At 50.0% G+C, this 105,527-nt stretch overlaps 2 protein-coding genes across 2 annotated transcripts; one reads left to right on the forward strand and one right to left on the reverse strand.

Moving 5' to 3' along the window:
- Positions 1-4,109: 4,109 nt before the first annotated feature.
- On the forward strand, positions 4,110-49,917 carry EFR3B (EFR3 homolog B; the record flags this gene model as incomplete). Its single annotated transcript, XM_082852171.1, has 21 exons — positions 4,110-4,231; positions 12,896-13,046; positions 25,444-25,565; positions 30,119-30,268; positions 31,468-31,602; positions 32,262-32,340; positions 33,090-33,225; positions 33,506-33,667; positions 34,418-34,529; positions 34,912-34,963; positions 36,916-37,088; positions 37,617-37,692; positions 38,158-38,319; positions 39,745-39,876; positions 41,304-41,371; positions 42,485-42,612; positions 43,366-43,457; positions 46,641-46,689; positions 47,878-47,984; positions 49,320-49,369; positions 49,812-49,917. The coding sequence occupies exons 1-21, from the start codon at positions 4,125-4,127 to the stop codon at positions 49,915-49,917; spliced, it is 2,349 nt and encodes a 782-aa protein (XP_082708297.1). The 5' UTR covers positions 4,110-4,124.
- Positions 49,918-56,304: 6,387 nt separating this feature from the next.
- POMC (proopiomelanocortin) lies at positions 56,305-59,514 on the reverse strand (the record flags this gene model as incomplete). The annotated part of the gene is made up of 2 exons (XM_082852042.1): positions 56,305-57,098; positions 59,383-59,514. 2 exons carry the CDS (start codon positions 59,512-59,514, stop codon positions 56,436-56,438), a joined length of 795 nt encoding a protein of 264 aa, XP_082708168.1. The 3' UTR covers positions 56,305-56,435.
- Positions 59,515-105,527: the final 46,013 nt, after the last annotated feature.

Below are 105,527 nucleotides of genomic sequence, written 5' to 3' on the forward strand. Positions count from 1 at the left end.
TGGGAACGTTCTGAGTAAGTGGTCAGTGGGGAAGCCACGCTAAGATGTACCAGCCAGCACCGACCAGCTAGCAGTTCGGGAAGGGCTCAGCTGCCCTGGGCTGGGGAATGCAGAGGGGAGAGCAGCTGGAGGGGACCTGCACTGGGTGCTAGCAGGCCGGCCCTGTTCTGAGTGCTTTGCTGCGTAAACTCGCTGTGGCCTCACAGCAGCCCCGTGTGCTAAGCCCAGGACACCGCACACACAGAATGTCATTACCTGCCCAACACCACACAGCTAGGAAGCAGCAGTGCCAGGATTTGGTTTGAAACCCACGTTGCTGCCCACTCTGCCTCCCCAGCCCCTGCCCTCCAAGGGTCTGAGGAGGTTGGAAAGAAAGAACAGACTAGAAGGAGCCGCCAGGGTGTAGGTCAGGAAGCACCCGAAAGCAGTGCAGCTCTGCTGATAGGGGCACCTGCTCCCATCTCGTGTTCTCTGGCCTTCTCGCCTCTCCCCACAGGCAGGAGAACGCCCGGGCCTCGAACGCGATGGGTTCTCACGGAGGCCCTGCGTCGTGGCCTCTGTGCTGGGATGGGGAGCCCCTGCACAGAGGTTTCTACCCTGCGTACCCAAAATGGGCTTGCGCTTTCTCGACCAGTTGGGGTTTCTAACAACCCTGAGCTTGTCCTCTGTCCAGGGCAGGTCCCAGCTCGCGGGCCCTTCAGAAAGGTTTGAAGAAGGGACTGACAGTGGGGTTTGGGGGCCCTAATTTCTCATTTTCTCTAGTTCTCACTCCCTTAAAATGCAAAAGGCCGGTGTTCCTGTTTTAGGGAGCGTGTAGGGCATGTGCCACTGGGCATCCTGGGAAGGAGCGTGCCGACAGCCGCAGTGGGCAGAGAGAGGGCAGGAGGGCAGGTTTAAATCCTGGGCCTTGAGGCCAGGGGCCCCAGGGAGCTGTCCTGTCACAAGAAATAGCCCTGGATGCCAGCCAGCTGGAGCCTGGACACCTTCTCCCAGGCAGAGGCAGGGAGGAGATGGGGAGACGCCAGTAGCAGCCCAGCCCAGAGAGACCGAACCCAGAGTCCGGTTTGCAGCCGAGGACTAGGTCCACAATCCTCCCTGTGCCCGGGGTGGGTGGGAGGCTGAGGGCACAGTAGTCCCTGGATATCGCAAATCTGATATCCTGTCCTCAGGGTGCCCCTTGGCTTCTCCAAGGACACGCCCATCCCCTAACAACCGAGTCTCCCCTGGAGCCCAGATCCCGGTTCCTTTCTCCTCCTGGTGGTGCCGCCCTCATGCCCTCCCCATCCTGGTCCCGGAGAGCCGCCGTGCTCGCCTCTGTAAAGCTCTTTGTGGCTCTTTGTGTGATTTAAGTAATTCCCACTAAAGTAATTCATTCTTTTCTGAATGACCCATAGGCTTGATCCTTCCAGGGCACATTTGCATTTCAAGTAAAGCATTTGTACAAACAGATTTAAGCGTTAATTGGTAGAATGAGGAGGCAATTATTTTTTCTTTTGGGGGGGGACTTTCCCAGGCCCTTCCCTGCCGTCCTCTCCCCTCCCCAGTGCAGGGAGGGTGCGGCTGGGATGAGCCAGGGGAGGCGTCTGCGTCAGGAGGAAGGGAGGAGATCAGTGGTTCCAACTGAAAGTTTTTTATGGTGGGACCTAGACTCATCAACTTTTTATTTTCCCCAGGTTTGTTTTATTATCACTGATTTCCTAATGCTGTCATTTCACAGCACCAAAATACAAAGGAGGAGCGCGTGTCAGTCTTCAGCTTTCTGAAAACGTGGTACATTATTCTTAGTTTTTTTTTCATTTTGCCCCAGAGGAGTGAGAACCTCCTGGGGTGGGGGAGGGCTAGTGGTGAGAACCACCGACTGGGTGGCCCCCCGAAGCCCTCCAAACTCTCAAACACCAAGGCTTTCAAACACCGCAGTCACGCTGCATTAAAGATGCATTTTCAAATGTTAATAATTAATGTAGTGTTAATTTATCATAGTTTCACATAACATTCTATAATGGAAATGGCCCCAGGAGAGAGGGTGGTAAAGGAGATTGAGGACCAGAGTAGAAAAGAAGTGGGGATCAAGCGAGGGGGCCGGGTAGGTGCAGCAGCCGCTCTTCCAAGCTGTGTCCATCTTCCAGGACACTGGGGAAGAGTCTTGGGCTGCAGGAGACCGTTGTATAGTCTTCTCCCAGAGAGAGAGAGAGCAAGAGTGTGTGTGTGTGTGTGTGTGTGTGTGTGTGTGAGAGAGAGAGAGAGAGAGAGAGGGTGAGTGTGAGTGGGTGTCTGTGAGAGTGTGTGTGTGTGGGAGTGGGGGGTGTGGGGGGGAGTGTGTGAGTGTGGGGGTGTGTGTGTGAGTGTGGGGGTGTGGGGGGAGTGTGTGAGTGTGTGTGACAGTGAGTGTGTGTGGGTGTGTGGGGAGTGAGTGTGTGGGGGAGTTTGGGTGTGTGGGGGGAGTATGTGAGTGTGTGTGTGACAGTGAATGGGTATGGGTGTGTGACAGTGTGTGTGTGAGTGTGTGTGGGAGTGTGACAGTGAGTGTGGGGGAGTGTGTGAGTGTGTGTGGGTGTGTGGGGTGTGTGTGTGTGTGACAGTGAGTGGGTGTGTGGGAAGTGTGTGAGTGTGTGTGGGAGTGTGAGTGTGTGGGTGTGGGGGAGAGTGTGAGAGTGGGTGTGTGAGTGTGAGTGTGGGTGTGAGTGTGTGCGTGCATGTGTGTGTGCGTGTGTGTGCACACGTGTTCACACATGTGTGTGTTCTATGGCCTGGCTTCCTGAACAGGTGCTGGTCTGCTGGCACCTATGCCAGATTTCCAAGCAAAGACACCCAGCGGAAAAGGCAGCCGTCTTGGAGTGGGGCTGGGGCTGGGGAAGCAGTGAGAAGGACTGAGGCCCTGGCGCTGTAAGGGAGGGACCCTTCTGTTTCCAGCCTGGGTCTGGTTTCTCACAAACGGCCCAACCTGGTCCCCTCGGCCTAACCAGGAGGCATAGCTCCCCGGTGTTTCTCGTTGCCGTTGCAGGTGTATGTGGCTGCTGCGGTGCCCTGCGCCCCAGGTACAAAAGGCTGGTGGACAACATCTTCCCTGAGGATCCCGAGGTGGGTCTCGTCTCCTGCCGCCAGCATGCCTCTCACCACCTTACCCCATCCAGGGCCCTGGGGGCTGCTCCGAGGGAGGGCAGGCCCCGGGGCTCACCCAGACACACCAAAACCTCGGCCACAGCCCCATCGGTGACCAGAGGCAGCTGGGAGCCTGGAGAACGAGGAGCTTTGGACCGCTCTGCAGGCAGGATCCGTAGAGTGCTCTGGAAGTGTGTCTCGGGTGCTCAGTGCTTCTGGCCACTGCTGAGCATTCTCTCCACTCATGTCTCTCTGGGTGATAGTTCCTTGAGCCGCTAACTCAGAATGGTACTATTTCGCTGTTGTCAGGTGTGAGCACTTCCCTTCTTGGGTTTTGGCTCTGGAGCTCGTGTCCTCTCCACGCTCCCTCTGGTATCTGCCAGGTGTCAAGTTGGCACAGGGGACACCTGGCTTCTTGGTTTCCAAGCTGCCACTCTACGGTCAGGCTTCATTATGGGTTATGTGGTTTTGGAAAGGGTCTGATGTACTTCACTTCTTCTCTGGAAATCAATGACCTCTTCCTGATAGGCAGTGGAGGGTCACATTTCCAACATCCTCTGGACAATTCCCTGAAAGTTGCAGAGCTGCCTTCTTCCTGTTCACTTCTCGATGTTGGATATCCAATACGTTTTAATTCTGCATTGCTTTCATTGAAGACTTGTCATCCATTCACATACACACATATACACACACACAGATATACCTTCATGTACATACACATATACATATGTAAATACATATAGTGTACACATGCACACACATATGTACACTTATATCACTGACTATTTTTGCTTATAGCTAGCACACTTTGGGCGAAGTTGTGAGTTCCTGGAGAGCAGGGTCTATGTTTTAATCACCTCTAGATCCCCAAAACCCACATGTGTGTGTCGCGTACATTACAGGCACTCTGGTAAGTGTTGATTAAGTTGAATGACCATTTACCTTTAGACTTGAAGTCTTCTAGCCATCGCATGGCCACAGTGAGGATGATCTGTCTTTTACAGGATGGCCTGGTGAAGACCAACATGGAGAAGCTGACCTTCTACGCCCTGTCAGCTCCAGAAAAGCTCGATCGCATCGGCGCCTACCTCTCTGAGAGGCTCATCCGTGATGTGGGTCGTCATCGATATGGGTAAGTAGTATGGGAGGGTGGAGAGAGATTTGCAGAAATTATATATTTTCAGGGCAAAACATAGGGTCCTTTTATTTATTTATTTTTGGCGGCACTGGGTCTTCGTTGCTGTGCGCGGGCTTTCTCTAGTTGCTGCGAGCAGGGGCTACTCTTCGTTGTGGTGCGTGAGCTTCTCATTGTGATGGCTTCTCTTGTTTCGGAACGCAGGCTCTAGGTGCACAGGCTTCAGTAGTTGTGGCACGGGGGCTCAGGAGCTGTGGCTCGCGGGCTCTAGAGCGCAGGCTCAGTAGTTGTGGCGCACGGGCTTAGTTGCTCTGCGGCACGTGGGATCTTCCCGGACCAGGGACGGAACCTGTGTCTCCTGCATTGGCAGGCGGGTTCTTAACCACTGCGCCACCAGGGAAGTCCCAGGGTCCTTTTAAGAAATGTTAATAGACTGGATTGTTGAACAGCCTGAGAAAATTGGGACTGGGAGTGAGGAGTGGGTTCCCTGTGCTTTTCCAAAGGTAAAATGTGATGCCCTTGCCAAGATTTGGGAAGAAGGGGGTATTGGCTTCCTAGGAGCACCTCTGTTAGCCTCCATTTACCCCCGTGTCTCTATCCAGAAGCCCTCACACACCATTGAACCCAGAATGTGCCGTTACTCTCACCAAACCCACCCTGCCTCATTCAGCTTACTCTCTTAAAAAGCAAGGAGGGACTTACCTGGTGGTCCAGTGGTTAAGAGGCCACCCTACCACTGCAGGGGGCACGGATTCCATCCCTGGTGGGGGAACTAGTAGTTGTGGCATGTGGGCTCAGTAGTTGTGGCTTGCAAGCTCTAGAGCGCAGGCTCGTTGTAGCACATGGGCTTGTGGTGCACGGGCTTAGTTGCTCCACCAGATGTGGGACCTTCCCAGACCAGGGCTCAAACCCGTGTCGCCTGCATTGGCAGGCGGATTCTTAACCACTGTGCCACCAGGGAAGTCCCTGATCAATAGATTAAACAGCCAAATAGGTAGATTGAAATACTAAGCTACCACCTTCACTTATCAAATTGTTTTTTTAAAAAAGTATATATAATTTCCAGTGTTAACCCAGGGATGGCAAAATGAGAGGCATTTTCATACTTTTCTAGAATGAGTACAAATTGGTTGAAACTTTCTAGAAAGTAATTTTGAAATATATGTCAAGAGCTTCAAAAACACTTATGCCCTTTGATCCAGTAATTCCATTTCTATTCATCTATCCCACCATATCAATCTTATATATAATCTAACTTTACACACAGAGATGTTCATTATGGTAATTTTTATAATACTGAAAAGATGGAAGTAACTTAAATGCCCAACTGGAGGAGAATAGTAAATTATGGTGTTTATCGCTTCAGGAAATGTTACCTAGTCAATAAAAATGGTGTTTATAAACATACTTTCCATATAATATGGAAAATGCCATAAGTAAATGAAAAATAGAATACATACTTATATACACAGTATTTAAATCAAGTTAAAAACAATAACAAATCTCAATGCCTGGAAAATACAGTAAAAATAAATATGCCAAAATATTGAGTACTCTTAATATTTTGTGAACAAGGTGGCTGGGGTTTTTGGTTTCTATCTACATTTTTGTGTTTCCTAAATATTCTCTATTGAGCATGTATTACTTCCTGAAATGAAAAAAGTCAACGGCAGGACATACCATGTTTGTTACGCTACCGTCATGCCACAATCTGGAGTGGGGCTGGATGTAAAGAGAGCTCTAAGATGTCCCTGGTGGCACGGCTGTTGGAGCAAAGGGAAGGGTAGATCTAGGGCAGTTGTTCCTAAGTCCCATTGGTTCTGTTCTCTACGAAGCCTTTTATGTCCATCCTCTACTTTCCTCTGCTCCTACCCTTCTCCTGATGCAGGCTCCGGATTATGGCAGTGGCCTTGAAAATTGTCTCCCCGCTTCCCATCTTTCCTCTACTGGCCCTTCCAGATCAACACTATGATCTTCAAAACACAGACCAAGCTATACTTTCCTGGCTTCTTTAGCGTACAATCCAAGGTCTCAGCTTGATTTCCGGGCTCCTCCACTACCTGCCCCCAACTTGCCTTTAACCCAGACACACCTGCCACAGCTGCTCTAAACCCATTCCAGATGGACTAGCTGACGATCCCCCCCCTGGCTTTCTGGCCTCTGAGCCTTTGCAGTGATCTCTCCCCTGGACCCTCTTTCCCCCCCTACGACCATCCATCAGCCCCATCACCCTCCAGGGTCCCTTCCTCCTGGTGAGGAAGGTGGAGTGAGAACCAGAGTGTAAAGATCTGCATTGTGCTGACAGTGTATAGAGAGGTCCACACCTCCACGGGACCCACCAGCCAAGCTTACATCAAGCTATCCCCGGTATAAAAGCAAGACCGGAAACGATTCATTTCTATGATCCCTTTCTATAATAAAATTAGGTTACACACTCAGTCAAAAGGGCATGAATATAATGAACATGCTGATTATATAAATCGCCTTGACATATTATAAAGCAGGCTCAAGCAAGTAAAAATGACTTTATCCTAGACTGAACCTGAAACTCATATGCAAGCAATGCCATTAAACATTTAATACTAATTTTTCCTGCCCTCTCTGCAGTGATGGTTCTCTGAGTAAAAATGTCCTGTAGCCAGCAGAGCCACTCAGAAACATTCCACTGCCCTTAGAACTGCAACTCAAAATTGGTATCGTTCTGTTAAAAATAGCCATTGCAGCCTCTAAGTATTTAAAGCCTTGATGGCCTCTCTGGGGGCTCTAATCATAAACATTTGGAGAAGGAAAATCTGTTACATCTGTACTCCTGTTCTCTCTCCTCTCCCTCCCCGTCTTTCCTTACCCAATGCCACATTCATCATCATTGTCCTAATCACTGGTGGCAGGTTTGGAAGAGTGAAATATTTACCTGCAGACAGTCTGAGGAGCTGTCTCCCTACCACCGTGCAGGTGTCTGTGTTTATGGTTTGACCATGTGGACGTGAACCTTGGGTGTTGGACCCAGTGGCAGATCCACCCTCCTCTGCTCGTATGTGTTTAGCATCAAGGGTGATAACCAAACGTGGGCAGAGAGAGGATAAGATACAAATTTCAAGGTATTTCTACTCAGTGTGCGCCATAATGGGCAGTGATGTGCAGAGCAGCAAAAAGTGAGAATTCTTCATATTTTTCTTCTTCCAGTTCAGCCCAACTGCTAGAACACCCCTAGAAACTGGAGAGCAAGGGAGGTAACGGCAGTGCTGGGTGAGATTCAGGGTCAGCTGACAATGACCGTGGAGCAATGACCACGTTCAGAAGGCCACATTAGAATCTGTCAGTTTCCCCAGTGCCTGGAGGATGGAGACGCCCATGCCAAAGAGGGGTGGGCTACTCCCTGAGGAGCCTGACCCTGGAGCTGAGCTGGTGGGGCTCCCAAGAGATACACAGTCCCCAGAAGGACCCTGAACCTGGTTGGAGGACGGAGCTGACCCTTCAGACAGAGATGTCACAGATTCCTACTAGATGACGAGTTGATCCTTCCCTCCCTTGGCTGAAGTCAACCCCTACTTCTGGCTGCTAAAACCCAGAAGTTTCTGTCCAGCAGTGGGGACATGACTAAATACATTCAGACTGCCCAGAATAAGAGGTTCTTTGTCAAGGTTCTTTGAGTGATTCTTGGGCAATGGCTGGCCCTGCTAAAGCTTCCCCCTCTCTCTGTGTGCTGGTTCCCATCTCTGACCCTAGGTCTGCTTTCCTCTGCAACCACGTCTGGTTCTCAGACTTTGACTGTCAGTTCCTCCTTTCCTGGAGGCTCCTAAGCCCACTCCTGACTGAGTGAAAGGTGTTCAAGCAGAAGCAGCTGCCTGCTCTGGAATTCAGTTCAAGGTATTTCCTGCCTCACTCCTACGCACCAGGCCCCCCCTGTGTATTTTCCTCACTTGTTATAACTCACCTTCTGCTTTGGTTGGCCCATGACTCTGAGTTCCTGTTGTTATAACCTGCTGAGTAGCCTCTCCTGACCTCACTTGCTGCCTGTGAACCCCAGTCCATCCCAGATTCCCTGAGTTCTGCCTTCTTCACCTACTGGGAAGCCCTACTAGTGGATCCAAGATCCTTGGTCATCACCTGCTGCTGTGGTCCATGCCCTACTCTTGCCTCTCCCTTGGGCCCCTGTGGTGGGCTAGTTCTCACCAGCTCCTTTCTTCCCTATCCTGTTCCAACTACCCAGTCAGGCCAGTTTCTCAGACCTATTACTACACTGGACTCCTTTCAGGATACCAAGCCCAGACTAACCTATTTGGCCCCAGTCCTGTTGAGTGGACATTACCCTGAGAAGCCCGTGCTCTTTGAAAGTATAGACTTAATGGATAAGATGTACCCAGGAAGGTTATGATAAGATAGGACCAATGCAGCGAGCAGGACGTTCCAAAGCCCATTGACTTCTAATCTTCTAAGATACTTTGAAAAGTTCAAGTTCGCAATTATAATCCTTCCATCCTTAGTGTTGGGATCAAAGATGGGGATTGAAGGAGTGTGTATTCAGAGAACTAGGCCTTATACTTTTTTACTTTTCTGTTTCACTTCTACCATCATTTTCACTTTCCATCAAAATTTCCTCTCTTGGTCAGTAGCCAATTTTTTTTTTTTTTTTTTTTTTTCTGGCTAGCAAAGGATGGTTTTCCTTATCAGGATTTTCTGGGAATTTTTTTACAGGAAAGGGAAAAGCAGCAATCTAAGCTCTGGGGTTTGGGAGGCCTTCTGGTTTCTTCTCTTGCCAAACCCCACCCCGCCCCTTCCTTTCCCTCATTTAAACTCTATAAAATAATGGTGAAACCCTTCATGCAGAAGGATGCTGGGATGATTCATAGAAGAAGAGAATTCCATGCTGCCTGCTCCCATTTCCCATCCGCCATGTTTGGTTGCCAGAGTGTGTCCAGGTTTCTCCGCAGGGAAAACCTGTCCCTTTGGAAGGGCCCCGGCCCAGGCTGCTTCCCCAACCCTGCAGGAATCAGTCTGCTTCACGGCCTATACAGTGGACCCGGAACATGCCAGGCCTGGGTCTGCAAGGCACGACAGGTATCCTGAACTGTGGCTGTGACATCCCGTGAAGGGCAAGGCTATCGAGGACTGGCGGGCCCTCCAGAGCAGGAGAAAACGTGGCTCCAGTTCACCAAACGAGCCCAAACACCCAATGCTGCCTTTGTATTTGAAAGACACTCTGTAGATAAGAGCATGACCAGATCCATTTGTGAATGTGCCCAGAGACAGCTATTTAATGATATTTAATAATATTAAACAATAATAATAGCTGACTCAGTTCATATAAATAAAAGAAATAAACATTTTACAAAAGTGAGAAGGAAAATTTCAGAGTAGAGGCTGTTTTACTTACGGTTGTTTGGTAAAGAAGTTAGGGCAAGGGTACTGAAGAAATGGTGACTGATGTCTTTAAAAAAGTACATTTAGAAAACGTCATGACTGCTGTTACTTTTATACACGTGGATTTGCAAAGCTGGCTTATGTGTGAGGCAGTTCAGATGCACAATGTCTGAAACTGAGTGGCTGCCACGAGAGCTTTGTGGAGCTTTGTGTTGTGGTTTTGTAGTGTCTTCAGAAATCATCCTATAGTCATGCTTCCTGTGCATTCTTTTTATTTAACCAAACTCTGTTTTAAAACAAAGACTAGCTAATCGAGAGTTTTGTACTATCTGCCTAACCTTCAAAGAGATATGATTTGGATCAAAACATAAAGAAAAAATCTTTTAATTCATCCCCTATTATGTACACGGCATATAAACCTGACACTAGGCAGCTTCTTCTTTTTTTTTTTTTTAATTTGTATTTTTTCTTTTTGGCTGCTTCGGGTCTTAGTTGTGGCACATGGGATCTTCGTTGTGGCACACTGGGTCTTTTGTTGTGGCGCGTGGGCTCAGTAGTTGCAGCGTGAGGGCTTAGTTGCCTGCAGTACATGGGATCTTAGTTCCCCGACCAGGGATCAAACCAGTGTGCCCTGCATTGGAAGGCGGATTCTTAACCCCTGGACCACCAGGGAAGTCCCTCTCGGCCGCGTCTTAAAGAGAGGCCACGTAGCAGAACTTGCTCTGACTTAGAGACATCAGCCTGACTCCTTAGCACCCAGGTAGGTTTGGAGTTCTCTTCTCACTCTACCTTGCCTGCATTTTGTTTGTATCAGGAAGTACTTCCTGTGTTCCACATGGCTCTGTGAGTAGAGGGGTCACCACCCTGTAATGGGCACATGACCACACTCCGAGTACATGGAGTCTGCCTGATCTCCCCTCTTGCAGGATGGAGTCATGTTCAGCCCTCACTTCTCTTTCCTGTGAGGGCAGTCACTTGAGTTGCTTTGGATCGCTCAGGATTCCCTTTTATTTGTGCCCTCAGGTTTCTAAAGCACTCCTAAACCTGATTATCAGATACTTGTGTTCTTTAGGGTATCAAGAGACTTGAAAATACAGTGGCTCCAGCAATATGGAAATATTTTTTCTCTCTCATGCAATAGTCCAGTCTGGGTTGGTGGGCTCCGCCCATGAGGTCATCCGGGGCTTTCACCTCTGGCCATCTATTTGCTGCCACTCTGCAGCCAGCAGGAAGAGGGAAGAGAGGACCCGGAGGACAATCCTGTCTTTCAAGCAAGCAATGCTGACGTTGCTCGCATCACTCCCTCTCATTTTAATGGCAACATGTAAGTCACGTGGCCTCACCTAGCAGCAGGAGAGGCTGGGAAATGTTCCCAGTGGGCAGCCACAGCTCAGCTAAACTTCTAAATGACTAGTGAAAAGGGCAAAAATAGATTCCAGGGGAGACATTTAGCATTCTGCCCTAGACACCTAACTCCTTAATGAAAACCGTAAAGATTTTAACCAGAATAGTTTTGCAGAGTCTCCCTTATTAGAAGTTAAAAGATAACCTTTTTCTATGAATGTCTGCCTTGCTTTCTTTCTTTTTTTTTTTTTTTTTTTGCGGTACGCAGGCCTCTCACTGTTGTGGCCTCTCCCGTGGCGGAGCGCAGGCTCAGCGGCCATGGCTCACGGGCCCCGCCGCTTCGCGGCATGTGGGATCTTCCCGGACCGGGGCACGAACCCGCGTCCCCTGCATGGGCAGGCGGACTCTCAACTACTGTGCCACCAGGGAAGCCCTGCCTTGCTTTCTTTAGAATGCAAATGCTTGGTATGTAGGGGATGTATCTTTCATGATGTGCCTTACGTGACCAAATGCTCATTATGTCACTATCGTGGAACAAATGTTGGGTTTGAGCTTAGATGTGTATTCCTGATTCTCAGTAGGAATTTGATTTGTGACCTTTTTCTTGGGATTTAAGAGAGGCATTGAAGAAGACAGTAATGGGGGTTTGTCCTGCAAAGGCTAGTCTGGAAAGGACTGGGCATTTCAATTTTTTATTTTATTTTATTTTTCTGGCTGTGCTGCAAGGCTTGTGGGAGTCTTAGTTCCCCAACCAGGGATTGATCCCGGGCCATCAGCAGTGAAAGCGCAGAGTCCTAACCACTGGATCACCAGGGAATTCCCAGGATTGGTTATCTTTTAGCATGGAGAAGAGAGGAACGTAGTAAATGAGATTGTTGTTTCCGTGTGGTTGAAGGACTGGCAGGTAGGAGAAGGTTCAACTCTCTTTTTTGCTGCTTCTAAAAGTAGAATTGTGAATAAAGGATAGCGGTTATTAGGGTTTGCTTGAAATATAAAGAGGAGTTCATTTGGTTGTCAAAAAATGGGATGGGCAGCTCTTCACCATTGGATGTCGTGCGTTCCTAGTTTGCGAAAGTATTCACTCGGGTTTTAGTCTTTAGAATAATTAAGTGGTTAGAGACTTAGAATTGACACAGAGCACCTGCTGCATAAGGAGAAAAGAATTTTCATTCTGTGTCTGTCTTATTCTCCATGAGGTAAAAATGCTCCCTGGGCAAGCTGAGTGTCATCCAAACATGGTAACAGTGTCAACCGTATTGTTTGAGTAGGACTTCATCATAGAACTTCTGAGGTCTTCAGCTACAAAAATTGCAATTTTATGTTCCTTAACATTTGCAGTTGGCTGGTCCTCAGGCCCATTTCAGATTCTTCCTAAACTTTCTTCATTAAGTTCTTTGCTTCCTCCCCACTAGAGCCTCTTTCCTTCTTTGGAACCCTCGTGGGATGTCATTTTTTTGGTAACATTTCTTATTTTCCCTTTAGAGGAGATATCTGTGTATTTATCTTATCCCTCCCACTCTAGGCTCTTTAAGTTAAAGGACTTCTTCATCCTTACACCCCTGCGCTGACGAGGACAGTGTCAACAAACACGTCTTGACTTGGATGAGTAATTCTCTGACCTCACTGGGTTTGAGTTCAGAAGCTGCTCTTCTGGGCATCAGTTCTTTCTGCTTGTATTTCCTCATGAAATGGTGTACCTTGTCTGTCCTCAAGTTCTTCATGTGTAAAATAAGGGGCTGGATGAATTCATCTCTAGGCTCCCTTCCAGCTCTGCCTCATTCTGCTTCTCAGGGCTGGGCTGGAACAACTGGCCAGTCGTCGGCAACCCGGGGGAGACCCGCATTAGCTGGATGCCACCCAGGTGGCCACTGCACTGCCGTCTAGATTGCCCCGGCCACGCAGTGGGGGTGGAACAGGCGCGAGGCTGAGTGATGGCAATGCTGTTGCTTTCCCCAGGTACGTGTGCATCGCCATGGAGGCGCTGGACCAGCTGCTCATGGCCTGTCACTGCCAGAGCATCAACCTCTTCGTGGAGAGTTTCCTCAAGATGGTGGCCAAGCTGCTTGAGTCTGAGAAGCCCAACCTGCAGATCCTTGGCACCAACTCGGTAAGGAGGCCCAAGGGGCTTTGCGAGTGGGGATGGTGGGGAGGGGGTGTAGAACCTCTGGGTCAGCATGGTGAGGATCCATTCCTATTTGGTTTCTGACTTTTAAAAATGATTTTTCCCTTAAATAAGTTTAGGTGAGGCCCCAATAGATGTAAAAATAGAAAGGGAGGTATTTCTTTGAGAGCAGGGGGTGCCCAGTGCCCTCAGAGCTTGGCCCCTGACTCCATGGGGCATACTTTGAAAGCTGTCCAGGTTGTGCTTCTTTCGAAGACAGAGTAAACGGATGTTCACAGGACAGAGGGATCAGATAAGTGGGAAGATCACAGGGAAGCAGGAAACAGGGCTTCTGGCTTAGTTCTGCCCTTTCCTAGCTGGGTAACCTCGAGCGGGTTATCTTTCATGAGCCTGGCTTCTCATTGATACCCTGAGTGGATTGAACTCAGTCCAAGCTTTGTAACGTAACTGGTCTCAGTACAAGTGGCGGCTATCATGAGGGCTTATAGTTTTGGGAGAGAAGAGCTATCAGATGTGTCAAGAACTCTCAGCTTTGCATGTATCTAACATACTTGAATATCCCGCTTGTTCCCTTCCATTTCTTGCTCTCTCTCTGTTCCTTCCCCTTCAGGGAATACTTTCAGCTCCAGGTCTTCAAGCAGCTTGGTATTAAAAGCCCTGACATGCAACTATTTTACAAATATCACCAGGAAAAAAAAAATAAGTTTAAGCTTTGTCTTCTTAGCCTTCCCAACCTGACTTTTCTGAGTGTTTATTGCACAGGTCACAGCTGCTTTTCTGTTCTACTTAAGTTGATTTAACCAGAAGACAGTCTTTCAACTCTTCTTTCAAAGACCAAAACTAACAACCTATTCCCCTCTTTCCTCTCTCTGTGAGCCAGCTGCCTTTGACAAATTACATATACAGTAGCTGAGGGTAAATTCTTTTGTCATGTTGCCCTGGCAACAGCTTCAGTTACTGTTTCACTTGCCCTGTTTAAGATAACTATAGTCTAGAAGAGAACATGTACATGGAAACTAAACCAGTCATCAATGCATCCAGAGGGTATCTCCCCAGGGGTCGGCGGGGGAGACATAGAAGCATGTGGCTGTCAGCGCTAGCGTTCCCTACAGCACATCCTGGCCCAGGGTAGGCATTTTGTTAGCTACAGGCTTGAAAATTCAGAATCCTGCCAATTCCTAGATTCCCCATCACAGTGAATCACAGTATTAGCAAGAAAGCAGTTGACTAATGATTACCGTACTGCAGACAATGGAGATTATGTAAGGAGAGGTGATTATAAGAAAGTTGAGTCAGATAATTGCAATAGATTCAGAGTTCAGCTTCAGAGGCAGGCTTTGCTGGCGGTGTCCCTCAACCAGATGCTCTTTCCAGCTCTCTAAGTCCGGGACCTCCTCTCTCTTTCTTTCTTCATCCTTCATGGATCTTTATCCAGCTTGTACTTGACCACCCCAAGGATTGAAGCTACGGTAAAACCTGTCAGCAAAAAGTCTGGTTTTGCTAATACCATTCCTGCACATCATATGCAGTAAAGTATAATTTTTTAAATTTAAGTGTTGCTTTCAGGTCTTTAATGAGAATATCTGAACTTGGGATGACAGTGAGAGACCAGGAAAGTCAGGGGATGAGGGGGAGCCAGAGCCAGCTAAGCTCAATCATTTGCTTAGGGATTGGCTTCTGCATACCTGCCTTATTGCCTGAGAGGTCCAAATGTGTGTCTCAGGGACAGTGCAATGACCATGTGCCCTGACTTTCTGAGGTCACTCTGTGAGGATAAGCTGAAAATATTAAATCTGAGAATACCGAGGTCCTTCACATAAACAATCTAATATATTAGCCTAGTATAAATAATAAAATTATTAGGAAGGATCACGGGTTTAAAGTTTGTACTTTCATCCCTCCCTCACAACATATATAAAAATTAACTCAAAGTAGATTAAAGACCTAAATGTAAGAGCTAAACCTATAGATTAGAAGAAATACAGGGGTGTGTCTTTATGATCTTGAACTTGGCAATGAATTCTTAGATACGACAATAAAAACAAAAGGAGTAAAAGAAAATATAGACGATTTGACTTCTTCAAAATTAAAAACTTTTGTGCATCACAGGACACTGTCAGGAAAGTGAAAAGACAACCACCAAATGGGAGAAAATATTTACAAGTTGTATATCTGATAAGGGTCCAGTAACCAGAATATATGAAAAACTCTTACAGCTCAACAGCAAAAAGAAAACGCAATTAAAGTGGGCAAAGGACTTGAATAGACATTCAAGGAGAAGATACACAAGGCCAACAAGCACATGAAATGATGCTCAGCGCCACTAATCGTTAAGGAAATGCAAGTCAAAAAAAACCCACAGTGAGATACCTCTTCACACCCACCAGGATGGCTATATTTTTAAAAATCCTATAAAATGACATGTTGGTGAGGATGTGTAGAAATTGGAACCCTTGTGCGTTGCTAGCGGAGATGTAAAATGGTATAGACACTGCGGAAAACAGTTTAGTGGTTCCTCCGAAAGTTAAACATATAGAATTACCATATGACTCAGCAGTTCTCTCTAGGTAGATACCAAAAAGAACGGAAAATGGATACTCAAATAAATACTTGTACACCAACGTTCATAGCAGCACTGCTCACAATAGCCAAAAGGTGGAAACAACCCAGAAGGTCATACGTTATATTTCCGTTTAGCTGAGATATCCAGCATAGGTGAGTCCATAAAGACAGAAAGCAGATCAGTGTTTGCCAGGGTCTGGGAGGGAGAGGAACGGAAAGTGACCGATTAATTACCAAGAGGTGGGTTTCCTTTGGGGGTTTGCTTTAGTTGCAGAACATTGTGAATGTACTGAATGCCACTGAATTGTGCACTGTCAAAGGGCTCATTTTATGTTTTGTGAACTTTACCTGAGTTTTTAAAAATTGCTCTTTCGGGCTTCCCTGGTGGCGCAGTGGCTGAGGGTCCGCCTGCCGATGCGGGGGACGCGGGTTCGTGCCCCAGTCTGGGAGGATCCCACGTGCCGCGGAGCAGCTGGGCCCGTGAGCCATGGCCGCTGAGCCTGCGTGTCTGGAGCCTGTGCTCCGCGACGGGAGAGGCCACAGCTGTGAGAGGCCCGTGTACCGCAAAATAAATAAATAAATAAAAAATATTTGGTCCAAATTAAAATTTCCCTAATAGTCCTCACACTGTCTTGTATTGCTGTCTTTCCCATCAGGATTCAGTAAAGATCATGTGTTTGTTTTCTGTGTCTCTTATGTCTCTTAACCAGTCCCAACCCCTCTCCTGCCGCTCTTTGTTTTTCATGATATTGCCCAGGTCACCACTTTGCAGAATGCCCCACAGTCTGGGTTTGTCTGATTATTTCCTTGTGGTGTCCTTCGTTTTGCTCTCCTGTCTCTTATACTTCCTGCAGACTAGAATTAGACTTGAAGGTCTGACTGGATGCGGTTAAATACTTTGAGGCCTAACACTTCACGGGGAGTGCTGGGTCCTGCACTGAGCATCCCCAAAGGACCACAAGTGTCTGGTGCCCCACTTCTATGGATGCTAAGTGCCATCCCAGGTTAGGGTAGTGACAGCTGGCTCTCTCCATTGTAAAAGGACCTTTTTGTCTTTGCAGTTAGAAAGCTGTGGAAACCACGCAAATAACCCATTCCTCACTCGTTTTTCAGCTGATGTTTCTATCTCTGGTGGCATTTCTCCCCATTGATTGCACCTTCTTCACACTCCCTTGACCTCCTGGCCCTGTCGTCCCAGCTCTTCCCACCTGGCCCACCCTTCTGCGTTTCTATGGTGGGCTAAATAATGGTCCCCCAAGTATGTCCACATCCTAATGCCTGTAACCTGTGAATGTTACCTTACATGACAAAAGGGACTTTGAAGATATGATTAAGTTAAGGATCTTGAGATAAGGAGATTATCCTGGGTTATCCAGGTGGACCCCACGTACTCACAAAGACCTTTATAAGAGGGAAGCGGGAGGATCAGAGTCAGACAGAAGATGAGAGACAGAGAGGAAGAGATTTGAAGATGGCCATGAAGATGGAGGAAGGGGGCCAGGAGCCAAAGGATGTAGGTGGCTTCTGGAAGCTAGAAAGGCCAAGGAAACAGATGCTTCTCTGGAAGCGTCCAGAAGGAATGCAACCCTGCAGACCCATTTTAGACTTCTGATCTCCAGAACTGCAAGGTAATACATTTGTGTTGCTTTAGGCCACTAAACTGTGGAGATTTATTACGGCAGCAATAGGAAACTGACAGAGTTTCCTTCATTGATTCTCTTTCTCCATGTCCCCATGGAATGTCTGTGGTCTCCAAGGTTGCTGCTCTGTCCTCTTCTCACTCTATATGCTGCCTCTGGACAATTTTATCAACTCTTGTGGTTGCAACTAGTCATCTATAGACTAGAAATTCTCTCATCTTCCACACCACGACAGAAATCAGCACTGCTGGAGACCAGCAGCCTAGAAGTGGGTTCCATGAAGGGAGGTCAGGGCAGAACTGTGATGCCAGTGGAAGAGCTCAGGTCACGGGGGTCAGCGCCAGCAAACGATGGGGATCTTAGCGCAGAGGCAGCCAGTGCTTCCCTGGGCCCGCGCTTCCCAAGTGCAGGCCTTGGAGACTGGCTAGCACGTGGGACTACTTGGGACCAGAGGGATCACCTTCCCGGGCAGCAAGACTGAGCTTTCCCAGGAGTTTTTAAAACCACAGTCAGTTTTGCAAAGAATCTTGAAGGAGGAAGGATGTAATATGTGTAGACAGGGGAGGATGTCCTAGGTCTAGGGAATCACTACACCCAGGTTGGCAGGCGATTTGCAGGGCACGATCATGTCACAGTAGGACTGTTCCTCTGGCTTTAGTGAAAACTGCTTCCGGGAGTTGCTATAAACAAGAGCACTTGGGAGAACAGGGTAGGGGGTGTTAAAGTCAAAACCATGTGGTTTACAAGGTCTTTTCCAGCTAGGGTTCATCTTAGTGCAACAGAACAACCGTTCCCATTTTTCCTTATGTAGGTTAACACAGCGAAAAGGCCTGCAGTATCCATGAAAGAGTTAGGGTTCTCTCTATGCCCAGTATTTTATTTTTTGGCCGTGCTGAGCGGCACATGGGATCTTAGTTCCCTGACCAGGTATCGAACCTGCGGCCCCTGCAGTGGCAGCGTGGAGTCTTAACCACTGGACCACCAGGGAATCCCTCTGCCCAGTATTTTACACTGTGGTTCTATTGTTGATGGCAGGGAGTTGGGTTCAGATGCCCATCTACAGAAGAGAGAAAGGCTGACTTCTGCTTGGAGAGACTTGGCTAGCGCTGAAGTGAGGCCAACCAGCTCAGCTTCTTCTCCAGACCCAGGGAGAGCTGGTTTTGCAATGTCAATATTTGGAGGTTACTTTCTCTCTATTGACCCAGCCCCTTAGTAACTCTCAGTTTTCACACAACTGTGTCTCCTTCCTGCTTGTGCCAGAGGGTTGGTAATCTCCTCCAGCAAACTTGGCACCCTTTGTTGTATATGAAGAGCTGAAACTTTGGTCTTGGAAGGGTGGCCCTAGTGGTGCCCTTGGCCTTTGAAGTGTCATCTTCACAGTCTCCAGTTTGTTGCTATGGAGACCTTCCTCATCATTGCAATATCTTAAAAAAATAAAACCAAAAAAACCCAACTTTAGTATTTCACAATCTTGTGCATTAGGCAAGTAACATTTTAACAAAAGCCATTTGTAAGGTATGACCTAACAATGGTAGGGGTGAAGTAGCCAGGAAGTTCCTGCTGTATCAAGTGTTTAAAACATTAGTGAGTCACACAGGTAAATGGGCCCAGTGGAAACTTATGGAGTGTTGGCAGCAAGCCAGAAATCCACTGGGGGAAAAATGAGGTGATAACTGTTAACTCTGATGGGCTGGTCATACCAAGCCTATGAGGCAGCTGCTCTTGCTGGCCCCATTGTACAGATGGGGTGACCGAAGCATGGGGAGCTTAAGAAACGTGCCTCCTATCAGCCTCCTACTAAGTGGGAGGTGGGATTCAGAAATGCATTCTGGTTCCAAACCCCTTCTCATAATCATAACACTGTTCTGCCTCTAATAGGAGGGATGAAGGCTCTATTTTATTTTATTTTATTTTATTTTATTTTTTTGCGGTACGCGGGCCTCTCGCTGTTGTGGCCTCTCCCGTTGTGGAGCACAGGCTCCGGACGCGCAGGCCCAGCGGCCATGGCTCACGGGCCCAGCCGCTCCGCGGCATGTGGGATCTTCCCAGACCAGGGCATGGAGCGGCTAGGCCCGTGTCCCCTGTATCAGCAGGCGGACTCTCAACCGCTGCGCCACCAGGGAAGCCCCGAAGGCTCTATTTTAAACCCTAGAGTCTCAACCCCATCTCAGCCAGGTTTGGGCATGTTTCCCAAGTGGACTCCTACAGTGGGTGTGGTCCCATGACCAGGTCCCCCAGATTTGATCCTCTGAACCACAATTACCAAAGTTTCCATCTTGGCCTCCTCCTGTCAGCCCTGGAGGACTCAGGAGCAGCTTGAGGTGGGCTCCCTCGGAGCTGCCCCCATGGGGATACTGCAGGCCAGCGTTCCCTGACCAGGTCATCTGGGCAGGTCATCTGTGCTGTCGTAGTTTCAGACTCAGGGAAGGGAAGCTCCTCCTGACAAGCTATCAAACCAAGGGTTCCCAAGGATGCTCAGAGCTCCTGGTACCAAATGTTGCCTCTTTTATTAGCCCTGGTGCCACCCGTAATGTAATAAACGGGGTTCAGTCCCTCTGGATGGCATCGAGTGCAGCCTCATCACCAGATCTCGTAACAGAGCAAGAGTCCTGGAGAGCGAGGCAATGGCCTGGCTGGTCGACAGCCTGAGCCTGGAGGCTGCAGCCTCCCGGGCCTCAGAGATGGACCCCTTGGTTCAACCCCAGGCCACCCCAGTTCAAAGGAGGTGGCCATCTCTCCAGCCTTGACTGGCCTCCGTTACCAAGGACAGGAGGAGGCCAAAATATATTGCATAAGCTTTCTTCCTCCTAGCCTGCCTCGGATCATTTCCACAGCTACTGGTCCAGCTTTCCAGTAAAAGAACAAAGGACGTGGGGTCTGTAGATGCCCTGCCCCAGAATCTCCAGGGTAGGAGTTGGTGGGGCAGGGGGGTTTGTTCCAAATGCAGATGCCTAGGTCCTACCCACAGAGAGTCTTGTTCAACAGGCCTGGGGTGGCTCAAAAGTCTACATTGTCAGCAAGCTCCCCAGGTCATTCTGATACACAGTAAAATTTAAAAACCACTGGTGGAGGGCAGAGAGCATCAAAGTATCAGAATTCCCAAATTGGAGCCCCAGCTCCACTTGTCACGAGCGGGTTGACCTGAAATAATTCAGTCGCTCCCTTAGAGCTCCAGTTTCCTCATCTTCACAATGGGAGCAACATCGCTCCTATTAAACTCGCTGGTTTGCCAAAAATTACGTCAGGTAATGGATGTTTCAGTAGGCTGGAAAATGGTCCCCCGAAAGATGTCCAAGTGCCAATCCCTGGAACCTGCGAATGTCACCTGATACGGAAACAGGGTCTCTGCGGATGTGACCAAGTTAAGGATCTTGGGATGGAGAGATTATCCTGGATTATCCGGGTCGGCCCTAAATGCAATCACAAGGGTCTTAGAAGAGAGAAGCAGGGGGAGGTTGGACACAAAGGAGGACACAATGTGCAGACGGAAGCAGAGACTGGAGGCATGCAGCCCCGGGAAACTAACATGATGCCTGAGCTGCAAGTGCCTTAGAAACATTTAATGTTGTCATTTCTCGGCATATAGGCGTTAACTCCTTCTTTCCCGGAGTGCTGCCATCCACACGTGGCGTTAGAGACGGGGCACGGGGCCTGGTGTGGGTCCTCCGGACACAAACTCCTGTGTCTATAAATAGCTTCTTCAAGGAGTATTTTGAAGGCTCCCAACGGAACAAAGTATGAGTCAAAACAAAGCAAGCATGCTTCACAATAACCATGTTCGAAATTGTTTTTCTGGTGGAGCGGAGCGGCAGGCGCGTGGAGAGTGGCGTGCTGTCTGCGAAGCAGTATCTTGAATGTATGCGGTGCTGAATCCTGCCGGACCGTAAAAAGTTTAAGCCTCTTAGAACTAGGAACCTCACTTACAGTAAGCCTTGAATTCACTCAGTTCCTGTTATCCCAGGAACTCAGGGAGCTTTTCTTAATTATCTCCACCTCATTCACATTCCTAGGAGGTGATCTATGCATTTTAAAGAGATGAAAACAAATGCTTGGCCACATCTTCCCGGTTTTGCTGTGCCGGCCGCCCAGAGCTCCCATCGAGCCCCACCTCCTTGTCTCTCGGTGCTGGGCTCTGTCCCATCCTATTGCACTAACTGACCTTCGGTTCCTGAAGGGTGCTTCAGGGGGCTTGGCCCTCATCTTCCAACTTCCCTGCCTTCTGCCACCATCCTCAACTCCCACCCTCGGGCACCAGTTCATTGGGGTGGCTGTTAACTCATTTCCTTCTTTCCATATTCACACCTGCCCCCGGCATCCTGCATGGTTCACGCTGCCCATCTGGGCTCCTCCTCTGTGAATGCTTGGCTGGAAAGGACAAGGGTCACACTGCACCAGAGCCGAGGACCGGAGTTGATGAGCAGACCATGAAAGGCCCCTATCACCATGCTCACTGCAGCGCAGAGCCCTGAGCATTCCTCCGGGCAAGCTCTGCATACATCCCTCGTTTAACCCTGGTGACACCCCGTGGCATAGGCCCCATCACCCCCATTTTTCAGATGAGGAAACAGTGGCTCAGAAGTTAAACGACGTCCACAGGCACACAGGTGACGAGAAGCAGAGTGAGGACACGGCTGTCTGACTGTGGGCCCGGCAGATGTAGGCGAGTATAGTCCACTTAAGTAGAGCACCATCATGTTAAAATCGAAAATGGAGAAGGAGACTCAAAACTAAGTTTCCAGGGAAGAAGACTCTAGAAGAGTAAAAATCTGGGGATGCAGAGAGTCACGAGAGAAAAGAGTGAGGGAATTTTCCAGTGAGCTTAGCAGCTGTGGCTGGCCCAGCTGGGGGAGATTCAGGAGTGACTGCTGGGCCGGCCTAGAAGAAAGCCTCTGTAGTTCTAGGAAAGGAATCCCCATGCGTGTTTTCTACCCTGCGTTACCTCTGTGGCTATCACAGAATGTTCCATTTTTTAAAAATTGGGGCTTCCCTGGTGGTGCAGTGGTTCATGGGTTCGAGCCCTGGTCTGGGAAGATCCCACATGCCGCGGAGCAACTAAGCCCGTGTGCCACAACTACTGAGCCTGCGCTCTAGAGCCTGCAAGCCACAACTACTGAGCCCGTGTGCCGCAACTACTGAAGCCTGTGTGCCGCAACTACTGAAGCCCACATGCCGCAACTACTGAGCCTGTACTCGAGAGCCCACGAGCCACAACTACTGAGCCTGTGTGCCACAACTACTGAAGCCCCCGCACCTAGAGCCCGTGCTCCGCTACAAGAGGAGCCACTGCAATGAGAAGCCCATGTACTACAACTAAGAGTACCCCCGCTCACCGCAGCTAGAGAAAGCCTGCACGCAGCAACGAAGACCCAATGCAGCCAATATAAATAAATAAAATTAATTAATTAAAAGAAATTGATTGTAATCTCCACTTTAACCTTGCAGCCAGGGCGTCGTAGTCGAAATCTTCAGCAGCCTGTACGGTGCAGAAAACAGTCAGAGCAGACTGGGCGTGAACAGGGCTCCGGCCATGCCACCTGACGCGCCACCAGTCCTCGAGGTTCCACGGCACTGGAGGAAGGGGAAAGTCAAGGTTGAAAGTGAAGAGGCTTGGGAATTCCCTGGCGGGCCAGTGGTTAGGACTCCGTGCTTTCACTGCCGAGGATGGGGGTTCGATCGCTGCTCAGGGAAGTAGGATCCTGCAAGCCACGTGGCACAGCCAAAAAAAAAAAAAAGTGAAGAGGCTTGATGTCACGTCCACAGAGATCAGGAATTGTTCCGTGAAGTATCAGCGTGGGGAGGGGGGCCAGAGGGAAGGGAGGCCGCCGGGTTGCCTGTCAGGGATCCTGCTGCGTTTCTCAAGCGTGAGCCTCAGACCATCTAACAGGTGAATCTCCTCCAGTGCTGACTCAGCACGTCTGGGGCTCGTGGCAGATATCTGCATGGTCACGGAGACCCCTCGACTCTGCTGTACCGCAGTGTTTGGAAACCAGTGGCCTCGCTCCTGCAGCCCTCTTAAAAATGTCAGACTAAGGTCCCCTCTGGCGGCTTCTTCATCCTCTGTTTGTTCTCCCTGACAATATCCATCACCCTCGCCTCCGCAGAGCAACTCTCCTGGGTCATTTGGCCTGAGGCGCTAGAGGAAGCCAGGAGCAGGAACAGAGCTGGAGGTTTTCTGGGCAGAGCTCTGTTGGAGAGGCTCGTGCTTGAGACCTGGGTTTCTCCTGCAGGACCCTGGGCAATTATGTAACATTTGTGGGTCTCAGTCTCTCTGTAAAATGAGAATAACAATATCTCTCTAACTTAGAGTCATTTTAAGACACAACAGAGCTGATGTATGTCAGATGCTTAGGGTAGTACCTGATACATGTATGTTCTAAACATCGTTGCTATTAGCCCATACACTCCTACACCAGTGACCACGAAGTCTGATTATTCATTCTCCTGACATACATTTGGGTTTACACAGTCACTATATATTGGGGACAAAGTCTTTGTTTGACTGTTTCTCCTTTATTACTGGCCTCCTTTCTTTTTCAGTCTTGTTTTGATTATTCTGAAATGCATGCACTCTCGCATACACATAGTCTTATCTTAAGCTGCCTCATCATATTTGAAGTAGCATCGATAAAAAAATAAAGAAATGTAGTGAAGGAAGACTGGGCTGCTTATGTCACACATGGGAAAACCAAGACAGAAGAGAAGTCAAATGTCCCGCTCAAAGGTCACCCCACCAGTTAGAGGTAGATCTGCGGTTAGAACCGCATAGCTGCATGACCCTCTCAGTGGATGGACCAAGCCAGGCTTTGGCCGCAGGGAGTGCAGCCTGGGAACATCCTGTTGGTGTAAGAGCAGCAGTGCACCCAAATTTAGTTTCAGCCTCGGTATCAGCCTAAGTCTGTGTTCTAGCCCGTGGGGCTTAGGAAGATCACGTAGCCAAAGGCCAGCTCTATCGTTGTTTCTGGAACTCCTGAACTTGGGTCTAATCAATGATCTTGTGATCACATGGATTACCACTATGCCTCTTCTGCATAACCCCATCAATGATGCAAGCAGTGTCATTTGGGTTTATTGCTAATATCAGAATACTTCCACATATATGTGTGCATTTTAGATGTAACTTAGAAGGGAAGATTTCCTTATCTGCTTTGCATGTTGAGGTTTTATGATTCAGCAGAAAATAAATGCATATTTATTATTGCAAGAACAGAACACTGTAATAACAGGATGTTTGTGGAAGTTGCTAATTTTCATCCCCCAAAATTTATTCACAACTGTTAAGTAGTTAAATGGGGAAACAGGTTGACAGTTGATACTGAATATTATGAGTGTGCTGATGAGATAATTTTAGGAATAACAGTATGTCCTCTTTGAGCCAACGAAGGTTTGTAAAAATTATATAATAATACAAGGCAGAATAGTGGAGGATGTAGTCTAAGTTTAGTCCGTTTAGAGTTGTTTGTGGTATTAAATTCATAACATTAAACAAAATAACCTATAAAAATTATATTTAACTTTTAGTCATTTAACTCCACTCAGTCTGTGATTCTTGCTTCTCTGAGAGACTCAGTTGAAATCAAGTCCCTATTTAGAGCTGCAAGTGTGCGGCCTGGTGATGACAGAAGTAATCTAGCGGCTGAGAATGCTGAGCAAGGCTTAATGAACCGAAATTGCAAACGTTCAACGTGTACTCAAAATTTTAACAATAAAACGTAATTACGGTTTTAAATCCAGTTTCAGCGCTGTCCTGGTTTCCCAGAATGCACTCCTGGGCGGTGCTCTGTGCTGTGGCCTCGGCTTTTGCTCAGGCTCCAGCGTTATTCCTCACAGCCTTTCAGCCTGTATGTTTGGGGCAGCTCTGGATGTAAATGGGAGGAGGAACTTAAGTGACTGAGCCCCCTTCTCTTTCTCTTCTCTTCCATCCTCTGCTCACCCAGCAGGGGAGGGCTGAGAAGGGCCAGGGGTTCTGCTCTTGTTGTGTAGAAAGGAAAGGAGAACTCAGATTTCCCGAGTGTGCTCTGGGAGGTGGACTATAGCCAGATCCTGAGATGCATGGTTCCTAAGATGTGTTTTCTTGTGGCTTTACTATGGCAAAGGGCCTGGGGGATGCCAGGTCCCCGAGCCCAAAGGCGAGGAGCATGGCGGGTCACCTCACAATGCGTTTCCCCTCTCCCCCCACACAGTTTGTGAAGTTTGCCAACATAGAGGAGGACACCCCATCCTACCATCGGAGCTACGATTTCTTCGTGTCTCGCTTCAGTGAAATGTGCCACTCTGGCCATGAAGACTTGGAGATCAAGACTAAGTGAGTATAAGGGAAGTTGAGGAGGCTGTGCCTCTAATGGCAGAGGCATTGATGGTCCTGCAGAGCTCCCAGCCCGGATTGCGTGTCTGATTTCACTGGCGTTTACCGAGGCTCTGATATTGCTGGTGGGGAAGGGGCACCTGGCGGGACTTGGGTGGATGCGTGGGCAGAGCTAGGCTCCCAGCACATGCTTTCTAAAGGAACAGCCTCTGGGGACAGAAAACAGGGTGGGACGTAAGGTGACGGTCCTCTGAGCCCAATTTGAGAGCCAGTGACACACACATGTACACACCTGTGCTCTCTTTTGTTCAGAAGTACATGCCTTTATACACCCTAGAAACACTCCCACTCACCACTCTCCATCAAAATATACACCCACAAATAAAAAGCCGAAGTCCTCACACTGGCTGATCCCTGCTGTCCTCCTGAGTTTATCTCCTCCGCTCTTCCCCTCCTCATTCCCCTTCGGCCACACAGGCCTCCATGCTGCCTTGGAAACACACCAGGGACATTCCTGCCACAGGGCCTTTGCACGGTCTGTTCCTCTGCCTGGGATGCTTCCTCTGTGGAGCTGTACAGCTCACTCCTTCACCTCCTTCAAGGCTCTGCTCAAGTGTCCCCTTGTTAACAACGCCTTCCCCTGACCCTCGCCTTCTCCCTCACCCTGCTCTGTTTTTATTTCCCCATAGCACTCATCCCCTTCAAACATGTTCCATAATTTACATATGTTTCTCATTCATTGTCTGTCTCTCCCCACTAGAATGTAAGCTCTGTGTGGACAGGAGTCATTGTTTTGTTCTCTGACGCATCCCAAGTGCTAAGACAGTGCCTGGAGAGCAGCAGGCACTCACGACATTCTTGTTGAGTAAGTGAATGAAGGAATGCTTTTCAGATAAACATCTTCAACTACAGAACACACTTTTACACACACATACTCACACTCACAAAAATACTTAACTTACAGAAATACATTCCTCGACATAGAAATTAAACCCCTCAATGAAATCACAAAGAAATTCACACAAATATATGCTGATACCGATAGATAAAGGATGAGAAGTAAACCACTGCCTACAAAGAGTGCTTATCAACCTGGGGAGGCGAAATGAAACACAGGAAAAGGAGGAGGAAGGAGGGAAAAGGGCTGAGCTGTCCTTACCAGGCAAAGCTGCAGGAGGCGGAGAAGGAAGGGGCTGGGGGCTGAGGCTGGGTGGCCAACATGCCCACGGGAGACTGGGTCTCCATGGCTTTGTTCCAGAGCTCAGCCCATGGCTTCTTTCTGCATCACGTCAGCACCGCAGCGGGCCCGAGTGCACATGATACACAATGGCACGGTCCAGGAGCCCTGTGTGCCCTGAAACTACAGCTTCCTCACCACGGCTGCTGGTCTGGGTTGGAGAAACAGGACGTGAACCCCTCCATCCCCCAGGCTGCCTGTTCCCAAAGCTTCCAAGCTGTGAAACGGCTCCAGGGCAGGACCCTGTGTGACTGATGGCAGTGTCCCTGCTGCCCAGTCTCGCCTGGACCAGCCAGGGGCTCCCTGGGGCTGTGCTGCTGCAGTGCCTCAGTGGGGCCAGTGGGGGTCACGGGAGGAAGGAACCCCTGTCTCCCCAGCGCTGGTTCCCTCAGCAGCTACCTCGCTCCAGAACGGCTGTGAAGAGGCAGAAGGGGCTGGAGCAGGTGGGGTGTGTCCAGAAGCAGGTGATGGGGAAGGGGGGGACTGTGACCAGGTGTGGCTGGAACAGGTGCTGACCGCAGGTAGAGCCAAGCTCCAGGAGGGGAGTGTCCCCTCCTCATGCTGCTCTACACACACTCATACACGTACAACCGCACACACACGCTCCACAGCAGGGGAGGAGGCACAGAAGCAGACACGGTCGTACCATGTCCTGATGGTGTGGGGAGCGACTGGAGGTCAGGAGAAGGGTGCTGAGGTTTGCTTCTGGCCACCGGGCAGTGCCATCAGCACCCACAGCCTGGCACCTGCCGCCCATGGAAGCAAGGCTGCCGGGTGAGAGGAGTTTCTCCCTTTGTGTTGTCTCCCATCCATAACCTCCCTGCACCCCTTCTCCCTGAGCTCTCCCCCTGGTCCTTCGCAGCCTTTGCAGAGCCCAGAGCTCCTTTCCAAGAACTACCCTTGGGTCTCATGAATAGGTGTGTGTGTGTGTGTGTGTATGTGTGTGTGTGTGTGTAGTCCCCTTGGGTTCAGAGACTTCCCAGTCCCTTGCACGTGGGCAGGCCTCCACTGAGCCCATTATAAGGAACAGTAAGAGGCTGCTTCTCCCCCAGGCCTGATCAGTCAGCTCTGGGCATCATGGAATGAAATGTGTACCTATGTGGAAGGGATTCTGGGGAGACTGAAAGAGTGAAGAAAAATTGATTGAGTCACACATAAGGAAGCCCTGGGTAGAAAAATTTCCATCCCCTGGGCCTGGTTTCCTGCCAGCCAGGCTCTCTTGGGTGGGACATGAGTCCAGCATGTCTGGGATTTATTTCTGTAGTGCACTAGGGAGCACCTTTAACCTGGAGCCAGGAATAGTTAGCAGAATTGTAGTACAGTTACTTCGTCCTCAAGTCCGGACAGCCTCAGCTCAGGGTGCTGACTTGGCTCAGGATTAGAGGAGCTAAGTGTTTGCCCAGGGAATCCTTGTCCATTGCCAGCAGCCCTGATGGTCCTGGGCCAGGGGATGACGGTGCATTAGGCATCTCTCACCACCCAGTTATGGTCTCCGCGTAAAGCTCAGGGTAGCGCCGTGATAACAGCACTTAAAACTGAAGCTGAAATGACAAATGGCAACTAAATATTTAGAAAAACTGCTCAACTCCAATAATCATCAAAAGGATACGAAGTGAAATCGCTACAAGATATGAGGATTTTTCTGAGCCACAAAATTAGAGCAGATGTTTAGAATGAGATCCCTAGTGCTGAGGCAGGCACAGTGAGGATGGTATTCTCCTGCAGCTTGTGCAGTGGGCGTGGGGAGAGGAATCTGGCAAAACTGGGAGCCTTTCATTCCTTACCTTTCGATTCAGTCATTCTACTCATGGCAATGATTTGGAAGGTAGTAAAGTACTTTGTACAGCGATGTCCATTGTAGCATTATTACAGAAGCAGATTTAGAAACAACTTAAATGACCAATAGGCGACTAGTTCAGAAAGTTCTGATAACAGTGTAGCACATAACCATTCAGCATGTTTGTGAGTTAATGATATAGGGAAATGCTTGTGATAGAATGCTATAGGTGAAAAAAGCCAATACGAATTACATATGCAGCAGGTTCTTGATCCTGTTATATATTATACACAGAAGAAAGGAAAGACACCAAAATGCCAATGATAATTATCTTTGAGCGGCAATGGCAGGGGAAATCATCTTTACACTTTTCTATAATTAGCATGTATTCTGTTATAATCAGGAAAAAAAAAAAAGGTTTGGTTAAAAAAAGGAACTTCAGGTTGAAATAAATGGCCAGTAAAGAGAGCCACCTCCTGCAGGGCTGTGCTGATCCCTGAGTCAGCAGAGTGGGAACTGGGGATGTGCAGAAGGGGTCCCCTCTGTGCTGTTACTCATTTCCCCTCTGCTTTCTCAGCCAGCTTAGTCCCAGCCAAGACTTCTTTGTGCCTGAGAGCCCGACAGCTCTGTGCCTCCCCCTCCAGATCCCCTCCCCCTCCAGATGCCCTCCCCCTCCAGATGCCCTCCCCCTCCAGATGCCCTCCCCCTCCAGATCCCCTCCCCTCCAGATGCCCTCCCCCTCCAGATCCCCTCCCCCTCCAGATGCCCTCCCCCTCCAGATCCCCTCCCCCTCCAGATGCCCTCCCCTCCAGATGCCCTCTCCCTCCAGATCCCCTCCCCCTCCAGATCCCCTCCCCTCCAGATCCTCTCCCCCTTCAGATCCCCTCCCCTCCAGATCCCCTCCCCCTCCAGATGCCCTCCCCCTCCAGATGCCCTCCCCCTCCAGATCCCCTCCCCCTCCAGATGCCCTCCCCCTCCAGATGCCCTCCCCCTCCAGATCCCCTCCCCCTCCAGATCCCCTCCCCTCCAGATCCCCTCCCCCTCCAGATCCCTCCCCTCCAGATCCCTCCCCCTCCAGATCCCTCCCCCTCCAGAGCCCCTCCCCCTCCAGAGCCCCTCCCCCTCCAGATCCCCTCCCCCTGTAAGTTGCTCACAGCCCTGGTTTCTGCCTCGTCCGTTCTTGGCAGCACTTTGAGCTCTTATATCTTGGGCTCAAACTGGAGAAAACCCAGCTGGGTACTAAAGAGCCTGGGGAAGCTGGGCACCCTAGGGATGAAGCCCGGGTGGTACAGGGCAAGGGCTGTCTGGGAATCTCCAAGACAAGCCAGAAGACGTGGCCTTCGTGCTCACATCCACCAGCACAAGAAGGCGGCCAGCCAGGAGGCCAAGTCACATGAAGAGTAGAAGGTGGGCTCTGTTCTGCCTTTTAAGGGACGAGTGCATCCCTAATCCCCTCGCTGTGCTCCTCTCCTTGTCACAGAAGCTGGACTTGTCAGGGCTTGGAGACTTCATGGCCCCATGTCTCCCTTTTCCTTACAGAATCCGAATGTCAGGTATCAAAGGTCTACAAGGGGTGGTGAGGAAGACCGTGAATGATGAACTGCAGGCCAATATCTGGGACCCACAGCACATGGACAAGATCGTCCCATCCCTGCTTTTCAATCTGCAACACGTGGAGGAGGCGGAGAGGTGAGCAGGAGACGGGGGAGCTTGCACGCGGCCCTGCAGCCCTCCCAGGGCACTTGGCAACCACACAGCTGGGTTGGTTGGTAAAACCCAGCCCCAAAGTCAGGGCTCTTGGCTTTTGTGGCTTGTTCTGCAGTGAGTCCAAAGCTGCTTCCCTAGGAGCCTTGGCTCTGGCCTTCTACCAGCCTGCTGTACCCCTTAAGGTCTGCATTCTTGAAGGAGAAACAGTAATGGTGCTGGGCTCCCTGGGGTAAGTGTGTGCTGAACACAAAGAACCAAGAGTCGGGTTCCCTTGGTCTTTCTAGAAGCAGCAGGCCAAGGAGGTTTTTAAATGCCTTTCATGGTTCCAGTTGCTGAGGAGGACCTTTCTTCTCTCTCACTTCCTAGTGGTGTTCTAATCCCTTAGAAATGCCCACTTGACCAGCCAGCAGCCACTTGACACGAGTTACAGATACTGAGTTTTAATCTGGGAACCCCTGGAAAGGATTCATCCTGTCCCTGCCCCTCACTCTTCCCCTCTGTGAAATGGGATGGAGGGAGAGTTTCATGGTGCTGTCCATGTCGGCTGGGCATGACGCCGATTGAAGATATCGTGGGTTCCCCACTTTCTGTCAGTTGAGCCTGCGCTGCTAGAGCCGGTTGGGAAATTTAGTGTGCCCTCTGGTGGTTGTTCCTGGAATAGCATCTCACTGACAAGCTCCCTGGTGGTCTCAGGTGGAGGTGGGTGGGTACCACTGAGTCGCACCTAACTAAGCCAACGCCCGTGCCTTTCCTTTTTCCCCTCCTTCCTCTCTCCCCTTCTCTTCTGCTTTCTCCAACTCTGTCGGCCTCCCTCTCTTCTTATCTCATCTGTCGTTCCTTCCAAAGCCTTGGGGGCATGGAGACACTCGTGGTCTGCGCCTCCCCAGGCCCATGGTGCTCAGGGCATCTATCCTTCCCACAGAGGCACATCAGGCCTATCCCTAGGATGTCCAGAAAAAGAACTTTATCCCTCCTCCCACAATCTTCCTCCACTGTGGGCTTCCTTACCCCCATTTAACTTCTGACAGCCTCAACACCTCCCCTGTGACCTAGTGCAGCCCACGTCAAATTCCTGCTTGTCCTACTGGGACCGTTTGCGTGAGGGAAGCACAGAAGGCCTGCACAAAGCGACGCCCAGCTGTGCATTCCATCCCTCACCCGTGGGCTGTGTGTTTCCACAGCCGGTCCCCCTCCCCGCTCCAAGCACCAGAGAAGGAGAAGGAGAACCCTGCAGAGCTGGCTGAGAGGTGCCTTCGGGAACTGCTGGGCCGGGCTGCCTTTGGCAACATCAAAAACGCCATCAAGCCTGTTCTCGTGTGAGTGTTCCCCTTCCCCACCCACCCGCCTTCAGCTTTGAACAGTTTCAGGTCCGGCATCTCCTTGCTGACTGGGGAGGAGGGAAGGAGGTGTTATAGTTGTGGTGCTTCGGCCAAGTGGGTCCCTTCTCTGTGCCCATGTTCCCCGCACTGTGGCATCAAAAGCTACCACATGGTGGGTTTCCCTGGTGGCGCAGTGGTTGAGAGTCCGCCTGCCAATGCAGGGGACACGGGTTCGTGCCCCGGTGCGGGAAGATCCCACATGCCGCGGAGCGGCTGGGCCCGTGAGCCATGGCCGCTGAGCTTGCGCGTCCGGAGCCTGTGCTCCGCAACGGGAGAGGCCACAACAGTGACAGGCCCGCGTACCGCAAAAAAAAAAAAAAAAAAAAATGCTACCACGTGGTGACCGAGCACAGTTTTGGGGAGAGGAGTTGGGAGGAGGAAGGTGCCCGGCTTCATTCCTGAGCCCACAGCTACGGAACCCTGTTCATTGACTTCTCGTACTTCCCTTCTCTCACCTACACCTGAAAGCCCTTGCTACTTACCTGGGAGCTTCGAGAGGGTCTGGGTCTCTCGGGGGGTGACTTTCTCCCACCAAGCTTCTCCCTCCTAACATCACTTGCGTTTCATAGTTACTCTCCGTATTTTCTCCCTCACAGCCATCTGGATAACCATTCTCTTTGGGAACCCAAGGTGTTCGCCATCCGTTGCTTTAAAATCATCATGTACTCAATTCAGGTACGGCGGCTCCCCTGGTCCAGCCTGTCCCTCTGGCCAAGGTGGCGCCTCTCGGAGCGGAATGGTGCACGCCTGGAGAAAACCAGCTGTCCTCTGTGACTTCTCCTAAGCCCCTAGTTGTCTAAACCCGCGCTGCTTAACCTAGTCGTGGAGAAGGACTAGTTTAATTTCCAATATGTCACAGACCCATACTTTATAAAACACAAAAAGAATTGTTAGAAAAAACAAACGACAACCTCATGCAAAATACAAGCCCACAGACCGTAATTGGCTGCCATGGCTTCTGTCAAATTGCTTACTCAACACTTACTCTCAATTTCCATACTTAGCTCAATGTAAATGGGCATCAGACAGATCTTGAACTGGCACCAGACCACAGGCCACACTTTGAGCACCACTGGACTAAACCACCTGGCCTCTTGTGGCCCTAATAAGATCTGGGATCTGGGGAAACTGAAAAGGAAGACAGTATCTTAAAATTGACTTTTGACCCATTTGAAGTGAAAGGGCCCAGGAAAAAATGTGGAAATCCAGGTCTTCATTGGGATTTGACTCAGCTCCTTATTGGACCGAGGAGGGGGAGGGGCTCAGGAAAAGGACTGGGGTATCCGGGTGCCACCTCTAGTGCCTGCTAGCCTTGGGACCTCCCTTTTGTCCACCCAGCTTTGGGTCCTCGTCGAGGGCTGCCCTGGCTCAGAGGCCATATGGGGGCTGCTATCTGGGGACCAGCACCTCTCCCTCCCCCCCAGCCGCAGCACTCCCACCTGGTTATCCAGCAGCTCCTGAGCCACCTGGATGCCAACAGCCGCAGTGCGGCCACGGTGCGGGCAGGCATCGTGGAGGTCCTGTCGGAAGCTGCTGTCATCGCTGCCACGGGCTCTGTGGGTAAGGGGGATCCCGAGTGGAGTGGAGCCTGGGGACCCCCCCCAAGGACAAGGAACTGCCCTTAACCGTAGGCTGCCTCCCCTTCCAGAAGAGGGCAAGGCACGATAGGGAGGTGTCAGAGCCGGCTTTCCTCAGGAGGAGAAATCCGCCGGGGAAGGTAGTGGGCAGAGGAAGCCCCTGGTTGGAAGGGGGCCTGGGCTTGCCCGATAATGCAGGGCAGGGGAGAATAAGGGAGGAGTGCCAGCCCCGGATTTCAGGTCTCCCACCCCGCTGCGCTCAGGGCCCACGGTGCTGGAGATGTTCAACACTCTGCTGAGGCAGCTGCGGCTCAGCATCGACTACGCTTTGACCGGGAGCTACGATGGGGCCATAAGCCTTGGCACCAAGATCATCAAGGAGCACGAAGAGCGCATGTTCCAGGAGGCGGTCATCAAGACCATAGGTGGGCCCGGGGAGGGGCGGGGCCCGGGGCCGGAACCGCGGAGGGAGGGGCAGGCAGGTGGGCAGGAAGGTGGGCAGGCTCCAGGCAGGCGGGCGGGAAGGCGGGGCCCCTTCCGCGAGGATGTTAGTCCAGGGGAGTGTAAGATTGTCATCCACTTAAATCGTGTTATTCACGGACACTGGGGGAAATGGAGTCAGCCCATGGCGCACACAGCTCACAGAGTGGCCTGGGCCAGGCCCGAGTTAGATCACAGCACAGTCTCCCTGGGTTTCTCAGCCTGAAGTTCAGATCAGAGGCTGAGACAGGCGAACTCTTCCCGCACCCCAGTCCCCATTAGGGCCGCCTGATGCTTCCACGTTTGAGCGATTGGAGGGGAGGTGGGAGAAAGAAAGAGAAAAGGAAGGAAAGAGGACAGGGAGAAGGCCATGGATATGCACGTGGATGTGGAAGGGGAGAACCATAAAGCCACCGTGTGCATGTAAGGGCTTATCACTTTCAGAGCCCTCTGGTCCTAGCGCCACTGGAACTTCGCCATCCCAGAGACCTTAACCGCAGCCTCCGGAATAACAAGTGAAGGAACGGGAGCCTGGAAGAGTCCTCTGCCGTCATCTAGGTGTCTCCCTCTGGGTCTTAATCGTCTCCCTAGAGAAGCAGCCCGCACTCTTCACAGTAGTTTGTTCAGCTGAAAGTTTGAGCAGAGACTCCAGCAGCTGCCGGCCTCAAACCCTCTCTTCTGTCTTTTTCCTGAAGGCTCCTTTGCCAGCACATTGCCTACTTACCAGCGCTCCGAGGTGATCCTCTTCATCATGAGCAAGGTTCCACTGCCTTCCCTGCATCATCCCATGGAGATGGGGAGGACCGGGTGAGTCTGCCATGCCTTCCTCCCCCTTCCTCTCCCAGCCTCAATTCCACCTGACTCCCCGTCCCACGTTTTTGGGCTCTCTCCCTTCTCCACCTCAACTTTCCTGGTTCTGTCCTTACTTGTCTTCTCTCATTCTACTCTCAAATCCCTCAGCAGCCTTTAGTGGGCCTTTGGATCCTACAGTTCCTCAGGCTGTCCCACCAATAACAACCTCCCACCTTGGGGGGAGCCATTAGTTCCCTGGTCTGGAAGTCACTGTCCTGGGTAACCCAACAAGATAAGCCTCATGGAGAATCTAATCAGGAGAAAGAACTGGGCAGGCAAGTGTGGGGTCTTTGCCTGTATCACCATCTTGGTGATCATCCGTGTCTCTGGTCTATAGGGAGAACAGGAACCGGCTGACCCAGATTATGCTGCTGAAATCCCTCCTTCAGGTGAGCCTCTCCTGTCCCCATTCCTGCTCTGCCTCTGTAGGAGGCAGCTCCTTCCAAGGAAACAAGACAAGGCTACTACATACAGTTGTGCAGGTTGCACACTGCACAAACATGCCCGGCCAAAGGGGTGAGTAGGGGGCTGAAATCCAACCTGTGTTCCACTCACTAGCCAGGCTGGGTGCCCACGGGGCTGGGTCTTCCAGAGCAGGCAGGATGCCTGTTTCTAACTTTCACAAAGGTACCTTCTCAGCTACTGATGGCCTTGTCACTCAAACATTATCTCTGTATTGAGGTGGACTCTATTGGTTCCTGCCCTTTTTCCCTCCAAGTATCTCCCCAGGTCCCTTCCACCTGTTTCTCCCTTGGTACTTATGACCACCTCAGTCCCCCAGCCACTATCTTTCCCTTTATCCATTTAAAAAAAAATAATAACCATAATTCTTTTATCTAACTTAATTTTTTTTTTTTAATATTTTTGGCCATGCCACGCGGCTTGCAGGATCTTATTTCCCTGACTAGGGATCGAACCCAGGCCCCGACAGTGAAAGTGCCGAGCCCTAACCACTGGACCACCAGGGAATTCCCCCCTTTATCAATTTTTTTAAAGTTGTCTTCTTTCCTTCTTTGCAGCCATCACTGGAGGCTAGATTTATTGTTCTCAAATGCTGTTCCTGTGACCAACTTGTTTAACATGTAGATTCCCTAGAGATTTTGAGCCATTAGTCTGAGGTCCTGGAATCTGTATTTGTAACAAGCTCCCCAAGGCACAACCCTGGCCTAAACTCTGGACATCTCAGAACTAGATTATTCTCATAGTTGCTCCCTCCTCCTCACCTATCATAAATACAACCAAGAAGAATTTTCTAGAAATGTTGTTCTTCACGTGTTGCTCCTTGTTAAAGAGTAAATCTCAGTTTCTAATTGATGTGCATCCAGATTTCAAACTTCTCAGACTGAAATTGGAAGGTCCTCAGTCCCCTTTCCCTCCGTAGACCCCCCATGTGACCCCTCGACCCGTCTCTGTTCTAACCCTGCCGCTCTGCACAGCCCCCTCACTCCCGCTCACGCCCTCCCTCCCCTCTCTCCAGCCCACACCTTTCATGTCACACTATTTTTATAAAGGTTTTTTGTGCTGACACTGCCCACATCTGGTACCTCCTTTGTCTATGTACTCCTGCCATTTCTTTGCTGAGTTTACCGTCATTAATTTGTACCCTGCGTCTTACCAAGGTGACAGTTTGGGGCACACTCAAATACATCCCCCTTCAGTGAGCATTGACGTTTACTACCGATGCCACCAGGCTTTACCAGAGCCTCAAGGGCCTGCTGAATCATCAAAGGCATTGTTTTACAATATGGACTTAACAGTAAATCTGGTTTGTTGCTTTTAACTACTTTGACACCATCATGGGTGAGGTGTCTCTGTACGCCTGCTGGCTTTAATCCGAAGACCCTCATTATGGCCGTGCTAGGAGTGATGTAAGCAAATGCTGTGTGTGCTCTTGGCTGTTGCCACGTCCGTGGGTTCTAATTCCTCAGCCCAGCTGTAAGTTCTTCCGCTGTCTCTCCTTCTTTGTGACTGTTCGTGCTTCTAATGAAGCGTGTTCATGGTCAGTGTCCGCCGTTTGTGCCCTAATGGGCTGAAACATTAGGTTCGGAGGCTCCCTGGCTTCTGCTCTCTTCTGGGGCTCATCCTTTGCTTGCTTTTAGTAACTTAATGTCCCTGCATGCTGTCCCCATCCACTTAGCTAAGCTGAGCTGGGCGGGTTGCCTAGGTAGATGTTGGAGGGTTCCCAAAAGCTGCCTGAGGTGGAGGACGGGGAAACTGGCCTGGGAGATGTTTCGAGAGGATGGATGCTTCAGACCCAAATTCTGCCGACTGCCCCTCAGTCTCCTCACTGCTGCCAGGAGGGCCGGCGTTCATAAGCACGTGATCCTGGGCTCCCTTGCAGGTATCCACCGGCTTCCAGTGCAACAACATGATGTCAGCTCTGCCCAGCAACTTCCTTGACCGCCTTCTCTCCACCGCCCTCATGGAGGACGCAGAGATCCGTCTCTTCGTTCTAGAGATTCTCATCAGTTTCATTGATCGTCATGGCAACCGTCACAAGTTCTCCACCATCAGGTGAACTTGGGGTCTTCCCTCTATTTGGTGTGTGATGGGGGAGGAGACTCCCATTAGGACCTCACACTCAGGTGGGAAGACGATTCAGATCTTCAGTGGGACCCCCCCCCCCCCAGGGAGCTAATCACGGACATGGACCCTGGGGTCCTACAAGGGAAGGAGAGACTGAAGGGGCATTTGTGCCTGGTGGAGCAAGGGAGGGAGATTTGGGAGGTAAAGAGCTGGTACCCACGGGAGCTCTTAGGTGGGGAGGAAAGAAGGGGATGCAGGGTTATCAGTTGAGACTGGGGGGCTGAAAGGGAGGAAGGAAAGGGAGTAATAGGGTAATCTGGATCAGTATTTAAGAAAAAAGAGACAGGAGCTTGAGAACTTGGGAGAAAGTGGAGATCAGGCTAAGAACCAGGGCAGGAGGACACAGGGAGGCATTGGTACAACTAACAACACTGGGATAGAGCCCAGCGATACCATGTGAGCTCTGCTGGCCTCGCGCAAGGGCTGACTGAGGTGGCCCCTCACGTCCCCTCCCAGTACCCTCAGCGACATCTCTGTCCTGAAGCTGAAAGTGGACAAGTGCTCCCGGCAGGACACCATCTTCATGAAGAAGGTTAGCAAGCGTGACCTCAAGACACAGTGAACCCCGGGTGGGTCAGGCCCTGCGGACCCCAGTCTTCCAGCCCCCAAGTCGCCACTGGCCATGCCCCTAGAACCCACTTCCTCCTCTTTGACTATGCTTAGTCCGGATGACCAGCCGACCCCTCTAGGGGATCAAGCCCCCAGGTCATACTTATCACCGAGCCAGAGTGAGGAGCATCCCTTGACTATGTTCTAAAACTGGACTTGGGCAGCAGCTTTTGTTGCTGATTTCACTGGGCCCACCTTCCCTAAGCACGTACTCCTGCACTGCCCAATTCCACTGGGGTCTGCTTTAAAGGCATCCTGTCCCTGAGGGCGGAGGTGGGGTACACACAGCTGCGTCGCCCCCTTCAGACTGCTCTTCCCATCCTCCTTGCCCCTCCTGTCCCCACCCTGCCCGCCGTGGCCTTGCCTCCACCCTTGTCCCTGTCTCCAGCACTCCCAGCAGCTCTACAGACACATCTACCTGAGCTGTAAGGAGGAAACGAACATACAGAAGCACTACGAGGCGCTCTACGGCCTGCTGGCGCTCATCAGCATTGAGCTGGCCAACGAGGAGGTGGTGGTAGACCTCATCCGCCTGGTGCTGGCTGTCCAGGTGGGGCCCCCTGTGGGCGGGACATAGGGGTTGGGATCGGGGGAAGGCACCTGTTCTGGCCAAGCACTAGTGAGAGAGCCACGTAGCCACTGCTTAACACCTGTTCTGGAGCCCAGGAATATTGCACCCTTGGTTGGCCATTCCTCCATGAAGACCACAAACCATGGTCCTATTTGGGGAACCACCAAACGATGCTGAATTCATGGCTTTGGCCCATCCTCAGAGTAAAGGAGACCCAGGAAACAGGGTCTTTCAAAAATATTCCTTCACCCTAGTATTCTGGGTCTCTTGCAAGGTCTGAATGAGACTCCAAGGATTGCCAAGAGGGTACCCATAAGCCCGGAGTGATCTCCATACAAACTCATTTGTCTAAAGATTACCTAGTTCCCAAACCTGGCTGTGCTTCAGAATTGCCTTAAACACTTATTAAAAATATATAGGGCTTCCCTGGTGGTGCAGTGGTTGAGAGTCCGCCTGCCGACGCAGGGGACACGGGTTTGTGTCCCGGTCCGGGAAGATCCCGCATGCCGCAGAGCGGCTGGGCCCATGAGCCACGGCCGCTGAGCCTGCACGTCCAGAGCCTGTGCTCTGCAACGGGAGAGGCCACAGCAGTGAGAGGCCCGCGTACCGCAAAACATAAAAATAAAAATAAAAAAATAAATAAAAATATATAATCCCAGTTCTGTCCCCAAGCTTGGGGATCTGGAGATTCAACAAGCTCCCCTCGTGACTCTCAGGCAGCCAGCGTGGCACTAGATAGGGCTTTAGACTTTCATGGTCTGCCTGGGTGGAAGTCCACTGCTCAGAATGCTGGGAATTGGGGCGGGTCCTTCAGACCTCAAAGGCCAGGGTCAGCAGGGCCCCGAGGCTAGGTGGGCATCGTATCCTGAATGGTGGCGAGCCTGGAATTGTGTGGTGGAGACTCTTCAGCTACCTGCTTGATGGCGCTAAGTCCTGCAAGGCCGACCCAGATGCTCCGATCGTCCTCATCCTAGAATCTGAGATTCCTTTGTGTCCCAATCCCCTAGTGACTCACACAGCTTTGTCAGTTTAACATGTGAACCCAGCTTAGCAAGGCAATCCAGTCCTCCAGGAATCATCCAGGGTCTGTGGTGAAGGTGACGGCCTCCTGGAGGTAGGATTCATGAGGGTTTGGACGGTCCAGCTCCCTACAGCGGGAACTGCAGAGCGGGGCCCTGAGGGCGTCGCCTCTCCACTCAAGGATACGAGTCTCCAGCTCACGGATTGTTCTAAGAACCATTTGCTTCAGCTTTAATGAGGGCGACCCCTGTTCCCCACGAAGTTATGGGGAAAATGCTGGAAAAGGCTTTGTCTTGAGTAGTGGGGCCACGTCTAAAGGAGGTTGGTAGAGGGTGGCTGGAGGGTGGGGCACCAGCATAGTTTGTTCCCTCTGTGTTGCCGCAGGACGTGGCCCAGGTCAATGAAGAGAACTTGCCTGTTTACAACCGCTGTGCCCTCTACGCGCTGGGTGCCGCCTACCTGAACCTCATCAGCCAACTCACGACAGTGCCTGCCTTCTGCCAGCACATCCGTGAGGTTGGTGTCCTCATGACCCTGAGAGCTCAGGAGGCCCTTGACTTGGGGTTTCCCCAGAACAACTTTTGCTTAATTGCATGAGCCCTGTGCTTAGTCTAGGCATGAGAACTAATGATGAGAGATTCTCAGCGGTAGTGACTCCTCCTGTACGACATGACATAGCAGGGCAGGGTCAGGCACAGGCAGTATCCTGTACCCCTTCCCAACCTGCTACCTGCCCTCCTCTACTTCCGGCCCCTCTATACTCCCCCCACTCCCGGAAGCGCACATACCCACATCTCTCAGGTCATCTGGGACTAAAGCTACTTTAAGGAAAGTTTTTGTTATGAAAATTTTCAAATATCACGAAAGCAATATGAGTAGGGCAGTGAACATCTGCACAGCTGTCACACGAACTAAACAGTTATGAAGATTCGTCCACATTTGCTTCATCTGTCTCCTTTTCTTTTTCTTTGCTGAAATGTGTTCAGACAAACCTTGACTATCATGTCGTTTCACCTCTGCATATATCAGTGTGTGTCCAAAAAATTATGGACACCTTTCTACCTAATTGCTATGCTATTTACATGCCTAATTAAATTATCGGTTATGCCTTGGTATTACCTTATACCCAGTCTATAATCAAATGTTCTCAGTTGTTGCAAAAAGGCATTTTAAGACATACTGAACTATGTATAGGTAGAATGATATAATACGTAGGATTAACTTTAAAATACACTAGCAAAACAAAATAAAACTAAACAAGAAAGCTCAGGTCTCAGCTGGCCTGGGCTGGCTGTGGGCATGGAGGAAGGTGCTGTATTGCTGTGCCAGAGACCACCCTGAATGAGGCAGGACCTTCCCAGCCTTGGGCTGATCCAGGAGGGCAGGAAAGGCGATGCCCCCACATCCTCTTCAGTAAAAATAGTAGCATCGTGGCTTCCTCACCTCCTGCACATACTTTCATGCCAAGCGTCCTCCCACTTCTCAGCATCTTAATAACTGTCAGCTTTCTTGTCAAAAATTTGCAAAGGATGCTGAGGGAAACTCACCATGTCACTCTCCATCAGGGTGTTTTTGCAGTGCACCTGGGTTTGGGGGAACAGTGGGACCTATGCTCCCTTTTTTGCATTTAAACAGAAAACAGGAATAGGACACAGGAGCAAGAAACTGAACTCTCTTGGGAGCTAAGTCCCCCGCCTTTGGAGGACACTTAATGCATGTGTGTCACTGGAGACAGCCTGAGCAGTCCTCCTGGGCTTCACAGGCTGCCCTGAGGTCCCTGTTGGTCTGAGTTTCTCCCTCAGAAGCCCAGCCATGGGTGCTCTTCCAGGGGGTTCGTGGGAGGGAGGAAGTGCTCAGGGGAGTGGGAACTCTTTCACTGGCCTGTTTGGATTTCCCTCTCCCTGCTGAACCCAGCTTTTCTCACGATTCCTCCCAAACCTCAGGTGATAGAGAGCAGGAAGAAAGAGGCTCCGTACATGCTCCCTGAGGACGTGTTTGTGGAGAGGCCCAGGTGAGAACACTGAGGACGTGCTCAAGGACAACCCAAGCAGCTGAGCAAGGAAGTGGATGGTCTGAGGCCAGGGACTTGGGCTTCTATGGGCTCAAGGGCAGCAAGTGGACCTTATGCCTATGACCCAGAAGTCCTGGGTCAAGTGTGATCCCCTCACCTGACCATAATTCATGCCTTGAGCCATCTCAGTGTGTTGTACCGTAGAATACGGGCTGCATGCAGCCTCTGGGAACTTTGACCAAGCCCATGGGAACAAATCCTGGAGGAGTCCTTCCTGACAAGACAGTGCCGCCAATCCAAGTGGCCTTCTCAGCCTGCAGCGTGGGCCAACATCACCTCAGCATCAGAGGGACTCAAGGGAAAGATATTCTGAAAAAACCAAAATATCCCACAATAGAGGATGGCTTTATAAATGGTGGCCCATCCACCCCCTAGACAACTGGTAGCCCATCCAAAGTGTTTTTAAAGAATAGTTCATGTGAGATATTCACTGTATAATAGGTGAATAAAATAGATCCTAGAACAGGACAGTGGGGGCCGTGGGCATGTCTGTGTGTGTGCAAAAATGTGTGTGACTGAGGGACTCTGCACAAAATCTGAATGCGGAAAGTGGGACTGTAGGTGGCTTTTTATCCTTTTGCTCCTCTGTCACTTTTGTATAATGAGTGTTACTTTTTTTTTTCCAGCCTTGCTGCGTGGCTTGAGGGATCTCAGTTCCCCGACCAGGGATTGAGCCCAGGCCACGGCAGTAAAAGCCGGGAATCCTAACCACTAGGCCACCGGGGAACTGCCTTGAGGATTACTTTTAAAATAAGGAAGGTCAGGCTTTCCTGATGGTGCAGTGGTTGAGAGTCCGCCTGCCGATGCAGGGGACACGGGTTCGTGCCCCGGTCCGGGAAGATCCCACATGCCGCGGAGCGGCTGGGCCCGTAAGCCATGGCCGCTGAGCCTGCGCGTCCGGAGCCTGTGCTCTGCAACGGGAGAGGCCGCAACAGTGAGAGGCCCGCGTACCGCAAAAGAAAAAAAGAAAAAAAAAAACATAAGGAAGGTCATCAGGAAATCATTCTAGTCCCCCATGGTTCTCATCTGCCTCTTCCCTCCTTTGTCTCCCAGGCTGTCTCAAAACGTCGATGGAGTGGTGATTGAGCTTCTCTTCCGCCAGAGCAACATCAGTGAGGTCCTGGGGGGCAGTGGTTACAATGCAGACAGGCTCTGCCTGCCCTACATCCCTCAGCTGACAGGTAGGAGCCCTGCTTGAGGACTTCCGAGCCTGCCTCTGGCTTTTCTTGGCCAGGGCCTGAAAGGAAGGGACTTGTGAGTCCTTCGGTCACCTTCCATGGCACCTTAGATGTCACACAAGAGCTGAAAGACACTGGAAATCCATGGTGAGATCCTTGACTTTCCCACCCCTCCTCTTCAGTGCAGGGTCCTTGGGAGTAACTGGCCCACGGGATGGCCTGGCCTGTGCGTGGGAGAGACCCCACGGTGCCGGAAAGAGCACACATGGGCTGTGGAGTCTGAGACCCAGTTCTCTGTAGCTTACTTCCTGAAGAATCTTAGACGAGTCCCTTGGCATCCCTGAGTCTCAGTTGCCTTGACTGTAAAATAGGGATATTAGCAATACCTGCCTTAGAGGGTAGAGGCAGATGCCCGTAGTAGGAAATGCTACGCAAATGACAGCCGCTGGTGCTGTTAGCAGATGACCCTTGTGAAAGTTGAGATAGGCTTTCTGGTCATAAGCGGCTTCTTTGTGCTCATCAGGAATTTCAAAATCTTAGCCCTAAAAAGCAAAACTCACCGCCCTAAGATGGGCGGTGAAGGCCCGCAGCCCTCCATAAACTCCAGCTGTAGCCCCAGCGTATAAACTCCCTCTGAGCCCTCCAAGGACTGTGGACCAGGCAAAGGCAGGGGGGTTGGGAGATGGTGCTGGAGGCATGATCCCGGCTTGCTCTGCAGGGGCTGGGGACTCTAGCTTCTCTGTCCTCCTTTCCCAGATGAGGATCGCTTATCCAAGAGGAAGAGCATTGGAGAAACCATTTCCCTGCAGGTGGAGGTAGAATCGAGGAACAGCCCAGAGAAGGAGGAGGTGAGCGTCTCATTCTTGATCCACTGTCCTGGTGAAGCTCAGCGTCCTCCCGGGAGGGGCCTCTTCCTACCTCCTAGGTGGTCAGACACTCCACGATCTAGACTCCCTTAGCCACCCCACACATTTAAAGTTGCACAGAAAGTAAATTTCTCAAGTAAGTCCTGTTTTCTTACTGACTCTCATCATATGTATCCTAGACATTTCCATCTGGAAAACATTACCGAATCCCCCCCACCCCGTACACTCCCATGAGCATGTTATAAAAGTCAGTCTTCAAAGCCTTGCTGGTAGTCATTCCCTATTCATGATGGAGGCGGACGTGCTCCATGTTGGAAATTGGAAGGCCTCACAGAAAAGATGAGGGCAAGAATAGCTTTTACAATGTTTCTTCCAGATATGTCAAGAAAAATGCTTTTTTTTTTTTTTTTTTTGGCGCGGTAGTGCTTCTACCTCAGAAAATAAAGAAGGTGTGCCCACAAGTAAGGGGGAATAAAGAATTTTAGTGGAAATACCAAATTTACTCACTAAAATGAAAAAGAAATGTGGGCGGGGCAGTGAGGAGGGAGAAAGGCATCCCGAGGGAACTGAAGCCTCAGGATGCGGTACCCTTGTTTTAAATGGTAACTCTGCCAATTAAGGGAGTTAATGGAGACAGAGACGCAGGGGAACCTTAGCAAGAAGCAGGGAGGATGCACATCTGGGTGGGACTGGGACAAGGAGACTTGTGAGATCCCTGGGCATGGACAGCCTGGAGTAGCTGTGAAGGACAGCCTGGATGCCCAGCCTTTCCCCAGATGGGCCTGGAGCAAGGAGAAGTCAGTGGGGTAAAGGTCAAGCCTCCCCCTAACTGTGCCCTCAGCCATTCCAACAGCTCCTCGGTTACTAGGGCAGACCTCCAGGGCAGGGCTTCTCCAAACTTGTCTGGAACCTTCCCATGGAAGGAAGGAAGCTCTGACTCAGGCTAATTGGAGAAGCAACATGAGGTTGAGCCAGGTGTCCTCCAAGGCCCTTCCAGCTCTGCAGGGATGGGAACCTCACGTGTTAGGAGCACAGCGTGAGTTGACTGCTATCCCCTCAATAGTTGTAATTCTTCCTTCCCGAGAGTTGAGAGACCCTCAGGAATTGATAAGTAAAGTGAAGCAGAAGAAGGAAGGGAAATGCTCACCTGGGTACACAGCTGCCTGCTCCCTCATGGCCCCTCGGTCAGCATCATGGGTTCCTCCCCCTCAGAGAGTCAGCTTAGCCCGGGGATGGCTTGGTATCGGAAGCAGGGGTGTGGGAGCCTCCACCCTTCTGCCGTGCTGTACTTCTTTCCACTTCCAGCCCACCTTGCCCCCCCCCCTCCAGAATCTCACGGTAACTCCCTGTAGCCTCAAATGCCAGCCTCATAACAGGTGATCAATAAATGCTGGTTTGGTCAAATTCCAAACCCAGTGCCTGGCATTCAGAGCCATTTGTAGTCAGGGATGCCCTCCCATTTCATTTCATCTCCCCTCCTCTCTGGCTGGTCTGCTCTCAGTCTCCCCCATGCTATCTCATTCACCTCCATGTCTTTGCTAGTGTGGAATCCCATGTTGGAATCACCCTTCCTCTCCACCTCTACGTTCTTGAATCGCCCATTCATCAACATCCAGCCTGTGGTCCATCTCCTCCATCAGCTCCTCTCTGCCTGCCTTTACCCAGTGACCTGTCTTCCTTTTTCTCCCACCACCACATGGTTTCCTATCACTTTACCCGTGAATATCTGATGTTGGTCAGTGCTGACAGTGGATGGATGGATGGATGGACGGATGGATGGATGGATGGATGGGTGGATAGACAGACCTACAGAGGATGAACCTTCACAGTGAATGAATCTTCAGAGTGAATGATAGCGCTCTCTTGCGTGTCATTCCTATAGTAATACATTTTGCAATTTCAACTAAGTGACTAGCCAAGAATCCTACACATAATTGGTGCTCACTTAATATTTGTTGGATGACTTTATCCCAGACCTACAACTCTGTCCATTCCTACTCGAACAAGCATTTATGGAATTCCAAGCTCAGTGCATTGTCTGAGTGTATAACGTGGATATACTGATGCACTCACCCAGATCAGGGACTAAAATGTTGTCCTCCAGGAGCCCTGCCTCTGCACCCCCTCCCCAGAGGGAGCCACTAGCCCAACTTATGTCACTTCTTGAGCTTTATATCAATGAAATCATTCTCTCCTGTGTCTGCCTCGTTCATGTAATATTACATTTAACTAATAGAATATGAATAAATCATGGGTCTTGCTTCAAGGAGCTCACAGTCTAGGGGGGAATTCCTGGAATTTAGTCCAAACTCCTTCACAATTTTCAGCATCTGACCTAAGGCCACACATCCATAGAACACCCTTCTTTGGGTTTTATTATTTTCCACCTCCTTTTATGGGTTCCCAGGACACTGAGATCCTGTGACCCAGGTCCTTGGACCAACCTCAGTATGCCTTACCTTTACTGAATACTCACATCACCTTGGTGGATAATTTAATATCAGAAGTCTTCAAAAATGTTAGTCAGGGGCTTCCCTGGTGGCGCAGTGGTTAGGAGTCCGCCTGACGAGGCAGGGGACGCGGGTTCGTGCCCCGGTCCGGGAAGATCCCACATGCCGCGGAGTTGCTGGGCCCGTGAGCCATGGCCGCTGAGCCTGCGCGTCCGGAGCCTGTGCTCTGCAACGGGAGAGGCCACAACAGTGAGAGGCCCGCGTACCGCAAAAAAAAAAAAAAATGTTAGTTCTTGAAATTTTCATATGAGATTATATTTGCTAACTGCCTTCTCTTGTTTCGAATATTTTCGGTTAAGTTCTCTGAAGATGTGTTTGAATTACAGTGTTTTCTTCCCAGGGAGCTTAACGGGACCCGCTGGGGGGCGAGGGGGGAGGGGCCGGTGAGTTCTTTCAGGCCAGACTTGTGACTGATGAGGCAGTAGCCTCCCCTCCTCTCTCTCTCCCTGCTCTCCTTCAGTTGGAGGCTCTGTGCCTGCTCAGGCAGCTTCCAGAGACCCTAGTGAGAATGTGGGTGTCCTCAGGGAGTTTCTCCCTTCAGGACATTCTTCTGAGAAGTGAAGTGGCTGCCAGGTAACTGAGGAAGCCAAGGCTGCCTCCCCACCCCCCGCTCCCCCCTCCCCCTTTCTGAGCACTTCTGTTCCCTCTCCCTCAGCGCGTGCCTGCCGAGGAGATCACCTATGAGACGCTGAAGAAGGCCATTGGTAAGTGGGAGCCCCCCAGGGAGGGGATCACAGGGCTGGGTCCTGGAGAGGTGTGTGGGTGTGCGCAGCTGTCTGCTGCCCTCGCAAGTGTGATTCACACAGGTGTGAGGGGAGAGGCTGGTGGCTTCCTCTAAACTCTTCACAACTACTGAAGCTGCAATTAAAAGTCCCCCTCTCTTAACGGGTTGGGGGGGTGTCCATGTCCTATGCCAGGAACCCTTTTTCTACTGACTGCTGCCATTAAAAGTGGTCAGTTGAGGATTACAGCCAATCAGACAAGTAAAAAGCAATTTTATTTTTAATTTTTTTAACATCTTTATTGGAGTATAATTGCTTTACAATGGTGTGTTAGTTTCTGGTTTATAACAAAGTGAATCAGTTATACATATGTTCCCATGTCTCTTCCCTCTTGCGTCTCCCTCCCTCCCACCTGCAATTTTAATTTGTATAAATACCTTGACAATTTTTTGGTGGAGTGTGATATAAAAGAAAAAGTTGAAAAAGTTCTTAGTGAAAGCCATTAAGAACAAATCCTATTAATATTTATTTAATAATGGCAATAGATTTTAAAATGCATTTAAAATGCGTCTAGATGATTGGGCAATGAAGTATCCCGAATTAGAGAATTTTTCTGATAACTGATAACAAGTCTTTATCTTTGTTGTCATTGATGGTACACTTTCTAAATGTTCCCACTGCTCTGCCTTCTTAAACTGGGCATGATGAACATATTTCATACCCTTCCTTTTTTTTTTTTTTTTTTTTCATTTCGGCTACCAAGAGGAATACGCAGAAGCCTTAAACTTAATGGCCTCCGACCGCTCTACCATAGGGGTTCTTCGTTGTCTTTTGTGGCTTTTCCACTGTTGATGTCCCTTTTCATATTCCCCCCAGAGTACTTCCTGTTCCAGGAACTTCCGTCTAAGAGTCCCAGTGTCAATGCAACTACATGGGGCTTTAGCCCCACTTAAGGGTCCACTCAACTAGTTTTCAAACTCTTAGGCAAGGAAGGGGGCTGAGCCCTCAGGCAGAATCAGAAAAGGGTCTAGCCCTCCCAGGGCCGAGTGATGGCATCGCACCCTCCACGCTACCCTGCCCCTCATCAGCAGAGTGGAGATCTGGGGGGGGAATCTCAGACTGCATCACTGGGGTAGGACCTGAGGGCTGACCTGGCTCTCTGTGGCGCAGTGGACAGCGTGGCTGTTGAGGAGCAGGAACGTGAACGGCGGCGACAGGTGGTGGAGAAGTTCCAGAAGGCGCCCTTTGAGGAGATTGCAGCGCATTGCGGGGCCCGGGTAAGTGAGACGTAACGGTGCCCCTCCCGGGATCAAACGGACACTGGATGTGGGCCCAGGGCAGGACTGAGTTTCTAGGAGATCCTGGTTCTGTTGTCATCCAGAAATTAGGGTTTAGATCCCAACAGTGCCTTGTCACTACATTGTTTTCCCATGAACCTAAAGGCTATTAGTCATACACCCCTCCAGAGGTCACAGTTTTCATATAAGGGAGAAACCCTGACCTCAGGATCTCCTGTACCAAATAGATAGATGATAATAATTATAATCATCAGAGCAGGAACGGAAATAGCACTTGCTGTTCATCAGAGCATCTTATATGTATCAGCTTATCTCCTTCTCATGACAACGCTGCCAGTTTGTTGCCATTAGGGTCGTCACATTATGGAGTGATGGGGGAAGGGGCCAGGGCACAGGAAGAATGGCCAGCGTTTGCTAGAGGGCCCGCTTCCAACTGGGGGACCCCGGCAGGTGGAATGGAACGGCCTGGCCTTGGAAAAGAAATCTGAATGAGAGGGCGCCAGACGAGTAGAAAGACGAGTAGATGGCTAAGGGAAGAGCACAAACATTTCTTGAAAATGATATTCCAGGATTTGTTAGCCCCAGTGTCCATCTTCGTAACAATGAAACATAATTGTAAACATCCAAAGTCTACAAATAACTTATATTTTATTGTACTTTTTCCTCTCAATAAAAACACGTGTAATTTTCTATTATATATATTTCAAATATATATACATAAACTTCTCATATATTATAATAATTATATATAGTAATATATAAAAATACATAAATTATATATAAAAATACATGTAAGTATAATATAGATTTTTCTGGGCCTATATTATGCTGACCTCTAGTTCCATCCTGAGAGGCAGAGGCTGCTCATTTTGTGAGCTGAGAGTTGAGCACAATCTCACTCTCTGTGTACGTGGACTTAGGTGGAGCCGGAAGGGACCAGAGAGAACATCTTCCCTAATGCACCAACTTTGTACACCTGCTCCTTGGGAGTTAAGGAAAGAGCTGGAACCAGCTCTGAGCCTCCTGACTCTGCCCAGCAGGCCCTATTGCCCCACTTGGAGGAGCTAAGGGCTCTTCCAGAACTTTGGCTGAAGTCCTTCCTGGGGTTCCTGGCCTCTGTGCTGTCCCCGACAGGCCTTTGCTGGGCGGCTCTTTCTGATCTGAACCCACCGCCAGGGTCCACAGATAAGTGCTGGAAACGAGCTCACACCGGTTTCTTTCCTAAGGCCGCAACTGCCCAGCACTTTCAGTGCATGGTGGGCAGGGGGGCTTGGGAGTCAACCCCCGGCTCACTTTCCCTCTGTTTGTGTCTAGGCATCACTGCTGCAGAGCAAACTCAATCAGATCTTTGAAATCACCATCCGGTAAGTGGCAGCCCTGGGCAGGGAATCCCCACTTCTGTGGCCCAGTGTAGGTACCCCTCCCCGCAAGTCCTCCTCTCGCACCTGTCTTCAGCCCTCCCTGCCCCCAGCCTCTGTCTCCAGGGCTGGAGTCGGCCACCAAGTCTCCCCAGATAAGGAAACAGAGACTGAAGGGAGAAAGAGACAGCTCAGTGAACCCTGGAAAAGAGCCGGGGGTCCTAGTGTCACGAGCTGGTACTTTCTAGAGCAACAGAGTCGCTGTAGAGCCTGCAGTAAAGCTTGACTTCAAGCTGAAGATTCTAGAACAACTTGAAACCTGGGAACCACGGAGTGACCTAATCTCTGGTCCCTATTCAAAGAGAAACCTCAATCAGCTGCTCTGCTGCACGGGGCGGGACCCCAGAACCGTCCTCATGCCGTTCCCCTCCTTGTGTTTCTGTCCCAGGCCCCCACCAAGCCCATCAGGAACCATCACTGCAGCCTACGGCCAGCCTCAGAGCCACTCCATCCCCGTCTATGAGATGAAGTTTCCCGATCTGTGCGTATACTGAATTCCAAGACACAGCTTCTTGGAGGGGTGGGGCCTGAGGGAGGGGCTCGCCTTCACGCCCACCCCGACGCCATGGAGGTCTAACTGGGATCTCAGAGAAAAAGCACCTTGGACAGCTAAGCAAGGTGGAGCCCTGGGCCCCCCTGCCCCCCTCTCGGCCTCCCTGCTTCCTCTTTGTCTTCCCTGAGGGAGATCTGGCCACGCTGGGGCCAATAAGCATCCTACCTGTGCCCTTTGTCTCCTCTTCTGTGTCATCCTGGGGTCAGGAGTCATTGGGGGGTCTCCAGAGAGAGGCTGAGGTCCCAGGAAACTCCTGCTTAGTGTAGTAAGTGCAGGGCTTTCACGGGGGTGGGTGTGCAGCTGCCATTCCCCCAGGAGGGAACTAGAGAGAGACACAGTTGGTCAAAGGAAGCCGTAGACTGCAGTCAGGAGGAGGCAAGGCCAGCTCCTCCCGTAAAGCAGTTGCCTGTGAGAGCTGGAAGATGGGGCGCTGATCTCCAGAGTGTCCCCTCCTCCTTCCCCATTTGAGGGTCCAAAGGCCTTCAAGTCTCTGGTGTCTTTTCCACTCCCCTGCTCACCCTGCCAGTTGCCTCTTCGTGAATTGTTTCTATTGTTAATTAATACTGAGCTTGTATAACGGAAGCTGGGGTAGAGACACCGTGGGCGGCAGCAGGCTGCTGACAGAGGGAGCCCGTGTCCCCAGGCTGGCCGGCTGGGCCAGGGAGCAGAAGCACGGGCCGGCCTCCTGTCCAGGAGCAGCGGGCAGAAGTGGGCAAGTCTGCGTCCCTCTGTAGTATCTCCCCTCCTTTGTCCAGAGGGATGTATTTCTGAGTTGAGTTCTCCCTCTTTGATGCTTTTCTTCCTGCGGCTCCCCGTGTGAGCTGCCTCTGGCAGAACCTCACCTGGGCCTCCTCCTGAGGCAGCTCCCTCTGGCCAAGAAGAACCCTTTCCTTCTTCTTTTCCAGTCTGACTTCCCATAACTTTTCTGAGCTGATATGACTCACAGGAAGGTGAGAATAGTCACATGATTCCTTCCTGGAGAATTTGCTCTTGAAAAGAGGGAGGGTGAGTAGATTTCTTGACCCAAAGGAACCCCTTTTGAGGGTACCATTTTCGGCAGCATGGGGTGGGGTCAGAAGCGGGCTGATTCTGCTAAGGGGAGGGCAGTCTTCTCAGGACACCCTCGGGTCACACCTCTGTGCGTGGCCCTGCACAGATGCACTGTGAGAGCCTGATTATCAGGGCTGATAGGTGTATTTGTCCAAATTAGGAGAATCTTAACACATGGAACTCTCCTATCGCGTGTGCAATAATCTTGTTGGGTGTGGGGGCTACCTGACCCTCGTTCCTATAGTTTCCCCCCTTGGTTGCTGCCTCTGTGCTGTGGGCCTGTGGCTTCCAGAGGGTCTACATGACTACAGGGCCGAGGGGGCCCGGCTCCCGCCCCTCCACCACAGCCTTTGGCTCTGCTCTATGGCTTTTGGCTAATACTCAACCCAACTTTACAGGCATGAACCGAGATTTCTCTTTACGTTAATATCTCTTTATTAAGAAACCAAATTTAAAATAACTAGAAACAGGGCTTCCCTGGTGGCGCAGCGGTTGAGAGTCCGCCTGCCGATGCAGGGGACACGGGTTCGTGCCCCGGTCCAGGAAGATCCCACATGCCGCGGAGCGGCTGGACCCGTGAGCCATGGCCGCTGAGCCTGCGCGTCCGGAGCCTGCGCTCCGCAACGGGAGAGGCCACAGCAGTGAGAGGCCCGCGTACTGAAAAAAATAAATAAATAAAATAAAATAACTAGAAACAAACTTGAAGACAAATGACCTTTGGAAGAAGCTTCAGAGAAAATGTAAATCTTGAGCCACAAACATGTCTTTTCCTCACTGGATCTTCCCATCTTTCTTCCCTGCTCAGCTTTGACGCGAAGCCCTGTTTCTCTCTAGTGCTTCTCTGACTGTAGGGTCCACCCCCATGGCAACTGCACCCCGAGCACTGCCCTGGGGCCCTGGTTCTGGGACTTGGCAGTCATTCCCTGGAGCCTCTTTCTAGAACCAGCACTAGAACCAGAGACCTACATGTCCATCAGCTGTCTCTCCCTCATCCCCACCCTGGGAACAGATCGAAGAAACAAGGTGCAGGATTCCCATTCTTCATACACTTCACTGCTGTTTCCTCTGTCTGAAGCACCTTTTCCTTTGTGTCACCACTACATAGCAAAGATGTGCTTCCTTTGGAGACATGGCCACATTTTGAGTGCCCTCCTTCTCGGTTTCAATTTAAACTTACACTCAGTAGAATATTAACTTGCCTGCTGACATGGAGTAGAATACGGATTCTGGCCAAAGATGCCTCAGAATCAGAAAGTTCATGATGAACATTAACTGGAACAATTACCTGGTAAATTAAGCAGCCTCCTTCACCCCACCCCTGCCCTCCCGAGCCCTGGGAGAGAAGGCAAGCAGAGTTTGGTGGGTGCCCCAGCCTTCAGCCTAGCACCACTCTTCCTGCCTTCCAAGCCCGCTGGCGTCTGGCGGCACCGTGTCAAGCAACCAGCCCTTTTTGCTATCCCCCCTCTGTTGTGAATTTCAGTTAGCAAGGCCACCCAAGCCAGTCACTCCCCAAAACTGCTGAAGACTCTTCCTCGTGGGCAAGGGGTAGGGTCGGTTAGCACTCTGCTGACAGAACCCAGTAGCATGGATATATTTGGAATTTCAGTGAACTTGGTTGAGTCACATAAATGCATAAGAAGCAGATGAGAGGAGAGCCCCAGTGTGACCCTGGAGGCTCCTTCCGGTTTTCCTTGCAAAGTGGTCCCCCATGGCCTGTGCCTGTTCCCATTTTCCTCCTTTTGAAAAGTAGAAAGAAGGGATTTCTTGACTGCTAAACATCTCCTCCCCAGAGAAGTAGCCTGAGTGGGTCAGAAGAAGAAGGAGAGAAGTCCTCAGACATTCCCCTCTGTCCAGCCCTCCGCCTCAAGCATAAGAATAGATGGATGAGCAGTGAAAAGGTGGGGCTGGGACCATCTGAAGTGCTTGAAGTGCAGGGGTCCCAGATGCACTGTTCTTTGCCCTGGGTGTTCTCAGTCCCAGAGGATATGTTTCAACTGGCCTAAGGATCAGAACAGCCTTGCAGTTGTTTAGACTCCTCAAAGGCCAGACCTCCTGGCTTCACTAGGCGCCCTTGGGTCATGACACCTTCCAGTTGCTATTCCATTGTCCCTGGGGCTTCTCACCTGGGTACAGAGAGTCTCACTGAGAAGTGACACTATTTCTCCCAGTTCCTCTTTATGACCATGAAATGGCAGCTGGCCAGCTGGGGCCTGTGGGAAAAGACTAGACCTGAGCTGTTAGGCTGAATATTAAGTTTGATGGTAGACAGGGAAGTGGGCACCTCTGAGCAGGCCACGCCCACTTCTCCAGACCCAAAGACCCTGGCAGGCAGTTGTGCTGAAACAAGGCAGCTTCCTTATGTCTGGGGAGAAGGCTTAGGGCAGTGTATTGCCTCTTCATCTCGCTAAGCCTAGAAATCTTCTAGTTAAAATACCCCGTATCCCAAATCCAGCCTAGGACTGAAGCCTGCCGAAGGATGGTCTTGGTGGGGCCTGCCAGCTGGGGCAGTGGGGAGGGGACACAGGCCTGTGGGAGGGGGCTCTGCGGCCTGTTTTCCGTGCTCTCCTTTAGCACCAACCAGGTTGACCAGGTCTTTTCTCCTTCAGGAGCCCTTGGGACCCCAGCCCATCACTTTCCCCTTTTGAGCTCTTCCTCCATGGCTGTTGATTCTGGCCTGTGGAGAGCAGAGCTGTAAATCCACAAATGCTGCAGCATTACACATACATTGTGACATGTCTGTGTCCATTTAGACGTTCATGACCTGGCTGAGTGTGTGTGTGCCCGTGCGCGTGCAAGTGTGTATAGTGTAGTTCATAGTTGACAGTGTATGTATATAATAGCTGACGTATTTATATGTGAGTGCAGAATTAGTGCCTGTGGCGGTTTTCTGTATTTTGAACTCATTGAATCAAATTAGTTTAAGGGATAGGAAGGAGGATGGGGGGGGCGGGGGTGGAACGTAGGAAGAAGGACTCTTAGCAAGATTATTCTTTAGGACTATTAGTCGTGATTTCCCAATGAGCCTTCATGATGCCCTTTTCAAATAAATGTTAATGTTGTCACCACACGGTTGTCTATTTGATTTCTTTAAAGTAAATGGTTTTTTGAGATGCAAACAGGATCTGAAAATGCCACCAGTATTAATCACTGACATTTAGCCACCCCCGCCTATCATTATTTACTTGCCTCAAAAGGAAAGAGGGTAAGGGAAAGGATGCTACCAAGATGTAAACACAAGGCCCAGGATTCCCAGCATAGGAGCATCCTCAGATGGGAAGGCCTGGGCCATTTCTTCTTTACAGTGACTAGAATCTATCCCCATTTCCTATAACCCTCATTGAGGGAGACTTTATCTTAAAAGTCTGGCTTTCTGATTCCATCAGGACTTCCCAGGTGCATTCCAGTTTTCTTTCATTGTGAACTTCTAAGATCATCAAAATATGGGAGTAGGGCTTCCCTGGTGGCGCAGTGGTTGAGAGTCCGCCTGCCGATGCAGGGGACGTGGGTTCGTGCCCTGGTCTGGGAAGATCCCACATGCCGCGGAGCGGCTGGGCCCGTGAGCCATGGCCGCTGAGCCTGCGCGTCCGGAGCCTGTGCTCCGCAACGGGAGAGGCCACAGCAGTGAGAGGCCCGTGTACCGCAGGAAAAAAGAAAAATATATATATATGGGAGTAAATATGGAAGTGCCACACAGAAACGTTCCCCAGCTGGCTTTGATCTGCATCATCCCCTGGTATGTCTGATGCAACTGATGTGGAGATGTGCATCTCTGTGTGTCAGTGTCTGTGAGTCTCTTGTGAATTGTAAATGTGTGTGACTGCAAACCAGTGGCCCCAACATTGTGAAAACATCATGGGGACATACAAAAGAAGCCCAACCCCTGGCCTCTGCCCTTGTGGAGCTTAAGAGTTTCCCTGAGAGAAAAGCACAAGACATGTGCAGCAAGAAACTTGCCATCTGAGCTGGTCTGCATGCCCCCCCCCCCCAATGCAGAGGGGCTGACTGCAGAAACCCTGAAAATGAGCAGGTTCAGCTGCAAGAGATCCCAACTTTCCCAGTGGAAGTGGACTTCAGCCTGGGCTCATGTTGAAAAAAGGGTAACATTCAAAATGGAGGGGGAAGGTGGGGAATTCCAGGCAGAGGGTGGAGGAGGATGGTAGAAGAGTGAGAAGACCAGGGGAAGTGGGGTTTGGTAAGGAGAGTGAAACTGATGGACGAGGGCCCTTGTGTGTGCCGTGCCCAGTAGTTTGGAATTGATGGAAGAGTGGGAGTGGGGCGATTGTTTTGTGTCGAGCTAGGGAATATGGAGAAAGCAAGATTTTGTATCCATTAATATGAAGAATGTGTACGATGGGTTGGGGAAGAAGGCAACTGGAGACAAGGGCACCGGTTGGTTAGGAAGCTGTTAGGATAGTTAAGGCCTGAGCCACGAGCGCTGAGAATGAAGAGAAGGCTGCAGCTGGACATGAGGAGAGAGCTTGGGCATGACAAGGAGGAAAAGATAGTCACACCTCAAGGCTTGAGCCCTAGGGACTGGAAGAAGCATGTGCATTTTGTGTTGTATTTAGACAGATGTGTCTCCATGGGTGTGTGTGTATGTGGGTGAGACCCTGTGTTTGAGAATATCTGCGAGTAGTCTGCTAAGGCAGTCAAATCTGAACTGATACCAACCCTCAGCTCTCACATTTAGCCTCTCAGTGGTAACATGATCCCATCCATTTTCTCATTAACCCTCACAGTAGCCCTCACAGTAGCAAGGAAAAAAGGAGTAGATGAGAGAACTAAATCTTGGAGAAGTTCAGAAACTTGCCCAAGGTCCCAGATGGCTAGATTCACGGAGGCATTACCACAGCTTGCCACCTGAGCCCAGAGCGTCCTCCCAGTTTTGGTTGGGCTTCATCGGCTTTCCGCTGGCTCATGGAGTTGGATGGGAAACAGGGTCACTTGGAGGAATCCTGCCTCTTGACACATCAGCCAGCTGAGCAGTCCTTCCCCATCCAATGGAGAGTGGGAAATGTAGCCATACTGAGCCACCATCCAAACTATTTGACCCCTTGAAGCCCCATTTGTCACGGGTGGGAAATACATTTTCTTTTCATTCCCACTATATCCTATGAAACATACTACCACTTGGTCACATGGAAACCACTATCGCTCTTTCAATATGTGTTGCTCTTTATTTGATGGCTATGCATTTTTATTTTACTCGCCCAGTCTATATTCAAAGTCAGAGTCGGATGCGAAACTTGAAAGGTTTTATTGCCTAACTACAGACAGCTTTAAAAGGTGGAATGCCTGGCGCCATCACCGCCTGGGCGAGGCCTCACCCGGGCCGCGAGGCGGCAGGAGGGCAGGAGGTGGGGCTTTGGGGTCGACTTCCCAGGGAGAGAAGCCCTGCCCACTGCGCCCTCACTGGCCCTTCTTGTGGGCGTTCTTGATGATGGCGTTTTTGAACAGCGTGACCAGGGGCGTCTGGCTCTTCTCGGAGGTCATGAAACCGCCGTAGCGCTTGTCCTTGGGCGGGCTGCCCCAGCGGAAGTGCTCCATCTTATACGGCCCCTCGTCCTTCTTCTCGGCCTTCTCGGCCGCCTCGGCCTCCGCCACCAGGCCGTACTCCAGCTCGGCCGGGGCGGCTGCGCCCTCGGCCGGGGCCTCGGGGCCGCGCGCCGGCTCGGGCCGCTCCCCGGCCAGCTCCCTTTTGAACTCAAGGGGGAAGGCCTCGGCCGACTCGTCCTCGGCGCCATTGGGGTACACCTTCACGGGGCGCCGCTTCTTGCCCACCGGCTTGCCCCAGCGGAAGTGCTCCATGGAGTAGGAGCGCTTGTCCTCGCGCGGGCCCGACTCGGCGCCATCGCCGCGGGGTCCCGGGCCTTCGCCCCCCGGCACCCCCTCCTCCTCGCGCTTCTGGGCCGCGCCGCCGCTGCTGCTGCTGTTCCGGCGGCCAAAGCGATCCCAGCGGAAGTGGCTCATGACGTACTTCCGGGGGTTCTCGGTCAGCGGCTGCTCGTCGCCGTTGCCGGGGAACACGGGCGTCTCGGCCGAGAGGTCTGGCTTGCAGGCCCGGATGCACGCCTGCTGGAGAGCGGCGAGCGCGTCAGGCCCCCGCGCCCCGCGGCCCCCATCCCCTGCCGCGGCGCCCTCACCACCGACAAGCTGCACCTGCGCCTCTGCTCCCTCTGCACGTGCGGGCCGCACAAGCGGCCCCAGTGCCCTGTGGATTCCTTGCCGAGGACGTCTGCCCACCCCACCTCTGGGCACCCACGGACATATGAGACTCAGCTCGGGCAGCGCCTCGTTTGTCCCCTGGTACCCCTGCCTGGCAGCTACAACAAAATCCTGTCCCACTCGGTGGTTTACTTGTCCCCTAGCTTTGTGGGCAGGGTCAACGTCTTAAACCTTATAAGCCAGATATATAGGAATTCATCAGTAAACGGCAGGTGGGTGGTAGTTGTTGGCACTTAGTGAATCCTGAATAAATGAACATGGTTCAGTTTGGTCTGGGAAGGGCATCGGGTTGAAATTTGGGAGAGAATCTCCCAACGTGGGAAAAGAAGTCCAGGCTTCTAGGGCCTGTATTTTCCATAATGCCTCAACCTTACCCCAGTGGTCTGCAAACCTACCTCATACCCTCCCCCAGCCATCTCCCTCCAAACTTTCCCACACCCATCTGGCATGCACTTTCAAGTCTTCTGAGCTGATCCTATACTTTCCTCAATCAGTGAGCTTTGGGAAGAGGTGTCTCACTTCCCTGTCACCTTCTGACTGGAGGGAAGGGTAGAAAGAATTATTTCAATTGCAGGGGTCATGGAGCCTGTATCTCCTCTCCCTATAACTGGACAACTGTGGCACACATTTGCTTAGGAAAATGACCTTGGGGCTGCAGCCTTGAGTTTTTAGTTACTGGGGACAACAAAGGAGGGAACAGAATGATCGCACCCACTCTGTTGAGTTGGGGATTTCATACTCCAGGGATTTAGAATTATAACACTGCAGAATATTAAGAGTGGAAAACAAAAATTATCTCATACTCCTCTCCCCTGGACACATAATGACACCCAATTTCTCAGAGAGGAGAAGGGAACTTGGCAAGGTTCCACAGCCCATTGGTGACAGAGCTGGGATTGGAACCCATGGGCTCTGACCACGGCCAGAGCTCGTTCCCTGGTGAGCTCTCAACGGAAGAGGCTGTGCAATGGGTGTCTCCGATCAAGAGTCTCTTGGGTCTCTCTGAACTAGAGCTCACAGGATTCCCTAGGCTTTTTATTTCTATTTTATATTCCACATGCAACCTGCTCTGTTTTTGAGAAAGTCTCTCTCCTCACCTAAACTCAGCTTCTCTACTGACAAAATACACAGAATGTAGTGATGTGCATTGCACCCTCACCAGGCAGGTACAGGCAGAAGGATGGAACTCAGCCACAGACACCAGCAGTGTGTCTTTTGCCTTGACTTGGTATTGTTTCTCATGTATGCCTCCCAATACAAATACACACACGCGCACACACACACATAAACACACACACACATATAAACACACACACACACAAACACACACTGTGGTGACCTAGAGGGAGTTCCAACCTGGCAAAAAGGGCCTTTATATGCTTCTGGAAAGGCTGCTGAAGGGTTTTTTCCTTCTCCCTCTAGAGATGGTTTATAGTACTACCTTCCTGGCTTTGTAACTGGTAGTAGATAGAAAGGGAAGAAAAATGGAATGGAAATGTCAAGTGACATGAGGTTATTTAAAAAGGAATAATTTGAGGCTTCCCTGATGGCGCAGTGGTTGAGAGTCCGCCTGCCGGTGCAAGGGACGCGGGTTCGTGTCCCGGTCCGGGAAGATCCCACATGCTGCAGAGCGGCTGGGCCCGTGAGCCATGGCCGCTGAGCCTGCGCGTCCGGAGCCTGTGCTCCACAACGGGAGAGGCCGCAGCAGTGAGAGGCCCGCGTACCGCAAAAAAAAATAAAATAAAATAAAAAGGAATAATTTGGGGGCTAAAAGATTGGAAGTATAGGATCAGTTGAGGGAGCAATTATTGTTATCATCATTGTTAGTATTGTTTGCTTTAATGGCACTGTCTCTAAATAGCTTAAATGGAGTGGGTCTCTATACAAGAAGACAGGACAGGAAGTAAAGATAATCAAGCAGAACTTGGGGACCAGACCCATCTCCCTGAAGCTGCTTCCTCCCTTCCTTGGCCCAATTCTGACTTCACTCTGGAGGTCTATTCCTGCCCTTGGATGACTTACCCATATCTCTGGGAATGAATTTCCCCTTCCCCATACCCCTTTCTTTGTGCTGTCCCAGCCCCAGTCCCATCTGATACCCAAACCAAGATGGCGACCACAGCCCACATACCAGCAGGTTAGTTTCCGTGGTGAGGTCCTGACACTGGCTGCTCTCCAGGCACCAACCACGTACCTCCATGGAGGCCTGAAGCAGCAAGGTCAGCAGCAGGACGCCCGAACAAGTGCTGCACAATCTCGGCATCTTCCAGGCAGGCTGAGGCTCTGCAGAGGCAAACAAGATTAATGGGACCCCTGCAAGGAGCAGAACAATGTTGGCCACTCATCAGAAAGGACCATGAGCCAACATTAACAATACACTCATCTGTGGAGCTCAAGGCCTTTCGAGGACAAGCTCAAGGAGCAGGCGGTGTGCAGGGTGGTCGTGTGAGTTGGGATAGAGAGGAGGGCAGTGGGACCTGGGGAAACTATGTACAATTTCTCCTTTATCTCCTGTTAAAAATCAGACCCCAAAGGATGTTAGAGCTGGAAGATATTTTAGGGGTCATTTGGTCTGGCCCCTTATTTGAGAGATGAGGAAACTAAGGCCCAGGGAGAGACAATGACTTAGATGTTCATGACAAGGTAAGGCTAAGTTCTCCTGATCCAGCACAGAGCTTTTCTATTTTACCATCTTCAGGAAACTACAGTTCTAACACTCCAGATCGAAGGAGTAACTTGGGAAAGGCAAAGCACTCCGAAACTCCTGCTTGAGATGGTCTACTCCTCTCCACCAGGATTCTATCATTCCTCAGAAACCCTGTTTCCTATGAATAGTAGGTTTAAATAAAGGCAAATAAAATCTCTGTCCAGTTAAGCCAAAACCTCAGCCGACCCAATCTGATGTCCTGTACACACATCACTCAGGGGCTCACTATTTCTCAGGCCCCTGTAACTTTGAAGAGATTTTTTTTTCTTTTTTTTTTCGATATGCGGGCCTCTCACTGTTGTGGCCTCTCCCGTTGCGGAGCACAGGCTCCAAATGCGCAGGCTCAGCGGCCATGGCTCACGGACCCAGCCGCTCCACGGCCATGTGGGATCTTCCCGGACCGGGGCACAAACCCGCGTCCCCTGCATCGGCAGGCGGACTCTCAACCACTGCGCCACCAGGGAAGCCCGAGATTTATGTTTAAATCAGACCCATTCTTTTAAAACTGGCTCATCTCCTGAACACATCTCCTGAACACATTATACGTCAGACCTCCTCTTGTTCTATGAGTCTCTCAAATGTAGTCTGAAATAGCTGGACTTGAAGATGCTGTAGGTGTGAAAGGGAAGGAGATGGTCACACAGGGCAGAAGGGAATTACCTCCCATTGTGAACACCTACCAAAGACTCTCTCTCAGAGAAGTCAGGAAGTACCTCTGGTTAGATGCTGAGTTCAAGGGGTCAGGATGCAGTAGAGGGAAGAGTCAAGGCTGCATTTTGCCCCATGTATCTGACTCTTTCCCCAGCTTTCCAGCTTTCACACTGCCCTGTCCCCTGTCATGAAGGTCAGCCCTCTGAAATGACCCTGAGTTCTGTCATCAGCTCACCAACAACTCCACAACCATTTTAGATTTCAGAAGATCTTTTCAGCCAGCTGTTAGGAAGAAACCTAATTAGATAAGAAAGGTAATTCACATTAAGGTGTGGATGACTAATTTTCTCTCCTAATTTAAAAATATCTGCCTAAAGAAATCTCCTGTTTGTGGAAGCATGGGCCAAATCTTTTTTATAGGGAAGGCTCTGGAAGTGAAAGTTCCCCCTGGCTCTCATTGTCTACTTCAGGAAGCCACTTCCTTCTCTCTGTCCCACCCCACTCCTTCCCCCAAAAGCTGAGCCAAAAGGACTCCCTTCTGAGTGGTTGCCAAGCACAGCCTGAGTGTTTTCAGAGCAGCCATTAGGTGGTGCTGGCAGCCAATGACCTAGCCTATCAGCGTCTCAGGGCAACTGGGAGAACATTGGTCAGCCTTGGTGTCCAGTTGAGACCTGGGACAGGCTGCTCCTGTTGTAGACTTTTGGTGCTCCAGTTCAAGTACAAAGCCTGAATTTGGTGGACAAGGCAATTTACGTTAAAGCTCTGAGACCACACAACGCATTTTGGTGAGAAAAAAACGCCTAGGTTTACAAGAGAAGCAGAAAAATGACAGTTTTATATCACTATGGGCAACTGTAAAATAACATATTAGTAAAGAAGGAAGTAAAATCATGCAGGTCTGACAGTCCCCTCAACTATATTTCAGTTCTTCTCAAAGTTGGCCATTCTGGAATGATTTCATTTTCTTTTTTTTTTTTTTTTTTTTGCGGTACGTGGGCCCCTCACTGTTGTGGCCTCTCCCGTTGTGGAGCACAGGCTCCGGACGCACAGGCTCAGCGGCCATGGCTCACGGGCCCAGCCGCTCCGCGGCATGTGGGATCTTCCCGCACCAGGGCATGAACCCGTGTCCCCTGCATCGGCAGGCAGACTCTCAACCACTGCGCCACCGGGGAAGCCCTGGAATGATTTCATTTTCTAAAAACTTACCTCATGATTTCAGACCTTCCTGAAAAGCCTCAGAGAGCATTTCCTCTCCTGCTCCATTGGCTATGTGTACAACAGGGTGACATTCTCACTCCCCACCCTCTCAGAGCTGCAATCTCCTGCTAAAAAGTTAGATAGCTCCCTGAAAGCAACTTGTCTTCTTTCTGCTTCTGTATATTTTCTATTTTTCAACAAAAAACAAATATTACATTGTGTTATTTTTTAAAGTAAGAGGGAGCTGTCAAGTGTGCTTTCTGTAAGTAGAGAGTGTCCAATAATTGTGTTATTTTTTAAAGCAGTAAAGCAAGGGGGAGATGTCAAGTGTGCTTTCTGTAAGTAGGGAGTGTCCAATAATTGAAAGCCTGGAAAAATAAGTAGAAATTTGGAATTTGCTAATCTTGACATTAACTTTATAATAGAACTACACTTATTAGAAATTCATTTGTGTGGGTGAATTCTCTATGAGCTGAACAAAACTTTTTTTGTTTTTTTAAATTTTATTTTATTTTTAAAGTATTTTTTCATTATGGTTTATCACAGGATACTGAACATCGTTCCCTGTGCTCTACAGTAGGACCTTGTTGTTTAGCCATCCTGTATATACTAGTTTACATCTGCTAACCCCAAACTCCCAGTCCCTCCCTCCCGCACCACCCAAAACATTTTGTTTGTTAGTATAAAATTGCACACTGGCCATGTCCTCTGTAAAGATTAGAGGAACAGAGGCGCCGAGCTTTGTCCTTGCACCATGATACACACGTATCAAGTCCTAAAACAGAATGTCAAAGGAATATTAAGTCATTACATAAGCCATAGTCTGTACATATCTCAACAATGGACAGAACAAATGCACACTTTTACTTTCCTTGGCTCCTTCCAGCCATTCTGTGGGAACCACCACCTCACCATTTATTCAGGAAGAATTTGGGGAATCCAAATGCCCTGCAGACTCTCTCTCCCTCCCTGGGAACCCACCTCGCCTGAGCCTCCATCTTGCCTGGGCTTCCATCGGCTCCCACGGCCGCTTCTGCCCTGCAGTCTAGGGTTTGCGAGATAGGAGGTCCATTCTGAGGTCCTATTGAGGGAAGAGACGGGGTGGTTCAGGACCGTGGACAGTTCCCATCCCGGCCACCTCTTTTTAACACCAGCTGCTTTTCGTAGAGGAGGCTATGTCTGTATCAGAGCGCGGCCCCGTCGGGTGCGCTGAGGCGGACAGGGAAACGAGGATTCAGAAATTTGAATCCAAAAAAGTCTGGAATGCAGGGAGTTTATTGTGACTTTTAGCCTCGTCTCTTCTGACCCCATTTCCAACATCATATGGTATCTTTTAAGAAGTGACACCTACCCAGAAAATCAGAAGAAAACCCGAAAGACTGGGTCTCCCGAGGTCTCCCCAGAACGCGGTAGGAGCCTCAGGGGCCCTAGCAGCCCCCCTCCCCGGGGGAGATGTGGCTGCCAGCTCGTGGAAGGCACCACTTTCAGCCGTCGCAGCCGCTCTCCCACCGTCCAGGGGCTGGGCTTCGCCGCCCCGCTGCCGGCGGATTCCCACGCTGCACCCAGTACAGAAAGTTTTCAAAGAACTCAGGACCGCGGCAAGTCAAAGATACCTCTGAGATCGGAGCTGGGCGAGAGCATCCCGAGGCCCCAGAGGCAAGGGGTCCGGGAATAAGAGCGAGGTTCCGCGCCGTTGCGCCCCTACCTGTCGCGGGGAGGCTGCTCTCGGGCGACTCCCGCTGCGCCGGGGCGAGGATGCTCAGCGGCCTCTCGGTCACTTTTCTTCCCCTCTTTCTCTTCCTTCGCGCCGCCTTGTCCCGCTCGCTCTCCGCGGTCCTTATATACTTGCGGGGCTCGCCTGGGTGGGCGCTGGACGTGAGTGAACTTCCCGGCAGCGGCAGCGTAACAGGCAACTCCCCCGTCCACAGGAAGGGGGGCCGTGGGGCGCAGGAGGGGGTTTCCAGGTAGGGGCTGAGCGCGAGAGCAGACGTGCCCGGAAAGGGGGCTGGATCCCTGCCCCCGGAGGCTGGAATTAACACTGTCCTGCTGAAGGGCACACCTGGCAGCGGGCAGGTAAGAACTTAATTAAGGATGGTTTTGGGTCTGCAGTTAGGACGAGCGGGAGGCTTAGCACCCCGGTGTGGGGCAGGTCTAGCGCGCCCGCTGAGGTCGTTGAGGAGAGGGTGAAGTTACCTGTGTACGTGCTTGGCCTGGCATCTGCATCCTTCGCATTTGGAGGTAAATACCACCGCCCAGGGAGTACGTCTGTGATGCCTCAGATTTCCCCAGCATTTGGAAACTGTGATGTGAAAATGTCACAATCCCTCTGTTACAGGTTGAAGAGACCAGGGGCAGAGAAGGTCAGGAGTCACTCACCTGAGGCCCAGGACACGTTGCCTTCTTGGGGGTGTGAAGGTGTGTTGCACTGTCCCACTGGGGCCTCCTCTGCGAAGCCTAGTCCCTGGCAGGCTCCCTCCTGTGCCCTAAACCCCAAGGAAAAAGTGCTGTTAACCTTAGCCTATTAATGGAGGGAGGAGGGAGTCCTCTGTGAAGAGCGGCTGAAGTATTTTCCCTGTGCCAATGAGCTAACAGAGTGGTCTGGGGATTCTCAGTCTTCTCCAAACCTGGTCTTGGAGGTCTGGCTTGGTGCTAGTCTCACATGTCAGGCCAGGGAGGAGAGGACAGCGCTCAAACCTGCAAAGGAAGAGTCTCTACCTTAACCTGGAGTAAAGAAGCAGAAGCAAATTGTGAGGAGCGGCAGGGGTGAGCAGGAGTGTTGGGACTAAACGACTTCAAGGTGCTTGTTTCATCTGTCATTTGCAGGAACTTTCTTTATTCCCAATCAGACGCCCTTTTAGACTCCAGGACTCCCTTGAGAATTTCTGGCTGGTGACATTGGCTTTATATTCAGCAATCCTTTTCTTTTGGGCCACAGGAGAGATTCACTCTCCTTAACAGTAAATAAGGTACTTTACTACCTGGGCTTGGCCTCCTTCCAGGGTCATCTCCAACCTCTCCATTTTGTGTCCTGGCACATCAACCATCCACAACATTCCCATTCCCATAACCACTATTTTCTCAAAACCCCATCTCTTTGTCCATGCTATTCCCTCAACTAAAACACCCTTTCTCCTTCCAGCCACCTGGGAAAATTAGACTCTTGCATTAAGATTTAGCTCATCCCTCATCACCTGTTCCCTGAAGCCCTCCTTGGTCACTTGTCCGACCAGGGCATGAAACACGGCAATCTCTGTTTTCCAGAGAAGCCCATTCCCATCTCACCTGTACACGTAGCTTTCACAGCTGGAACAAATTCCACTCGGTCTTCCATCTTCCCTCTTCCACCCGCTACTGCCAGGCTTACGAGCCCTCTCAGATTGTGATTTTTAATCTCATTTTTCTCTGTATTATTTTTATAACTTTAAGAGGCGGCTGATGGTAGCAGAAAAGCCAGACCAGGAAAAGTTCAGATTGACCCAGCCTCTGTCCTCCTCTGTCAGTCGAGTTCTTAATTACATGCAGCAAAACCGACTTTGGCCCATGTGAATTGAAGCTCCATTGAACCACATTTAGAATCACTGGGAAGGTTGGGCAACCAGGATCCAAAAATGGGCAGAGACAAAAGGTGGCTGGAATCATGGTCACTGATTGGATCCAATGAGAAAGAAAACCAGACCACTCTTGGGACCAAGAGGCCACAAGCTGTACTGTCAACACCACAGGCATTGGACATAGATGTCACTTCTATACCCAGGTTGGGAGGTTGTCATTCCCACTTTGGCTGATATGACCAGAAAGGACTGACCACTGCCCTTGCTTCATTATATCACGAGCTCCTCTTTGAAAGCCTGGAGCAGGCGCCCCTGATTGAGATGATAATATGATTTTCCCCTTTATTCTGATAATGTGGTGAATTACATTGTTGATTTTCCTACCATGCATTCCTGGATTGAGCTCAGTTTGATTATGATGTGCTACCATTATATAGCATTGGGTTAAATTTGCTAATATTTTATCTAATAGTTTTGCTTCCATGTTTATGAGATCAGCCTGTAATTTCCCTTTCTTGTAGAACTCCTATTAGGTTTTGGTATCAAAATTACGCTGTCTTCATAAAACAAGTTGGAAATCCCTCCATCCACTCCCATTTTTTCTAATTCAGTAGAAGAATTTGTGTACAATGGTGTTTATCTCTTCCTTATATGTTTGGGATGATTTCTTAGCGATGCTATCTAGGTTTTTAAGGTTTTTCGTTTGTTGAATGGTTTTAAATTACAGATTCAATTACTTAAATAGCACTATTCCAATTGTCTCTTTCTTCTTGTGTCAGTTTTAGTAAGATGTGTATTTCTAGGTATTTGTCCATTTCACCTAAATTTTTAAAGTTTATTGGCTTAAATTTTTTATTATATCTTCTTATTATCTTTTTGGCACCTATGGAGTCTGTACTCATGGTCCTCTTTTATCGCTGATATTGGTAATTTATGTCCTCTCTCTTTTTTTTGACTGATTTTCTTAGGGGTTTACCAACTTAATTAATTAATTTGTTTGTTTGTTTATTTATTTTTGGCTGCATTGGGTCTTCGTTGCTGCACACGGGCTTTCTCTAGTTGCAGCGAGTGGGGGCTACTCTTCATTGCGGTGCGCAGGCTTCTCACTGCGGTGGCTTCTCTTGTTGCAGAGCACGAGCTCTAGGCGCACGGGCTTCAGTAGTTGTGGCACGCAGGCTCAGCAGTTGTGGCTCATGGGCTCTAGAGCGCAGGCTCAGCAGTTGTGGTGCGCGGGCTTAGCTGCTCCGCAGCATGTGGAATCTTCCCGGACCAGGGCTCGAACCCGTGTCCCCTGCATTAGCAGGCAGATTCTTAACCACAGTGCCACCAGGGAAGTCCTATTAGTATTTTTAAAGAATGAATTTTGATGTTGTTGATTTTCTCTATTGCATGTACATTTTTTCTATTTCCAGAATTTCTACTTGTATTATTATTTCTTGCCTTCTAATTTCTAATTAGCTATTCTTTTTCTATTCTCTTGAGTTGGATATTAAATAAATGCTTTTACTTAGATAATTGATATTCAACCTTTATTCTTTTTGACATGTGTATTTATGGCTATAAATTTCTTTCTAAGTATGGCTCTAGTTGCATCTCACAAGTTTTGATATGTCATATTTTTATTACCATTTAGTTTAAAACACTTTATTTTCATTGAGATGTCTTCATTGACCTGTGGGTTATTGAGAAGTGTTCTGTTTAACTTCCAAACCCTGGGGGTTTTCTAGTTCTGTTTTGAAACTAAATTTTAGCATAACTGTTCTGTGGTCAAAGAACATACTTTGATTTTAGTCCTTTGAAATTTTGCGGGACTGCTTAATGGTTGCACATATGGTCCATTTTGGTTAATGCTTCCTGTAAACTAAAAAGAATATGTATTCTATGATTGCTCAAATATTCTATATCCTTTCTATACCCTTATCCTTTCTGATTATTTGTCATTTTAATCCATTAGTTACTAATAGATGTATGTTTTTAAAATCTCCCCGTTCATTTCGTAAATTTAGCTACTTCTCCCTCTGGTCCTGGCATAAAAACAACTCCTTCTAGAAATCTAATGGTGAATGTGGGGCAGTGGTGGAGGGTAATATAGAATCAAGGATGAAGACGGCAGAAAGCTACTAGAACATGGTTGCATGCTGATGGAAATAATCCAGTAGAGAAGGGGAAATTGAAACCAAATGATCCAAGTCTTAAGTAGAGGTGAGGTGGGGTCCAGAGGAAGAACCTGGCCTCCAAACAGTGGAAAGCTTTCTTCTTCCAAGAAAGAAGGGTGTATAGACACAGGATAAGCCATGGGAAGATGAGTGACTTCTGTCTGTACCAAAGCCTTTACCTTTTGATCCAGAATTTCCTGAGGAAATATCTAAGTTACCCTAAATAATGTTCAAGACTATTCATACAACATAGTTTATAGTAGCAGTAAAATGAAATAAACTAAACATCTTGGGTGTAATTATAAAAACAGTAAAATATACTCATAAAAATTATGGTAAAGCTATGCAACAGAATAGTTTGCAGCCATTCAAAATAAAATAGAGGTTTATTTCTAGACATAAAAAATGACCACTGATAACATATAGATATACAGTTGACCCTTGAACTACACAGGTCCACTTACACTCAGACTTTTTTCAGTAAATACATACTACTGTCCTACATGATCATGGTTAGACCACGGACGTGGGACTGTGGATAGAGAGGGCCAACTGTGGGACTTGAGCATCTGTGGATTTTGGTATCCGAGGTGGGTCCTGGAACCAATCTCTCGTGAATATGGAGGGATACTGTAAATACAGAAAGAGATAGAAATAGAGAAAAAGATGAAGAGATACCAAAGTGTTAATAATGGTTGTTCTGGTTATCTAATATTAGATCACAAACTACCCCCAAAACTTGATGGTTTTAAGCATTTACGTTGCTCATGAATCTGCAGTATGGCCAAGGTTTGGCCAACACGTCCCTCCTCTACTTGGCAGCAGCTCAGGCAGCTCAAAGGCCGACATCTATAAATCATCTGAAGCCGCTCACTCACACGACTGGTTCCTGGTTGGGAAGACTCAACGGGGGGCAAGGAGAGCTGGGGCTCCTCAGACACTTCTGTCTATCTCCATGCAGCCTGGCCACGTGACGTCTTCAGCGTGCAGCCTCAGGGGAGCTAGACTTCTTACACATAGGCACAGGTCTCCAAAGCATGCATCTGGAGGCGACTTACTCTTCCAGGTCGAGGGGGTGGGTAGTTAGCAAGGGCTTCCCAGAGAAGGGGATACTGAGTTGGGCTGAGTCTTGGTACAATAGGTCACCAGGATGAAGAGAGGAAAGTAATTCCAGGCAGAAGGAAGAGCATGTGCAAAGGATTCAAGGCAGGAAAAACCTTATGTTCACGGAATGCTGGTACAGGTGGTAGAGGGAGAGAGAGAAGACTGGAAACAGTCAGAGGTCAGAGAGAAGGAGGTGGGGACCATTCAGGGACTGAGTCAGAGGGGCCGTAGGACCAGCTTTCTGCAGCAGTGAGGAGAATGATCAGAGGGGAGGGAGCCTGGAGCCAGCACGGGGTGACCCAAAGCCCCATGCTCTCCTCCAGGGCCTGGAGGCCAGTCCAGCCAACAGTGGGAGCAGTGAGGCAAGAGAGGAGGCAGAGGCAGGTTCATGAACTACTAAAGAGGTGGCATCAATTTGGGGGAAGGTGTCATGAACACTTCCCCATCTGAGGTACCATGGCTACGTGGATGGTACAGTGTGATGTCATGGTTAAGAGCACAGCTCTGAGCCAGACAGCTTGTCTTAATCCTGCTCAACCACTGCCTAGCTGTGTGGTTCTGAGCAAATTCCCAGCTTCTCTGTATTAGTTGTCCCATCTGTGAAATGAGGGAAATGACTGCGGCTGCCATATGGACGCAATGAGGTAATACATGTAAAGATGGGAGAGCAGGGCCTGGCCTTAGTTATGGTTGCCCTTGTTCTTCTTATCATGGAAGTGCTGGTCCCAGGAGAGCCCACCTGGCGTGGAAGGAAGGAGGGAAGGAGAGGGGCGGGGTGGGGGGGAGGGAAGGAGGGAAAGGAGGAAGGAGACAGGAGCAGACATGACTCTGGCAGGGAGCTGATGTGTTCATCTGAGGGCCTGGGGCCAGGGCGAGGCATCTACACCTGGCTGCTCTCGTCACCCCAGCTTTTCACCTTTGAGGGTTTAATTGGAAAAGCAATGTCACCAGGGTGTGAATGCACTACAAAGACAGGTGTGGAGGCAGACTCCTGGGGGAGAGGAAGTGCTGGGCAGACCGGGTGGCTGAGAGCTTTCACGGGAGGGGACACGGGCAGGGTAGACTAGCCCTCAGCTTCCAGGCCCTGGGGCCGGGCAACAGGGGACATTTCACTGGGGAAAGAGAAGACTTAGGGATGAGGCTGCCCTTTGCCTGTGTTCCGCAGACTCTGGGACAAGCCAACACTCAAGCCTTGAGGGTTGGAGTGAGGGGTGGAGGTGGGGTGCGAGGGAATCCGAGCCTTCCATCTTGGCCGCTCCAAGTCTCAGGGGACAAGCCAGGGAGGCTGCCAGCCCTGCCTCAGGTCAGAACAACTGTCCCTTCTCAGGGCTCCTCGGGCCCAGCCGGGGCCTCTGCCCGAGGGAGTGCTTCAATCCTGCTATTGTCTGGGTCCCACGGGCCTCAGGCCTGCTCCGCTGGTGCCCCTTGCCGGCAAGGGGACAGCTTCCAAGTCAGTGTATGAGAACTGGTACTCAAGAGGCTCTGCAGAGAGAGGGTTGGAGGGAGTGACTGAGGAAGGGAGACCCTCTGAAGCTTCCATTTGCAGAAGCTCACGCATGATCCTCTAAAACTCTCTCCAAACCTCCTCTGCACGATATATGAACCTAAAACTGACAGGTGACCTCCCTCCGCACAATGTGTCTGGATTAGAAATAGCCCAGCACCCGCCCCTTTATGTGTGTGCCTGCTGGGGACGGCGGGGAACGCTCACTGCTCCCCGGCTGCAGCAGCCCAGGGACTACGGGCAGCTTTGGGGTGGCTCTGGCCCCCCATGACCCCGACCTAAGTCACTGCAGGCTTCTCGCCTTCCAGGCATCTCCGCTTTCAGAGACAAGAAGAGAGGACACCGAGGGTCCTTCTACAGGGGAGCCTCCTGCCTGGTGCATTATGGGTGCCAGGGAGAGGGGCTTCCCGGTGAGAGAGTAAAGCAGGTGTGGGGCCTGGAGTGGGCGAGGAGGGCGGGAAGCAGGACCCGGGGCCGCCCTGCGCTGCAGAGAGGGGGTCCGTGGGAGGCACACAGAAGGGTGGGAAGGTGAGCATGCTTCGGGCAGGGCCTCTCTGCCCCAGCGGTGCAGGAGGGAAGGGAGGGCAAGCTAGGGAGAGAGCCTGGAGAGGAAAGGACAAGCTGAGGGACCCTGGGAGGGAGCGGCAGAAAAGGGCCACGGCCAGGCCTTGGGGTCTGACTTGATGCCGGGGAGAGGGAGTGAGAGAAGGAAGTCAGGCAGGATTTAGGCATTTAGGCGTGGGGCTGGGGGAGCAGAGGGCAGGGCTAGAAAGCCGTGTGGGGTCGGGTGCGGAATCGCTAAGACACAGTGACTTTGAAGCAGCTGCTCTTCAATGCGCCCTTTGCCCAGCGCCAGTCCCCCAGTGGGTGCTCACACAGGGCTTACTGGGAGGTGGGAAAAATGCCGGCTTGGAGGGCCCAGGTTTTGTTCCGTCACTCATTCACTCGATGGATGTTTATTGACCCCTACATGTACCGGGACAGATCTGGTCTGTGCTCCCAAGAGGACTTCAGCTCTAGGGAAACCTATAACAAAGTAGTCCACAAACCATTACAAGCTGTGATAAATACAATAAAGGAAACAGAGTGGGAGAGGGGAGGGGAAAGGCTTCTTAGCAGAAGGAAGAGGATGCAAAGGCCCTGGGGCAGAGAAGAGGTTCTCAGCACTGCTGGAGTGGCAGCAGGGGAGGGGAGCAATCCTTGGGAGGAGGGACAGGAGGGGCCAGGCCTTGGAGGCTATGAAGGTCGTCAGATGACGACTTAGATTTTATGCCAAGTGCAGAGGGAAACCATTGCTGGGTTTTAAGCAACAGAATGACAGGATCCAGTGGAATTTCTTGAAAAGATGGCTCTGGCTAATGTCTGGAGAACGAATCAGACAGCAAGCAACCAACAGCCTCTTTTGGGGAGTCAGCACCAATAGGACTTGGAGCAGACCTGCAAGTGAGGCAAAGGGGAGGGGGTTAAACATGGTTCCAGATTTCTGGCTGCTGGATGAGGGGTGGTACCATTCAGTGATCTGGGGAAGACTGAGGGGTAGCTAGGTTTGGAGGTGGAAACAATGAGCTCTGTGACCTTGAGCAAGTAACTTAACCTCTCTGAGTTTCTCTGGGCACCTCCAAAGCCCCAGCTCACAGTGCTTAAGACTCATGAGCAGGTGCTAGAAATCCTAACTACCATTAGATTCTTGTCAATAGAAAAGCTAACTACAAATTCCCCCGAGGGGAGCCTGATGGGGTTTGGGGGGCAGAGGTAGGCCTAGTCTCCAAAAACGGACCCTGAAGCCTGGAGCACAGCGGAGGAGAAGGTCTCTGGCGCCCCAGATGGCCCAGGGAATGGGGGAGGGTCCCACTGGCCCCATTTATCCCCTGCAACACACACTCCTATTCGCAACCCCTTTCACTGCACACCCCATTCAGCACTGTGGCCAGGCCACTTCAACGGCTTTCGGTTTGACCCCAAGGGCAAAGAGGAATCAATTTGTGCTGAGAATTGGAATGGAAGAGATTTCAATTGACCTTTGAATGGAGTTTTAATTTGCTTTCTTACAGCCGGAGGGGCCTCATGAAGAGACCCTTGAGACTGCTTTCATCTGCTAATGTGTGCACCAGTGCAAACCCTGGGCCTCCGTCTGCATGCCCTGGATGGTGCGGGGTGGGGGTGGGGGGGCAGCAGGGTGCAAGGCCAAAGGGGCAGGGAACCAGAGTCCATGCCCCTCCCAGGAACTGGTCCACAGCCCCCTTAGGGCCCAAAACAGTCAAAGAGTGCAGGCAGAGGCAGTGGGAGGGCAGACAAGCCGGGTTCCAGCCCCAGCTCTGCTGCCGATTGGTACCTCCCCCCTGGGCTTCAGTCTCCATATCTGAATGGTGGCCTGGAGGCAGGGTGTGGACGAGATGGCCCCTCAGGTCCTTCCAGGTCTGGTGTTTTATGGTTTTGTTAGGGGAACCATTGACCGAAACCGCCTGCCCTGGCCAGGCAAGATAGTAGCCACCTGCATGAGTCGTCTTAGAACAGGAGGTCCTGGTAAGGAACGAGGAACTAACAAGCTACCACCAATGGGAAGAATTCGGGAAAGGTCAAAAGGAGAGAGGGGACACCAGTCCGTATGTCCTACCAACCTCCCAGAATCCTTCTTGCTGGAATCATCTTGGCTGAGTGATGCAAGCACCACCAGGAAGGACCCTGAGTCAGAGTGATTGGCCAGAGACAACCCAGAAACTAATCCCATCACCATAAAACCTGAGCCTGCGAGCCACGTGGCAGAGCAGTCCTCCTGGGTTCCCTTACCTGCTGCTCTCCGCCCGGGTGCCCCTTCCCAATAAAGTCTCTTGTTTTGTCATCACGTGTGTCCCCTGGAAGGGGTCCCCTTCCTGCAACAGTTTTAAGCTCAGATCTAGAGTCAAACTCTGTAGTAGAGAATAACTAGTCTTAGAGAATGTGGCCTAGAGTGGAGAGAGCAGAGCCCGCTGGGCCAAGGAGCTAAGCCCTCTCTGTCCGTCGGTCTCTTGGGCCTCCCTCATGGCCTATTTTTCTCTAAATTTCACTTGAGTCCCCTCACATGAGTCAACCAGTTCTCTGTTCTCTCCACTACAAATTCCAAAGGAAGCCAGTGGGGTCACTTGACCGATAACCTTCTCTTCTACTGGGCAGAGCCCTGAAAGCAGCTACGTCAGGGGTCCAGGGAGCCTGCAGGTGGCCAGCCCCAGGCAAAGAGCCCCCTGTGATTGCTTCTCTACACAGTGCAACACCCCAGGACTGTGAGTTTGTGTTTACAGTCCTGTGTTAGAAATGTCAAGCTCTCCTCCCCTGCGCTCTATACACGGGTGTATCGCCACATGGAACCACGTGAGTGTTCTTCCAGAGCTACTCCGTTATCCTGATCCCTTTTTTTCAAACGGAGGGTTTGTTCCTGTGCAATCAGGGCAGACTTCTTGGAGGTGGGGTCTTGCTGAAGACATCATGGACATTAAGAACACAGCAGACTCTCCAGAGCCCAGGCACCAGCAGCCACCCTCTGATGCTGCGGTGGTCATAATGGTCCTTTTGTGGGGAAATGCCTTTGTGAGGGCTGCCAGCATGACAGCCACTTTTCCAGAAGGATGCAGAATTCTTCAGCCAAGGGTGGAGGTAGGGAGAGTGACTCGTGGCCAGGAGGGACGCTGATAATGTACATCCATTAGTGCAGCGAGGGAGAGGCATTCAGCAGCCCCAGACTGTCCTTCCTCCAGAGCCAACAATGGCTGCGTGGAGGGGGCTGAAGTGGCCTTTTTACAAGCACTCAGCTCAGGGCCATCTCTGAGCCCCGCCTGCTGGGTGCCTGACTTCCATTTCCATGCCCTCCTCAAAGCAACCAGGACAGCAAACTCAAGCAGCCGGCCTGAGGTCCAGAGAGCCCACACCACGCCCTCATGCCCCATTGCCCTGGGAGAGTGATGCCAGGCCCGGGCAGAGCTGGTGCACAGTGACCTGTTGTGCAGCAGCTCCAAAGCCCATGACTCTGCATCTGTACCCGAACACGCGTGTGCATGTGATGTGAGCTGTGCAAGGATATCTGGAAGGTAGTTTGGTTTTTAACAAAATGGCCAACACCTTTATGTCAGACGAAAGTGACTTCCTTCAAAACATCCCCTGGGCAGATGTCTTTAATGCCAGAGATGGGCCTGGGGCTCAAGCCATTGGTGGACCCTCCGGGGAGGCACCTCCAGGACCAGTTTCTAAGTCACCAGAGAAGACCAGTCTTCTGAGTCCTGGGTCACATTTTTTTTTAATGTATCAATCATGTTCCTTTTTTTTTTTTTTTTTTTTTTTTGCGGTATGCGGGCCTCTCACTGCTGTGGCCTCTCCCGTTGCGGAGCACAGGCTCCGGACGCGCAGGCTCAGCGGCCATGGCTCATGGGCCCAGCCGCTCCGCGGCATGTGGGATCTTCCAGGACTGGGGCACGAACCTGTATCCCCTGCATCGGCAGGCGGACTCTCAGCCACTGCGCCACCAGGGAAGCCCCAATTATGTTCCTTTTATTTCTCCTTTTTATTATAGTTAGGTCTTTATGTTGAAACATTTTCTATTTATGATGGACGTGGGAAGGTCATCTTATGCATAAATTTCATTTCAAGATATTAAATTAGACCTTACAGAATATTTGCTTTTAAAAGGAAGTTTTGTGGCTGGTTGGAATGTAAAATAATGTAGCGCTTTGAAAAATAGTTTGCAGTTCTTCCCAAAGTTAAACATTGTTAAAAACAAGACAACAGGGACTTCCCTGGTGGTTCAGTGGTTAAGACTGCATGCTCCCAATGCAGGGGGCCCAGGTTCCATCCCTGGTCAGGGAACTAGATCCCGTGTGCTGCAACTAAGAGCCGGCACAGCCAGATAGATAGATAACTAACTAACTAACTAACTAAATAAATAAATAAATAAATAAATAAATAAAACAAGACAACAGGCCCAAAATGGAGTTTCTTATGCTAAGCCCCACATCACCAGACCAAGACTTAATCTCCCGGAAATGGGATCTCAAACCAATCAGGAATTCAGGAATCACCTGACCCGCACTAGTTAGGTCATCTGCCTGATAGACCCCTGCCATCCCCTAAAGGAAAGTAACTTTGCAATAACCAACCTGCTTTTTGCTAGTGTAATCTCCTTGTTCCCAATCCCTTCTGCCTATAGAAGTCTTTTATTTTGGACAGCTCCTCAGGGCTCCTCTCTACCTGCTAGATTGGATGCTGCCCGGTCAAATCAATTTTTGCTCAGGTAAGCTCTTAAAGATTTTAATACACCTCGGTTTATCTATTATCAACATAGAATTACCATATGACCCAGCCAGTCCACCCCTAGGTATATACCCCAAAACTTATACATGAATGTCCATAGCAGCGTTATTCATAGTATCCAACAGTGGAAACAACTCAAATGTTCATCAACTGATGAATAAATAAGCAAAATGTGGTATATCCATACAACGGAATATTATTCAGCAATTAAAAGAAATGGAGTATGGATAGATGTTACAACATGGATGAGTATTAAAAACACTATGCTGATTGGAAGAAGCCAGACATGAAAACCTACATATTGTCTGATCCAATTTATATGAAATGCCCAGAAGAGGCAAATCCATAGAGACAGGAAGTAGATTCGTGGTTGCCAAGGGCCGGGCGTGTTGGGAAGAATAGGAGCGATTGCTAATGGGTACGAGGTTTCTTTTTAAAGTGATGAAGATGTTCTAAAATTGATTGTGGTGATGGTTGCACAGCTCTGAATATTATAAATGTCAATTTATTGTACACTTTAAGTGGATGAATTGTATGGGAAGTGAATAATATCTCAATATAACTGTTTTTAAAAAGGGGGTGATTTTTTGAGAGATAGAAAAGTGACTACTTCTCTGAGAAAGCCATGCCTTGTCTTTCAACATAGCAGAAGAGGAGGGAATCCTCCAGATACAAAGATGTGACATTTTACCCCTTTGTGCAAGAAAAATCACCCACTTTTCCCCTCCTCTTTCTTTCCTGTGTGTTTCCTTTTATTACTCACACTGAACACTTCACTTCTGACACTTCTGGTCACCGAATATGTGGGGGAATTTTCCCCACATCAAGCAATTCTCTACAACACCAGCCGGGCATCCTACAATTTCACTCAATTCTGATACTCTCTACCTGGAGATAGTGTCAGATCCCACAGGTTAAGGGCTCAGTCCCACAAAACTGCTGCCACCCCACTTCAGATGCCAATCGCAAGTAGTGGGTCCCCAGGTTTCCCACAACTTCCGTCCAATTTGGCTAAAAAACAGGGGTTCCTGTGACCTCCTCCTCAGGTTTAATTCGCTGGAGCCGCTCACAGAACTCAGGGAAACATTTACATTCACCAGTTTATTAAAAGATATGATAAGGTACACAGATGAACAGCCAGATGAAGGGATACACAGGGCGAGTCTGGAAGGGCTCCAGGCGCAGGAGCTCCTGTCCCCACGGAACTGGAGTGCAGTCGCCTCCCAGTGTGGATGTGTTCACCCACCTGGAAGCTTCCAGAACACTGCACTATTGGGATTTTATGGAGGCTTCTTCGCGTAGGCAGGTAACTCCATTTCCAGCCCCTCTCCCTTCTCTCAGGGATGAAATTTCCAAGCTTCTGATCATGGCTTGGTCTTTCTGGTGACCAGTCCCCATCCAGGAATCATCCAGAAGCCCAGCCAGGGTCGTCTCAGTAGAGCAGGAGATGCTCTTAGTGCTCTTTTCACTAAGGAAGACACAAGCGTTTTAGGAGCTCTGGCCAGGTACTGGGGGGCAGAGGCCAGTGTATATATATATATATATATATATATTTTTTTTTTTTTTTTCTTTCTATTATCTCACGCCCTTCCATGGGAACCTCCTATAGTAGCCTAAGAAAGCCCATCCCATTTAAACGGGCCAAAGGAGAATTCCCTTGCAGTCCAGTGGTTAGGACTCTTCTCTCTCACTGCTGAGGGCCCAGGTTCAATCCCTGGTCAGGGAACTCAGATCCCACAAGCCGAGAGGTATGGCCAAAAAAATAATAAATAAATAAATAAACAGGCAAAAGAAAATGAGGATATGGTCTAACACCTTAACGAGTTATTTCAAGGGGGTGGAGCAGTAAGGACAGAAAGATGTGAAAGAATTCTTATTGAATTTAAAAATGTATTAGGAAAAAATGATGTTTCAGAGATAAAGATTAAGCTAGAAGAAATACACGAAAAAATAAACACAATCATAAGAGAAAATAAACATGATTAAAAGCACAGAAAAGGAATAAAGTATTAAAAGACATAATTAAAAGAAAAGTCATATAGAAAAAAGAGAAATAAGAGGGTTCTAGAGAAAATGATACATAAAGCAGCTAGACAAGGGAGATCTGAGCCACATTTTATTGGAACCCCCAGAAAAGAACAAACTAATATTTAAAATGATAATTCAAGGGAGTCCCCTGGTGGCCTAGAGGTTAGGATTCTGGGCTTTCACTGCCAGGGCCCGGGTTCAATCCCTGGTCCGGGAAGAGAGATCCCAAAAGCCATGCAGCATGGCCTAAATAACTAACTAAGTAAATAAATAAAATTCAGGGAAACATTGCTATACTAAAAGATTAAAAAATATAGACATACATATATTGTAATGCTTATATTAAAAGGGCATTTCATAACTTGAAAAGTTGACTCAAAATGTTCAACACTGACAAAATTTCAATACAATCATTGGGCTTGAGTATTAAGGAAAATATTCTCTGATCATAATGCAAAAAATCCAAATCCAGTATGAATCAAAGAAAAGCAAAAGAAAATCAGACTGGCTTCGGACTTCTTGGCAGTAACATTTCAATGGAAACAGCATTCTCACTGAAAAGTGTGAACCGAGGATTTAATATTAAGTTAAACTACTCTTCAAGTATAAAGGCCACAAACAACCAGGTATGAACATGCAGGAACCTACCAAAGACCAAATTTAAGGAAACTGTGAAATTGTTCTGAAGCTTCAGCCTAACTCTTGGTCGGGTGGGGTGGGGTGATGTTAAATGTAACTGAAGAACTGAAACTAAAAGAGACGAAGCTACAGGTAAGTGTCAGATGCTCTGACACTGCAGGAATAATTCAACTGACTGAAAATGGGAGAACCAGAAAGGCGATAGGTACAAGCCAGAATAAGTCTTCTGACTGCCCCTGGTTATTAGGGGAGAATAAAACAATGTCCTTTGAAATTGAGAAAATCAAAAGATACTTATCTCAGATTACAGAGATAAAACCCTGAGCAACAAATTAGTTGACAAAGGAGAGAGAGAGAAGTAATCCATAACTAATGTCACTAGGGATCATTAGGAAATCAAGAGACAATATCTAAATATCTAAATAAAGAGATAACTGGGACTTCCCTGGTGGCACAGTGGCACAGACTCCACGTGCCCAAAGCAAGGGGCCTGGGTTTGATCCCTGGACTAAGATCCCACAAGCCGTGTGACACGGCCAAGAAGAAAAGAAAAGAAATACACATCAAAAAAGAAAAAAAAAGGGGGTGATTTGGGAGGGAAACGGATGAAAACTTGTGGTGTATTCATAAGGAACAAACTACTGGTGAACGCAACAACATGGATGACTCTCAGAAACATGAGATTGAGTGAAAGAAGTCAGAAGAGTTTACACAGTGTGTGTGGGTCCATTTATACCGAGTCCTCGGACAGGCGAAGTTCATCTCCGGTGAGAGAAGTTGGATGAGTGGTTGCCCCTGGCGGGGAGGGCTGGGGGTGGTGGTGAGGGGTTGACTGGGAAGACATATGAGAGAACTTTCGGGGGTCAGGAAAATGCTCTATATTTTGATGGGTGTGGGTCACACAGGTGTATCAAAAGAGAACAAAAGTTATAGTCACCATGTGCACAGTTCTCTCTAGGTAAATTATACCCCAGTTTAAAAGAGAAGAGAATGGTGGCTATGCTTGCCCTCAAAGAGTCTCTGAATTCTTCACCAGCCCTGGCAGAACAGGGCAGCTTTCCCTGCACATCCAGTCACGTACCCCCCACTTCCCATCCGTGGTGACTGCGCCCCAGGGCTGCTGGTGGCCTGGCCTTGAGAACACTGGCCCGGGGACTGTCATTGAGGGGAAACAAATGTGGTCAAGGGGCCCTGGCTTTTCAGCTGAAGCCACTGGGAGAGAGAGTGTCCCCCAGGCCCCGTCTTCCCCTAACAAAGTCGTGGCATCTCGTTGGGCAGCCGCTTGCTTGCTGCCTCCATTGCACAGGCCTAGATGGGGAGTGCGGAGGGAGCAGGGAGACAAAAACAGTAGTCAAGTCTCATCTTCTCCTTCTGCTTTTAAAAAGCTCAGGAGCTGAGAGCAGAAGTGGTTTGCTGGGCACTGAGTTGAAGAGGTAGATTTACCAGATGGAGCTGGAAAGGGATGAGCTCGGGGAGGGGAGAGGAGCTTGGGGAAGGCAGAGGCTTTCAGGGGAGCCCGAGGGGCTGCATCAGCACCGGCAGGGGAGCCATTTGCCATTGTGCCCGCGGCCTTCAGCCCACTGCACTCCACTCAAGTGGGTGGATGACAAAGGCCCCAGAGACCAGTGACTCTCGGCCCCCCAAATGTTTTAGACGCTAATGATGGCCAGACCAGGGTAATGGGATGTGAAGAGCAGGCGGGTGGGGGCAGAGGTGGAGGAAGGGAGGCGGGAGGCTGGGGTGCTGGGGCCTCTTAGAAGTTCTCAGGCTCCCTGAGGTCTCTGCTCCACAGCCCACCTCCTTTGCTGCCTACTCGGGGGTCTGCTTGGCCATCTGAAACAACAGACTTAAAACCTCAAGGCTTACACTCGGGAGGGGAGGGAAAAGGATGTGCACCGTCCCCCTGTCCTGGACTGGCCATAGCATGGGGCCCAGGGGCGTCGGGGGGCACGAGGGCCCAGAGCGGGGGTCTCCTCTGTACCACCCCCAGAGGGCAAGGCAGGACCAGCATCCCACGTGGATGAGAAGGTTGCTGCCGACCTGAGCACCCAGAAGTCTCTCCCACGGTAGAAAAATGTGTAATCACGTGGAAAGACATTCCTGCTGTTATTAAGTGGTAAACAGCAAGTGGTAAATCAGTATCTATGGTGTGATCCCATTTTTGCTGTTTTAACAGAGTCCATAGAAGAGAACTAGATCCTCCGGAAAACGTGCACCTCATGCTAACAGTGCTAATCCAGGGATCACTGGGGCGTTTTGTTTTCTTCTTTTCATTTGTCTCTAAATTTTCCAAATTCTCTAAAATAAACATATAGCCCTTTTGTAAGAAAGCATTTTTATTAATAATAAATTTTAAATGAACAACACAAAAATAAATATAAAGCTCTCTCTTTCACATCCTGCCGCAGTATCTGATACCCCCAGATCCCATAATAATCCTTCAGGTCAAGGTCTTGCCTTAAGGAGTAAGGGACGGGGCCTTGAGGAAAATGTGTCGGAGCAGTTGAGTCCCATTTCATCATACTTTGGGACTTTGAGGTGTGGCTTCTCCACCAAAGGTGACTCAGTGAAGATGTGTCACCATCTGGGGGGGGAGTGTGTGGTCACAGACAGGACCCTGGCATGACAGCAAGAAGGGCTTGGCCTCCATGGTCGGGCTCCAGGATCTGTGCAAGGACTGGTCTTTGGAAACACTCTCATCCATGACCTTGAAGAGAGGGCGCCAAACGACATCAGCCCTTCAAGGCTACAGGTGACACGAAGCCCTACCAGCGAGTGAAATTCTGAGTTGCTCCCTGGTCCGGGAGGATCCCACGTGCTGCGGAGCAACTAAGCCCATGCGCCACAACTACTGAGCCTGTGCTCTAGAGCCCGCGAGCCACAGCTGCCGAGCCCGTGTGCCACAACTGCTGGGGCCTCCGCACCTAGAGCCTGTGCTCTGCAATGAGAGGGGCTACTGTGGTTAGAGACCCATGCACCGCAGCGAGGAATGGCCCCTGCTCGCCGCAAGGAGAGAGGACCTGCACACAGCAAGGAGGACCCAATGCAGCCAAAAATAAATAAATAAAATAAATTTTAAAAAAATCCACTTGAAAAAAACCCCCACTACACACCTAACAACACAGCACGGTGTCTGGTACATGGCAGGCATTTGTTCAATGAAGGGAAGAACAAATTAACAAACATAATATGATGTTATAAAGCCTTTTGGAAGAAAGAGGCTGAGGTTGGTATCACTGATACAGAGAGACTGCCACAATGTGTTGGTGGGTAGAAAATACAGATCACGACCCAGCACGATGGATTTGTGTATACATTTGTTTAAGCCTGGAAGGATTTACGAGAAAACAGAACACAAAGGGTCTGGAAAGGAAACGCTGGAGATTTTAACAGTGCTCATTGCTAGACGAGTTACATTACAAAGTGTTTTCTATTTGATCTTTTGTTTATATTTTCTGACTTTTCTGTAATAACTATGTTTCGATCTTATAAGACAAAACACAAGTTATTTTTTTTAAGTTACCATTTGACCATTTTTAAAATTTTATTTATTTATATTGGCTGCATTGGGTCTTTGTTGCTGCGTGCAGTCTTTCTCTAGTTGCAGCAAGCAGGGTCTACTCTTCACTGCGGTGCGTGGGCTTCTCATTGTGGTGGCTTCTTTTGTTGTGGAGCACGGGCTCTAGGCACGCAGGCTTCAGTAGTTGTGGCTCACAGGCTCTGGAGAGCAGGCTCAGTAGTTGTGGCACACGGGCTTAGTTGCTCTGCGGCATGGGGGATCTTCTTAGGCCAGGGATCGAACCCGTGTCCCCTGCACTGGCAGGTGGATTCTTAACCACGGCGCCACCATGGAAGTCCCTATGTTAAGTTTTAAAAACAAATGTGGAGGTCAAGTCCTGACCCACAGAATCCTTGAGCATAATATAATATAGTGATTACTCTGAAGCTGCAAAATTGGGGGGATTTAGCAGTGATAAGAACAAAACAGTGGTGATACAGGAGAGTATTCAAACTTCATAGCTCATTGTTTCCAGATGCTGAATACTATTCCATTATAGAGATATTCTACAATTTGCTGAGCCAACCAGCCACTGGTGGCCATATATGTTGCCAGTTTTTGCTGTTCATTTATTCAGTAAATATGTATTAAGGATCTATTAGTGCCGGGTGCTGGAAATGCTCTGGTAAACAAAGCAGGCTTTGTTCTAGAAGCTTATGTTTCAACGAGAGACATTTAAGAAAGTAAACAATCAAGTAAATGCATAATTACAAATTGTGATAAGCACCATGGAGGAAAAAAAACTGCTAAGACTCTCTAATGTGGTACAACATTCAAAAATGATCAGGGTTGCGGCTTCCCTGGTGGTGCAGTGGTTAAGAATCTGCCTGCCCATGCAGGGGTCACGGGTTCGAACCCTGGTCCAGGAAGATCCCACATGCCACGGAGCAACTAAGGCCTTTTGTTACAACTACTGAGCCTGCGCTCTAGAGCCTGCGAGCCACAACTACTGAGCCTGTGTGCTACAACTGCTGAGGCCCGCGCTCCTCGAGCCCGTGCTCCACAACAAGACAAGCCACACGCAATAAGCCCACGCACCACGACGAAGAGTGGCCCCCGCTTGCCACAACTAGAAAAAGCCCGTGCGCAGCAACGAAGACCCAATGCAGGCAAAAATAAAATAAATAAATAAAATTTTTTTAAATGATCAGAGTTATGATGATAATAATAATAAACATTGCAGGGGATGACATAGGCAATTAGAAGCTCTAAGAAAAGCAAAAAGGTGTTTAAGGAAGGAAATATAATGAGAGTGCAAATTTGTCTTTGCGCCGAACGATATTTCCATAGTCTGAATGATTTAACTAAATGTAAAACATCGATTTGGGGATAATGGAAAAGAGGTAGCAGGGTCAGAGGAAGCTGACAGAAGTTTAAAATGGATAAATCAAAAAAAGGCAGCAGTGGCATGTTATTTAGAGAAACCGAGTTAACTACCTGGGAAACAATGGTGAGTGGTTACCCCTGAGTTAGTTAGAGAACTGGAGGAGGGGAAAGAGATGAGAAGCAGAACAGTTGTTTTTCCTTCCTTCATTTATTCATTCAACACGTATCTACTGAGCTACTTTGGTGCCAGGCCTTGTTCAAGGCACTAGGAATACAGAAATAAACAAAACAGCCAAAAATGCAGTTTATATTCTATTGAGAGAAAGGGAGACAATCAATCAAATCAGTAAAATCCAAAGTAGGGTACAGAGTGCTAAGTGCCATGGGGGTGGTGTAGGGAGGGGTGAGGAAGCAGGAGAGAAGGGCGGGATGGGGAAGAAGGGTTACAACTTTAGAGAGATGGGCCAGAACTGAAAACATAGGCACACAAATACTTGTACACAAACGTTCACAGCAACATTATTCATAACAGCCAGAAAATGAAAGCGATCCAAATATCTATCCATTGATGAATGGGTAAACAAAATATGGTTTACATCTATGGTATACGATGAAACCCTCATTTGGACGCAAAAAGGAATGAAGTACTGATACACGCTACAACATGGGTGAACCTCAAAAACATTATGCTACGTGAAAGAATGTCAGACACAAAGGCTATCTATTGCATGGTTCCATTGACAGGAAATGTACAGGATAGGCAAATCCATGGAGACAGAAAATAGATTAGCGGCTGCCTAGGGCTGACGGGAGAGGGTAACGGAGAGTGACTGCTCGTGGAGGCAGGGCTCCTTTTGGGGTGATGAAAATGTTCTGGAATTATACAGTGGCGATGGCTGCACAGCCTGGTGAATATACTGAAAACCACTGAAATACACACTTCAGAATGGCAAATTTTATGGTACATTAATTACATCTCAAAAATAAAAAGGCAGTTGGCTGAATGAGACTGGAGCCACTGAGATGTCTTAACCAGGGAGAGTCAGCGTAGAGACGGCATTTAAAACCAAGGGAACGGAGAGTCACACCCAGAGAGCACACAGAGGGGGAGAGGCCTCAAAGGTCTAGTGCCTGCAGAAACAGCCATGTCGAGAGCTTGGGTGGCAGAGGGAAAGGCCAGAGAGGAGGCCACCAGGAGAGTGCAGAGTCACAGCGTTTCCACAGGATAAACCCTGGAGGAGGAATTCTAGGTTTAAGGACATGGCACTTGTAATCTTGATAGATACTCCAAATTCTCCCTCTCACCAACATTGCATGAAAGCGTCAGTCACAGATCAAATTTATTTCTGTTCTGGATTCGCAGTGAGAGAACCAGGGGGCCTGCCAAGTGGAAAGAGGACCAGAGCCGGCTCAGGGTCCTGGGAGAACACAGCGAGGCTGGGGCTGCTGGGTGCAACCTGGCTGAGCTGGCGAGTAGCCAGAGCCACGAGCGGAGCCCCAGGCGAGAGGCGATTCATACTGTGGGAGCAGAGAAGGGACTGTCTGAGAGCCTGGGAAAAGGAACAAAGCAGCAAGAGGTACACAGTGCAGGGCAAGAGTCCTCATTCCAGCATCCCAGGTGGCCACTAAGCTGCTGTGTGACCTTGGATGAGTCACCTCACCACCCTGGGCTTCAGATCGCTCTTCTGCCAAATTCGAGGTCTGGCCAGGCATTTCTGGCCAGGAGCCTTTCCCCTTCAGAATTCTGGTTCTTGATGGAGAATAGGAAAAAAATCTTCCTTTTTATCCCACCACAATTGGGGCAGTTTTTCCTTTGGAGGTTTTGTTCCTGTGGTGCTTTTTCCATTCTCTGTAGCAGGTCAGGAGGTCATGATTTCAAGCAAGCTCTGACAAGAATAGCTTAGTTCGATTCAGCAAGCGTTTACTGAGGGTCCCAGGTGTAAGGCCACCATCAGCTCACCCGGATGACCAGTCTCCCTGCTGCCACCTTGCGCCTCTGCAGACTATTCTCAATGCAGCAGCTCAGAGCAAAAGGCAACGTCTACAGCAGCCCACAGGGTCTGTGGGATCTTGCACCTCTCCAGAACCTGCACCCCCACACACACACACATACACATTCCCACCTGAGCACACTCCTGCCTCAGGGCCTTTGCACATTCTGTCCCTTCTGCTTTCTCCCAGATGGCCACTAGTTCTGCTCCTTCACTTTACTAAGGTCTCTGCTCAAAATTAACCTCATCAGAGATTTCCCTGACTTCTTTATACAAACAGCATCACCAGCCCATCACTCTCAACCCCCTTATCCTGCCTGTTTTCCTTCACAGCCCTCATCGCCACCTTCACACTCTGTATTTATTTGTCTGTACCCCCATCACCACCACCACCAAACTGTAAGCTTCACGAGGGTAGGGTCTGCTGCTTCCCCAGTGCCTGGAGCAGTGTCTGTGCAGAAGAGGGACCTGGTGCATATTTGGGGAGAATGAATGAATCCTCCCACCAGCCCCAGCCACACGCACCAGTACCACTCTCTTTTTGAATGGACACACAAATAAATAAGACAGGTTGCTAAATTAAGCTCTAGACTTTTTTTTTTTTTTGGCCAAGCTTGGCATCTTTCCAGGCCTGAGTTTCCCTGTGTGAATCTGAAGGTTAGCAGGCCTGAGACAAGCTTTGTGAGTGTAGGAACCAAGTCCTCTTCACTGCTCATCCCAGAGACAGCACTCAGAAGGGGCTCAGCACTCAATAAATTAAAAGGTGGTTCAGAGAAGGTGCAGGGCCCAATGGGACAGGTTGTGTTCTTCACACAAAAACTTTTGCCTCCAATCTGGGGAGCTGAGAGCTGGGTGAGGGAGAAATAGGATTGAATCCTGTCACCAGGAAGGTCCCCAGGTGTGTAACTAAACCTCCACATGACTTAAGGGTTTTAGAAGAAACTTGGTTTGGTGGTTACGGCCCCCGACAGTAGGGCAACCCTGCCCTCTGGTGGCCACCTAGTGCGGTGCCATCTCGGAAAAGCTTTGCCCAAAAAACTTAAGAAAAATTTTTTTCATTCAACAAGTTGCCTAACTCCGTTATAGACAACGGGGAAGACATCAAACAAGAGAATAAAAAGTAATCACATCACCTTAATACCCTTGATGCTACTGGAACTTCCAATCTTATGCCAATTTTATGCCTAGTTCATTCATTCGATCAAGTATCTATGGAGTACCCACCATGTCCCAGGCACTGTTCCAGGCAATGGCTGTGAACAAAACAAGTAAAAAAAATCATTCACTGTATTTGTGCTGCTTACACCCTGCCTGTAATCAGTCTGTATTTTTTATCCTGATATCTTCACTTCTATCATAACTTATGTTGCCACACACGCTTCATAAAAATCTCTGCCAGCCCACTGAGTTAATGTCTTCAGCCATTTGTCCAGTATATGGGCACCTTCTTCTTGAAATTAGAATGAGGCAGATAAGTGTCCTTTTTTGCAAGAGTCAGGTGCTGCTGGCTGAACTGCTGCCACATGCCACCCGCGTGGGTTTCTTACTGTCTGCAAGTCCTCAGTCCTGGACGTCTGAGTGCTCCAGACCTGAAGTCAGGGCACACGACTTCTATCTAAATACCACCTGCCGGCATTATTCTAGGGGCTGGGGATGCAGCCATGAAAAAGGCAGGCAGGGGCTTCCCTGGTGGCGCAGTGGTTGAGAGTCCGCCTGCCGATGCAGGGGACACGGGTTCGTGCCCCGGTCCAGGAAGATCCCACATGCCACGGAGCGGCTGGGCCCGTGAGCCATGGCTGCTGAGCCTGCGCGTCCAGAGCCTGTGCTCCGCAACGGGAGAGGCCACAGCAGTGAGAGGCCCGTGTACCGCAAAAAAAAAAAAAAAAAGAAAAAAGAAAATACACTGGATGAAGAGTCCATTCATAAGTGTAACACAAAGAGCAAACTATTCAGAAAGTCACTTACCCAGAAGTAGGTAATATGTATCTAAAGAAAAGCTGTAAACTTCACTGAGGGGCAAAAACGAAGACTCGAATAAATGGAAAGACACATTTTGTCTTGAACAAAAAGACAGTATTGTGAAAATGTGAAGTTTCCTTAAATTTATCTATACATTTGCCACATACATATAATATAACCTTCTGAACTATAGGGCCAGTATATTACACTTCCCCAACTCCTAGTACCTTCCCTCCACACCACATACCACAGTGTGATTAAATTACTTTGTAATTACATATTTCAGGCTGCTTACCCACTACACTGATAAAATAACACTAAAATTCATCTGGAAAAAAAACGAGTGCAAATGGCCAATAAATTTCTAAAACAGAACCTCACTAGGTAAAAATATATACATGATAAAGCTGGAGTAAATAAAGCAATTTGGCACACGTACAAGAATAGGCAGAAAGATCAATAGAACACAATACAGAGCCCAGAAGTAGACCCAACTATACATGGAAATTTAGAATATGATAAAGCCGGAACTACATGGGGGGAATGGATTACTCAGTAAATAGTATTGGGAACATGGCTAGCCATTTGGAAAACCATTAAATGTGGATCTATACCTCTCTCCTTCACATCAAAATAAATTACAGATGAGTCAAAGATTTAAATGTAAAAATCAAACCATGAAAGCATGAGAAGAAAGCATGAATAAATTTCTTCTGCAGCAGCAGAGTAGAAAATCATGGTACTAATTCCATAAACTGAGAAGGAAAGGATTAATTAATTTGATTCTAAAAAGCATAAAACTCTTTCATGGCAAAAATAAAGTCAAAAGACCATTGGAAAACTGGGAGAAAGATTTGCAACAATATGAGAGACAATGTGCCTATTTCCTTAACTACAAAGAATGCTTGGAACTCAAAAGCCAAAGATAAAGAACCCAGCAGAAAGAACAGGCAAGGCAACTCAGCAGAAAGAGAGATTCATGTGGATAACAGATATGCTGGAAGCTCAGCCTAACTCGTAATTTTAAAAATACAATTTAAAAGGAGTTGCCGATCTTTACCTATCCGCGTGACAAAGATATGGGGAAGTGTTGGTGAGGGTGAGGAGAAATCGCACTCTGGAAATGGAAATCAGAAGGCCATTCTGAGAGGCGCTGGACAATAGCTATCAACATTTTAATTGCACGTCTCCATTAAGCCAGCAGTTCCACTTCTAGGAACTGATTGCTCTGCAGCGGTTTTTATAAGAGCAAATCACTGGGAACAAAAGGGCAGCAGTCCTCGGATTTGGCAGTAGGAAAAAGCTCTGGCGCACTTGCAAGTGAAAAACGCAAGGTGCGGGAGTCTGCATTGTTTGTTTTTCAAGGTTGCATACATACACACCTGTATACATACATATGCAATTATGTACACACACATATAAAAAAGCATTTATATGCCTCGAAAAAAATTGGAAGTACACGGAAGAAACCGGTTGCCTCTGGGAAGTAGGTCTGGAGGTTGCAGATGAGGGAAAGAGGGATCTGGTTTGGACATTTCACCATATATCCTTTATTATTTGAATTTTTACCATAAGTGTGTATTAGCTTTTGTAATAGTACCAAATTGTTTCATTGCTGTTGTTGTTGTTGTTTTAAGATCACTCAGGCTGCCATGGAGTGACCTGACCAAAGTCACAAGTCATGGCTTGTGGAGAGACATCTGGCCATCCAGATATGACATGATGGTGGCTGGGATGGCGGCGGTGCAGCTGAAAAGAAATAAATAGATTCCAGATTTACTTAAAAGGCAATGCCGACCAGAAGGAAGGTGAGAAATGAACCCCTTTGTGCTCCCACAGCAACACTCCTGCCTCACCTTTCTGCCCTACAGCCACTAGACTATCAGCTCTGGGAGGACAGAGGCTGGAGGAGCCCAGGAAGCCGGTGTGCCAGCACTGGCTCTAGGAGCTCAGAGCCTCCAAGTGGGAGACGCCCCATGGAGCTAGTGCAGGGAAAGGCACAGAGCACGGGGGAACCTCGGGGAAGACGGCAGGGTCTGAGCCGGCTCTGCCCATCGACCCCCATTACACATCCTCCCAAGTACAAGCTTCGGCACCTGCTGAACAAGTATTTGCATGGGTACCATCTACCTACCCTAGATTCAGAAGGGTGTGTAAGCAGAGGCCGTTCCTGACAGGTACACCACCTGCCTCCTCCGCCACTCACTCCCCACAGCCCGAACCCTGGTTCCTGCCCGGCAGGAAGCATGACTTTATTGGCTGGGTGGACTTGGTCCGGGAGGAAGGGTACTCAGCCTTCCCCACCACATCCCTGAGCCCCGGTCCCCACACTCCCTGCCCTCGGCACCTGCCGTTTAGAGGAAGTGATCCTCTGGCCTACCCTGCTGCCCTTCCAACTAGGCCTCCCTCTAACCTTCAACACCTGCAGGCCCCAAATCCACTGAGCGGGGAGTCAAAACTCTGCCCTACAACCACCAGGAAAATCAGGATGACTTCTCAGAGGAGGCAACATCTGAGCTGGGCTTTGAAGCATGAAGAGGAATGAGCTTCTGGCAGATAAAAAAGGACAAAAGGGTGTGCACGGGGTATTCAAGACCCAGCAGGCTTCTTGTAGGGTGGGACTGAGAGCTTGATGGGCTGAGTTAGAGGCAGCCAGATTGTGAAATGCTCTAGGGAGTTATAGTCACAATAGTAACCTCATACCTTGCTGGACCCCCCATGCCCTGGTGTGCTCCCTTCAGAGGGTGCTTCTCACACAGGTACATGTGTGATCCATCTTCTCTACCAGACTCTGAGTTCCTCCAGAAAGGACTGTCATCTCTGTCCAGAGTACCTCGCACGCCCTAGGGCATAGATGCACAACAAATGTTTGATGACCTAAAAGGAAGGGACATTTGCAATTGTGGTGATCACACAACTATAAACATAGGTCAAAACTCAGTGGACTGTATGCCTAAAATTGGTGAATGTTACTGTCTGTGAATTACACCACAGTAGAGCTGACAGGAGAAAGTATAAGCGAACAGCAGAGTACCTGTGCTTTGCAGTTCACCGGGCACTTTCCCATCACTCATCTCGTGTAATCCCGGCCATAGCCCCATTTCACAGATGGAGAAACCGAGGTGTCTGTCTCTTGCCCAGATCCCACAGTCACCAACCTGGGCCCCACCCTCAGAGCTTGAGGCTCACAGGAGATGAGCCCGAGGGACATTTTCAGAGGCTGTGTTTGGGAAAATCCAATGTGTTCCCTCTGCAGTGCCACTTAGTCCTCTTCTAAAATCTGAGGGGGGGGACTTCCCTGGTGGCGCAGTGGTTATGGGTCCACCTGCCAATGCAGGGGACGCGGGTTTGAGCCCTGGTCTGGGAGGATCCCACATGCCGTGGAGCAACTGGTCGTGTGAGCCACAACTGCTGAGCCTGTTCTCTGGAGCCCGCAAGCCACAACTACTGAAGCCTGCATGTCACAACTACTGAAGCCCACGCGCCTAGAGCCCATGCTCCACAACAAGAAAAGCCATCGCAGTGAGAAGCCCCTGCACCGCAGTGAAGAGTAGCCTCTGCTCACTGCAGTTAGAGAAAGCCCACGCCAGCAACGAAGACCCAACATAGCCAAAAATAAATAAATTAATTAAAAAATAATAATAAAATAAAATAAAATCTGAGGGAACAGAAACAGTGACCGCAGAGGCTGGTACTGGGTTCCTGCTGTGATTCCTGCTATCTTGCTTTCCGGCCCCTACAGAGAGCTTGGGCACATCATTTCTGTCCAGTGGGGCTCCTCAGGCCGGCCACAGAGGCTCTGGGTGACACACACTCCTGCCTCCTGCCCACCCCAAGTCCACACGAAATGTGTCACTTTCTCTGTGTGAGTTATTGGGGCTCTCAGTCAGATTCCCTCCAAAGAAAGGCGTTCTACTGCAAATAGGGTTGCCAGATTTAAATAAAAATACAAGACAGAATATTCGGGACATACATATACTACACAGGGCATACTAAACAGGATATACTGACACTGAAAAACTACCTGTTGCTTATCTGAAATTCAAATTTAACTGGGCATCCTGTATTTTATCTGGCCATCTTAACTGCCCCCTCAATCAAATTAAATTAAGAAAACTTTAAATTATATTAAGAATAAAATAAAACAAAACAAATAATAATAAAGTACAATATAAAAAAGAAAGTGAAATGATAAAATTATTTTTTTAATAACATAAAATATAATACAAATTTTTTTTTTTTTTTTTTTTTTTGCGGTATGTGGGCCTCTCACTGTTGTGGCCTCTCCGATTGCGGAGCACAGGCTCCAGACGCGCAGGCTCAGCGGCCATGGCCCACGGGCCCAGCCGCTCCGCGGCATGCAGGACCCTCCCGGACCGGGGCACGAACCCGTGTCCCCTGCATCGGCAGGCGGATTCTCAACCACTGCGCCACCAGGGAGGCCCTACAAAAATTTTTAAGTAAATATAAAATAACAAATTTTTGAATAATAAAATAAATTAATAAAATAAGATAAAATAATATAAAATAACACACCCCAGCGGGCGAAGGTTGGCCCCTGGCGCCCCGCAGGCTGTCTAGCCGGTGGCCTTGGCGTCTCCCGGGCCGCCCGCCCCGCCCTTGAAGCGCTCACCTGAGGCCCCCCCGCGGCGGCGGCTCACTCCGGAGGGTGACGCAGGGCCCGCAGAAAGCTCTGGAAGAGCCGCTGCCCGGGGCTTGCCCTGCTGCGCCTCCCAGGCGGCGATCGCCCCGGAGAAGTGGGGGCTTGTCACTCAGGACCCCCCCCAACACGGCATCCGAAGGACGCGGCGGTTTTTCAACCGCTTTTTAACCTAATCCAGTGTGTTCTAGAAATGGCTTTCTGCCGCTCAGAAAGAAGCGCCCGAAGAGGGAGCAAATGCCGCTCCGTTTTCCGGAAAGTCGCAGGCTCCGCCTCGCCTCTGCTGCTTTGTCTCGCCGGGGAGAAGGTGGTGGGCGCCAGCTGGGTTGGCGAGGTCCTAGGACGCCCGCCAAGGCCCCGTGGGAGGTGACGCCGGTGACAGCTCTTCTCGCTGAACTTTGCTGCCCCTGCATTCTGCCACTCACATCCCAGGTGAAGCTGTGTAGGTAGAAAAAGGTGGAGGTGTCCTTGTTTTTTTCCTACGAATCTGAATGCCGAAAGGCACAGCAGAGAATTTTCACTCACTTGGGAGAAAGCCAATCTGTAGGTTGGAAAAGACAATAATAAAGGTATCATAACATTAAATTAATAAAACACAGTACAGCCACAAAGCTCCAACCTTCCTTATACCCGATGCTCCCACTCCCTGGGAACTTATGCTAATGAAATAGTTCAAGAGAATAAAAGTGCTATACGCATAGCAATTTTCATTACGGCATTATTGACGGTGCCTAAAAATTGGAAACAACTTAAGATCTAGTAAGAAGAATGGTTAAGAAAACGATTTTACACCCTCAAGATGACATAGCTAGTAGGTGATTATTGCCAGGGTTGTAGAAACACAGGAAATGTTTACAATATCATCTTAGTGTAAAATAGTGTAACAAGAAATGCTACATACTCGTGGATCTCAGCTCCTTAGAAGTACTTTGTTTTTAATTGATGTTTTATTTGGATAATTGTAGATTCACGTGCAGTTGTAAGAAATAATACAAGGGCTTCCCTGGTGGCGCAATGGTTGGGAGTCCGCCTGCCGATGCAGGGGACACGGGTTCGTGCCCCGGTCCGGGAAGATCCCACATGCCGCGGAGCGGCTGGGCCTGTGAGTCATGGCCGCTGAGCCTGCGCATTTGGAGCCTGTGCTCCGCAACGGGAGAGGCCACAGCAGTGAGAGGCCCACGTACTGCAAAAAAAAGAAAAAGAAAAAAGACAGAATACAAAAAGCTACCACTTTTACAGTTTCCCCCATTGGTGACATCTTGCAAAACAACGATATTGACAGTGATATAATCCACTGACCTCATGCAGATTTCCCCAATTTTATTATACTCCTGTCGTGTGTGTGTGTGTGTGTGTGTATTCTGTACAATTTTAGCACATCGGAATGGTTTTTTTAAAGAACGTGTCCATGTGTAGAACTGTGTGAAGGTGGTGGGATGTGAGAGATTTTCTTTTCAATGTTTCTCATTAATGTTGCTATGTTATCAATTAAGAGGAAGGCGTGGACAGCAAAGGCAGGTCGAGAGAGGAGGGGGCCTGGGCCAGGGCTGCAGGAGGCTGAGATGCCCGCCTGGCCGGGCCTGGCCTAGCTCTGTGATCTTGGGCAAATCAAGCAACATCCCTGGAGCTGCAGTTGTCAGCAGCCGAGTGGCGCACATGCCCCGGGCCCTCGTTCTCTAACAGGGCTGCTGTGAGGTTGTTTTTGCCAAACTCAGGCAATGTCATCCAGGGCCTGAGCACAGTCAGTTCGCCAGCCCGGCCAGAAGATGAGCCTGGGACGGGGTGGCAAGGGCAGCTCCCGCAGGCTTCTTACCACTCACAGCCCAGCTGCTACCAAAAAGGGAGATCTCGCCACCCTCCATCTCTCCAGCAGGCGGACAACGTGCTGAAGGGCTTCCCAAATATTTACCGCTGAAGAGGCCCTGTCTGTAGAATTGGACTGTCAGGCTCAAGAGCAACTCCCGTGGGGCAGCTGGAGGAAGACGGGGCCTGATAGGAAAGGAGCTCATGAAACAGTGCCCACTGGCCTCCTCCGATGCTCCCGAGAAAGTCGCCTGACTTGGGCTTTCTCCCCAGGGGGGTCCCTAAGGCGTCCAGACGTGCCCTGTGTTGCTTTGTGCTGAAGGGGTCCCACACCCTCTCCACTGGGGAGAAGAACCGAAGGCGCGCTTCCGAAGGTGTTTCAGAAGGAGATGCTCTGTGTTTTAACTCCAGCTCCTTCAAATGCCTTTTCTGAGACAGCTCCAGACTCACAGCTCCTCAGACGTCCTGACTTTCATCACGGTTAGCCTTCCTGTCCCCTCAGCCCAGGACGCCCCACAGCCCTGGCCTTCTCCTCCCGTGGATTCCCCCCCACCCCTGATCCTTTAAGGAGGGGACAGCAAATATTTTCTGTAAAGGATCAGATAGTAAGTATTCCACACTTGGCATGTGGTCTCTGTCACCGCTAGCCACATTTATTTATGGACACTTGTTATGGGTTGAACTGTGTCCCCCAAAAGATAGGTTGAAGTCCTAACTCCCCAGTACCTGTGAGTATGACCTTATTTAGAGATAGGGTCTTTGCAGATACCATCAAGTTTAGATGAGGTCATTAGGGTGGGCCCTAATCCAGTATGACTGGTGTCCTTATAAGAAGAGGGACTTTTTTGATACGGACATACCCACAGAGAGAACACCATTTGAAGACACAGAGAGAAGATGGCCATGTAAAGACGGAGTGATGCTATCACAAGCTAAGGAACACCCGGGGCTACCAGAAGCTCAAGAGGCAAGAAAGGATCCTCCCTAAGGCTTCAGAGGGAGCCTGGCACTGCCAACACCTTGATTTTGGACTTCTAAGCCTCCAGAATTGTGGGACAGTAAGTTTCTATTGTTGTAAGCCATGCAGTTTGTGGTAGTTTCCTATGGCAGGCCTAAGAAACTCATAGAGAGCTGAAATTTGAACTTGACATAGTGTTCACATGTCACCAAATACTTCTTCTCCAGGTGTCATTAGTCAAGCTAGAACACAAGGCAGCCTCGGGATCTGGTACAGACACAAGTAGGCAGGTAAGAGCCTGGGACGAGGGCTGTCTGGCCTTTCCCCCAAAGACCGTGCCTCTCCACTGAGCCCTCTCTCAGGGCCTCTGAGACAGCCGGCCACACCCCTTGCTAAAACAAATAAAGGCTTCAGCACCACACAGCCATTCTCCATCCCAGCTTATTGGATTAGCAGTGACCCCCACCCAAGCCGGGCGATCAGATTCTGTCCCAGAAACCTGGTGTGGAGTGAGAGACTGGGTCAACCAGGCATGGTGCCTGGACGGAAGATTAGGAAGGTTGGGACACCAGCCCTCTAGAGGGGCCACGGCAGAGGTAAGGGAAGGAAACAGACAAGGAGGGGCCACGGGCAGCATGCACATGGCCCCAGGGAAGGAATGCTGGAGGGGGCCGCTGTCTGGGTGTCCCTCTGTACTCTGCTTCCTGCAGCTGGGTGTCCTGAAATGCCTGACTGCTGATTCCAGGGCCCCCTCGATGTTAAGTAGCTTAGGGGGCTTGCAGCTCGCCAAACCGGCTGCCCTGAGGCAGGCTCACAGGGAAGGCGGGACGGGGCGGCCCAGAGCAGGTCCTCAGAGCGCCTGCCCCCGTCCAGGGAGGTCCCACCTGCCTTCTCGGGCTGGGATGCCTTACTTCTGCCCGAGGAAGGCATCTGGGATGACTTCTGGGAAACAAGGATCCCCCAGAAAAGAGGGAGGGAGGTGGGATTCCAGCAATTTCACTGGTGGCAGCATAGGTCAAAGACTAATACCATAACGTTAGATCTCGTTGACTGAGAACGCATACACGTGCCCTCTTGAACACCTGGCGTACACATCTTAATCCTCACAACAGCCCTGGGAAGGAGGCTATCAGTTGTTCCCACGTTACAGGTGAGGAAATGGAGTCTTTGAAGAGGTTGAGCTGATTGCCGCACAGCTGGTAAAGAGCTGGGATTCTGACTCTGGTCCGTCTGCCTTTTCTGCTTTGCTGCACTGAATCCTTACCATTATTAAGATCCACAGTTCTAGATTTGATTCCTCCAGCTTCTGTGGCCTTGGAAATGTGAGTCAGTCAGTGGCAGGATAGGGGTGTCAGTGTTTCTATTCTAATTTTTCCAGAAGCTGAGCAGTCTCCCGGCGCTCTGAGGGCAACCAGCCATGAGTATCTTCTACGGACCTCTCTGGCCTTCCTGTCTCCCTGAGTAGACTGTGTGTTCCGTGATGTAGACCCCCTGCCCTCTCCATCCTGGAGACCATGTGTGGTGGCATCTGGTGGCTCTTGTTTGGGGTTGATCGGCCCCTTTCAACTCCATGTCCTTCTGGAACCAGGGGGTCTGCCTCCCCCCCCCCCCAACTACCCTTATATCACTCTGACTTGGCCAATCAAGGTACCCAGCTTCCTGGGACACAGTGACTGTACCAGTAATGAGATGGTACAGGATTAAGCAGGACCAATCAGAATTCTTCCCTGAGCTAGATGGCTGCCAGCTGAGAGCATGTAAATTTAGGGCTGTCAGTGGCCATCTTTCCCCCATCTGGAATCAGTCTGTTTACAGAGGGAAGCCAGACACAGCCAAACAAAAACAAGTGATAGAAGTGGAGAGAGCTCGAGAGAGCTGGGAGAGAGAAAGCCAAAGAGAGAGACAGAGAGAGAGCAGGGGCACCAAGCCTTGGCGCCGGGTCTCGAGGTCTGTTCAACGCTGTGAATAAGCAACTCCGCATCCTTCCTAACTGAAAGGGTCTGTTTCCTTTTTGTTAAGCACATGGTTCTGTAATATGTCACCATGACGAAGGCTGTATGATTCAGAATGAGCTGATCAGAAAGTTTCTCTCGTGGTGACAGCCGGCCACATCTTCCTGTTGGAAATAAAGACAGCCCCTGTAGCTCTGCCCCACTGTTTGATCTGTCCACTCTCTCTGCCCTTTGGACTAGATGGTGTGTTCTACACAGCCAGACCTGGAGATCCAGAACACCTATCAGACCTTCCCAGTGTGGGCTCCAGCCATACAGAAACCTGGATAGCAGTTCTTGGGGCCCTGCCTCTCTCCTAAACCCCACGTCAGTCCATGCATTTCGCCTCCCAACCCTCCACCCTTCACACCTAGTCCAAGCTCTGCCAAGCCCCCTTCTGTCAGTCAGACAGGATTCTGTTTCTTTTTGTGACCTAGCCTACCCCATTGCCATCCCTTGTCCCCTCAGGTGGGCCTCCCTCCCTGCCTGGGCCATCCCCAAGTTCCTGGACGTTCTCACTTCAAAGTCCTCTGGTCAGTGTTGCCTCCTTCCCTAGGCTCATACACAGGCCTGGCACCTCGTCTGCCCGGGGTTCACAGGGCCTGAGAGGCCCTTCCAGAAATGCGGATGAGAGAGGCCTGGCTGAGTCCAGGGAGAGCTGCTCTCGGGCTGCCCACCCCGAGTGACTGCTTCAGGTGGCACCGTGGCCTGGACGGGGGCCCAGCGTGCACAGCCCAGTTCCACAGAGTGGGCAAGACCTCCTGAAGGTGGAGAACGCCAGCTGCCGGCCACCTGCACGGAAAGCCTTTCTTCACGAAGGGCACACACGTCTCGGTCCATTTTTATTTAAAAGACAAATATATATACATATATATATATATATACACACACACATACATTTAGAATTTGAGGGTTGTTTAGAGTTTATGTACATAGGTTTATACATATACACACATTTACATATGTATATACAATAGAATATATACTATATATAAATAAAAATCTAGAAGTAAATATACTAAAATGTCAATAATGGTGGGAGTCTTAAAAATAAAAACTTTATTGAGGTATAATTTACATACAATAAACTGCACTGTATTTAAGAGTACAGCTAAATGAGTTTTGACAAAAATATACACCCATGTAACTACCACATGATATTTTTATTTTCTCCTTTGTGCCTTTCTTTAATTTCTAATGTTTTTAATTCAGTGGACAAGTATGACTTGAGTAATTGGATAAAAAACATGTACTGTGAGAGAGGGAGAGAGAGAGATGGAGAGAGCTAGGTCCCAGGTCTCTGGCCTTGCGCTCTAGGGGAAGCCAGCCCTTGGGTGGGGCAGGTTGACTGGGGGTCTCAATAACCATCGCTCCCGAGGGCTCTCCACAGCCACCTGGTTAAAGCAGAACATTAACCCATTTTTTGGATGAATAAACCACAGCTCAGGTCAGCGACTCTGTCCCCCACTATGTGGAGAGTCAGAGCCAATAAGGGATGGTCTTGGACCCCGAGTCCCACCCTCTTTCCATAGGCCTTACTCAGCTAGGTGTGTGGAGCCTGACTGGACTTTCTCCAGGTGCCTTCAGGGGTCCCTGGCTCCCCAGAGCTGCAGGGAATGAGGCCATCGGCCTGTCTAGAGACAGCAGCCTCAGAGCCCGGCCCTGAAGGACAACGACCCCCTCTCTCTAGTCACCAATTTGATTCAGGTGGGGGATGGTGAAAGCTGGCCCACATCAGGAGACCTGCTCCTCTGGGAACCCACTGACACCTCATCCACACTCAGAACAGGTGAGCACCTGCCAGTAGGACCCACCTCCTGCCCCAGTCCCCAGCACGGTCAGAACTCTGCTCCACGGCAGCTAGGACAGGGAGAGCAGCACCCCCTAACCCCCGCACCCCGACACACACGTCCTCTCCGCTTCCGGGGAGAGATCCCACCACAGCTGATTCCCCTCAGGCTGCACAGCCAGGAGTCATCAAGGCCCCCTCCTCTGACTCAGTTAACCTAGAAACCCAAGCGCTGAGGACTAACATGAGGGAAAGTGCACCGCAACCTAAGGCTTCCCTGGGAGGAGGCTGCGGACCAGGGTAACCTGTGCACATCCCAAACTGTCCATTCCTGGACACAACACACACACACACACACACACACACACACACACACACACACACACACACACACACACACACACACACACACACACACACACGACTGGTATATACAGCATTTACTGTGCTCCTGTATAGGCCAGCCCAGCCCTGTGCTGAGCATTTACACAACAGTTATCACCTGTAATTTTCACAATAACCCCGTGATTGCCCCTATTTTCCTAAGTGGCCGAGGCTCAGAGCATGAAATAACCTTCCTAGGGCCAGGGTTGCAACCCAGATCCTCTAGGGGCCCTAACCACTACGCTCCTGTTACCGGCCACCACCGGAGACCCCGTCCCCATCACCACACGCGGCCGCATCCAAGAGTGCTTCCTCGGACAACTGCGTGGAGACAGCCCCAAGCCCCCCCAGGAAAGGTGAGCCCCTAACGCCTCTGCCCTTTCTCCAGCTGCTGCTCCACCTGTCACACAAGCTCAGAGGGCCGGCCCTCGCGCACCCTCACTCACTGCAGATGGGAGCGCGCGGTCTTTCTGGGGCCAGTTTACTAACATAGGACGTGAGCCCTTTCAGCTGAAATTACAATTCAAACTGTTTAATGCTAGAGGGACTTCCCTGGCGGTCCAGTGGTTAAGATTCCACGCTCCCAATGCAGGGGGCGCAGGTTCCATCCCTGGTCAGGGAACTAAGATTCCACATGCGGGGGACTGGGGGTGGGCAAAAAAAACACAAAAACGTTTATGCTAGAAAATGGCCAGCTATGGGCACAAGGCTGAACATGATCCCACTAGACTGCGTGCCCCTTGCAGACAGGAATTTGTCTCGGTCATAGGGGGACCTGGGGCATCCCAGCAGGTGAAGACGCCCACCTCCGCTACCTCCCCCACCTTCCCGCACCCCCGGGCGCAAGCCCCACCCAGGAAGGGAGGGCCCTCTCTGCTCTCAAGGAAGCCAGAGCTAGCAAAGTAGGGCGGCCGGCAGGCATGGAAGGCGGTGCGCGCATGCGTGCGAGGCAGAGGCCCACCCCCCCCCCCTCCCGGAAGTACCCAGGCTGTGCGGAGCAGCGTCCGGGGCCTGAGGGAGGAAAAGCTGCCGGGTTTGTCCGGATCGTCAGGCAACACCGGGGACCCCACCCCACCCCGACCCAGCCAAGCTGCAGACACCCGAGCGCACCGCACCCCTCCCATCACGCTCTGCTGCTTTTCTGGTAACTATGCTGTGTTTTTTGTTTTATAAAAATATATGTAAAAGTATGCTGATTAGTGAAGGAACACGATAGAATGCTCACTCCAACACAGTTTGATAATATTTAGCACCCTCCAAATAAAAGACAAGAAAACAATCTAAATGCCCAAACAGAGGATGGATTAAATAAATTATGGTATATCTAGCAGGTAGAATAGTATGCAGCCTTTAAAAATGATGTTTTCAAATAATATTTAGTGATGTGGGGAAATGTTCACAATAAAATGTTGACAGAAAAATAATATCTGGCACACAGTAAGCTCTCAAAAAATGTTAGTAATTATTACAAAATGGTATGTTAATGAATAATACAATTTTAAATTAGTAAACTGTGTATGTATCTAATGCAAAAGAAAAATAGTGAAACAAATTCCAACAGCAATTATCTCTGGGATATAAGATGATGCATAATTTTTTTGCTTTTTCCCTTTTTTGGTTATTTAAAAATTTGGTGCAATTAGTATAATTTTAGGCTGCAGAAGAAAAAGAGTCACGTTATATTAATTAAAAAAAAAAAACCCATGGTCCACTCTCTAGGGCAGGGGTCCCCCAACCCCCTGGGATCTAATGCCTGATGATCTGAGGTGGAGCTGATGTAATAATAATAGAAATAAAGTGCACAATAAATGTAATGTGCTTGAGTCATACTGAAACCATCCCCCCTCCCCGGTCCTTGGAAAAATTGTCTTCCACGAAAACAGTCCCTGGTGCCAAAAATGCTGGGGACCGCTGCAGTAGAGGACAAAACAGAGTCTGTTTCTGCCCTCCTGGATTTCCATTTTAGTGAGGGAGTCACAATAAATGAGTAAATAAACGATTACCAATTGTGGTAAGAACCACAATGGAAATAAGGGGCTGAAACAGAAAATTAGGGAGGAGGGCATCCAAATCTGAGCCTGGGCAGCCTCTCTTGGGGAGGAGGTACCAGTGGGAGTGTCTGCACACAGCTGGAACTATAAAATAGGAGCTCTCTCCCTGAGGTACCCCTATGCCCTGGCTTCCAGCTCCTGCATGCCCCCGACCCCAAAGAGGCAGTCCCCTGGGGCGGTGGGTGGAGAAGGAGCCAGGACTAAGCAGGGAAGGGTGAGGGGCTGCACACCCAGACCCTTGAGGAGGGAGTGGGGAGCTGCCACAGAGACCCTAGGGGACCAGCCCAAGACATGTGAGAGGCAAAGCGGGGGCAGGTAACTCAGGCTGCAACCTGCAGCCTTGAGCGTGCAGACAGTTTTTGAAATTCGGATGTTGCCACTATGCGCCCTGTGACCATGACAGAGTATGTATCCCGTCTGTAAAATGGGATAATAGTACCTGGCATGGAGAGTTGTGGAGATGTTAGTACAGAATGATTTCCGGTACATACTGAGCACTCAACACACGTTAGTGATAACAGCGATTATAATAACTACAGAACGTTTACGTACCAGACCTGGTCTGGGCCGCGGGGATCCTGCTGAAACAGGGAAAAGGCCCTGCTCTTGCGGAACTTTCCTTTTAGCAGGGAACATAAACAATAAACAGGTAAGCCAAAATAATGAGTCAGAATTTCAGAGGGTGATAGCTACAAAGATAAGGAATAAAATAGGAAGGAGTAGAAACAAGATATCCTGAGACAGAGGGTAGTCAGGGAGTGTTTCTCTGCCCTGAGACCCGAATGAGGGGAAACAGAGGAGGGAGACGAACAAGCTCTCCAGGTAGAGGGTGCAGCTTGCGCAAAGGCCCTGTGACAGGAAAGAGCTTGGTGCGTTCACGGGAAAGAAAGCCAGTGTGACTGGGGTGCTGTCTGAGGCTGGTGGGGCTTTGGAGACCAGGGTGAGAAGGTTTATTCTAGCTGCAATAGCACACAGCTGATGGGAGTTTTTGAGGATTTGATTTTTCATGAGATTATTCTGTGTATTAAATGGACCGGAAGGGACAGGAAGAGAAGCAAAGAGACCTGTTGTGGTTTGATGGGGCCAGAGAGCAGTTAGGAGACAGGTGATGGGGACCTGGGCTAAAGCGGCAGAAGCAGGGTAGTGAAAGATGGCTGCACGGAGGATATATTTAGAGGTGAGGACTGTCAGAGCAAGCCGGCGAACCAGATACAGGAAGTGACAGAAAGGGGGGAATCGAGGATGAGCCCCAGGGTTTTGATGCCAATTAAGCGCCGGTTACTAAGATGTAGAAGCCTAGGAGCCAGTTGGGAGGAGACCAAGAATTCAGGTTTTCAGGTCACAATTCAGATTTTCAGGTCACATTTAAGGTGCCTATTTAACCTCCAAGAGGGGGGCGCCTATCACAGCTGGATATATGAAGCTGGGTCTCTGAGGGAAGTCAGGGTTGGGGCAGGTGTGGGAGTCCTGGACCCTCCCACATGCAGAGAACAGGAGGAGGAAGGGACCCGGGGGCATAAGAAGATGCGGGGTGTGATGTCAGGAGCCCAGGTAGAAGGTTTCAGGGAGGAGGGGAGTCGTCGGTCCAGCTCCTGAGAGGTCATGGGGATGGGGGCGAAGGCCCTGCCGGGGCGGTTGGAGGGGAACCAGAAGTGAGTAAGCAGAGCCGGCAAGGGCCGCGAGTGCTTTCAAGTTTTGCTGTAAAGTGGAGCAGAGAAACAGGGCATCTGGATGGGGGTCAAGGGACGGTATGCGTGTGTGAGATGATGGGCGGCATTAAGGAGATGCCTGGGGAGAAACGGAGAAGACAGAGGGAGCTGTGGCCCGAGCAGGAGGGCAGAGTGGGATTCAGAGCCGGGTGGAGGGAGGCGGCGCAGCACAGCAGGTCAGCTCCCTCTCGAGACAGGCAAGAGGGGTGGGCTGGGGGAGCGAGGACGGGAGACAACAGAAGTCCTCACGCTGGGCCAGGCAGGACCCCAGTGATGGATTAAGGCTCACGTAGCTGTCACATGAGCCAAGTCAGGGCCAGGCAAGGGATGGACGCCTTGTGAGAGATCGGGGTATATTTCTCTATGCTGGTACCTTTCCTTCCTCCGATGGAGTGGAGGCCTTGTGATTCCATCAGAGGCGAAGCTTCTCAAAGGCCCCGGGTTCCCTCCCTCCAGCCAAGTGCACTGACCTTGGCTAAAGCCCTGGGCTCAGGGGGGCTGCGTGGTGGCGCGTCCCACGGGCAGGGCCCCTCCCCACCCAGCGCCCGTGCTGTACCCACGCTGGGGTTGGGGGTTGGGCACCCGAGGCCACATGCTTGACCACAAGACAAAACCCAGGTTTCCAAAGAGAAGACCCAGGCTCAGGATGGGTAGCTGACCTGCCCGAGGCCACACAGGATCCAGATCCGTGGGTTCTGAATGGTGGTCTTTCTTCTGAGACAGTTCAGGGCACTGGGGGCTTCGGGGTCGAGAAGGGGTGAGGGGTTGGCAGTGTCGCTCTCTGAGGTTTGAATCCATCTCTGGAAACTGCTGTGAGCTGTCCACCTCTCAGAGGCCTTCGCCCCCAAGCCCCCAGGCACTTCCAACCCAGCCGCACCCCCTCCTAGGATCCTAGCTGAGGGGAGGAAAAGGTACACTGAGGTGAGTGGGCCATGGCCTTTTAAGAAGGTGTGTTGAAACTTAAGAGAAAGGGAGCTTTGGGCTGATGCCAGGAGACTGTCCAAGGGGAGCCCCCGTGCCCCTTGCACGTGACTTCCCCGCGTCCCCATCTCCAACATACAGTTTCTTCCCCTCACTGCAGCCCCTCCTCCAACACCCACATCCCCCAGGAATTACACCCAGTGCCCATGCCTGCACCTCTGGCCCTGCTACTTATGGCTTTGGCTCCGCCAACCAGCCAGCGCCCCCAGGCAGCCTCTTCTCTCCCTCCTTCCTCTATTCCACCCCAGATCCACTGAGTCAAACATGGTGAGCCCAGGGAAGGTTCTCTTGAACCAGCCAGCCCGGGCCTGGTGGTGTGTGGCATCTCCTCCCCGCCTGGGGCCGACCCACCTGGGCAGTCAACCCTGTCACTCCCCATGTATCTTGACTCCTGCCCAGCCCTGACCCTTCCCTGTCTTTCCCAACCCCTCTACCATCAAGTGACACCTCATTTAAACCCAGGAACTTCACAGGATGGTTTTTATTAATGATATGGCCCTAGCAGCTCCCTCCCATAAGCTCTAGCCAGACCTCCCACCCTCAGCTCTGACGACGCTGGGGTGCTCAGCCTTGGCTCTCAGAGCCAAAGGACACCAAAGATACCCTCCCATTTCTCCTTAGACTTGGAGCTAGAGTCTCAGGGATTCAGTCCGAATTCCACCCCCCACCATGCTTCCTCCAGGCCGGCACTCCAGGTGAGCTAATTTTCAAAACTTAAGTGACCAAATAGTGTTGCTTCCACCTCTGGCCTCTCGCTACAGATTTTTAGCTTCTCACACACACAAAGTGTCTTGAGTCTTTACTTTCCCACTGAGATTAACACATTTCTGAATTGGTCAAACTAAAGACTACATTTGTTTCTTTCTGAACTGAGAGTCTCAGAGCTGAAGATACACTGTTGGCTGACCTTTGGGAGGAGATCAGGCGAACATGTCAGGAGCCAACCAAAATGTTCATCTACTTTGCCCCAGTAAGTCTCATTTCTGGTAATGTTATCTTAAAGAAAAAAATACAAAATATAGGGGGGAAAAGCCAACACATAAAGATATTTATTGCAGCTCTATTTATAGCTAAAATAAAATGCATATATATATATATAGAAACAAACATCCAACAAGAAAATGCCATGCAGCCATTTTTTAAAAAAGAATTCTACATCAACATTGAAAAATATTGAGAAAAAAGTAGGATAACAGTTAAATATACATTTACAATTTTGTAAAGAAAATAAAAAGTGCCCATGAAAAAAAAGCCTGTTATTTTCCCCTTTTTCTCAAATTTCCCCCTTATAATTTCTTTCAAAGCTGCCAGCAAAGTGGTGCAGTCCTAAACCTCCCCCGAAATCTGCTGTAGGAAAGAAACCTTGAATAATCCTCCCTGAAGACAAGAAATCATTGGCGGGATCTGCTTGGCACTTAGGAAATGGAAATGCAGCATGGAATGCCAGGGGTCTTAGAGAGGAGATGTGATGGGAAAAGCCCAGTTCTTCTATGTGTTCAGATCAGTCTCTTAGATGGGACAACAGGGAACTAGTAACTGCCAGGCAAAGAGTCACGAGGACAAAGGGGACATCATGTGTGAACGGGCTCTTCCAACCGCAAGGCACCGTCCACTTGCAAGATAGTGCTGAGGAGGGGTGGGTCAGCCAGGATAACCCAGACTTGGGGTCTCAAGGAAGGTCAGCAGGAGCCCCAGTGGCTGTCCAGCACCTCTTAACTGACCAGGGCTTCACTGTACTCAGGGCAGCCCTCGGACTGCTGGCCAGTAGTGAAAAAGGATCTTCTTATGCTGAGCTGAAATAGACTGACTTCGGCCGACTGGCCCCACTTCCGCCTGCCACGTGGAACTGCCCCAAATCATCCCAGCCCCTTGGGCTCTCCCTGTCATTGTCTGCGCCATTCTCTAAATTCTCCCATTTTGGGGGCCAAACACCTGTGTCTCCCAGGGTCCCTTGCACAGTCTAGACTGTCCACCACCCGGCTGCTCTCCTCTGGATGCCTTTGTGTTTTGGAGAAACCCCACACAGAGAGGAACGGTGCCCGTAACCAAAGCCCTCTAGCTTGTCTGACACAGGCACAAGGCCCACTCCTCTCCCGGCTCTAGTCTGAAAATTTCTATAGCTCAGCCTTGGACAGAATCTGCTCTTCCTGCAACCTTATCTCACTCTAACTCATCTTTGAGCTTCCTGTCAACCAAACCACCCTTTTTTGCACCCAGTTTACAGTCCCTATTGAATGTTCATGCAGGTGATGTTTTTAAAGGGAGGAGCTGCACTGTCTAGACCCAGTGCTAGGACCTCCCGGT

The sequence above is a fragment of the Leucopleurus acutus genome (genome assembly GCF_964270905.1).
Source record: "Leucopleurus acutus genome assembly, chromosome: 12".
In the NCBI taxonomy this organism is placed as follows: domain Eukaryota; kingdom Metazoa; phylum Chordata; class Mammalia; order Artiodactyla; family Delphinidae; genus Leucopleurus; species Leucopleurus acutus.